This window comes from Erigeron canadensis, chromosome 7 (assembly GCF_010389155.1).
Source record: "Erigeron canadensis isolate Cc75 chromosome 7, C_canadensis_v1, whole genome shotgun sequence".
In the NCBI taxonomy this organism is placed as follows: domain Eukaryota; kingdom Viridiplantae; phylum Streptophyta; class Magnoliopsida; order Asterales; family Asteraceae; genus Erigeron; species Erigeron canadensis.
This window is the reverse complement of record NC_057767.1, coordinates 27,574,197-27,718,375: the sequence shown is the minus strand read 5'-3', so window position 1 is coordinate 27,718,375 and position 144,179 is coordinate 27,574,197. Positions and strand designations below refer to the sequence as shown.

The window sequence follows — 144,179 nt, the reverse complement described above, 5'->3', positions numbered from 1 at the left end:
TTAGTCGGGTGGTGACTAGTTGACTTTTCTTTTACATTTTTAGGTGAAGATGTTGGACCACTAGAAATTTAAGTCTTTCAAGTAGGGATGTGTGCGGGTCAAAAATCAACCTGACCCCGACTTGACCCATACAAACCCATGACCCACAAATGCATCAAAACGAGAACCGTAACCCAACCCGTTATTGCTTCAGATGGGTCGGTTCAAGTTTTGTTCAAACGGGTCAAAAACGGATCATGAGTTGTCGGGTGAATTATACATTCCAAGAAAAAATAATAATAATTAATTTCCCTGGGAAAAAAAAAATAGGGCGGTGAATACGTTAAGTAATGACGCGTTTTATTGTTAGAGAATTGCTATAGCGACAAACTTTTTACTAACACTATTTTACTAACTTACGTGTATTATGATTTGGCACATCCACGTCATTTAGTATTTCTTAACTATGGTTAATTTTTTAGTCTGTCAGTTTTTTACTTCCTTTTCAATACTCCGTATCATTATAATTAATTAAACTTTTTCCTAATTTCTCTCTCTCAAAAAAACATAAACTCTATCTCATATCTATTCAAATCCCCAAAATCTCCCCAAACATACAAAGAAGATAAAAAAAAAAACTGCAAATTAGGGATGATGGAACCTTGTGAGTTTTGGTATTCATTTTTCTAAGTAACTTTCTTTATGTTTTTACTAACCTTTTTCACTGACATTCTTCATGAGTAGCATTGTACCAAGGTTTTATTGATTGATGGTTCACCAAGTGTTTGTGGAAATTTCACAATTATTCACTTGGTTGATTATGTTTGAGTTTTATGTCTTTAGGATCGATTTTAGGTGGGAGCCATCATTTTGAACAATGTAATTTGGAAATACAATAGTGGATCTTCATGATGAGGTTGAATAAGGTTGTAACATATATGGGTTTTAGGCGTTTAGCATATTAGCAACGGCCACCTCAATGTTTGAGTTTTGTCTGATGCATCTTTATGTTATGTATGTCTATCATATTTTTAAATTTGTTTTCAAATGTTTAGACAAGTGTGTTTAAAGAAAGATCAGTGTTTGTGGAGTTGTAGACAAATGATTAAAATCTTGTGAGAAGTGTAACAAAGGTATCATTGATGTTGAAAAATTTAGTATTTTACTGTATATGTTTCTTACTTTGTTGACGGAAACCTCAATTTGTTTTTGATTACGAGCAAACATATAAATTTAGTTATACTGCAGGTCGATACTTTGTTTTCTAAAATGCTTTTGGTTTCTTTCTTTTGCAAGGTTTTGTTATTCCGACATGACATACTCTAAAGAACTGTCAAGAACGAGAAATATGTGTACAATGGAAGGAATTCGTTACTTCTTCATTTGAAGAATAACCATGTTGGCTGGATGAACTTCGTAATGCACCAGAAAAACATGTACAAAGAGGCCATCTACGCTCATCAAGTGACTCGTTCACATATTTGGAGGCGGTCAATGCTCCTAAACACAAAATATGTTGTAAAAAATGAGCACGAGATGAGAAGTTTGACTTCTGCTCCCTCATGGGGGTCTCATATTCTGTTTTTTTTATATAAAGATGATCGATGTACACCCGTTTACATGGAACTGAATGTTGTAATTAAAGATAATACTCGGCATGGTCGTCGAGGAGGATGGTTGCTAATGCAGGTAGTGTTGAAAATGTAAATGGTTCATAATACCATGTCCATGAAACGATGATCATTCTATGTTTATAATAAGTGTTCAATGGAAGTGGTCCTTTCTACTACTACTCTTTTGTCCCTTTTTTTGGCAGATTCATTGTCCTATTAAGATTCCTTGTGATGTATATATGAGTTAACCATTTGCAATGTTTCCAGTTTCCACCATCCATTCTATACTAACCTTGATAATCCATAAGTTCAAAAAAATGATTAAATTGTATCTAACAAAAAGCCTATCTAACAAATTGCAGGCTTGCAACAACTTTTCTCACAAACTATTAAACATACGATTTAAAGCCTCCAACACTACATTTATAGTCCACACAAAGGTAGCTTTCGTTATCTTCATTGTACCTGCACCAACCCATGAGCCATTCCAACCCATCACAATTAACTATAAACCGATGTAGCCACTAAAACTAAACCAAACCACAACAGTCTAGTTATCTCTTATAAAACCGTATCTGAAATTTTTATGAACGGAAGGTACCAATCCATATAGAAAAATCACACGATGATAAATCTTTAACAAAAAAAGTCAGATAATCTCAAATTTGAAAACCAACCAATGACAAGTTGCACCAAATAATGAAAAAAAACACGATAAAAATGTGATGAGCCAAAACAATAACTTGCTATGGAGGGCTAATTCTTGTAACTGGAGGGTTAACTGATGCATCTGGAACGCTAACTTGTGATAAATTCTGCACTTGAAATCCTCGATTTTGCAACTGTGGGGAAACTTGGTGAAACATATCTCTAGTTTGATGTTGTTGCATGGGATGAATTGGGACGAATCCAGCAAAATGAGGCTGTAAATTAGCATACCCACTATCACTTGTGCCACTTGAAATAGAGTACACATTGTCATACGGGTTTTCCTACAATAAAAATAGAACACTTCAAATAATTGAAAATTTTTTTGCTTACTTTTCACACATATTAATCACTCAAAAGTTTAACTAAAGGTTAGTTTAGCATGATTACCGCTTTTTCCTTCCTCGAAAGTTTTTTCTTTGGTAAATCATTATCAACTTCACAACCAGCTTCCCCATCTTCAACATCTTTCAAATTCTGACACAGTCCTCCATAATTAAAAAGTTAAACTCTAAATCTTTTGAAAAGTGAATATACATATATATATATATATACTGACATACCTTCTTCTTTTTCTGCATCTTTGTGATGATTTCTTCTACTTTGGGCTTGAGTCTCTTTCCTGAAGGACGACATTTTCTTCGCACTACCAATGGATCACGAATCTTTGTGCTATTCTTAGTAGAGATACTAGGCCCCGGGGTACATGTGAAGCTATCAGGTGCAGTTTTTTTACATAAAACTTCATCCTTCATTTCACTTATTCGGTTAAGTACAAGACTACATTTTTCTTCTAGTTCTGATGCTAAGTCCGCTACTTGTGAGAAAGCACTACACATTCTATCATAACGACGCCCCTCATCTGAGCTAACCCAATCACTGTAAGTTACTTTAACCTTAGTATGTCTCCTCTTCACATCTTTTCTCCATCTCCGCAAAATGTATTTATAAGGCAGTGTATATATCTTCTCATTGATCTCATCTGAGCTAACCCAATCACTGTAAGTTACTTTAACCTTAGTATGTCTCCTCTTCACATCTTTTCTCCATTTCCGCAAAATGTATTTATAAGGCAGTGTATATATCTTCTCATTGATAAGTACGGTAAGTGCATGCCTACATAACATTCCACGAAACTCAAACAAGCGACAAATACATCTCACATCACATTCTTCCTCCGAATCACCCTTTTTGAACCAAACAGCAAATGCTTTCTTTATTATATGTCCATTGACCATTACATCCTCAATTACTTCATATTCTAGTATACTATCTTGTGACTTTAAAGAACCTATCCCACAATACATTTTTCCAGTTAGTTCTTCCATGAACTCTTTGAACTTAGTGTGGGTGTAAATTTTCCTCATTTGTTCTTCCATGGCATAGCGGGTGATTGGCGGATATTGTGTATTATAAGAACTAAAATCTTCTTTGTTTTCTTTCTCTGCCCTATCCCTTAATGCATTCTCAACTGTTCCACAAATTGCTTCAACGTAGTTTTTTTGTTTACATATTTATCAAAAAATGCATTAATGCTCTCGCTACGTTGTGTAGTAGACATCCTTGCCCAGAAGGTATCTTTCACGTAACATGGGACCCATCTATGTCTTTCTAAATACAAACTTATCAACCATTTATTTTTCTTGAGCTGGTACTTGTTTAACATTGTATTCCATGCATCTTCGAATTCACTAGGAATAAAAGAATCATACACAGCCTTTTTAAGCCTGTACTTAATGAATTTATATTTCCTATGGCTACCTAACTTCTCTGGCAGTTTTTTCATGATATGCCACAAACACCACCTAACAAAAAAGTTTTATATAACGAAACAATTAGTTTTCAAACTTAGCAGTTAATATTCTCATATAAAAAAGTAAAAGTTAGTGTTAATTGGAAATTCCATTAAAACTAATGTAGCTTAGAAATACATAATTTATAACAGCTACTTAGGAAGGACAAATAATATCACTTGTGACGCGCATCAGGAAAGACAACTTGTATTGTGTTCTTCATAGCTTGATCCTGATCCGTTATTATGGCTTTAGGAGGACTCCCTGACATACATGCAAGCCATGACTGGAATAACCATGTAAATGTCTCATTATCTTCATTTGAAATCAATCCACAACCAAGCAATATTGATTGCCCATGATGATTTACTCCTACAAATGGAGCCATTGGCATCTCATACTCATTTGTTAGATACGTTGTATCGAATGTAACAACATCCCCAAATTCCTCATATGCTGCCCTACACCTCGCATCAGCCCAAAACAAACTCTTTAGTCGATTTTCCTCATCTAATTCCCATGTATAAAAAAAATCATGATCTGAAGAGTGAACTTTCGTGAAATATCTTTGAATTGCTTCAGCATCACCTTCTCCAAACTTCAACCGTTTAACTTTATCAATGTAGTTGCGACAATCCTTTTCTGTAAATGGTACATTTTCATATCCCCCATTCTCCACGACAAAGGTATTGAAACCCTTGTTCATTCTTACTCCAGCTCTTTGATAGATCTCAAGTCGTCTTTTAACATTTCGGTTTACGACCCTATGACACCGATAAAAACGTCCTTTGCTTGGACTAAACGGATGATTGTGTTTTAGCTCAACTTTTGACACATTCCATTTTTTATTAATGCCAAGAACCACATTAACTTTTGCTGGACAATTTGTTTTGGAAAGAGGCCGAGGATTCAAAATATTTTTCGATTTAGATACCGACTTCCCAGCCCTATTACATGAAACAGTGGCATATTTTTTCTCATCATCGGTATAAGACTTCCGTGAAGACCTTTTATACACTCCAAACCCCTTTTTTTTTCCCCATAATTTGCATAAAAACTAGCAAGCTCTTCAATAGTGTCAAACGTCATGCCAACCTTTGGTTCTTCAATATCTTCGTCACAATTAAAATTATTGTTACTTTTGTCTTGAAAACACACATCTTCATGATGTTGTCTTTCATTTACACTTATCTCACACTTAGTTTCTTTTTCCAGACCATTTTGATGATCCCTACAATGAACAATATGTACTTAATTCATTTTTTTACCAAATGAACAATATGTACTTAATTCATTCTTTGACCAAATGAACACAAACCGGCCATTTCAAATGTTACAACATTACTCCGAAGTGAAAAAGAACATTTTATTTTAGCACAAACTAGCCATTTGCATTTAAAAATAAATAGGCATCTTTTTATTGATGATAATCCAAATAAACTAAGCCTATAATATACAAAACTAAAAACTTACACATTTACATCCTCATTAGCTATTGATGATGACTCTGGTACTGCTAATCGATCAAAATGCTATAATAATCCTTGACTAGAATCCACTAATAACCCTTTACCAGAATCAAATATAAACCCTTGATCGGAACCTGAACCTGATAATAATTGTTGATCAGAACCCAATACAAATTCTTGATCGGAACCCGAAAACAACCAGTCATCGTCTGAAGGGGAAGAAAGAAAGGATGATTGATCTGATAATAACTCTTCATCATGAGATGAAGAAGTAAAAGGAGAAGATTGGTTCATGTTGATAAATAGTTTGTGTTGTAGAGTATGAGATCGTGTTACAGGGGAGGGAAAGAATTTAGGAATGAAGATGATCTTGCGTGCAAGGAGGGAAAATTAAGGTTACTTAACCTAGGTTAAAGGTTATTTAAGGAGTTATATAGTTAAAAAATATCAGATGATGTGGATAGTCCAGATCATCATACACGTCAGTTAGTAAAAATATGTTAGTAAAATGTTTGTGACTATAGCATTCCTCTCATTGTTATTACATCTATATAAATTATTACACCCTAATTAAACCCTAACCTTCATCATTATTATTCCACATTCGATTCGACATCTTCTTGTTTCATATTTCGAACATCATGTCATACCCACAACATATTTTTCGTACTCAACCTTGTCATCTACAATTTAACGGACATTCTCTGTCTGCCATACCCGCCGCCACGACCACCCCACAACACCGTCGACAGACAAGATATCAGAGACCAAACACCCGACATCACATATACCATCAACAACAATATTATGATTATTATGATGATGGTGTTATGGTTCTTGACAGTTTTGTGCAATATAATAATCAAGATCGAAATCTTGTGACGTCAGACAGTATCAACAGCATATATACAAAGAAAGACATATATAACAAGTTTCAATGTAAAAGATTTTGTGCAGAAGAAAAGGAGGTTTGTGTTATTTGTCAGGATGAATTCGAGAAAAACAAGGAAATTGCTGTCTTGAATTGCAAACATATGTATCATCGAAGATGTATTACCGAATGGGTTTTTCGGAATAATGTTTGCCCTGTTTGTAAAAGACAAGTTGTACCTTTTTGAGTTTAAGGATTGATTTTTAGATTTAGATATGATTAGAATTTCTGAATGTATAGTTAATTCAATTAATTCTTTATGTATTTCATTATATATATGTGCATATATGTAATGCTTTACTAAAAGGCTCTTCTTGGTGCAACCTTATTATTTTTTATTTCTGAAATATAAACTGGTTGTAGTGGTTAAAAAGCTCTGTTTAGTTGGTTAGATAGTTTTTTGTTTGTGTTTGATTATAAAGATATGGGCTTTCGACGGATTTCCCTTAATTTCTTCATTGCCTAATAGTCTTTTTCAGGTAATACTTAGAGGTTTCGTACTTTCGTATCGTTTGCTTTTAGCCATAGTTATTATATGGACATGGCTGCATCTGTTACAAAAATATTAGCAGTTCACTTTCATTGCCCTGTTCAAGCTTTATTTTGGTCAAAACCTCAACAGAAGTGTCAAATAGTGATACTTCATTGTACTTTAGAATGATTTTGTTCATAGTTTAGAATGTTCATGGCTGCATCGTTTGATTTTACCGAGCATAGTATGATTTTCAGGTTTGTGTGACATGTAATTCTGGCCAAATTTGAAAAACTTTGAAAAAATAAGAGGATTCGGAATGATTTGAAGATTCACTGGTTTGTTAATATGTTGTTATTTGGACTTTGGTTGGCTTTGAAGTTGAAATTTATTTTTCACAGGTTTTGACTATGGAAATTTTTTAGCATATTTCATTCCTTATGTATTTTGGGGAAAAGGGATTTATAGAGAAGATTTCATTAAGCCAGATTGCTCCTTTTTTTTTGCTAAATCAGATCCTGATATGCAGGCTGCTCCATCTCCTGCATCGCGGGTTCATGATTGGAACATATCTCTGAAAGAGCTGCTAGCTGCAAAAGAAAACGCGCCCAATAATGCTTCTGATCAGGATGCTATGATGTCTTTTGCTTATGCAAACACACCTAAGGCCTCTGCCGGTTCCAAGAGTTCCAGTTAGATAGAGGGAATATCTAAACAATCATACGTAAAACAACCATTTGAACGGAAAAGCTCATTTGTAAAGGTTAGCTTGTACCATTTCTTTGACAGTTTTACTTCATGCACTATGCAACTGTAGGAGGAATTTGGTAAAACTAGGTGAGAAAATGGGTAGATTGGTTAATGGGTCAAAGCATGTTAGTTTTGGTACATGTGTGTTGACTGTTGAGTACATGGGTTGGCATGAAACATGTGGACAGTCTAAATCATTTGATGTATTAACAACTTATGAATAGATTACAACAATAATGATTTGGAGATTTATGCATTATCATTGGACCCATTATTTTTCTTTTAAGATATTATGCACTTCAGTAGTTCAGTGTTAGAGATAAAATATGACCCGAGCCGGTCCATTTATAAGTAATGTGCCAAAAATGCAATCTCTATTCTGATTTGTGTATGTAGTTGAATACCCATTGTTTTTTGTACTAATCGACATTTTGTTTCAACATTGAAAAAATCTGTTGCAACAATAGTTCAATTGCCATGAGTATGTGATTATGCAATATAGTTTTAGCTGTGGAGATTATAAATGGCCATCAATCTGTGATTTATCTCTTAGCTCCTATAAAATGTGTCCTGGTATATAGTGCTTGGTGCTGTGGGGAAGGTACACATATGACCTGAAGACCCATTGTCAATCCTGTTACGACTTTTGACCACAAAGTTCATACTTTATACTTAAGGGTTTTCGATCTATACTACTTCAAATCTTCTTTTTATTTTAATCCATTTTTGGTTTCTCATGTTTTCATTTTTTACATCTTCATCAGGCTGTATGGTTGTGCATTGCGAGAAAGTTCATGTTAATTTGGCAGCATAAGTGTATCTGTATTGTCAATTATCAAGAGACTGTTTCTTTTTATTGGGAGTTAATCAGCAACTACTTAATGTTGGTTATAACCATAAGCTGCAACTCTGCAAGTATGCTCAATGAAAATGCAGTCTTTATCCTCTACATTGCAATGTTGATCTAGTTCTTTAAATTTGCGTAATGGTTGACATTTCTATTGGCTATTTATAATCTTTTGTGTTATGATGATTTGACCTTTTTGATGCAGGTGTGGTACCGTATAATCTATTGAACTTGGTCTAGTTGATCCACACGATTCTATATCATATCCTACCTGCTGGTGTATCTGATTGTCGAGTCTGCTACTCACTTAAAACCTGATCACTACCAGTTTTTGGTAAGCTCGCACTTTATATATCTACGCTTGCACACATGAAATCTAATTGGTCACAACCTTAATGTTTCTTCTATACATCTTCATATCGATCATAGTTGGCTTCATGATTTTGGAAAAAATGAAGGTAAAGATTACATCGATAATATTTGGTATTTTGTATACTTCTACTGGCACCCAATACAGTAAAAATAACTATGTCATCAAAGTAGCAAGTTGTGGATTGGTTACCTGAGCTTACTATAGGGAGGCGGGTTGGGTTAGGTTGTGTTGACCCAGAAACAAAAGTCAACCCCCTAACCCATTTTCTTTTTAGCGTAACTTTTAACAATCAAATCTTTGGCAATAAGATAGAGCTGGAACTGATACGAAATTGGTTATAACATATGAAGGTTGAGATCTCTCATCTACCCTCAATAAGTGTTTGGCTACAGATTTTCATGCTGAATATGGTTGGTTAAGGAGAAGGGGAGTAGATGTGACAAAATCGATGAGTATGGCAGGTTTGAAAATGGGTCAAAATGTGTTCCAGTCGAATTGGATAATCTCCAAGTGTGAGTTAAAGCAGACTAGGTTGATTGATCCACCCACACGTATTTGTTCTTTTTCTTAACTATATAAAATGATTACAATGATTACATTATAAAAAGACAGTAACCTATTTAAATAAATTGATTTGAAGGCTGTAAGCATTTTACTATACTTTAAGCCACTTTCAACCAATTTTTCCTGTTATCAGAAAAATAAGACCGAACTGACTCATTAATAAAAAAAAATGGGTTCAAGTTGCCACCTTAAAAAATGAAACAGCAATAAGCTAGTGCTGTAGCTGTCTGTAGCACAGGTATATTTTTTTAGGAACCAGTCCATATTATCTGATGGACCTGCCATTTCACACAAGTGAAATGGGTCAAATAGGCCAGACAAATCAAAGGTGAAAGTTTCAATGTAACAGGTAACAATGCTAGGTGAAATAGTAAAAATATCTGAAGTTAGATGGGTGAAATAGGCCAGACAGGTTAAAAAGTCATTTAGGTATTGTCCATAGCTCAAATGCTTATTATGTCCCAAATCATTATTAAAAAAATAGTATGTGACAGGTTTCAAACCTAATCTTAGGTGCCGGACAACCTTATAATCACTTTTCCGAAATTCTATAATCATATTCTAGCCATTAACTAAGTTTAAAAGAAAGGACATAAGGGCTAGCAGATAGGCCCCTTTTATGATCCACACTTGGAAGTTAGAAATGATCCCTTTTGTTTCAATTTAAGTTGTTACCCAACCTGTCCGACCTGCCCATTTTTGCCATCTCAAGTAACAAGTTTCGAAATACTGACTCTTGGTTGACACTGAAGCCACTGTAGGAAGTTTAGAGCCTAATACAAACAGCTTCATAAAATAAATCACATAAATATCATTTTCTGAAGCTACACCAGCACAATAACAGATGGAGAAATAACAAGTGCATCTGAAACTGCAACATAGTTTATAGCTACAAAATGGAAACAAAAACATAGTTAAGACCTTTGCTTTGGATGGAAGTATGCAAAAGAAATATTTGGAAAAAGTAACTGATTGCTTTGTCTACTGCTTTGTTTAAATTCTTTACTTTTTATATATACACTACAGCACTGGTTAATGTCAGGTACTAGTTAATTATTAATTACCTTCTCCTATGTAGCTAGCCATAAAAGCAGCGGCAATCTTCAAACTATCTTGACCAAGTATATCACATAGGAACAATCATAAATGCAACTGATCCGATGAAGATATTTGGTTTAAATATTCCAATTTATCTGTTATTTTGTGTTACTCGCAGATTTCCAATTGGTTTGAAGGTGAAGAGGGACCTGGGTCCACAATACACGATACATTTCCACTGCCTGACATCTACTTGTCATCTCTGCTTGCGAGATAGGCCGACGATTACTGATGCCAAGGTACTGGTTCAGCCTTTCTCTCAAACTGAAATAAAGGCTGCTCTCAATGGTTGAGATGGTGAGCAGGCCCTGATGGTTTTACTTCAATGTTCTTAAAAGATGTTGGCTTTTGAGGTTTTTTCCAGTCTTCCATGACCCTTGGGGAGCTTACTACTGGATCTTTTCCTTCTTTTCTTGCAGTCAACCCGATTGGCTTAAAAGATTATCGAACCATTTCTCTCATCGGCTTAGTCAACAATCTCCTCACTAAAGTTTTGGTTGATAGACTGAAATTGGTGATGCGTGGTCTGATTTCGGATGAACAATCAGCCTTTCTGTCAAACCAGAGCATTATTGATAATCCCTTGATCTTAAATGAATTAATCTCATGGATGAAGAAAACTAAGTGGTCCAGCATTATACTCAAGATTTGAAAAGGCCTATAATACCTTGAACTGGGACTTTCTAGAGTCAGTCCGTCCCCAAACAATAGAATTTTCCAGTAAAATGAATTTGGTAAATTCGAGCTATCCTAGCTGCTGGTAGACCATCGGTTCTTGTAAATGGGTTGCCTACCGCGGAGTAACCTAAGGCTAGGACTTCCAAAACATCCCCTGGGACAGCCGAAACACCCCGGTAATAAGGGGAAATTACTTATATGGTCTAATTTTAAGTTTTCTATCCTATTTTAATAAACAAAACCAACCCAGTCATACCAAGTGTGAATACTGGGCTCCAAAACTTACACTAACTTGTAATCAAAATAATATTCTTGAGGTCATTGATCAGGTATTCTATCTACCTACCATTTCACTCAGTTTTCTTGAATATTCCATTCTTATTAAAGTGTAAAGTATTAATGCAAGTTCTTCATTGATCAAGTTGACTATTCTATTTTTGAGATGCATCACGTATTGGTGGTAGTTTGTCCCCTTTGAAAATCCTTAAACGTTTGATCTCATTTGTTGTAGAATTCTCAACATCTATAACATCTAATTCATCACCAAGTTCTGCACCAAAAAGCATACTTGAAACTAGGCAAAAACCTCATAAATCCGGAGGAGGATTCCCTCAAATTTCTCCAACTTGACTAGTCAAGTTGGGAGGATCTTGACCCTTGGATGAAAATCAAGGGCCAAGATTCAATGATACTTATTTAATCTTAGCCCTTGATTTTCAATCAAGGGTCAAGATCTTTCCAACTTGACTGAAAAACTTGAGGAAATCCCATACCCAGAAATCCTAAGAGTAGTGGCTGTAGTGCCTCCACAATCCACACAAAAAAAGTCTGAATCATAGTCCCATATAAATATATTCAAACACATAAAGAATAGCTACAGTGTGAATACTACTCAAGCAAATTGCAAGTCGGCTACTTTCGAAGTATCCAAACTTATTAGCTTATGCTTATAACCATAACTCATGGAAAATCTTCGGAGCTTGTAATAACTACGTACATAAAGAGTCAATTTTAGTAAGAACATTTGCTGCATTATGAGGGTCTTCTAAATAAGATAACAAGTACAAGTTTTGAAACCACCATTTACACTTGCATGTTTTGATTGGATGAGTTTGTTTCTTACTCGAAAGATTAGGTGGTAAGAATTTCTTTACCAAATTGAAAAAAGATAATTTGTAGCTGTCTAAAATAGGATAGACACGTTAAAATTTCACCATATAGATAGTCTTCCCCTCTGATAATCCACCCCTACACATGTGAAGAATGAGATTCGAACCCAAGTGAATCCTACCAAAACTTAACGAATGAATCACGAACCCTTTTGGCTTCATATTTCATAATTACTTTCACCTTTCAAAAGAATGAAGGTTGCTGCTTCCTGGCATTATATGCACATATTGTGGCTTGGGAAGTTGTTTTACAGGTTAAAACTGGTAGATGTTTTTGGCTTAACATCGTTCAATTTGAACAATGCTATATTAGAGATTGTTACCTGCGGCATCCTGCAATTATAAATTCATATTTTCTTCCTGATGAATAGATTGGATTAATGCTCTTAGAGCTCATTCCTGTTAATTAAAGGTGTTCGTGATTCGTAACATGCCCTAAATCATAATTGTTTGACTCGTAACTTGAATCCTATGTATTGACTTATTTGACAAGTGACTCGATTCGTGTCGACTCGTAAAAACCGTGATATTAATAAATTTAATATATTTCATATATGAAAAATGAGAGTATGTAGCTCTTAGAGTTGTCTAGAACCCCTCACAATTTAATTTTTAATTCATAAAAATCATGGGATCCGAATCATTTAATATAATTATACAATAAATATTAAAATTTGTATGTGAGCCGATTTATGACAAAAGGGAACCATTAACTATTCGTTGACTGAGAATTCGTGACTTATTCTTGGATTTTGGTTTTACACCAATAAATATTTATTAATTACACAATAAATATTATAAATTTGTATGTCTAACCGTCGCATACTCACTTTATATATATATATATATACTAGTCTTAATACTCATACGATATACGGCAGCTATATTCATTTTATCATAAAGAAATCCGAATACACCTCATACTTGATCCGTGAGTATGAAATAAATTGTGGTTAAAGTATTCAGAAGTTTAATTACAATAAAAAGTAATGATAAATATAATATATGTTTAGTTAGAGTTTTGAATTTATCTTAAATTTTTATAATCACATCAAAATCAAAGTTAGAACTTGTAAGCATAGTGGATAATGGCAACCTTGTGATTTTGGACGTTAATTCAAAATTTTGAAGTATTCATGTTAACAACTTATTATTATTATACGTAATATAAGTAATAGGAGTTGAAGAATTGAGAAAAGAAAATGAGACAATTTTATTAATGGTTAATATGTGTTTTTGAACCTATATAAACCAAGATATAGACTTTAATTTAAAGTATAATCTAGAAATTGAATCTATATACAATTAAAAACCAATTTAATCAATTAAATAAATCAAAATGACATGTGTCGATTAAGGATTACACCAAATGTCATTTTAAGAACATCTCAATCCTGTTGTAGTTATTGGTAGATAGAATTTAGATTTTTAAATTTTATTTTAGATTTTATTCATAGCCTAAGATATATTCTCATGAAATATTCATTAAATAATGATTAAGATATATATTAGTATAGTATTAGGCTATTAGCGTTAGTAATTGATAAATATTAGTTAATTATTAAATAGAATTATTAAATGGAATGCTATGAGCTAAAAACCATAGTTGGCGTATCTACAACAGAATCTGAGTACATTGTCGCCTCAGAAGCTGCAATGGAAGCAGTCTGGATAAGGAAGTTCATTAGTGGGCTAAACGTGATCCTCTCAAATGACTTACCCAATGATATGTACTGTGATAATACTGGTACATTAATCATTGCCAACGAACCCGGAGTTCAGAAAGGTGCCAGACATTATGCTAGACGATATCACTATGTTCGTGAGCAGATCGAACTAGGGGAGATCAATTTACTGAAAGTTCACACAGATTATAACTTAGTTGATACTTTCACAAAAGCTTTGTCTAGGCCCAAGCTTGAAAGACATGCCGAGGGCATAGGACTTAAATTAGCTAGTTATTTCATGTAAATCTGTCGTTCGGTATTTGGATAAGGGATATTAAACAATTTATATTTTCCATAATGAAATAAAGTACTTGATATGTTTGATTTCATTTAATATTAAATTGTGTCCTATATTTGCATGTTTAATCCTTGAATATTTTGTTAAATATTAAATATTTTACTAAATATTCTAAATTGTCCATTGTCGATTAATTATATGGGAATATAATTAAACTAAGACAAATGTGAGTGACTGGTTATATTCTTTGAATATGTAATGGATGGTTCCCACCAAACTCACATGATATTCATAGCGGATGCATATTGGACTACCTCACTAACGAATTATCACTTTATGGATCGACGTCATTAAGTGAAATTCGTAAATGGTTACTTTTATTGATCCTTTGACTTGAGATGCAAGTAGGTCAGCATGTATGAATCGCACTTACTAGATGTAGTTCTAACTCACCTGAATAAGGGGGTACATAAATGGCTATTTTCAGAAAGTGTCGTGAAGTATGATGACTGACATGTGTAGTCAATATAGGATTTGTTCCTTCAATTTAAAATTGAAGTATGATACCGTTTTGGCGCCCTCATTTGACTAATTAAGATGTTTGCATGGCCGTGCCCAGATAAATTCAGATGGTTCTCGATTATATTTGGTAATCATTAATTAGTTATTGAATGAAAAACATAATCGTTAAATTATGAAATGACCTTGATCCATATTCATATTTAACAAAGGTACCTGAACAAAGGGATAATAAATGCCTTAACCATTTAAACTATACTTAAATATTTTCGGGAGCATTGGCGTGTTGCTAGACGCTAACCAATGTTATTACCTTCATTCATTACGAACTCAAGTGGGAGCTGTTGGAATATGATCACGAAAATGAACGTATGTCCGAAAAGTATTTAAGCCTACGGGGTCACACCTCAACATGAATTTAACTATAATTAATTAATATATTAAATGTAATTTATTAATTAATTAGATCACGAAATAGTTAATTTAAATAAGTTAAAGGGTTAATTGTATTTAAATTAATTAGGAGGAGGTTTAAAATGTGAAATATGAAAATTAGAGTTTGGCTCTAAATCCATAAAGGGGGCCGGTTTTTGAGAGGCCTTTTATTCTTGATTTAGCTTGATCACCAAGTAAATTAAACCCTAATTATTCCCTATAAATAGAGGGCTTAAATCAAGAGTTTTATTATTCATTCACATAAGAAAAACTCTCCTCCTCTTTCCCTTTTTTCCTTTCGGTCGAACCGAACCAAAAATCCCAAAAGGGATTTCGGTTTTGTGCTTTTACGAATAATCACATGGTTTCTCATATAATTAATGCATGCATAGCATTAATTGTGCTAGAATTTGTTAGATGAAACAAATGGTGATTGGTTCAAAAGATCTCAAATTAAGGGTATAATAAACAAATGGTTGTTTGGTTCGTGATCAAGTACTAGCATACATATATTCCAACATTGTGTGTGCGATCATAGAGAGGTTTAATTTAAACCTTATTATAAAGGTTTCTTGCTTTATTCTCTCCAATTTAAGGTACACGTTTTCTCTCTTAATTAACTAATTAACTACATAAAATTAATATTCCGCTGCGTACTTTGTGATTTGATTTGATAATAGTTATATAATACAATGGATCCGATATACCTCTACTGCTCCAGTTAATGCATCCAAGTCCATGATTGAATTGAACAGAATATTTTTACCTTGGAACATATATCTGAAAGGGCTGGTGCAAGAATGGGCCCACTTATGCAAACACACATAAAACCTCTGCCGGTTCCAACTTCCAAGAGTTCTAGTTATACAAAGGGAACTAGTCCCATTACCCGGTAGCTATATACGAGTAAATTGTATCATAAAGAAATTCAAATATGCCTTAAATTTTTATAATCATATTAAAATCGGAACTTGTAAACATAGTGTATGACGGCAAATAGCCTTGTGATTTCATATCGTAAACCCAAAATTTTGGAGTCTTCATCTTAATAACATATTATTACAAGTCATATAAGTAATAGAAGTTGAAGAATTAAGAAAGAAAAATAGACAATTTTATTAATGAAAAAGCGATCAATCAAATAAGGTTATAATGTGTTTTGTATTTATAAGCGAATAGTTAGAGTTTAATTCCAAGTGTAATAAAAAAATTGATTTTATCTACACTTAAAAATGCTAATTTAGTAAAAATATATAAATTAAAAAGACACATGTCGATCAAGGATTACGTCACATGTCGTTTCAAGAATATCTCAATTCTGTTTTAGTTTATTGGTAGATATATAAACAATCAAACGTAAAACAACCATCTAAACTGTCTTGTCTAGGAATCATTGATGCCAACCCAGAATCAATATAATACAATATAACAAAGAAGTGAATCCAAATGAAAGAAGCATGACAAAATGGGTAGATGGGTTAATGGATCAAAACATGTAACTTTTGGTACATGTATGTTGAGTACTTGGGTCGGCATGAAACATGTGGGCAGTCCGAATTATTTGATATTTCAACAACTTAGCTTACAGCAATAATGATTTGGAGACGTTGGACCAGTTACATTTCTTTCAAGATATCATCCACTGAACTGTTAGAGATAAAATAACCCGAGCCGGCCCATTCATAAGTAATGTGCCAAAACTGCAATCTCTAATCTGATTTGTGTGCGTAGTTGGAATACTCATTGTTCTGTACTAATCGACATTTTGTTTCCACATTGGAAAAAGGTGTTGAAAAGATAGTTCCATTTAGTATACTATAAAATCTCTGATTTGCCATATTTTGATCTGTGCAGATTATGAAGTGCCAGGAATCTGTGATTTTTCTTTTAGCTACTACGAAATATGTCACGATATATGCATGCTCATGCAAGTATAGTGTTTGGTGCTGCAAGGAAGGTACACATATGACTTGAAGTACCATAGTCAATCCTGTTATGATATTATCTTTGACTACAAAGTCTCATACTTAAGGTCTTTCGATCAATACTAACTGGAATTTTTTAAGGGTATAGAAATCAAATTTTTTTAATCTTATTTTGTAATTTCTCAAGATGTAGAAAAAAAAAGGTTTTTGTTATGAATATTTATGGAATAGATGTCCATATCTTTTAAGGAGATCTTTTATGCTTATCTAGAGATTAATTACTTGGAGAAAAAGTTATCATTGTATTATAAATATATGAGCCTGAGATGAATATAAAACTCTCTCCATTCTCTCTATATTCTTGTGTCTTCTTTATTGTTCTATTTCTTTAGTTTTATAACACGTTATCAGCACGCTCTAAACCCTAAAAGATAATAAAAGAAAAAAAATCAGTCGAACGAAACTTGAGTCGGGCACCAAGAGTCGAAGACATCTTACTGTTTTTTTTTTAATGGGACAAGTCAATAGGGAATTGATACATAGCTATATTGATCTGTTTGATTATATCTCGGCTATTAAACAAAAAGGAGTCCATTACAGATGGTTTATAGCAAGTGGTTTGATTCTCAACCTTGGACGACGAAAGGTAAATCATAAAATTTAGATGACTATTAATTAACTAAAGCTATCGGTTGATTTATTTTTTTTCTCAATTTTTTTTATTAATATATCATTATTATATTTATGATAGTGATAATCTTTATTAATAGTTGTTATAGTCATCGAATGAAACAAGTTTTTCTTTTAAGTTATGATGGTCCGAATTTGCTACCAACGGTATTTGAACTTGGTTATGGCCTTGTTTATCTCAACAAGTAGTTTGATTTGGGTAACTCAATCCTAAAAAGAAAATATATGTTTTGTTCATGATTTTATTATTTGTGTTATATATATGGATCTTTGAGTGATTTATCTGAATTGACCGTTAACAGTAGCTAAACTTGATTACGATCATATTTAGCTCGACAAATGGTTCGATTTGGATAAGTATATTTGAAGTACAATTTAATTGACCACATGAAAATAATTCATCGGCTTCAACGTGACCTTAAATTTATCTGTGCATATAATTGATTCATTAATTTTATTTGATTTTTATGGCTAAACTTAACATCCGATATCTGTGCCATATAACTTTGTATGAGAAAATTGATCTTTAGAATGATCATGGTGTGGCTATCGACGCCTATTTGTTGTTATACGTAAAAGATATACTTGAATGATTTAGATAGTCATATAACTATTTGTTTGATATTGTTTTTGAGTAAGGGAAAAGAAATACAGCTTTGAGCATATTCAGATTAGAGCTTAAATTCTGAAATTCAAAAATCATGCTAAATACGTCTCGGTTTGATTCATAAATTATTTTAGTTATATTGTCTATTTGAGACATAGTCTAGTAGGCACCATTAGATTGGTTATCGTATCCAGTTTTGTGCGATTTGTTTTGATAATTATATAAATCCCATTTTTTATTGAACCATATGATAAACGGATTTAAGAATTACTTTTCATAAACTATCCAATTGGTTATTTTTGGCGAAACCTATTCTTAATGAATTAAGGTGAAAATTGCAAATTTTTATTTTAGTTCCCATTGTTGTATTTGAAGTACGAATTCTAAATGTTTTAATTTTTTCCGGAAAAGGATATACAAAATTAGTTTTGGAAGGACTTTAATACTTATACGGATATGATTTGGTAAATTTTGATGTTTTTGAAACTGAATATATTCGGGTTATACTATGCTTATATGTTTGATGTACGTAAGGAAATTTCAAACCAATAATAGCTTTATTGCTTTTGTTTCTTAATTTATTTTGGTTGTGATCTTTTGCAAATGCTCACACCTTTAATAAGGTCTAAGATAAGATGCTATAATTATGCTCCCATGCACTTTGATATGCAAGAATTATGCTATATAATTATGTTAGTCGAGAACTATATCAAAATCTGAAGGTTATGTACAGATGTACTTAATTATGTTTTGGTAGCTCAATAGCTCCACATTGAGTTTATTGTTTTAAAGATTTTGTCATTTGTCATTAAAACCCAAGATCAATAATCAAAACTTACAGATTAAATATAAGTTTTAGCGGAAACTTTTATCATCCAAAAGTGACTATCTACATAAAATTAAGCTACCATTATAATATTTGTCATGCTTTATTTAGTTACCAGCTTGATATATCTATGCATGTACGTATGCTCCTCATCGATGATATGCATAGACAGGATAACATGCCTTACTTGAATTTGGTTTTTGATATGGCAATGATTTTCTTAGGTATTCATTTGTCTTTCGATTGCAATGATGAGACACTTCAATTTATTATAAATAGTGTATGAAGTATGTGCAACCTCATTAGTATTAGTATTTGATAATTTATTCATTTAAATGGTATTTGCTAATATGAGGACCATATTTGATATATGTCAAATGTCAAATTATTTGAAGCGTCTATACACAAATGATTTAAAGAAAGGACATGAAACTAGTTGTGTCATGTAATTACCCCAGATAATATTATGTCTCTAATGGAGATTAATTATGGGTATTATTTGTGAAAATGGTATCAATCAAAGTTATAAACTGTATGCCATTTGACTGTTGTGACATAACAATATAATGATCCATGAGAATGATTATTGGCGTGGATAGAATTCTTTCTTAATTGATCGATTGTGTGAATATGTATAATGGTAAATCTTTAAAAGTATTTTGACCATGCACTTTGATATCATAAGATGTTTTTCACTTGAAATGTTATTCGTGAATATGAATATAAATTTATAATGAGAAGAATTAAAGTTCAAGTGATGATGGCTTGTATTAGATCTGTGTCATAAACAAGAAGTTTATAAACCTGGATTATTTATTTAGTGACATGCTTAACGTGATAAGACAAGATGTCACTGGTTATGATAAGATCAACGAGTAATGACAATATATAAAAGATAAGATCAACGAGTAATGACAATATATAAAAGATAAATGTGTCGTTAAAATAAATATACATCATGGTCATGAAAATCACATTTGTTTAAATGTTGGATCATAGATAAAAGAAAGATATATGTAAAGGATGCTAAATATGGCAGATATATGAAATCAAAGAAACATATATCTTAATTGACTTAAAATGTTTGACTTTTGCGTATATGTGTAAGTTACGTGGTCATATACGCTTATACGACACATTTTTAAATGATTAATGGCATATATGTTCTTAGCAAATTTTGTTATGAAACATTTTTCTTGTTTGATATAGCTATAGGCTAATATCAATATTATATTGAATTGTGTGAAAACTCAAAAGAGTTTATATCAATTTGAAGGATAATTAAAGCTTCACGATACCGATGTACTATATTCTCCAATATGATTTAAAAATGTCAAGTTCAATTGAAGCACATGTGGTCATAAACTAGAGGTTTATGAGTCAAGATTATATGATTGATTGGCATGACCGGTGGACCATTCCGGGTCAATGATTGATGTGAAATGTACAGAAGAGTCAAGAGATTTTTAAAGTGATTCTTTGAATTGAGATCATTTGCTCTATAAGAAACTATATGCCAATAACGATAAGGATTGATTCCTTTTAATATGTTGGAACATATGCAAAGGAGATGTAAGTATACAATACATCATCCAAAAGACCATTTAGTGTTTTAAATCGATGCATCGTCTAAATGGGTCATTAAAGTCGCAACATAAAGTTTGCGTGATTGATTGCTCATCTTATAAGATTGGGAGCATGTTCCATATTTGGCTATTATTGGCAATAATGATTAATTTTACAAAGATTATTTGAGAGCAAAATGAATGTCTTGTAGTTTTGGGGGCCATGTTATTAATTAACATGCAATAATTTGAATTCGCTTCATGCCAAGAGATTATTGTGTTTCCTCCCCATTGAAATTGGTTTATGGTCAGAAACCACATGTCTCATAAAAGTTTTGAATGTGCAATTAATGATTAAGTTGCTCCACCACAATGCACAAAGATGAGACTTTAATGAATGTTGGAAATAATGTTGGGAAAATAGACGTGCCTTGGAAATGTGTAGCCTCATGCTTTGATTCAGTTCGGAACGGTCTGATTTAACTAGACATTAGTATGGCTGTTTTGGGTATGAGTTGAAACATGAAAGAGGTGTACGTACCCAATAAATCCATCTTTGAGATATTTGTTTATGGCTTAAGTTTTTCATTGACATGATTTAGTTTTCCCAACATTAGGGAGAGATGTTTTCAACATTAGGGAAAGTGGAAAGCAGCTAAAGAAGTAAGAATGGATTATCAAAGATCCTCACACCAATGAATATAAGCTTAAAGTTTGTGGGATAATTCATTCAGAATATTTAGTCATTGCCAGCAATGTTAACTGACCAAAAAGCTGCTTATGCTCCGATTGATAATGAGTGATAGAAAAATCGATTCCAAAATAAAAGCCTCGAAATAAAAGGAGCATAAAATTTAAATGGTCAAAGTCGAGGTACAAAGACCCCAAAAGAGATTGATGATGAGAAACTAGACATGGAGATTTTTGAGAAACCCGGGTACCTGGAAATAATGAGATCTCAATGAGTTGTGACATGTCTAGAGAATTTTGGAATCGGAAAATAGATAAAAACGACATCGAAATTGATTGAATATGATAGCGCTAAGTGTATGAATAATGTGAGGATCTTGAAAGGATGCGTGCACAGAAAATTGATATGATATGATATGAATGATTGGCAAAAGATAAAAGACACTAGTGGTTTGGGACATGAAGTCCAAGCACTTAAAATTGAAAAAATTATATTGTGGAAGCAACTATTGATAAGTTAAAAGTCTGGCAATATGAGAAATTTTGATTTGCGTCTAAAAGAATAAGAATAGAGGTCATTTGTTATTGAGATTCCTTGAGGGATATAAAATGAATGAAACATGTCTCATGATTTAGAATGCTTGAAACACGTGTGAAAAGTTCTCGAGAATAGAGTTTGAAACTTATAAAGAAATCAGGATACATCATAAATGGGAACCTGAAGAAGGAGTCCCCGGAAGAGGAATGAAAGAGGGAGAGGAATCGAATATGATATAAGTTTCATGTATTTTGTTGATTTGAATATCAATGGAACTCTAAGGAAGTTTCCAATAATGATTGAATAATGGAATGTGAAATAAAAGACAAGGATTGTCATGTTTATGAATATTAGAGATAAATTACATTCATGGTTATGAGGTCAAATGATACTGTAATGCCCCTCTGAATTTCAAGATAATGATCACAATGTTAAGTTGAAAGTGTCATTGAAGCACTGAAATTGAAGCAAAGAGATTTATTATATTCAGACACTTAATATGCCAAACATCGAATATATTTGGGAATGAAAAGTATTTTAAGTGATGTGATCATGAGGGGGAGAAGATACGCGTTGCATTCTTTTTCCCTTGAGCAAGGCTTTGTCCCACTGGGTTTTCCTGTCAAGGTTTTTAATGAGGCAACATCCCCAAGCGTATCAAAAGAATTATGTACTCTTTTCCCTTCACTAGAATTTTGTCCCATTAGGTTTTATCTAGTAAGGTTTTAACGAGGCATAATATCTTTAACATATGGACATCCAAGGGAGTGTTATGAATATTTATGGAATGGATGTCCATATCTTTTAAGGAGATCTTTTATGCTTGTATGAGATGGATATAGAACTCTCTCCATTCTCTCTATATTCTTGTGTCTTCTTTATTGTTCTATTTCTTTAGTTTTATAATAGTTTTAAGCTTTAGACTATTGATTTGAATTTTTTTTCACCATTGCATACCTAGTTTATGTATATCTACTTCACTAGTTTAGTGTGCATAACCATATAGAAGAAACATTTTCATAACTAGTCTGTGTTGTTTCTTACATATAAAATGGGAGGAAAGTGTGACGAAAAAGTAATTTTAGACCGAGTTAAATATTTAATTAATAATCATAAAGGTGGGAAAGTTTAGAAAAAAAAAATGGAAGGGTAAATATGATAGAAGAAAGTAAAAGATTAATGCAACTGATGTGAAATACCAATTTCAATATAATCACCGTAATAAATGCAAGTTATGTGTGCATATTAAAAAGGAGAGTAGAAATAGAAGCAGGGCATACATGATAGAGTAATGGTCATAAAAAAAAGGTTAAATATTACTAAAGCGGAATTCAACAAAAAAATCAAGTGCATAAAGTTATTATAACAAATATGAGCTATAAGAGCATTGATCTGATGTATTCATCAGAAAGAAAATATATCAAAAATATAATTAGAAAATTACGAGTTAGCAGAAGCATACCCAGGTAACAATATCTAATGGCATAGGTCAACAGTCGAAACCATGTTAAGCCAAAATTGATCCAAATCAAGTTTTTATATCGGATTCCGGTCTTGTATCACATTTACTGTTCTCCCTGTAAGCAGTACAGTTGCCTAACGCTCCCGGAGGCTGCAACGTTATAAAAACAGAGTGAATCTATAACATTTTAGTCACTCAAACTTGCATCAATAGGATATAAATAAAATAAAAATAAATACTTGAAGGTAGTAACGTGGAAGTCGTAAGAACATTACCATATAACCAGTCTTTAAAGTAAACATGAAGTGCAGTTGTTAATTCACGTTTTCTGTAGTCTTCCAGTTGCGATTCTTTTAATATCTGTTTAACATCCACCAAGTTCTTGTCCTGTAAATACCGAAACAACCAGATTATTAGTGATCACTTGTCAAACGGGTCAAGTAGATGAGTGGTCACCTAAAGTAAATTTTTAAAGCATAAGATCTCCTTAATCATGCCCATTCAAGAAACTTTACTGAAATAATATAATTAATTAATCATATTTGACAAACTAAGTATTGATAGGGAAATACATTTGAAGTGTTTCCCAACTCATTTCATGCAAAAACATCTACCCGTTTTAACTGTTGAATATTAACTCATTAATCTATGTTTCGGGGTTGTTATTTGATTAGTTACATGTGTATTTAGAGTCGTATAGATAAAGTATACAAGTTAAGGGGTCTAATGTGTTAAGATTAAAGTTAATAACCGAATGGTAATATTCTGTTAGACGAAGTTAGTTATGAAGGGTCGTGACTTTTGCTAAAAGTCACAATAGTAGTTATTTATGGAAAGTTGTGACTCTTGGGAAAAGTCACAATGTTTCGTGTGTATGTCTATAATTAGAAGTGTCTACGCATTATAACACTTGACAAAAAATTCATATATACAAAGTGTGAGTTTTGTTCATTAGTCATGTTTGATTCGAGCCCGAGATGATCTGGATGGGCCAACATTGACACGTAAAGCAACTGCCTGAGCCACATTTTGGGGCATCTAGCATCAGGAAGCACCCTCCATTTTTTTGAAAGGTGAGAATTATTTATTGAAACTGTGCGAGAAAGTAAGCATTTTGGGAAGAACAAAAATATTTAATTTCTGTTAAAAAGCCGAATAATTAAGCCACTAAACTTACATTCTTCTGCTGAGATGACAAGTATACGTCAGGAAGTAGAAATGGATTTTTTTGTGTAGATCCAGGTCCGTCTTCACCTTCAAACCAATTGGGAATCTGCAAATAACAAAAAAAAAAAAAAACAAACAAACCAAATATTAGCGACGTAACATTTACATTTATTTTTTCCACAATCATGAAGCCACCTATGAGATGTAGACAAATAGAAAAGACATTAAGGATGCAGCCACATCCAAATTTTATGTATGCATGTTGTATATAATATAAAGACATCACAAATAAAGTACGAGCATACCATAAAATTGGTAAACTGATCAGGTTCTAAGTGAGTAGCAGACTCGGTTTGACAATCAGATACACCAGCAGGATGCGATATAGAATCGTGTGGATCAACTAGACCAAGTGCTATAGGCTCATCCCATCTATTAACACTAGCAACGATACCAACTTCTTTCATGTGTTCCTCTAACTGTGGATAAAATGTATTATACGGTGCCACCTGCATCAAAAAGGCCAAATCATTTATATAACACAAAAGATTATAACAGCCAATGGCAATATGAATTATGAAACATTACCTGCAGCTTATGGTTATCACCAACAATAAGAGGTTGCTGATTAACACCCAAATAATATACACATTCACGACAATTGGCAATACATATACGCTTTGCTGCAGAAATCACATGAACTCTCTCACAATGCTCAATCCTTACAGCCTGGGTAAGATGTATATGATAGAAACATGAGAAACCAAAAAATACACTAGTGATAAAAAGAAAAATAGAAGCAATATTGATCGAAATCCCGTAAGTGTGAAACTTTGTGGCCAACGATAATATATTAATATGTGTACCTTCCCCACAGCACCAAGCACTATAGTTGCATCGGAGCATCCATATACCGTGACATATTTCATAGGAGCCAAGAGATAAATCACAGATTCATGGCAATTAATAATCTAAACAGATCAAAATACAGCAGTTCAATCAGAGATTTTTAAATATCTAAAAAGAATTAAAGAATATGAGATATTGAGATAAAAAAAAACTGCTTTATAATATACTAAATGGAACTACTGTTCCAACAGCTTCTTTCCATTGCAGAAACTAAATGTAGATTAGTATAGAACAACGAGTGTTCCAACTACGCAAACAAATCAGAATAGCGATCACAGTTTTGGCACATTACTTATGAATGGGCTGGCTCGGGTTATATTTTATCTCTTGTATTGAAGTGGATGATATCTTAGAGGAAAAAAGGGGGTCCAAGAATAATACATAACATCTCCAAAACATTATTGTTGTATTCTAGGTTGTTAAAATCTCAAATGATTCGGACTGTCCACATGTTTCATGCCAACCAAAGTACTCAACACAGATGTACCAAAACTTACATGTTTTGACCCGTTAACCAATCTACCATTTTATCACCTCTAACCTTTACCAGATTCTTTTTACAGTTGCATAGTGCATGAAGTAATACTGTAAAAGAGATCGTAAAAGCTAACCTTTACAAATGAGCTTTTCAGTTCAGATGGTTGTTTTACGTATGATTGTTTAGATATTCCCTCTATATAACTGGAACTCTTGGAACCAGCAGAGGCCTTGGGCGTATTTGCATAAGCATCGGCCATCATAGCATCCTGATCAGAAGCATTAGAGGATCCGTTCTCTTTTACAGCAGCTCTTTCAGAGATATGTTCCAAGGTAGAAGAAATATTCTGTTCAATCCAATCATGAACCTGCGATGCAGGAACTGGAGCAGCCGGCATGTCAGGATCTGAGTTAGCAAAAAATGGAGCATTCTGGCTCAATGGAATTCTATTTGATCCTTTTTCACCAAAATACATAAGGAATGAAAGATGCTCAAGAGATTCCATTGTCAGAACCTGCGGAAATTAAACCGCATCTTTAAAGCCAACCAAAATCCAAACAATAAAATTCAGATGCCATCGCAGTAAATTGACAAACCAGTGAATCTTCGCCTTCACCTTGGCCTTCTACATGATCGGCCAAAAGAGATAAAATGTTACCCAGATGCTTCTGTATATAGGATAACTGGTGAGCTTCTTCGTCAGCTTGAGATGGCATAGCCCTGCGGACATTGCTGCGAGCAAGCTGCATAATATAATATCAAAACTTGTGTCAATTTAAGATTTTAAGCAGATAAATGGCAAGCAATATTTATAGCATTAAAACATCAAACACTTGAAGATTAGATCATTTATGTGTTAGGCATAAATGATTGGTTTTATGCATGCGGTTATGTTTATTATGTTTTTATGATGATGATTAATATGTCCAAATGGGTTCGTAATTACTATGTATTGTTGAATTTGCACTATATTGTTTTATGTTATATGTTTGCTATTTTCTCTACTCTTAATGTAGTCAGGTGATACTCGGCCGACAAGTATGTTTACTAAACTCGTTACACTCTTCTACTACCCTCGTTTGGCCGGAGGTCCTTATGGAAGCAGTCTCTCTGCCTTTGGATAGAGGCAAGACTATCTAAATCTCACCTCCCCCACCTCCCCCATACCCAGCTTGCAGGAATTGGGTCTTGTTGTTTGTTGTGTTAGGCATAGCATAATTGTAATAAATGCATACAACATGCATCAACCAGCTTACATACTTCTCCATATGTACATGTGTACAGTAGATTAAATATAGCAAAACTGAAAGTTCTTATAGGAAATAGTATAAAAAGAGCCCCCCTTTCAGGTGTCATGTGATGAATCCTGACCAAAGAGCCTCTGGCCTAGCAGTATCGAGATGACCGGACAACCAAGAGTTTCTAGTTCCACTTGGGACAAATGTGTGTGTACATTGGTAATCAGGTTTGAATTTTTTCTTTCAGAAAACATAAGTGACCAGTCGTGGTTTTGTGTTAAAGAATCAGTTTTGCACTCTAATTTTTCTAACATATGCTTTACAGTCAGCAGTTACAAATTACTGATGGTATAAAGAGATGAAGTTGCTGGTTTTCTCACATTTGTGAGGGTGGATTAATAGGGGTTTTTCGAGAGTCCTGGTTTCCAGGCATACGTGTAATTTAGGAGTAGCAGTAGAATAGAATGTCGTTCAAAAAAAAAATAATAAATAAATAAAGAGATGAAGTTGCTGTTGTAACATGAACTTCTTCGGGTTCTTCAAATCAATTCCAAATCCTCTTGTTTTCTCAAATGTTTTTAAGGATTTGGCCAGAATTACATTCCACACAAACCTCATAAACATATTATGCTCGGCAATATTGATTGGTATGTGCTTTTCCGTAGACCCACAAATGAATAACATTCTAAACTATGAAGTATCACTAGTTGACATTTCTGTTGAGACTTTTACCAAAACCAATGCTTGAACGGGGCAATGAAAGTAAACTGATAATATTTTTGTAATAGATGCAGCCATGCTTGTATGATCGTGTGAAATTCAGAAACTGATATCAAAGAAGCATGATGTATATGAAACAATTGGGATCTAATATTTTGGACGACTAGTCTAGTACTCAAGAATCCCAGCAGGCAAAAATGCTTTTAGATAACTGAGTAATGAGTGCTATACATATTAGTATTGTTCCAACTGCATGGCTACATATCACGGCAATAAACTAGACAATCTCCCTTCTGTATGAATCTTTCGTTAGACAGCTATAGCTAAATCAAAAGATACAAAACTTCTAAGTATTATCTGAAAAAGACTATTAGGCAGTGAAGCAAGGGAAATCTGTCGAAAGCCCGTAACTTAAGAATCAAACAAAAACTATCTAACCAACTGAATAGAGCTTTTTCACTACTACAACCAGTTTATACGTCAAAATTGAAAATAATAAAGTCGCACTAAGTAGAGAATGTGTTCAACTTTGAAACCTTGTATTAGAATCAAAAGTTTTAAGCATATTCAAAAGTTATAGAAAGAAATAACCAGCTTCATTGCTCTAGCATCCAGCCTTTAGCCTTAATGAAGATTTTGAAAAGAAGCAACATTTAAAAAAGGCAAAAACACTAGCAACCAATTCAGTTTTCTAGCCTAAGTAAACCAGCATTTTATTCCATATCATCCACTACCCTGCCAATAATTTTATCTTAATTCCTCCAGGCACAATCTTAAGTTTTGTTAAAGGATACATTTCATTACCATATTCCATGTCACCTATACTCTTATACAACATGTCATCAAACCTATAGATGTGTCACATCATCACACTCGAGCAAGTTTTCTAAGATACTTAGGTGTTTGTTACCCAATCGGCATTCTAATTGACGAACCATCATACATAATACACAACTACTACTTTTCCCATAAAAGTTTGATTTTCCCAGACTCCCAAGCGCTCCATGTCAATCTGCCACACATGATACATTCATCAAGCAAAAGGTGAAGCAAGCTCATCTAATAACCTCCTCAAATGGTGGCCTGACCAACTAACTTACCTCTACCATATAATTATCACTAAATCAAATATGATTATACTTCTTATACCATGGTGGTCTCTTCATGGTGAGAATAAAAAAAAAGAAGCCCAACTTCAAACAACCACGACTTTCTTCTCGAGAGATATTACAAGTCACTACTTAAATGATCATAGCACGCCAGACGTGGTGACAAACCACCTACCCACATGCTTTCCTCGGTAAACCCGACTTCACCTCTAGAGACTTCTTCCAAAATTTCATTCATTATAATTATAAAATGCATATATTAGAAAGCTGTAAAATTTTCGAGATTTTAGGTGTTGGATGTTTGCTACACTAGTTTTGTCTTTCTTAGCCCTCTATATACATATACATATAAACAATCTCATAATTCCATATTATAATTCTAATTCTAAACTACTCATTTCGATTCACAAAACCCATCAATGAAATTAAGTTATTTCAAAGACAGATATTCCTACAAAACGACTCGATTTCACAACCTATTGGTAAATGGGTCATCACCGAATACAGAACGAATACCTGCAATGGCGTAAGCGCAGATAAAAACCCGTCGAACGCAGACGTAGACGGCCAAACATCCGCAACAGCAGCTGAATCTCTATGTCCACTTTTCGGCAACAATCTTTTATAAGATTGTATATATAAAAACACAACAAGATCATAAACATTAACATTAACATTAGCACAATTATCTCCATCATTAGCCTCATTATTATCATTAACTACAAGATCTAAATCATGGTGATGAACGGACGAGATTATTTCAAACACAAGACGGGCATGTTCTTGAGAGATCTGTAAAGATTCTGCAAAAACAGATGAATTAATACTATGATGTTTTGGATGACAACATGGGTGTTGAAGAAGTTTGTCGCGAAGTGAAGTTAAGGTTAGTGTCGGGTCAGTAAAGATTAGTTTTTGTAAAGGGATTAAGCCGTGTTCGAATGGCTCACGGCGGGTGTGGATGTAGAGTGGTGGTTCGGGTGGTGGTGGTTGTGGGGATTCCGGTTGTTGTGGTGGTGGTGGTTCGGTCATGGTGGTTGTGAAATGGATCTGGAGAGTGAGTGTGTGGGAGGGAAATGAGGGAAAAATGGAGATTTGGGTGGTGATTGTTATTATTGGTTAATGATGGTGGATTTAGCGGAGTGATTAATCGTTAGTTTATTGAATTGAGGAGTAATGTAGGAATGAAGTCACATGTTTATGTTTGGTTATTTTTGTTAGAAATTTAAACTAGTAGCGTAAGATATTAATGTAAATGTATTTAATATAATGGTTAGTATATTTATTTTATAACTTGATGGACTGATGATGTATATCGATGTTGTGATTATTGGTTCACTACTAAGACGTGATTGTGATTATCAGCCAAATATATCAAGGTTGGTCAATCTCGATCAATATCGAATATCTTTGTCATATCTCAGTCGTCTCGGCCATATCTCGGTCAACACAAAAACTTTGACTATTTATTTTTAATTTTCGTTTGACTTTTCACTTGTAATTTTGCTTGTTTTAGCTTAAAAGTAATTAACATATTATAATGTATTTAAATATTTAATTAACTTTGTTTATTTAACTGTTAACAAAATATAACCTTGTTAAAAAGAGATATATATATATTTTAATCATGTTTTATAAATTGTGTTTTTTCTACTTAAAAAGAGTTTATATTTATATTATATACTGGTAAATATATATGTATAGATAAATATAAATTTTTTTACAATTGTGTTTTTGCTACTTAAAAAGAGATATATAGCTGGAAAAAGGAACAAACCCGCTCAAGCCGTAATGATTACCTGTTTGACCAATTTGTGTTCCGTTAGACATGTTGCAGTTATCCACTTAAACTCATTTCTTTATTTTCACGATCCCAAATTGATCTAATAAGAAAAATAAAATACCTAAATATACCCAATTAAGAGAATGCGGGTAAGGATCGCCAGGCATAGGTAACAACAATATATATGTAAGATCCATAATGGGTCAACTTGAAAAAGAAGAAAGTATGAGTTATGATATTTGTTATGAGTGTTAATAATTTCGCCAGCTTAAGGTTTCAATTCTAACTAATAATCGCCAATGATAACTAGTCCAACTAATTAGAGGCATCCTAGGTTTTACCCAAGGTCTTGAGTTCGATCCCTAGGAATGATAGGTCTTGGGGTTTTTCCTCCGAATACTTATAACGGCCCATGATCAACATTTCGTTGTCTAGGGTACATGCAAGGTTTCACTATTATACGATGAGGTTTCTCTGATGTCGCATACCAACTAAATGTTAACATTATTAACATTCCTTTAGTTACTTAATTTAGGTTATCATAAATACTTCTCATGTGACCAGGTTAAGATACTTATTAAATAGAAACTATGCACGTACGTAATACTTCATTCGATTTATGCTTATCTAACTAAATTCATGTGCCTAAAAGGATCCATAGCCAAATATTTAGGTTAACATTTTATCAAAGTCACATATTGTGTTGTTTTTCTTTATGAAATCTACATTATTAATGAAAAAAGAAAAAAAAAGACATAAATGTTAGAGTCAATCATCATTGTACACCATCATATTCATTAAGGTAAATTCCTCACGGAGACACGGATCACATATTTCGTTATCCAACAAAGAGGAGTTCTTGGTGTCTGAATATAAAGTAATATTTATCAAGCAACACCAAAATTTACATTACTTTTACGCTTATTTACATTAGGTAACCTTAGGTGATAAAAGATACCTATCAATATCCCAAGAAATAGTAATGAGAAACTAGACGTTTGAAATCTTTTTCTTTTACAAATTTCATAAAAAAAAACTGCATAATTTATAGTGTAAAGTAAATAACAACTAGCATTTGTACGATTAACATGCGCCACCACTCATCTCTGCCTAATGCAAAAGATAATAATAAAAAAAACAGTCACTAAATAGGCCGAATAATGGATGAATGATAAGATTATACCATTGGGGTGTTAGCCCAGAGTGGTTTCCTCCTTGGGGGGGTCTCAGGTTCGAATCATGCCATGTGCAAATTTGGTGAGTGGGCCTTAGCAATGTTATACTCATATAACACATGAAGAGCAAAACCTTTAGGGTATTGCCAGGAGACGAACCGACGTGGGCGCATCCGCGTGAGGGTGTTAACCATTTATCCGTTGCTGCCTTTCCTATGGAAATGGCATTGTCTTTCCTAAAAGTTAAGACGTGGGAAATCGTGCTAGTTGTAAAGCTAGTGCGTAATATGTAAGATGTAAGAATAAGTTGATTTAGATAATTACAAGAATATGTGAGAAAGATGTACATGTAATCTAAGACGTGGGATTGCAATATGACGTGAGATTAAGTAAGATATGTAAGACGTATGATTTAACGATGGATAGGCACAATTATGAGTAAATACTCTACATGTGTTATACGTATATATGTGATATGTTTATGTGAGATATGTAAGACCTGACATGTTGATTAAGTTGTATATATATGTTGATATGATATGATGTGTTGGGATGTGGGAATAAGTAAAGATGGGATTACCTATGATTGTTGTGGATGATACGTAATGTGATTATGTTTTGATAAGTAAAATATGACAAAGTTTTATGAAAGTAAAATGAAGAACGTTTTATAAATGTGTGTATCTTACTTAGCTAATTTATTAGCTAACACTTGCTTTTATGAAAAATGTTGTGTCCTTCAGGATAAGCAGGTTTGAGCTAAGAAAGGATTAGCTCGGTGAGATGGGTAGATGCAATAAAAGAAGACTAGCATAGATTGCTGAATACTTAGACTTCCCATAGCCTATGTTTCGGCTACAATATTTACGTTTTTGATGCATGTAATAATGAATGGCATTTATGTTGGTGCCATGACTTGGATTTCATTTATATTGTTTTGATGATGCACTTCAGTAACGCCTTTATGAAAAATACCATCCGGTTATGGATGGGGCAGTTTTAAAGTGATCCTTTTCCGCTACTTTTTAAACGCCGTTTGGCAAAGTTTTTTGAAATCCAGGTTTTTAAAATGACGGGTGTTACAATTACTCCACTGGACCTCACACCGCTTTTGACTTCCACTAACTTCAGTTCTGATGGTGAAGAGCGTGCTCGCCAAATTAAGGAGTTGCATGAACAGGTTCGAGCCCAGATTGAAAAGAATAATCTGAAATGAACATGTTGATAAACGTCGCAAACAAGTCATCTTTGAGGAGGGAGATTTGGTATGGATACGACTTGGTAAGGAGCGATTCCTGCCTGGCAAGTTTGGAAAGTTACAACCACGTGCTGATGGACCATTTCGAGTACTAAAGCGTATTAACGAGAATGCCTATAAGATTGCCTTACCTGGGAAGTACAATATATTAGCAACATTTAATGTCTCAGATTTATCTCCCTATGTTACAGATGAAGATGCCAGCAGCTCGGAGGCCATTGATGACGATCAGCAAGATTCGAGGGCGAATCTTTTGTTAGCAGGGGAATATGGTGTCAAGAAATAAAGGAATAAGATATTTTCCACTATTATTTTAAGATATTTTCTACTATTAGTTTACCATTATTTGGTAATGATCTTTTCTTATTCCTCAAGATGAGATCTTTTCTATATTTGCTTTCCTTTTGAAGACTATATGTAATAATCCATTTGATGATGGACGGGATGATTATTTTTTTTTATTCTCAAATTATTCATAAATTGAAAAGAAGAAGTCATCTTCTTTCTTAAACCCTTTCCTGATTTTATTCCCTTTGTACGAACGTAAGAGTTATCTTTTGAGCAGGTTCAAAGTACATCAAGATACTTATCAATCTCCCAAGAAATAGTAATGAGAAACTAGACGTTTAAAATCCTTTTGTTTTACAAACTTCATTAAAAAAAATACTACATAATTTATAGTGTAAAGTAAATAACAACTAGCATTTGTGCGGTTAACATGCGCCACCACTCATCTCTGCCTAATGCAAGAGATAAAAAAAACAGTCACTAAATAGGCCGAATAATGGATTAATGATAAGATTATACAATTGGGGTATTAGCCCAGTGATCAGGGGGTTTTCCACAAAGTGGTTTCCTCCTGGGGGTCTCAGGTTCGAATCCTGCCACATGCAAATGTGGTGAGTGTGCCTTAACAATGCTATACTCATCTAACACATGAGGAGCAAACTCTTTAGGGCATTGCCAGGAGACGAACCGGCATGGACGCATCTACGTGGGATATTAGTCATTTATCCGTTTTTGTCTTTCAAAAAAAATAAACCGAATAATGGATGAATGATAAGATTATACAGCCAACAATATAATAAAACTAAATAAACATGTCTTTAATATTTATGGATGTGGAAATAGTCATAGAGACCAAAACGTGGTGCATGCATGCCTCAAATGTCAATAATTGTTAATGTCAATAATGGTTGGTTTATGTGTAACATGTATCAACACATCTTACATGAAAATGTGTCTTGTCTTCAAGACACATATTTGTAGTTAAGGTCACATAACTCCGGTTCGAGTCCAGATTAAAATAAAATAAACCTAGATGCTCTGAATTCGAAACACGGAACAATAGTCGAACATTCAAAACAAAATCCTTTTTTAAATATTTTTAAGTCAGGTTATTTAAGTTATATGGTGTATAGGTAAAACTGAAATTTAGTTAGATTAGTCATGATAGCTTCGAGTTACGAGCTTGGAAAAAAACATGGTTTTCTCGATTAGAGACATAGTTAGACAATGACATCTATTGATAGAAAACCGATACGAGATCATTAATCTCTTATATACGATTTTTATAAAACAAAAAAGTGTAAGATATATTATGATGACAAGAATGTAAAGGAAAAAAAGAAAAAAAAAAAAAAAAATAGGGAGAAACAAAGAGTCCATGTATTTGACATTTGACATCCGGTCAAGTACCAAAAAATCGTCATCCACCAAACAACTTCCTTCCTTTCCTTCCGAAACAAGATCCTTCCCATACTTTTCCATTTTTCATAGCTGAATAAAATCAATAATAAAATAAAATAAAATATATAAATTCAGCCGCTACCTTTCCCCACATTTCATATCATTTTCATCTTATAAAATAAAATATATATTAATCCTATCGATCCAAAAACAAATATTTCTTCAGATTTTCAGTAAGTTTTTTCTAATCCGATCTGTATTCCAATTTCACACACATATACATATACATATATTTTAGCTGCTAGTAATTATAATTAGTAATATATGTGTGTATCTATCAAATAAAGTTAAATTATTATATAATCACAAGTTTTGATTGCCAATTAATATTGAAAAAAAAAAAGAGATAAAGAATCGTTGAATCTAATTTACTAGTAGTACACAGAGAAAAATTTAGGATTAGTTGATTATGAATCGGTAATTCGGTATCGAACGATCGGACAAAATTTAGTCGTGTATTCGGTTTAAAGGTTGTTAGAAATATGGTGTGGATTAAACAAGAAAGTAGATTTAGAGTGAAGGTATTAGTTAGAAGTAAGAATGCGTTAAAAAATGATAGTCGGAACCGGTAGATTTGCATTCGTCGTCTCGAATTTGGGTGGGATGTGAAGTTTTGGAAAGACAGAAAAGTGGAAAGATACCTAGATGGATGCTTTATGTGATGCTTATATGCGTTTTTTAGAAAATGTGCATCCGTTTTTTGTGTGTATATGAGATGTATGGATGTGTTTTTATTTTTGAAGAGTTCTTATTTGATTTAAAAGTTATATATTTTCTGGCCAGTCACCAAGGTTTATAGAATATCATGACTTTTAGAAAGACTAGTAGGAAGATATATCGTTTCACTTATTTACATACCCGGAAAGAAGAATTAGGTTTCATAGGAACTTTAAGCAACATTCGAGAGAAAATGACTCAGTATAGGTTATTTCTGAATAGTATGGATATTAGAAACCTTCTGTTTAAAAGCTAAGAAAAAATAGATGCTTTTAGCAGATAAAAGATGTTAGCACAGCCTATCTTTGATAAAAAAAAAAAAAAAGGTTGAAACAATTAGGAGCTTGACGGTTTTATTTATTTGCTTTTTATTTTCATTTAAGACCCCTTTTGAGTTTTGAGAAGAAGTGACGACGGATATTTATGAATTAAATCATAGTTTGGTGTCCAAAGTAGTGTGCTCATACATAATATTGACCTCTCATTGTCTATGCTGAGGAGAACCACCGACAAGGTGGTTTAGTGGTAGGAGTCCTGTTTCTTTGAAAGTGGTCTTAGGCCTAAAACCTCCCTAGGAAAACTTCTTGGGGGTGGCTAGGGAAATGGTCTAAAATGGTCACGGGGATACCCTGGTTAGGCCGTGTAGTCGAAAGGACTCATTATCTCGGGTAGCCTGAATATGGAAAATCTCCTACATTTACTCGTTATATGCTGAGTAGGCTCATTAAAATTTGGTGCCAAATATTGTATTTCTCTTATTTTGGAAAAACCTGTTCTGTTTTAGCGTATTCACATATTTTAAATCAGTTTGTTGTTAGTGGTTTTGGGTTTGTGGGTCTTGAAATTGGACTTTATGGCCTGCATTCTTTTATTTTACACTTACAAAAGAAATAAAAGAACTTACTTTCCTTGTCAAGTCGTAAAAATTTTGAGTAACAGGTAGGAAAGTCAGTTCCCTCTGTTTCTTTCACACCCTTTTAATGTTATCTCATTTTTCTTTTCTGCAAACTCTCAGACTTGGGGAGAATGTCTGATCAAATAGCAAAAGGCCTAGAGTTCGAGAAGAAAGCCGAAAAGAAGCTGAGTGGCTGGGGCATCTTTGGATCTAAGCACGAAGATGCGGCTGAGTTGTATGAAAAAGCAGCCAACTGTTACAAGCTTGCCAAATCTTGTAAGTCTGTTGATCAATATGATTGTTTTAGATTAGTTCTGTTTCTCGCTATAGAGTTCACTTTTTTTTAGGACCTTAGATTGAATGACTATCAACATATTATAGTTTTGTGTTTTGAATAAGATTAGTCAGGAAAATTGTATCATCATAGTATTATAATATTCTCACAAATTTTTGATCGATATTATATTGCAAAACATAGATTTTTCATATATTTTTAGGATTATTATCTTGAAAATCAGGCCAAGAATCGAAACTGGAATAGTTGGTTCTGGGCAAAACATTGAATGCTTGAATATTGTCTCTTATCTCTGTTAATGTGACATGTAAATTTTCAGGGGACCAAGCTGGAGCCGTGTATGTCAAGTTGGCTCAGTGTCATTTGAAGGCAAGTGTTTAATGTTGCTCTTCCAGTTTGTATTCCCACTTGTCCTGTTGACTCTCTTTGTTAATTGTGAATTAATGTTCTAGGGAAGTGATAGCAAACATGAAGCTGCTAATGCCTATGCTGATGCGGGTCATGCGTATAAGAAAACAAACACCAAGGGTAAGCTTGTTTTATATTTCTTTCCCCGTTCTTGCATATTTCACATAATTGATAGGGGCTGGTAATGTATGAAATGTTCAGCTCTTGCTGAGGTTTATTATTAATTAGGGTTCATGACTTCATGTCTGAAGTGGTTACTACATTTTAACAGTTTTTACAAAGGTCACTTTACTTTTGCATATTAATTACACTTTACAATTCCAGCCAAAAACTCATGACATATATAGAAGTTTAAAGATTTTAATAATGATACATGAAAGTTAGATGCCAAATGACTAAACTCAGTGACCAAATTAGAATTAGAAATGAAGTGAAAGTCAAGTGGTACCAGATAGATGAAGACTAAAAATTGCTAAATCAACTCCTCCTCCAGAATGGCTGGTGCTATTACTGCAACTTTCCCTAAAGGCTGAGTTTATAGTTTTGACATTTTATGTAGTTGAGGTGGAACAGGGAAAATAGAATTACGAGGGTTCACTTATATATGTATAATTAATGCTGTCACGTAATAGGTATATGGAATATAGATGGTGTCACGTAAATGTCAAACGATTATTCATTATATACCTCTAAACCCCAAACTTTTTTCTTGGTATTGGTTGCTTTATGCAGAGTGCATAGCTTGCCTAGAGCAAGCTTTGAATTTGTTCATGGAAATTGGGAGGCTCAGCATGTCTGCAAGATACTGCAAGGTAAATCAATTATGTGAAATTTTGTTTTCATTTAATCATTTATAAGAATAATATGATTACTTGGCTGTATATGTAACATATAATATATATGTTCAGGAAATTGCTGAGTTGTATGAACAGGAGCAGAGCTTGGAGCAGGCAATCTCTTACTACGATAAAGCAGCTGATCTTTTTCAAGGTGAAGAAGTAACAACTTCTGCAAATCAATGCAAGCAGAAAATTGCACAATTCTCAGCTCAGCTGGAACAGTAAGTCTGCTTCCTCAAGGTAGATATTAGTTGGGGCGGCAAGATGGGGGTCAGGCAGGCTGGCTGATGGGTCAAACCAGGTTCAAGTTGAAACAGGGCCATTGTTCGTTGGGTCAAAACAGGTCGGGTGGGTTGGCCTAAATATGTGAACAAACCAAGGGTGATATTTAACCTGTTTGATGGCCTGTTCAAAAAATAAAAGAGTTAACCTGTTTGACCTGTTTCTTTATCCATTGGAGATAAAACACAACACAAATGAGTCCATTCTTAAGTAAATGGATCAAAACTGCCACCTTGAGGTGTTGCGTATGCTTCAAGCTTGATGGGGTTTCAAGTCCACTTTATAAGTTAATATGCGTTCAGGTATCCGAAAGCTATAGAGATATATGAAGAGATAGCACGGCAATCTCTCAACAATAACTTGCTAAAATATGGAGTTAGAGGGCATCTACTTAACGCTGGCATTTGCCAACTCTGTAAAGGCGATGTTGTTGCTATCACAAATGCTTTGGAGCGTTATCAGGTAAAGTATTGGATCTCTGCTCTCCTTAACACTTTTTCTTTAAGGTTGTGTATACCTAGTGAAAGATGTCATTTGCTTTTGCAGGAATTGGATCCAACATTTTCTGGAACTCGTGAATGCAGATTACTGGCTGTACGTATAATAAGCTTTTAATGTTATTTGTTTAAGTGCAATAAAGTTGCAACTTGCAAGCAAATCTGTTTAAATCGGACAAACGTGAAAGTAGCATGCTAAGATTATTTCCTTAATAATATGATAGGATTTAGCTGCTGCACTGGATGAGGAAGATGTTGTAAAGTTTACTGATGCTGTCAAGGAATTCGACAGCATGACTAAGCTGGTAATTCATTATCTTCGCTAGTTTATTCCAGACTTGCGGTTTTTGAATTTTTATGGTCATCTAGCACTTCGTACCTTTCTTTTAATTCAGTGTTAGCATTTGTTCATCTGAATTAGAGGTGGTAGTTACAACCCATTTTTATATTGCTGGGAGGTCGATCTGGTTATAGGGTAAACTGGTTGAATGGGTTGAGGAGTCGCCCAGTCTATTTTAATGCTTATGTTACACGTTCTTATCTAAAGATTTAGATATTATCGTAAAAATATTGTTTTTTGTAGTTATGGTTATCACCTTAGTTTCTTTGTACAAAGATAAAGTGGACCAAAAAAGTGTTCGAGTGATCAACCAACTGGCACAATTTGTGCTAAAAACTGGCTGGCTTGAAACTGAACCTGTTTTGACCAGCTAGTTTTTTGTTTCCCTTCGATCCTGCAATTTCTCACTCTAAAGTATCGCTAATATTGTTTTTATGGAAATGTTGTTACATAGGATGAGTGGAAGACGACCCTTCTGTTAAGAGTGAAACTGCTGCTCAAGGCCAAGGAGGAGGAAGATGATGATCTTACTTGAGTTTTTTTTTTTTGACATAAACAACTTTATGGTGCTACTGCTATTGGCTTTCGTCATTTTATGTGTGGATTTTCATAGTTTGGGGGGTTTTACTCGGGAGCAAATATGTAATTTTTTAGGAGTACATGTGCTTAGTACTTGGATTTTTGGTTTTCAACTGGATCCTATACTTTGATTTTTAAAGGTGTATTTTGTGTGTATTTTTGTGAATCGGGTTGGATTGCATAATCTTCGGGTTATATTTGTTCATACTTTTTTTTTTTCCTTTCATTTATATCATAAGTATGCAAAAGATGACAAAATAGGTGGATTGGCTAATTGGTTCCTCTGTCATTAAGGCCGGTCCCAACCCCTCATTCAGCATCTCATCTACCATGATGAGGATGGCAGCAACCTCATCCACGACTTCATCGTCGAGAGCCATCCATGGGTGGATGAGTGAAGACGGGTAGAGAGAGAGGGAATTTGGGGCCAACTGAATGTTTTTTGAATTTTTTTTTTTTTTTAGAAAAAGATGATGAAGAGGTAAGGTTGGTTGTGAATGAAGAAGAGGTGATTTAGGAGAGAAAAAATTTGATGTGACAGTGAAGATGCGGTTAAGGTTAGGAGAGGCCCAACAAAACTCTCCCTTTTAAACTAGATGTTTTAACACCTATTCGGGGTGATTTGATCCATTTGCCGGATTGACCAAAATGTGTTTCAACATTTTAGAAACCCATTCTACTTTTATGGTTGTTGAAACGCAAAGATTTTAGGCTCATTGACGATTGACACTAGGAATAGGAATTCACTTATCTGTTTTTTTTTTCTTCAAATTAATCAACATCATTGTCACTTTGCACATTTGATTCGCAAAATACATAAAAACTGGGTGTGTTAAGTAAAGATGTTATAATAGTTTATTTTGGCTTGAGCTTGTATTTACGATAAGTTGAATTGTGTTTAAGCTTCTATCTTTGAGCTCAAACTTTCAACTAGTTTACCAAACACATTCTTATTGTTTGACCTGTTATCATCTCTGATTCATAATGTCATATTATTTTGAAATTCGAAGGATACATAAAAAAATTTTTTTAAAAGGATATATCATTCCACTTTATTATTTACACCAACTATTTCTAGCAATACTTGAAACAAGTTGTTAAGTACTCCAGTTGTTACACGTATATCTATGCTTATACTTAATATGGTTTAATCACTAGATACACCATGTACTTTCCTTCTTATACATGGTTGTATGATATCAAATTTTATTGAAGTGGAACACCCTTATACTTTCATTTTTTGTATATGGTTGCATAACGTGACCGGCTTTAGCCTGTAAATTCTATTTTTTGCACTAGATCCAGTTGACTTTTAAGTCAAAATAATATGTTTCAAACTAGCAACTTCGAGATCGAATAACTTGTAACCGAAACACGATCCAACCAAACGACTTTCACACATGTATTCTCTAGACCCCAATCTATATATATCAACTAAGTAACAACCTTAAAACTTCCACAATCAACCCGAAAACCTTACGAGAGCACAAAAACTAACTTTCATGCGAACGATGAGATGGTAACGAAACTTCACCAAACTTTACACATAACTTAATGAAACATAAACGAACTCATAGAAACTTACATTTACCACCACCACCACCACCATCACCATCATCTCCGACCACCACCATGATTTTCCAGCAACGGCGATCAGCACCACGACGACTTTGGTTTGTGTCTTCAGAGTACTGTAGCTAAACGTACATTTACTATAGCTAATTGTATTGTTGATGATAAAAGAATAATAAAAAAATGCTTCACTTGTAAGTAATGCACATATAATAGTACAATTAGCATAGTAAATATACGATTAGCTACAGTAATCTGAAGACACAAACCAAACTTGGTTTTTAGTAGTTAATTAGAATTTAACCCCGCACGTTGCTGCGGGCTGCCACATAGCTACTCGTCTGTGTATTCATCGGCCTTAATGTATACAATTATACACCCCACATATATTATACATGAACTTGTAACACAAATGGATAAACTTATGAGGATTTGCAGAAAGATAAACCCACATTCAACTCTATGTATTGTTCTGTGTCCTATATTTAGTTGTAAAAACATCACTGTTTGTTAGAACAATATCAAATTAATCATCAAAGTAGCATGACTATTAAAAGGGCTTTTATAGAGCAATGTATAATGAACCATCGCTACTTTTGAAATCATTTCCGGCATATATACGAAGAAGAAAAAAAAAACCTTTCAACTGATGAAAACGTCAAAGTGAAGAAGCGAAAAGAGCAGCAACAACAGCCTTTATGTTGAGTACTAAAGGAAAGTATTAATAAGTAAATTAACCATATGGATACATGTAAATTGTACACAAAATAACCAATAAAGTAGCGTTACAACCATTTAAACAACTTTGAGTAAGACATTAATACAAACATCTGGTGTGCAAAATAAATGTCAAGTCTTTTTCAAAACAAAATTTAGTTTAGTGAAATCTTTAAATCACCAATTTTATGAAGATGAATAGAAAAAGTAAATTAGTTAAAATCTTTATCCATGTATTAATTGGACTACATGGATTGTCACTTGTCAGTGACATTTATATTCATCCATTTATAAAAGCATCATCGTCCTTTTTTCCCAGAAAACATATATACATAGGAACCAAGCAAAGACTATATAATAGCTACTAATTATTTTAAAAATTGATTAGGTAATATACATGTACATAGTACATGAGGCTTAAGGAGTTGTAAAAAAAGGGTTGGTTTTTAGTATAATAATATCCAGTTTGAAAGTCCCAAGGGAAGCGTTCGTTAAAACTTGAAACACTTTTAATATATTGTGGCATTAAGATCAACTACCTGTTTTAAGTTGACAAAATACGAGGACTGCCCCTCACGTATGCTTATAAACAGATAGTAGAGAAGGATAATATAGTATTTTCTTAACTAACTAATTTTTAACATTTACTAAAAATAGAAGGAGAAGAATTATTATAAAAGAGTAATAAATAATATATTTTGTGTTCTTGAGTACTAGTGGAAATGAAAAGAAAAGAAGGGAAATATTAGTTTTTTGTGTTCTTGAGTTGATTAGAAAAGAAAAAAAATAAATAAACATTTGACAGTTATACCCTTTAACCCATTATAGTGAAACTCACAAGAAAACTAGTTGTCGCTAACGTTATTGACCGTTCCAACCTAACTGCCCGTGACTATTTAACTAAGTTGTTGATTGTTTCATTTTTTATTTGTTCCCAACCCAGCCCATTACTCGACCTGCGCATTTAACTCTAGAGATGAAGTAGTTGAGGATCACCAATTTGACTTACCCGGAAACTTGCATTTATCAAAAGATATATATCCCCATATTTCACTTGTAGCTTCTAGTACCTTGGTTGTGTTCATTTCCTAGCAGCAATAGTTACACGGCTGGACATCAAAGGGGCCAAAAGGCTCCAAACTAAAATCAAGTATCAGCTTGGTTTTGGTTCTTTTCTCCAAATCATTTGACATTCCAGGATAAAAATAAATTGAGAACAAAATAGATATGCATACAAGAAAGCACTAACCTGATTAATACCACTAACCAAGAGTATTAACCACCATACTATCATCAACAAGGGATAACATTTTTCAGCCATAGAAAGAACGATAGTAATTAATATCGATAATCTGATACATTACAGTACAACGAGAATTATAGCACAACATGGATATTACGAATTATCACTGACCCGCTGACCCGATTAAGATATCTACTTCTTGCCCCCAAAATAAATATGCTCGCCCAATAACCTGTCTAAACTCTAAACTAGCTAGTTGGCGAGCCAAAAAAACCATCACAGAATACCTAATTTAAAGCAAACGACAGCTACAATTCCTATTACATAGCAAAAGATTATAAAGATTTTTCATTCAGGTGTTTGCATCATTTTTTCTAGGATAGTCATACGCATTAGGAGAGGACATCCAAATAGTGCTCGTGCTTTTTCAGGACGTTCCACAAGGAATAGATATGCACTTGCTATTTCTTCGGGTCCAAGACACATAACCTCTAGTTCTTTATAAATTTCAACCTCTATGTACACATGTGGACGAGAACTTTCCATCACCTTAGAATAAGACGAAACAAAAACGTCAATTGCAGAGGTTAAAACTTAAAATCTTCAGCAATTACATAAAATAGAAAAATATCCAATACCTTAGTATTTCTATCTAGAGCATTAGCAACATTGTTAATGGAGCTCATAATCATGGATGCATGTGAATTCTCTTCCTCCAACTTTTCCAGTTTCTGTTTCTTACGCTTGGATGAGAGCTTACTTGGAAGTTTCACTTGTGAAGGAGTGGTTAATGTAACGTTTATTTCCTCACTATTATTGAAGTTCTCCAAACTGATTTCATTGGTTCCTAGGGATTGATCAATTTCATCAATTGATGTAAACTGATCATTAGTCTTCAGTCGGTTCTTTTTGTGTTTTGCAGTTTCAACAGCAACACCAGTAGCCCTATCTTTAGCAAACAATTCAAGCATCTCATTGCAATGACAAATTTGTTTAGTCCTCCACTTTTCAGCTTCAGGCTTCTCCTACGTGCATACAAACAAAGATGGTATGAAAAACATAAACAAATAAATGATAAGCTAAATAACTATTATGAAGCAAACTTCATCTTAGGCATGAATTAATTTAGTTTTGGGGTTCCATGAAAATCCACTTAATGAAGCTCCTCTAAAAATGTCGTAACATTGAGCAAAATGTTTTCAGAGTCTTTAGTCGATTTTGCAAATGTTTTTTTGAAAACTCTATTTGAAGGCTTTGACGTAGATCAGTCACCATGTTCGTATATGCTTGGGTGGTAAAAGTGCCATCAATTATGTTGCCTTTGTTTTTCTCATTTAGCATTGCTTGAATAAATGCGTCATCCATTAGTCCGGTCCAAACAAGCAGCTCTCTCTTTCGAGTAGTTCCATCATTTCCTTTTTTTGCTCATGATTAAATTCTGCATAGCAATGGATTAGATTAAAAGTAGCAATAGCTTGTAAGTAATATGACTCGTTGTTGACTACTATCCTCCTGTTCAGTTTTGACTACTATAACTTGTTCTTGAAAACCATCTTCCATGAGTATATTTATCGCCTAAGTTTGATTTTGTTAAAGATTAATAATGTAATTAGCATAAGAACAGAACATATGAGGTTAACGGACCTGACCAGTAGTAATGAAACGCGGTAGTAAACACACTGAATAACCCTATATGCAAAAATGATATGCTCACCCGACCCATAGTAATGAAATGCAGCAATCAAGTATACTGAAAACAGAACTAGAATGAAATGCAATAAAAGCCCAACAAAAATCAGCTTAACCTAGTGATTCTACTAACACATTGGCCATTCAACATGGTAATTTGTAAGTACAACTTCTAATACAGGGTTTTTTTTTATTTTGATTTGAACAGAAGATTCAAATCCTAACACAAAAATGTTAAAAGTTTAACACAAAAAAATGTATCAAATTAACAAACAAAAATCTTAAGATAACTATTCTCTATTGTCAATCAGATGAACATAAGTAAACAAAAAAGTGAAAAGAAAAGCCTAAACAATAACTTGCAAAATCAAGAAAAATTTAGATTTTTGAGATGGAAAAAGTTGATTACATGAAGATATTAAAGAGTCCAATGGTTGTAGAAGAAAGGCAAAAAAATAAAAATAAAAAAAGAACAGATGGTGTTGTTTGGAGGGAAAAGATGGAAGATTATTTATAGGATGTTAAAGGGGTATATTAGTAATTGTAGTATGTGGCCTTTTGTTTTCCTTTGCTTTCTGGCCAAAATTACAAATTGTATTGGGAAGGACCCTTCCGTTTCGTTTGCCATCACTTCATTTCTGTTATTAAAAAAACTTAAGAGCCCCAAACTTTTTATATTCCTTTCAATTACTTTCTTTTCCTCTTTTCAATTTTAACTCAACATAATAATAATAATAATAATAATAATAATAATAATAATAATAATAATAAATCTTCATTAATAACTGGAAAATAGGAAAGGATTTCCCGCAACGGAGTAAGCTGACTGATTAGTGGTGGCGCGTGTGTTTGGAGTCAGTCGAATTTAAGAAAGAGGAAAAGAGAGAAAAGTGTGAAAATGTTTTTAAGTGTCATCAAGCTAATTACCCCATTCCTTTCAGGTACGAATTTACAATGCCTTTTTAATTTTTATTATTTAAGAAAAATCGGGGTTTTGAGTTAGAGTTTATTTTGAAAGAAAACCCCAACAATTTGTAGAAAATGTTTTAGGGAAATATTAAATGCTGTCAATAGCATCAATTCTCTTCTCACAAACATCCCCTGTTTGTCACATGTTAAATCAATAATCATCCCCCCTTGAATGTGAGGGCAACAGCAGCGGTCTAATTGCTGTTAACAGCATATTTGACATCCCCAATGTTTTATAGTTTACTATTAAAAAAAATGAAATGAAAGCGGTTTTTATTTCTAGAACAGATAAAAGTTTTGAAAGCGTGCGTTTATTAGAAAATGCTATTTTCATTTTCCATTTCAGAAAACTAAAAAAACATGTTAGAGATTGAAAGATAAAAATATTGTTTTTTGTTTTCTTGGAAAATTTCTTCTAAAACTATGATTAGAACTCTTTTTTCCGTTTTGTATGTTTTCATGGAAAACGAAGAATGGAAAACAAGGGGTGCTTTTTGCAACCAAACACGCACTTTTCATATTTAAAAGAAAAAGTAAGGGTATATTTAGTTAGGGAAAACACATCTTGTTTTCCATTTTTGTTGTTTAGAAAACATGGAAAATAGAAAATGCGTTCAAATCATAATTTTCCAAAAATGTTTCCGTAAAAACAGAAAACACTCTTTTCCACTTTTCTTTGGAAAATTAGAAAAAAAGTTTTTTTATTGTTTTCCACTTTTCATTTTCCATTTTCTTAAGTTTGAAAACCTCAAATTGTTTTCCATTTTCTAGTTTTGAATGCGTTTTTCAAAATTTTCATTTGTTTTATAAAGATGGAAAACTGCTTTTATTATTAGAAAATTAGAAATGGAAAACTAGAAAACGTTTTCCACAATTACTTGAACAAATATAGTAATTTACATAGAAATTGAAGGCAAATGGGCAACATGTTATTTAATTCGATAGTTAACCTTGTGATAGTGATTGGCTAGTGAAAACATATTGTCGTTGAAATGGTGAAAATGCTATGAATATTGAAAGGATGAAATGATATGAGTTCGCTTGATTGAATTATGAAAATGTTGTAAGAGCCAAACACTATAATGGGTTGACGCTACGGGTTGAATTAGTATGTAAATTGATTTTAGTTAGCCTTATGGAATTACGGCTTGATTCTGATAGGTACTTTGTAAGAGAGATTAATATTGAGAAATTGTCATTGGAATGTGAATGTAGGTGATATAAGTGTTTTTATTGTAGCATATGGACGTATTTAATGAGTTTTACCTAAGATATCGTGATAAATAATCAAAGTAATGTCTGGCTAGCATTATCACGATTGTATATCTAAACATCCTAAGTTAAACACGTTAAATAAGAAAGTAGGCTAGTATAGGATCGTAGGATTCAGGACTTTATCTATTTGTGTGCTTAAAATTGCGAAGTTAACGACTTGTATGAACTTTTCAGCACTGATGGACGCCCCAACGAATGAAGAAGGTGGCCCAAGTCACGTAGATGAGGGCGTAGCCGTGGACAGTCATGATGATTACTATGTTCAAATTGATGAAATTGATGCTGAGGGGAGAAATATCTTGTCTCAATTAGGTCAACCTCTTAGGAACTTTGCTCCCTACTTTACTTGTCAAATTCAATCAACTATGGAGGAGGCTATGAATGACGAGATAGCTCGTAGGATCAGGGAGGAAGTTACTACTATTGTTGGAGATGTAGAAGTTAGCCTTACTAGAAGGTTGACAGTTTTATTTAGTTGCTCCATCTAAGACCCTTTTTGAGACAAGTGATGACGAATGTTGGATGGATAAATAACAGATTGTGGTGCACAAAAGTAGTGTCATTAAAATATAATTTTATAATCTCATTTTATATGCTAAGGAGAACTACCGCCAACGCGGTCTTAGTTTGAAAACCTCCCTAGGTAAACATCTTCAGGGTTGCCAGGGAAACGGTTGAAAACGGTCACGGGGATATCCCAGTTAGGCAGTGTACATCTGAGTCAAAAGGACTCGCCATTCCTGGGTAGCCTGAATATGGAAAACCTTCTCCGTTTAGTCGTTTACTCACTTATATGCTGAGGAGGCTCATGGAAGTCCGGTGCCTAATATTGTATTCTCTCTTATTTTGGGAAAGTTCTATTTAGCATAAACATTTTTCAAATAATTTTGTAATTAGTGGTTTGGGGTTTATGGGTCTTGAATTTGAACTTATAGCCTGCATTCGCTGATGGTACACTTACAAAAGAAATGATAGAACTTACTTTCCTTGTCAACTTGTAAACTATTGAGTAACAAGTAGGAAAGTCACTTTCCTTTGTTTCGTTCTTTTCACACTTTTAATATTATCTCATTTTTGTTTTCTGCCAACTCAGACTTGTGGAGGATGCATCAAATTGCAAAAGGCCGAGAGTTCGAGAATCAAGCCGAGAAGAAGCTGAGTGGCTGGAATATCTTTGGATTTTAAGCACCTAGATGCTGGCAAATTATATGAAAAAGCAGCCACCTGTTACAAACTCGCCAAATCTTGTAAGTACAATTGCTCAAAGATATATAGTATAAAATACATACGTATAAGCATTGGTCAGGAAAATTGTATAATCGTATTATTTTATATACTCACAATATTATGATCTATATTATATGGCAAAACATAGATTTTTCATATTTTTAGAATTAACTTGAAAAACAGGCGATCAACAATCGAAACCTGTAAAATTGGTTCTGGGGCCAAACATTGAATGCTTGAATGTTGTCTCTTATTTCGGTTAATATGACATTTTTTCAGGGGACCAAGCTGGAGCTGCGTATGTCAAGTCGGCTCAGTGTCATTTGAAGGTAAGTGTTTGATGTTGCTCTTGCATTGTTTGTTTTCCCAGTCTTTGTTAATTGTAAATTTATTTAATGTTTTCCCAGTCATTTGAAGGAGATAACAGACACTCCTTACTAGGAGGGCTAAGCACCTTTGGCTGTGCTGCTATTGCCTATAAGGAAGCGGCTCATGCATACAAGAACACTAACACCAAAGGTTAGCTTGTTTTAGATTGATTTCCCCATTGTTGCATATTTCACATAAGTATGGGAGCAGGTAATGTATGAGTTTTCAAATCTTACTGAGGTCTAAAATCAATTAGGGTTCATGTCTGAAGTGGTTACTGAATTTAAACAGTTTTTACGAAGGACATTTTACTTTTGTAAGTTGATTATTTATTCACAATTTCAGGTAAAACGTCATCACAAAATATGAAAGTTGGATGTTCGAACTAATAAAGTCCAGTAGTAACCAAATTAAAAATGAAGGGAAAGTCAACTGCTATTACTGCAACTTTCCCCTAAAGAGTTAATAAATTTGACATTTCATGTAGTTTAGGTGGAACAGGGAAAAAAGAACTACGAAAGTTCACTCACATAAGTATCATTAATGCTGTCACGTAATATTTATATAGAATACATATGGTGTCGTGTAAATGTTATAACTCTAAAAGCAAAATCTATTTTCTTGGTATTGGTTGATGTAAGCAGAGTTTATAGCTTGCCTGGAACAAGCATCAAATTTGTTCATTGAAATTGAGTGGCTTAGCAGGTCTGCAGATCACTGCAAGGTATAGCAGTTAGGTGAAATTTGTTTTTTTATAAGAACAATCTGATTACCTGGCTGTATATTTAACATTAAATATGTGTGCAGGAAATTGCTGAGTTATATGAACAGGAGCAGAACTTGGAGCAGGCCATCTCTTACTACCATAAAGCAGCTAATCTTTTCCAGTGTGAAGAATTACATTATTTTGCAAATCAATGCAAGCAGAAAATTGCACAATTTTCAGCTCATCTGGAACAGTAAGTTTTCTTCTTCAATGTAGATACTAGTTGCAGCGGCAAGATGATGGTCAGGCATGCTGTCCGATGGACAAGTTGGGTTCAAGTTGAAAGTTGAAACAGGGCAATTGTTTATTGGGTCAAAACAGGCCGGGTGGGGCCTGCCTTAATATGTGAAATTGTGAACAAACCAAGGGTGACATGTAACCTGATTGACCTTGTATGTCTGGCTTTTGTAGGAATTGGATCCTAAGTTTTCAGCAACTTGCGAATACAGATTACTGGCTGTACGTTATGATTAGCATTTAATGTTTTTTGTTTAAATAAAGTTGCAACTAGCAAGTAACTCTGTTTGAATAGAAAATGTGAAAGTAACCTGCTAAGATTATTTCCTTATTGATATGATAGGATTTAGCTGCTGCACTGGATGAGGTAGATGTTGTAAAGTTTACCGATGCTGTCAAGGAATTTAACAGCATGACTAAGCTGGTAATTCATTATTTTCGTTAGTTTATTCCATACTTGAGGCTTTTGAATTTTTATGGTCATCTGGTACCTTTATTTTAATTTATTGATAAGCCGGAACTGGTTTATTAACGTTTGGTGGTAGTTACGACCTCTTTATATTGTTACTGGGAAGTCCATCTGGAATGTGTATGGGGTAAGCTGGTTGAATCATGAATCGGTTGAGGAGTCGCCCACAGTGTATCTTTATGTATATGTTTCATGTTGTCTTTATTCATAGATTAAGAGTCTTATTCGTAAAGATATCGTCGTTTTAGTCATAGTTATAACTTGTAACATTAGTTTCTCTGTAGAAAGATAAAGTGGGCAACCAAGTGTCTGTATGATCAACCAAATGGCACAACCTGTGCTAAAAACTGGCTGGCTTATAACTGAAGCTGTTTTGACCGGCTGGTTTTCCCCCCCTCGATCCTGCTGTTTCTCACATTAAAATATTTCTAATATTGTTATGGAAATTTTGTTATATAGGATAAGTGGAATACTGCCCTCCTGTTAAGAGTGGAGCTGCTGCTTAAGGCCAAGGAGGAGGAAGATGATGATCGTACATGAATTGGTTTTATTTGACATAAGCAGCAACTTTTTGGGGGGTTTTTTCAGGAGCAAATACATAATTTCATCATTAGGAGTACATGTGCTTAGTACTTGGATGTTGGGGGGTTTTCAACTGGATCCTATACTTTGATCATTGGTTTTTAGTAGCCAATTCTAGTTTTATTGTTGTTGGAAAACAAAGATTTCGGTCTTGCAAGCTGTAACCATTGGCATTTGGAATCCGCTTATTTGCTTTTCTGCAGATCAGCATTGTGATCTTTTAAAGTCCACTTAGGGCTATTTGCAGAGTCTTTTTACAGAATTGGGTATGTAGCATAGATTTTACTATAGTAGCTTATTTTGGCTTGAGGCTTGAACGTATTTTTGAAAAAAGATTTTAGTTTCCATCTTTGTTTAGATAACAACTTATACAGGATATTCTATTTAAGAAAATAAGCTCCTAAAAGAATAACTAAAAGTAGCTTATTGAAAATTTGAGCTTATTATATATTGAATTGCGAAATTACCCTTTAAAAGGTTTTTACCTTATCCATATAACTAGGTTTTTACCCGCATGATGTGTAGATTTTTTTAAAGTGGTATAATAAGCTGTATAATGAAATATAAAAAAAAATTAATGACCTCCATACACAATGTTCTTTGATGATAAAATTATGTAACGTGAACTCCATACATAACGTTTTAACATACAAATAGACCTAAATTCAGATTAGAAATTTGGCATTGAAGATTTTGGCTATACTTTAAAGCATTGTTATAAGTTTAGCTATCTCTACTATCGTCTATTGCTTCATATTGAGTCTATTATTTATAATTCATGAAGATTGAAACTTTTGATGAATGTTTAAATATTTAATTGTTAAAAATCTATTATATATAATAGATATTTTAACTAAATTATTAGATATCATGCCAGAAAAAAGTAATTTATAACTAAATTATTCATTTATAACTGACCAAACTTATTTTAGCTTCTTTTTAGACGATCATAATTGTTTTTGATAAACAATATATCTTATTATATAATTTTTATATTCTATTCTATATATTTTCTATAAATAAGATTAATATTGTAAAAAAGAAAAATATGGAGATGCCAGATAATATTTAAACATAGTTTGAATTGAGGCGGATGGTTTAGAAAGCTAGGTTAACTAATCTTTTAATATAAATATAGATATAGATATTAAAAGTGTTTAAAATTCAAATACTCGTAATATATTATTGATGGTATTAGAAATGTTTTAAAAGATTTATGTGCCTATCCCGATTTCCAATCTTTATAATAATGTCTTAAAGAATTTGCTATTCAATGTACCTGATATGTACAACATTATAAGCTTTCAATGAACCTTTGTTGATTACACGCTTAACAAAATTTACTCTAACAGTCTAACCGATGGGAGAAAAACGGCTATTATATTATTATTATTATTATTATTATTATTATTATTATTATTATTATTACAACAACAGTTAATTAAAAAAAAGGTACCCACGGCCGCATGCATCCACATGCAAACAAGAAAACATATGATGCGATCGAGTATCCGACCATAGTCCGTGTGGTATATTTATTTAAATAAACAAATGTTTGTTTTGCTGTGCAATAACTTTAACAAAATCATATAATATCTATACTTCTATATCTATACTATTTTATTAAAAATTATCACACCCTAATTTTTAATAAGAGTTACATACAAAAATTACTAAATACCCTTAATAAGTTTTTTATAAAATACCAAATTTTCACTTAATGAATTATTTACACTCTAAACTTTTATTTTAAAAATTAACACTTTAAGCCCTTATTTTTTAAAAAATATTCACTATTACAATTACATCAACCTACACCACTTGACATCGCCACCACCACCAATATTACTATCGCCGACACTACTAGACCGCCTTCATCATCATCACCGCCGCATTACGCGGTTACCATGCTCGTTTTATTTAAATATAGTATTCATATTCTTTACAGAGTTTAAAATAAAAAATACACCATCAATATCGAGTTTAATTTACTTATAAACATTACTAATCCAAGTTATACTGATATGGTACCTTACGTCCAATAAGATTATCAAATGAATTGTAATCACAATTGAAATAATAGAAAAGGAAATATCAATATAGTGTGTTTAAGGCGTTTTAAAAGTGAAATCAAATTTATATATATCCAATTCTTTAACAAATCTAACACATTCTTAGTCTGTCTGTTTGTGTGAATATTTTAAAAGCAACTAAAAAATATCCAAAATAACCCAAAATATCTCTATTGCCCTATGTATATATTCCGACCCAATGTGTATTGGGGTAAAAAATATTCGATATCCAAATTAGAACATGAATTTCTTATTTTAGTTATTTACCCATATCATATTTTAAGTAAAAACATCTTATTTTAAGTACATAGACATATACAAAATTATTAAAAAAAAAACAAAGGTGTGTGTAATATTATAATATAATAATATTTTTCTTGCACAAGAAAACATAAAACACAGACATACCCACCACCATTCTCTATTTCTCTCCTTAAATCTTTTTTTCCAATTTCAATTCTTTTCGACATTCTTTCTTTGAGAAACACTTTTCTGCTCAACTTCCATGAACCCTCATTCTCAGTAAGCTCTCTATATTCACACTCACATTCTCTGCATGTACTAATATTAACCATAATATATATCTATATCTATATCTATATATATCATGTTTTTTACATACTACATTGCAATTTGCATACCTGTAATATATATTTATCTGTTAAGTTTCTATTATTCTGTATATTTGTACCACTTTATATATATATATATTAATTCGAGCTCTTTTATAATTAGTATTTTTTTTTTAATATATATATTTTTTTGGCCTAGGTCTAGTTTCAATGTGGTAGTGTAATTATTTTGTTACTAATCTGTAAGTAATTACAGTTGTATAGCTTTATTATTCACTGTGTTTGTTTGTAACATAATGTTTTGATTATTATATTTGGTCTTAATTTTTTTTGTTTTTTGGTTTTTTTATTTTTTGTGTTTGTGCAGGTAGAAAAAGCATTCAGATCTGAAGCTTTTTTGCTCAATATCTTTAGTTTTACTTTTATCAGGTACTTATTTTGATTTTTTTGATTTTGTGTTTTTACTGATAGTTCTTTAGGGTAATGTAGTACAGCTATATTGTTTTCGTTTTTATACGGGTAAATATGTGTTGTAAAATTAAAATGTACCTAGTGTTTTGGTAAAAAATATGATTATTTTGACCTAAGAAGTTGAAAAAGGGACAAAGGGTATATTTGACCTGTTGAAAATTTGAAGGCCAATTTTGCCGAATCAACATGTTTTTTTGTTTACATTGCGATTAGTGAATCTAGATACAAGGGAAGGATGACGAGAAAATTCTCGTTGTGGTAGGAAGTGTATAAAGGATTCTGGTTGACACTTGCCCGAGGCAATCTACTTTTACACCTTGACGAGTCCTGATGGACGGATTTTGCATCTTGATACACACCGTGTATCATGCGTCAAGGTGTAAAAAAGGTGCATTATACTCGTGTCAATATTAAAATCTTTCCTACAATTTACACCATAAAAAGAACTTTCTCATGAACCTCACCCACTAGATTCATACATGAGTTGCCTTTATAGTTTCAATATATGGATGGTCATGGTCTTGAAAAAAAAAACAGCTTATTAGATACGTCATACGTGACAAATCATACTTTATACGTAACCTTTAGCTTCGTTTACTTCAATTTAAAATATTCAAAAAACTGAAAGTATCGCACTGACTTTTACTAAAAGACAAAGTTAAATAAAAAGTTCATGTGTTTCATAAAGTCACTCAAGTGCATTTATTTTGTGAGAAATGTAGATGATGCAAAGGCCTCCAAATGAAGATTTTTCTCTCAAGGAGACTAAACCGCACCTTGGTGGAGGGAAAGTCACCGGGGATAAGCTCACTAGCACCTATGACCTCGTGGAACAAATGGAATACCTATATGTTCGTGTAGTGAAAGCAAGAGAATTACCTTCTAAGGACATTACAGGTAGTTGTGACCCATATGCTGAGGTTCGGTTAGGAAACTACAAGGGCACGACTCGTCATTTTGAGAAAAAAACGAACCCTGAATGGAATCAGGTGTTTGCCTTTTCTAAAGACAGGATTCAGTCATTTGTTCTTGAGGTTACTGTGAAAGATAAGGATGTAATGAAGGATGACTTCATTGGTCGGGTTTTATTTGATCTTAATGAGGTTCCAAAAAGGGTCCCGCCCGACAGTCCTCTGGCCCCACAATGGTATAGATTGGAAGAAAGAAAAGGGGAAAAACTTAAGGGCGAGCTTATGTTAGCTGTGTGGTGGGGTACTCAAGCAGATGAAGCATTTCCTGAAGCATGGCATTCAGATGCTGCAACTGTTGGTTGGTCCGATGGTGTTGGTAATATTCGGTCAAAAGTGTATCTTTCACCTAAGCTTTGGTATCTTAGAGTTAATGTGATTGAAGCTCAGGACTTGATACCAAATGATAAAACTAGGTTTCCTGAAGTTTTTGTGAAAGCTAGTCTTGGAAATCAGGCTTTGAGAACAAGAGTCTCTATGAACAAGTCTATGAACCCGTTATGGAATGAAGATTTGATGTTTGTAGCTGCAGAACCATTTGAAGAGCCATTGATTTTAAGTGTTGAAGAGAGAGTTGCACCCAATAAAGAGGAATCTCTTGGAAGGTGTGCGATTCCGTTACAGCATGTTGACCGGAGGTTGGACCATAAAGCTTTAAACACTAGATGGTTTAATCTTGAAAAACATATAATAGTTGAGGGTGAAAGAAAGGAAGTTAAGTTTGCTAGCAAAATTCATTTGCGGGTTTGTTTGGAAGGTGGTTATCATGTTCTTGATGAATCTACTCATTACAGTAGCGATCTTCGACCCACTGCTAAACAACTTTGGAAGAATAGTATCGGTGTTCTTGAAGTTGGAATTTTGAGTGCTCACGGGTTGACTCCAATGAAGTCAAAAGACGGAAGGGCATCAACAGATGCATACTGTGTAGCCAAATATGGGACTAAATGGATAAGAACAAGAACTATCGTAGATAGCTTTGCCCCCAAATGGAACGAGCAGTACACTTGGGAGGTTTTTGATCCATGCACTGTTATAACCATTGGTGTGTTTGACAACTGTCATTTACATGGAGGAGATAAGGCTGGTGGATCCAAAGATTCAAGAATTGGGAAGGTTAGAATTCGCCTGTCGACCCTGGAAACGGACCGTGTTTACACTCACTCATATCCGTTGTTGGTTTTGCATCCGACTGGGGTGAAGAAAATGGGTGAAATTCATTTGGCTGTGAGGTATACATGTTCGAGTTTACTAAACATGATGCATATGTACTCACAGCCATTGTTGCCCAAAATGCATTATATTCATCCATTAACTGTGACACAGCTTGATAATTTGAGACACCAGGCTACACAAATTGTGTCCATGCGTCTCAGCCGGGCCGAGCCACCACTGAGAAAAGAAGTTGTGGAGTATATGCTGGATGTGAGTTCTCATATGTGGAGTATGAGAAGAAGTAAAGCTAATTTCTTCAGGATCATGTCAGTCTTAGGCGGGCTGATTGCAATTGGAAAATGGTTTGACCAAATCTGTTACTGGAAGAATCCGATAACTACTGTTCTTATCCACATCCTTTTCTTGATATTAGTTCTGTACCCTGAGCTTATTTTACCAACCATCTTTCTCTATCTGTTCTTGATTGGTATTTGGTACTACAAATGGAGACCAAGAAACCCGCCCCACATGGATACTCGCCTTTCTTGTGCTGATAATGCCCACCCTGATGAACTAGATGAAGAATTCGACACGTTCCCAACTTCACGCTCACCAGATCTAGTGAGAATGAGATATGATCGTCTGAGAAGTATTGCTGGAAGGATTCAAACAGTGGTTGGTGATTTGGCAACTCAAGGAGAAAGACTTCAGTCTTTACTTAGTTGGAGAGACCCGAGAGCTACTGCAATATTTTTAATTTTCTGTTTTGTTGCCGCCATTGTTCTTTACGTCACGCCTTTCCAAGTTGTTGCTCTTATCTCGGGCTTCTATATGTTAAGACACCCGAGATTCCGTCATAGGCTTCCTGGGGTGCCTCTCAATTTCTTTAGAAGATTGCCTGCAAGAACTGACTCCATGCTATGAGCAAACTCTATGCAATAAAGGTAAGTGGTAGCCTCCACTTAGTTATCTATAAATTAGTCATTTTATTTTCATCTCTATCCGGTCAAGCGGGTTAGGCAAAATGACTTGATAAAAATGGAAATGGAACGCATGGGAACGGGTCAAGAGTCATTCGAGGCTCCTATATCATTTTATTTAATCTGATTATTTCGGTGATAATATAGTTTCGGTACTCATTTTTAGCATCTTATCTATTACTCGTATTATTTTTTTAAATCGCTAGAACTGGGTAAAAGTGTTTGAAGGGTCACTTGATTGAGCCCTATGTTTTGACCCATTACCCAACATTGCCCAAACCACCCATAATGCCACCGCTAGTATGTAACTTATGGCCCTTTCTTTTATCTTTGCAGTTCATGTAAGGTGTAGAATCAGGAACGTTTATTCTTCCTCTAATTCATGGACGGCTTAAACACATCCATAGTGTTATAGCATCTTTAGATTTCTTAAGAACTATACTTTGCCAATCTGCGAATCATCTTTGGACTTGTAGTTTTCTATATTTTTGATTTGAATCTATCTGTAGCTGTTATTATTGGTAGTCATTTACATTTGAACTAGCAATGAATCTTTGAGCTGTGTTAAATGTTTCTTTAGTTTACTATTTTTTAGATTATTTTGAAAGCTATTTCTTATATTAATGAATCTGTAGCTTATAAATTCTACTAAAGTTTCTAAATAATATTATTCATTTGACATATTTATTGAAAAATGGGACATGTGGCATAAATAAATAGAATTGCTATATTTCAATTATAAGTAGATAGTGTTTGAATTGCTATATTTCAATTTAATTTGAAGGCAACCATGATGTTCAATATTTAGGATCAAACCTTTAACGCAGAGCAGATCGATCGCTCACGTAGTCACGTGAACCCTACTCCCTATGTGAAAAAGTGCAGCAAACATTGAACAATCAATTCTTTTTGATATTTAGCGTTTTAATGATTTTTTGATTGATGTCATTTTATAACTAAACAATTATTTAAGAAATACCCATAATATAAAGACGAACGATTTATTTGGATGGATGTATTGATATTTGTGTCAAGTCAAGAGTCAAGACATGTTATAGACTAGGCTTTATACCATTCAGAATGTAATAAAAAAAAGATTAGACATGCTATCTTCTTGCATTAAGGTAGGGAGTTGTGGAGTAGCAAACAACTTCTCCCCACCTTTTCTATTCTTCCTATTTTTCCACACCTTTATAGAACACATTAACATCCCTCCCATTTCTTCCTCACTCTGATAAAGCTAAAAAGAAAACAAACAAAAAAAAAGACAATAAAGATAGGAAGAGAGAGGCGGTGAGCAAACCTATAGGGTGGAATAATGTGCAACCCGATGATCGATCAGTATTTGCTTGGTCCCTGGTACACCGTGCACCTTAAGGTCCAACTTGAAAGGTATTTGAAGTGAAAAAATGACGTTACATTTTAACTTTTTAAGCAAGCAAGTTTTGATATTCATCGCACTTGATCTAGTGGGTTAAGGGGAGGTGGAGGCTCTAAAAAGAGTTTGAATTCAAATCCAAACATTGAAGTTTTTAGTTACTATTTGTACAACTAACATTTTTCATTAAAAAATTGATATCTTTTATTGAGTGCATGGGAACATGGAGTTAATCTTGAATTGACTTTGTCAAAAAGCCAACTCCTTCGAGTTCTCAAAAAAGATTAATGTTCACCTTTTTCTAGAATCCATTAAAAAGGTTTCCCATAGAGCGAACTTTTAGAATGACGGTTATACATTAGATGTTTAAAGCTTTAACTTGTTGATTACTATTAATTCTGTACATAACACAATAAAATCATATAGTGTCTACTTTCAATTCATGATAGTGTGTTTCTAACATGTTAGGCAAATAATAAATTAATAATGTTAAAAACTATTTCCTTTTAAGCATTGAACATAGCTAGTTGCAGAGGCATGTAGCCATGTAGGCCTATTCAAACTTTGCATGTAGAGGTCAGGCTTTTAAAGGTTAAAGTGGGTTTGTTGCTTGATTGAGGGAGACTAATTTGATTATACTTGATTTAACCTTTAGAAATATAATTTACATTAAAAACTTGCGAGGATGTTATCTTGATATGTCTGTATATATACGGAGTATGTATTATCAGTTAGTATTGGGCCAATAATGTAATGGCCAAAGCCCAAAGCCCAAAGCCCAAAGCCTGGGTAGAGCTGAACATCTGCATTGATATTAACCACACTGGCACACTTGCGAGTATTAAGTATCATCAAGTTGTTTAAACATATAATCAAGTTGCATGTTGTCACATAGTTCACCATGACACCATACTTGGCATTTACATAGATTTTTTCACAATTTCTTAAACACATGCAATTCATCATCATTTAAAAATAGTAGTGATCGAGACAACTTCTAAGTTTGTCACTTGGACTTCATAGTTCTATCTAATATATCGTTAACTGCTAATATATATACACTTTTGTGATACCGTAACATATAGTTATACCAAACACACATGGTAATGATGACTTTTATAAATGATTGTGAGTTAATTTAATTTATCATTAGTAGTGTATATATATGTTATTAACAATCTTTTATTATTCACAAGTACACCCAGGTGTATTCCGTACATCAAACAACAAATTTATACTTTGTAGACGTGTCATGACCCACTCATTGTTTATGCCTCAACATGCTAGCATGCTACAAGCCCATGGGAAAGTGTCCCCCCAATATTTTATTTATACCGGCCTCCATCCAATTTTTTGTTTTTAGAATGATAACATTTCTATTTTTAGCTGAAAAGGATAACACCATTTCCGAGGTTTTGCACTACATATGTGATGTATATGCGTGTCGTAAAATTTTTTGGTCTGGCTACTGTTTAGGACATTTTATTTACACATGATTAATTATTCAAGTTTTGGACATCATATTAATATACTCTAAACACTCCTGTCGTAGAGCTGACCGTTTCTAATATGGACTTGTTAGCACAACACGATCTTCACAAGTTACGTATTTGACCTTAACAAGTTTCTTATTTGTCGTGCTCGTATTTGTAAAAATTATATGACATGATAAAAATTCGTGTCTTAACCGAACATGTTAAGAACCATTAATTAAGATTTTTAATTGGAAAGGCAAAATATAGTTGTTGTGATGTGATTGTTATTAAAGGTATGTTTTGTATCAGTTAATATTTCAATGAAATTTCGTTTCGTTAAGGATGATTATGTGTAATTAGGATTATTATGACTTCTGTTTCCAATTTCAAATTAGGACTCGCAAATTTTATGTATATATTATTAACTAGTTTCAGGTCTTATCGTGTAACCTTTAGTTGCCGTGTCATGTTTGTTTCCGGCCCAAGCAAGTGTCATGTCTTATCGTCTCGTGTCTAACTTATTATTCTAGCTCTAGTCGTCGATTGTTTAAACAATTGTCTAATATATATTAATCTTTCAATTGAGGTTATTATTATAGATACAGAAATTAATTAAGAAGAGAACCTCGGTCCCCATCAAGAAAGCCACATTGCTAATAATGGAATGCAACAAGTTAACTACTTGACAAAGAGCTCTTAGCTAATTATAATTCTATCTTCTATGATCATGTCCTAAACTGGATCCATCTCCAACATTTCTATTAGAATAATAGTAAAGTAAATAATAACTATTGGTAAGTTTACTTACAAAACTGTTTCAAGCTTGCAATAATTAAACTAAAGAAATGAAAGGGTTGACCTAATTAACTTCAAATTCTTGAAAGTCAATTGATTAAAAAACAGTAACAAATATGAGTGGTTCACAATGATAGGGTGGTGCAAACTAACAAGAATAATACATTATTATTGATTCAAAATCTGATACAGTGTACCTTGGAATAAATGTATAAATGATTAGATATATGCTTTTGGGTTTGATGGTTTTCTATACTACTTTTAAGTACTCCATTGACAGTTTTTTTTTTTTTTTGTCAACTTTGACATCAAGATGGTCAACCACACTAGATTCTCTATGAACCAGCTTGCTTGTTGCTAAGCACTAAACAGAATTGTCATAATAACTTCTTTAGTATGACACTATAGCATGAATTCATGACATGATGTTTACAAAATGACTAAAAATCATCTTATCAAATTCATATGAGTAATAACTAATAGGAGGAGTTGGTGAGAGACCTTGGTGCATATATCCAATTATATATGTAATGCTGAATATATTATTGAGTATTTATGCTAGTAACCTAATCCAAGACATGCTTTGTATATAAAATCACCCCTTAAAGAAGAGGCTAAGTAGGTTAACATGTGGCCCACCAGAAATAATAATCAACACATTTATTTACTAATAAAAAATCAAACTTTTATTCTTTATTTTTGTCATAGCTATTAACTAGCATATAAAAGATTGTTTAACAGGGACAAGAGCAATAGATAAAATAGGAACAAATTATTGTACTATTAGAGTATTTTTCATCGAGTATCTAGCTATATATACATCTTTATGAAAACTATATACTCCACATAGTAGATAATATGGTAAATTGGTATTCTAAGGTAAGCCCATTAATCTAGATGTTACATGTTCTTTGATGCTTTAAGCAAAAATAATTACTTACGAAGTTACAACGGCTTGAGGCTCCGTAAACCGATGGATGCTGGACCAACATTGAGCGTACTTGATCTACTAAGGGACGTACCGGCTCTTGGATGACCAGGTCATCCATAACTACATGAATTTAATAACTATGAAACAAATTGGGTCTGACTCTTACCCATATTACCAAATGGGTCGACCATTACCCAAATTGCCAACAAACATGTTGACCTTAGTCAGATTACCAAACGGGTTAACTCTTACCCAAATTGTCTACAAATGGGTCAGCCCTTACCCGTATTTCCATATATGTACCTAGTCTGTTCCATCTCTCAATTTTGGAGGCTAATGAATCCAAGGGACCATGAGTGTGAGAAAACAACATATTTATGTTTATAATGATTTCTATTTTGCATATATCTAATCAAGAATAAACTAGAAAATATGCACATTAATATACTTAAATGGTAAGTGTCCTTATTTCAATTTTTGAAACAAAATCCTACTCATGAAATTGAAAACATAATTCATCACGCATGCTGAAACAAGATAAAAATATGCCGAAACAAAATCCCACTTGAAATAATGGGTTGTTATTTATTGATCTTGTGACACTTGTACAAAGTTTTGCTTTGACTTTAATATAAACATGTATAAAATAACATAGATATATCAATCTACTAATTTCCACACATATATATTTAAGTTATAAACATATAAATGTTCCTTTCATTGACTTTATTGTAGGTGGAAATTGATTGTTATTTTTCAAACTGATACATAGATAATATTCATCAGATTCCTCATGGTGGTTGATTTTGAACCTGAAACGACATTGTGAATTGCGAATAAAAACAAAATGAACTAGACAAGAGTATACGAAAATATAGAGGTTTAACACGCCAAGATGGACTCTTTGGCTAAACAGGAACAATATTAGCTTCAATGCAGTGACGGAACTTGGATACTTACTATAGAGGAACAGAGCTCAATGAAACATAGAATCTAGCTTTGTTAGACGAGCTAATATGTAATATGAAAAATTATTTATAAGGATATATAAAAAAATTATTATCAAAAATAAAAAAATTTGGAGGGGCAGAATCCCGCCCCTTAAAAGTTCAATCCTTTGCTTCAATGGCTCGCGAACATCGGTTTCTAAATTACATGATAATGTTAATCTTTTCGATCAATTTTAACTGCATTAGAACTAGACATAAACATTGTAGATTTGTAGATTGATTTGGGCTGACTAAATTTCCACCCCTGTTTCCTTCTGCCCTCATAATTTGTGACTTTTCTTGCTAATGTCATAAATAAATAAAAAACTATTAAAAAAATAAAAAGAGGCCCCATAATATATGATCATGGCGTCAAGAGAAAAGAAATTGTTTTGACTTATTTTTAAGTTCCATTGTGGGCTCATTGTTTTCTTATAATAGTTATACTTGATCAATGTTTAGCAACAAAAAGAAATGACCTTAAATTACAAGGTGCAATTGTAAGCTAATTCTATTGTCATCATCAAAATCACAAATAAATTGAATTCGATTTCATCATCAACTTTTCATTTTTGTTTATGGTTTCTATTTTTGAAGAACTACGTAATGAGTCGGTGATGGTTACACAGAGTCAAACAAAATTTAATATGTTTGTTGAGTGGTGAAAATTTATGTATAAATATAGACGTCATAAATTTGAACTTACTTGAAGGACTGATACATACAATACGAGAATATAGTAAGAGTGTAGTACAGGACATGCACAGAGACCATTAATCGAAAAAATTCGCACACTAATCATGTCATTGAAAGGTGTTCCATCTCCATATATGTGGTGCCCAACATTCTTATGTGTAACAAACGTTTATATATACATTATTAACACATATTTAATTAAGCTAAACTAAAAGTTAACGAGTTTTTAATTAATTTTGTCCAAATAAGCTAATACAATATATTGTTTGTTAAGTATGGAACTATGGATATGTTCCATTTAGATACTCGTACAGGATAACTTAAGATTAGGATAACAAAAGCTAAAAATTTTAGTATTTTAATTACATATATTATGTTAATGTTAATATGGAAATGAATATAGGTTTTTTAAAGGTGTAAATTACGTGCGAATATCAGGAGTTTTAACATACATTGTCATAATATAATTATGACTGTGCTAAAGAGCCCCCTCATCAAGTAGATCCCCAATTTAAACCCTTTGATGAAAAGTCTTAATCATATAAAGATTTGGAGAAGAAAAAATTCAGTCAGACCCACCATAGGTAGAAATTAAATATTTAGGACCACCCAAATATACTTAGAGTAGAACCCGAACTAGAAATCTCTTGTGAATCATAGACCTCCTTAGTTCTTACCACTAGACCATTTAATGATGGTCGAGTATAGGTTTCCTAGACAATAATATACGGGTGGAGATCCATTCAAATTACTTTTAATTTGAGGGGTCAAGTTGAAGGTATATATCTTGACTCTTAGATGAAAATCAAGAGTCAAGATTCGAAAATGATCTTTGAATCTTGTCCCTTAATTTCTATTCAAGGGTTAAGATTTTTTCAACTTGACTTTAGTTGAGAAATCAATTTGAGGGAATCTTCACCAGGTAATAAATGTTTATGTGGCGAGCCACCCTTTATGTAGCACTTACTTATCAGAATCGCAATTTTGGTAATACTCTTTGTGGTTTATGCGAAACCTGGGACGAGACAATTGACACTACTAGAAAATGTGGATATACCCACGACGAAAAATTCGTGAGAAAAATTTTCCACGGATTACTCACGATTTGGGGTTAAAATTAAAGAGTCAAAACATCTTTATTTTTTTCCCATAGATTTCTTTCGAAATACCCACAAAATTATATATATATCTGTGAGAAAACTAAAGAAAATCAACAACAATTTTTCCATTGATTTTCCACAAAACATGCACCTGTGGGAAATGTGTGTGAATTACGTAGGAAATACAGTGTACATGAGCATCTCTTATGCTACCGTTAATAGTCGTCTTCGGTTTGGGGACGTGTTAGTGAGTGGTGTAAGGTCGGGACTCTTTCTTTTTCGTCGGTTAAAGAATTGGTTTTGATAGCCGATAACATGGGTTTAAAGAAGACAGCCAAGGTATTTAAAGTTATTGTTTTTGTTACGAGTTGGTGCCTTTAGAAGGATAGAAATGAAAAGATTTTTGAACAAGCTATAAAAACGGTTGACAAAGTTTTTATGGAAGTCAAGACAATAAGATTTTTATGCATGGTACAAAAGTAGATTGAAAAAAAGAATTACCCCGTATTACTTAGGAGAATTAGAACAAACTTAATGTAATGTGATTCTATTATAATTGTTACTACTCCGTAATTGAAGAATAGGGTATATATATACAATGGTCTTTACTTAAAAAAAAATATAAAAGTTACCAAGTTTCATTTATTTATATTTTTAGTAAATAAACATAGATATAAATAATTGTCAAACTTCTCTCTGGCCTAATACTACGTTTACTTTCATGAGTTGTTAATTAACTAATTGTGTTAAAAATAGTTGTTATCAAATTTCATTATTCTCGTACTACCCCTGAAGTTGACCATATTAAACATTGAAAAGACTAGCTGAATTAGCAAATTCAAAGTCCAAGTATGGCTAATTCTGTAATTTATTATACAAGTTTAAGATGGTCGGACAAGCAAGCCATAAAGTGCATTCTCTCTTTTATATTTCTTTTTCTTCTCTATCTCCAGGTCTTTGCTGGTTTTTTCTTGTTGAAAACATTTATAAAGAGAGAGAGAGAAGGGTTTTCTTTTTTATTTTTGCAAGATAGCAACTCAAGTTGTAAAAGCAATTCATAAGAGAAAGCTAGAGATGGTTAAAAATAGCTTCAAAGTTTGTCTTTTGCAAATTTAGCATTGAATTCATGCTTTGAATTTCTGTCAATCTCTTGCTATATATCTCTAGTAGAGACTTATCTCTACATAAATTTATAGATACATGTATAGATGAGTGAGATATATATGTAATTACATATATATATACATATGAATTTTGAGAGAGGTGATCAAAACCATCTTCATCATCATCAACAAAACCACCCTACTTCATCACCACCACCTCAAGATCATCATCATCATCACCAAGAAGAAATAACAAAGACTACTTCACCTTTTTTGACAAATATCATGGCTACTACAAACAAAGGCTATTCAAACACTACATCAACAAATACTTTTTTAGACACACAACAACAACATCATCATCATAATCATCATCATCAACAACAATTTCAATTCAACCAACATGATCAAGAACATCATCACCATGCTGACACTACCAATCAAATATCGTTCGCTATGATCAATAATAATTCGTTGCCTTCGTCATCTATCCGTCCCTCTACCAATCACAACAATATCATGTGATTCTTTAAAACCCTTTTATTATTATTCTCATGAGATCATTAAACCATCCATATTTATTTTTTGTTTTTTATGTTCTACTAACTATTTGTTCATTTGTTTTTGTATTATGTAGGAGAAATGATGGAGGTGGGCCTTATGATTTGGCTGATTTAGATCAAGCACTTTTTCTCTATGGTGAAGGCCAAGCTTCTGCTTCTGATCCTTCTTCAGTTTCTACTGTCCAAGATCATCAAAGACGTGAGAATTGATCGAAAACGTTAACTTAATTTTATAATATCAAACACTTAATTTTCTCCCCCTCTCTCTCTCTCTCTTCTTTCTCTCTCTAAAAGCTTGCTTTTTGGATCATTTAAAAAAGTGCATGTTCTTCAGGGAATATGATCTGATAGTACATACTTTGACCAGATCCTGTCTTTGATGAACAGAAAGATCTTCATCAGTGTCACAAAAATATATAAATTAAACAAATTTTTTTCTTTACTTGATACATGATATTCTTTTTGAAACCTTTTTTTTCTGTCTTTCTGTTTAGAAGGTTTTTTGTATCATGTTTTTTGGACCACAAACATGCAGAAAAACAATCATTCTCTTTGTAATGCTTTTCTCCAAGAATTAATTTTATCTATAGTACATGGAATTTAATTCTGAAAATTTAACATATATTTTATGTTTTTCTCTATTTTGATATCAAAATTTGTACTAATTTTACAATGAAAAAAGAGTAATAAACAAAAAGTAGTTTGTTTTTCAAACTCTTGTCAAGTTAAGGTAAATTCATGTTGTTTCATCATCAGAGAATGAGATGATATCATGAACTAATTAAGTTTTTTTAATTAATATTAATATTTTCATCATTCTAAAACAATATTAATTAATTTATTTATAATAACTGATTAATACTTATTTGTGCACAGAGGCTTCAGCATCTTCAGGAATGAGACCTCCAACTCTAAACATATTCCCATCACAACCGATGCATGTAGTAGACCCTTCAACCTCTACTACAAAGGTATCGTTTTCTAAATCCGACATCCTGATTATTAAAAATCCTATTGGATTAAACAATAACTAATTAGGTCTTCACTTAATTAATTTGGCTTGTTGATTAACATTTTTTTTTTGATGAGATTATAAAATAATAGTTGAATGATCAACTAGCTAGTTAAATTTCAATGGAAAATAATTGGTATTTGTAATTGTGTATTTGGTAGGCAACAACTGGATTAATTTCTCCATCAAGCAGTGGTTCAAGAAGACCATCTGAGGCCTCAATGGACAACATCTCCAACCCACAAAAGGATGCTCTTCCAACTGCCCCTCAATCCTCTAAAGCTATCAAGGTCTTTATCTTAGCTTTTTGTATATTTTATTTTAATATTATACAACTAGATATTAAGTTAATTAACAACTCTATATAATATAACTGAGATATGGTCTTTGACTCAACCTTTTTATTTTATTATTTTTGGTATAACTATAATTTCTTGATTAGTTTTTTGATCATTATTGTTGGTGTAGCGTGAGGGAAATAAGAAAGCGCCAACGACTAGTTCAGACCAAGGTCGACCCAAGACGCCAGATCCTAAGGTACGTTCCGTATCATTTTGATCAACTATTGACATTCCGAAAAATATATAATTTCAAGAGAAAATGTACATATGAAATGAATTGTGTGGTGTCAATATTTTTGATCTTATTTTGCAGACTTTGAGGAGGCTTGCTCAAAATAGAGAGGCAGCAAGGAAAAGCAGGCTAAGAAAAAAGGTAAGAAATTTATGAAAATGAGAATAATCGGTCTAAGTTTCACAAATATTTGTCTCTTGGGTGTATACGATCATATTCATGATTTTCCGTGTATCGTTGTTTGTTTCTTTTACAGGCTTATGTTCAGCAGTTAGAATCAAGTAGAATTAAGCTTACCCAATTGGAACAAGAGTTGCAAAGAGCTAGAACTCAAGTGAGCATATATAGTTTTTTGTTTAGCAGAAAGAGTCCTCGATACGAAAAATAAAACTAGTGCCACAACATTACGCTGGTACCGTATTAATTGATTTTTGAGCTATATTTTTTTCATGTCGTCTTTAGGGCGTTTTTCTTGGTGGCGGCGGTAGTGGTGTTCTTGGAGCTGATCAAGGTGTTCCTCTAGCAATGAGTAACTTAAGCTCGGGTAAATATGACAAAAAAAAAAAAAAGATAAAAATGATTAATTAACTTACATAATTATGAAAATGAGTTTCCTTGTTTATGTAACTTGTTTTTGAATAATACAAATAACATGTAGATGCTGCAGTGTTCGACATGGAGTATGCAAGGTGGCTTGAGGACTACCATCGTCAAATGTGCGAACTTCAAGCAGCGGTACAAGAACACTTGCCAGAAAACGAGCTACGAATCTATGTCGACAATTGTATAGCACGTATCGATGATGTAATGAATCTGAAGAGTATTGTTGCAAAATCTGATGTTTTTCACATCATGTCGGGCACCTGGAAGACTCCTGCTGAGCGATGCTTTATGTGGATTGGAGGGTTTCGACCATCTGAGATCATCAAGGTTTACCACGCATTTTTTCTCATACGTATCAAACATATATATGCAATCTATACAAAGCACAAAAAATTATTTATACGTACAAAAATATCCCCTAATAATACGAGTATCAGATAATTAAATTTTAATATACACGAAATACAATACATAATCACCAAAATATCCCAAGAATATTTAAGCATACATTTGTTGGATATAAAATGTGTCATTCCCCTTTAGCTGGTGGTAGAGTCGATCTTGCCTCTTGCGGAGAAGTCCACATTTCAATCCCTGACATTGGTGGCCGGATATAAGAATTTAATTGGGTAGTTTAAGAATAGAGTACAAATAATTAATAGTGTTCATTATGCTGGTTAGAGGCACTCTTAGGTTTTACTCAAAGTCTTGACTTTAGTTCTCAGTGATGATAGGTCTTGGGGATTTTTTTATCCAAATACTTGTAACGGCCAATGGTTAATATCTCGTTTGTTTAGGGTACGTATGAGCCCTCACCATTATACGGTGAGGTTTCCCTGATATTGTATCCCGATATTGTATCCCGACTGAATGATCGAAAAAAGTATAATACGAGTATAAAATATAGAAATACAATTAAAATAATTAAGTAAATATATGAGTGTGTGTATATATGTTTATACAAAGTACAAACGCATACATACAACATAATAAAATCCCCTATATATCAGATGATCATAAAAGGAGATATAATGCAAGAACCATGGTACATAATCGTCAAAACGTCACAAGAATTGGCAAAAGTATGAAAGTTTTGTTCTGGGAAGCCTTCTAAAAGAAGACATCTTGGTCCCTAAGAAGTCCAACCACACTATTTGTCGTGTATGTGTTTGAAATTATTTTTTAAAAAAAATTAGAATTAAAATATTGTACTCGTAAAATAAATAATTTAAGTTAATTAAATATAATTGTTACTATTAAAATGTAACTGAAAATTGTTAACGAACAATAATTATTGTTTGCGTATTACGAGTAAAATTTATTCCGGCCTGCATTCCACTAAAATTAAGTATAGAACATACAATATACAATCAACATAATATACGAGTAATATAAGTTACATACATATCTATTTTTCCCTTTCAATGTCTTATTTCAAGTCTTAGTTTGTAAAAATTATATTATTCAAAGCTCAACGCATTCATCTGTTTTGCATCGAGAAATTTATATCTGAAACAAAAAGATTTCTGGTCAAATTTAAAGATATTACTGAGACGAAACTAATTATCTATACCACTATATAAAAAATTGTAGCTAGGTCCTGTTGAAAGTTAAGAAAAATGAGACATGCAAATTGATTATACTAAACTTAATAAATTAAATAAGCACATACTATTAATATTAAATTATACAATCAATCTATAATATTATAAAATATTTACGGTGTTATCCGTTTAAACCAAACACATTTACATCAATTACCTACATTATTTGACGTCGCAACCATCATCACCGTCCGTTGCCGCTATCATGATACCCATTGTCATCGGCGTCGCATTGCGTGGATATCGTGCATAGTATTTTAAATAATTAAGATACCATGCACACCACTTATTTCACAATAATTGTCCCAAGTAGGATTAGAAAAATACAACCAATATATATAATATATATATACTAACTTTAATGAATGTTCCAATATATAGCTAACCACAAGTAGAAAGTTGTCAATAAATTGTAAGAGAAGAAGATATGATGAGATACTAGAGGAAGTATACATATATATGATGAAGCAGTTACTTTGCATGGGTACTACTGCAAGCTGTTGCTTGGTCGTACTATATACGTATATATATATATATATGTATACCACTACTTCTCTGTGCATGTGTGTGTGTGTGTGATAGTGAAGGTGGCACAGGGAGAGTGAATAATTACATTGATGACGAAAGGTTTTTGCCGTTGTAGGATGAGTTAGGTATTATTCCAAACTGTGCTAAAAAGCCTCTGTCTGTCACTACAACTTCTGGTCTCTAAAACATATGATGTGCTTTATTATTGTGTCTCTATCTCTCTAGGTTAGCTATATGTATATCTTAACAAAATATTTTGCATTTTCACAAATATGTATGTTTCTTCTCGTACTAGTAAATTTCAGTTGGATATTTACCCCTCAATAACTACTACTCATTTGACCACTTTATTCCTCTTGAGAATACATTATATATATAAGCGAAAATGTGTCATGAATGTGCGGAAAATTGATGCTAAAATGTGTTCTTAATTAATAATAATCGCAACCTTTTCCACATGAAACAGTAAACAGATAAGGTTTTCCCTATTCAGGTTTACGAGGGATAATAAATCTTTTGCTTCAGATGTATGCGGCCTAATTGGACTGTTTCGAACAATAATTTAATTTCCTCACCGTTCTAAGATGTTTAATTACCTAGATTGATTTTACGAATCTAAAATCTCTTTTAAAAAGAAAAAACGACTCCTGATGACCACTAATTAAGTCAGCTTGATGGTTGTCTAACCTCAGCTCCTCTTTATACATTACTTTAATTTAATATCTTATTGAGCCTTATTAACAGAAATAGACCTTCATCCATGACTGCTTAGAGAATTTGCATATAATGTTGCTCAAACAAAAAAAAAAAGTCATAAATTATTAATTAGAATGTTGTTTTTTGTTTTTTTGCATTCTTACCAGTAAATAAATTTGTATTTTTGCACATATGTTTTTTGTCTTTGTTTGTGCTTTGCTTTGTCGTCATTTTTTGAATAGACAAACTCAGAAAAGTTGGAGTAGCATCTTTTAAAACAAATAATACTAACAAGCTAGCTAGTATTAGTTTAAACAATACTCGTATTTCCGTAGTGTACATATATTATATACTCCGTATCATATAGCAGTAGATATATAAAACATATAAGAGTAGCTAGCTAGGAGTACTAGCTAGCTAGGACATACATTGCGACTTTTGTAATTAGAAACCAGTTATTCTATGTTGCACAGATATCTTTTAATTATTATGGCAAATATACTTTACATTGGTGATCCTTATATGACTTAATTTTTTTTATTTGTTTATGAAAATATATTTTGTTGTCCAGATAGTTCTTGGTCAAATCGAGCCATTAACGGAGCAACAACTAATGGCAATATGTGAAGTACAACAAGCAACACATGAGGCAGAAGAAGCCCTGACGCATGGTCTCGACGCAATGAACCAATCTCTATCCGACACCATTGCTTCCGATGCTCTTAGCTCCCCGACAAACATGGCTAACTACATGGGTCAAATGGCTGCAGCCATGAACAAGCTCTCCTCTCTCGAAAATTTTGTACTACAGGTACCATTATTATTTCTCTTTTACGTACTCTAAGATAGTAAAAATACTCAGTAAATATTGATCAAAATATTATACTACATGATAACAAAAAGATTAAAGTGAATATATTGGATATATAGTGGGTCCATATGATGAGAATAAGTTGCTAGCAATCTTTTGGTTAGGGAACCTACTCCAACAGATTATTAACCTGCTCCTCTCCTCTAGTCGATCCATCAATTTTATATGACTTAAAAGTAGTAGTGTCCATATAATTTGATATGGTAACCCCTAATTTTACAGTTGGCACATGTATTGATTCATTTGGTAGTATCCGCATCTCCCACGTTGACTTCATTATACTATCCAATAACTAATCATTGAATATAACTATATGTCCTAGTTATGATACTAATAAAACTATAAATTATAGTATTACAGAGTTAGATTACATTAGTTTGAGGTTGCTAATTATCTTTAAAATTAAAAAAATACATAAAATAGTACTAAAAATATAAAGTTTCACTACAAACAATATTGCATTTGTTCATACTTTTATGTGAGTATAAAAAAATTAAAAATTTTGTCACGCTTTTTAGTGTGTAGAAATATATTAAATTAAAAGTGTATGGAAATTTATTAACACTAAAAAGTGTGTATAAATAAAAGTTCATACTTTTTAGACTTTTTAGTGTGAACTTTCATAGTTATTTTGTCACACCTCATTTGTTCACGGTAACTTTTTTAGTTACCGTGGACAAATGGAGTGTGACAAAATAATTATGAAAGTTCACAATAAAAAGTGTGAACTTTTATTTCTACACACGTTTTAGTGTGGAAAAATTTCAACATACTTTTAACTCAATATATTTCTACATATTAAAAAGCGTGACAAAATTTTTAATTTGTTCACTCATATAAAAGTGTGAACAAATGCAATATGATTTGTAGTGTTTTATAAAAATTAAGGGGTTCTCATGGCCACCTTTAATTACCACATAACTCCGCCACTGATTATATGCATAGTTTTGTTAGCTTTTACCCTTAACCCATTAAATAAACTTTATATTTCGTTATTATTTCATTAACGCAATTAATGTTGGTATTGATGTAATGTATAATGTATATAACTTTCGTTAAGATATATTAAATAGTTACATTTATCATAAAATTTAGGTGGTGTACTTTTGTTTGAAATGTAAAGATAAAGTAAGTTTTTATGCACATTAAATAAATGTCTTAGGACTTCAATCCACATTTACCATTTTTCATTGTATTTACCAAATTTTTATGATTAATAACTTCATATTGAATATTTTAACTAAAGTCTTAGATGCTATTGTCAGCATATCAAAAATTCTAACGTTTATCATTTAAATTTTATGATAAAAACACAACTAGTCATTTTATGCGTGTTAATAAACTCTATGCAAGACTTTTTCATAGTCATTTTATGCATGTTAATAAGCCCTATGCAAGATCTTTTTATATTTTAATAAAATTTGAGTTCATTTTATGCCATATTTATGCCACAAGTTAGCAAAATAATTTATATGGGTCTCAAGAACTTATGAATTTATTGAGTTTTTAGTGGTCTTAGGTAATGTAAAAGTTTGTAGCTAAGTAGTCAGAGTACTCAATTTATTATTAATCATTGGATGATTATATATCTTAATTAAAAAAAACAATACATATTATTATCGTAATAATCTTGTTGTTTTGTCCGATGCATAAAAATCGATTAGATAGATCGAATCATCGTTGTTAATTATTTTTATGTTATCTTTAAAAAAAAACATAGTACCTAATGAAAAAAGCGACAAACAGAAAAAATAAAAATGAGAGAGAAAACGGGCTGATAGAACTGTTGGGCCCAACACACCAGATTACAGACCAAAGCCAAGATTTTGTCTTTTTCTTTTTTCTGCTTTTTGGAAGTTTCAATGTCATTTTTTATTTTTTAATGTGTATTTGTTGTTTAAGTTTTCTTTCTAAGTGATTTTGTTTTATTTTTGTTTAACTTATGTTTAATTAAATTAAATGAAAGTATTATAAGCTAACTAAATTCAAACAAGTTAAAAACAAAAAAGGGAATACTCATAATAGACACACAAAAAAAAGTTAAATCTTGAACGAAGTCCGAGTAACTTTGTTGTTTTCCGTGTTTTAATGTTTAGGCTTTTTTTCAAGTAACTTGTGTTGGCGTTACATTTTTATATGGTACGAAGTGTTTTAAGTTTAACTTAAATAAGTTAAAATAATAATAATAACAATAATAATAATAAACAAAAGGAAAATAATTGATCTTCCTAACAAATTATCCTGAAATGCTGCACGGAACTATATATATAAGAACATAAAAAGAATCACCTTGATACTAAACAAAAAATTACATCCCAGACTTCATCTAAGCATGACACTAATTTTCTTTAATCTTTTATATTTAAAACGACAATATATATTAACAAAGTATGACACTAATTAACTGTTTATTTGACAAATTATCCTTTTTTTCATTCTCATATGAATGTTTATTATGTGTTTATTCATGATTGAGTCCATTTAGTCATTTACTTACCAATTAACATTTAAATTGTAGTTTTAGATAAAAAGTTTTTTATTCTCATTTAAACTTTTTAACGGATATAATTCTTGTTATGATTAATAATGATTGAAACTAAATCTGAATAAGAGAAATGATTACACATGAATGCTAAATTAGTGTGATTTTGCAATTTGTTTGGTCCACTTTCACAAAAGAAAACGATAGAGGTGTGATTTTGAGAGAGTGGCCCCAATAAAACATCTCTGTCATTGAGATCCTAAAACCCATATTTCTATGATGTCATTTTTTTAATATCATTTGATTTTAACCAACAAATTAGATCATCCCCACACTAATACTAGGCCAAAAAGTACAACTTCTACAATAACATTAAAACTAACTTCCAAATATATATTTTAAAAACATATAGATATGTTTAAAATATATATTTTTATATATAAAAAAAAAGATCAAGACACATATTGATGTTGAGGATGAAGATAAAAATAGAAATCGTGAGGAATATCTGTGCTAAAAAATGAGTAAATTCAACATATTCAGTCACATGATTTCAATCATATTTAACATTATTCATATATCTTATGTATTTATGAGTGATATAATTTTAAAATTTAATACTTCCAATAATTTATGTAATTAAACCTTATAGTTATAAGGAAACCCTTATTATGAGAATCCATTTTTTTAAAAAAATTTAAGAACTTTTAAATTATTTATTGGATCACATGTTTTTTTTGTTCATTCATATGTAAAACGTTATAAAAATATATGTTGCAAAATAAAGTTTTTTCAAAACCTTATATATACTTGTTTGATCACATGTGACGAAAAAGTAAACATATTTATTTACGAGTTAACAAAAGACTATTTTGAAGGTATTTTGAAAAAGATTATTCTATAACATTCTTTTTTATATCATTTCACATATGAATGAACAAAAAAACATGTGATCCAATCCATAATTTGAGAATTCTCATGATTATTGAAGAAAAAAAAATGGTTCTCAAAATAAATAAAAAAAATCATAGTTATAAAAGTATGGGGTTGGGTATTTTAAAACAAGTATATATTAAAGTAAAACAAATAAGATAAGATCTTGATCATTAGATCATGATTAAATTGATGTACAACGATTCACAAAACAATTAGTGCACGATGATTTGCATGATGCATGATGCTTTTTAGTAAAGAAAAACATATTGTTTTATTTGTTTTTTTTTTCTAAAAACCATAAAATTATATGTAATACAAATTTGTACGTTGTACTTACGGTCATAATTAAGCCAACTAGTTGAGCTCGATCGACTTTTAAATAGTTTATTCAGTCGAGCCTAACTTTGGACTCTTTTAATAAAGCATTTTGGATTTTTATTTATGCATGGTAGGTCTTAAGAAATTAAACATTTTTTTTTCAAAAAACCCCTTTTAGTATATTTATGGTTCCCAAAATTAGGGTTGTAAACGAACTGAACGGACACAAACAGGACCTTGTTAATGTTCGTTTGTTTAACTTAACGAACAGTTCACGAACAGATAAGCGAACAAAATGACTTGTTCATGTTCGTTTGTTTGTATTCATGAACAGGTTCACGAACACAAACGAACGAATAATAATGAACGAACAAAAACGAATGAAATATCTATAAATTAAGTATTTTATTTAAAGTTTTCTTAAATAGTAATAATATATATATATATATATTATACAAAGAAAATATTTATATTTGTAAATGAACATAACGAACAAATGTTCACGAATATAAACAAACTATTGTTCACGAACGACGGTTCATGAACATAAATGAACGAACGTTCACGAACAGATTATCGAATGTTCACGAACGATAACTTTGTTCATGTTCGTTCATTTAACTAAACGAACGAACACGAACGAACTTCCCGCCGAACAGTTCATGAACTGTTCGTGAACTGTTGAGTTCGTTTACAGGTCTACCCAATATGCCCTTATACACACTACAACACTAAATTACCATATCTACTCTTATAACAAATTGTCACTCCTAGAACAAAATTATGCCGCAATGTGCAGGTATTATGTCCGTTTATTTATAGAACTTTGAAAGGATAACATATATGTTTTAATAGCATCTTTGTTCCCTTTAATTTTAATCTATACCTTTCTCTCTATATAACTAAGAGATGATAGTTTTTTTTTCCTATGTGACACTTCTTTTTTCGTGCCAACTAAACTTTTTGCTTAGCTGACATTTTCTAGTACTTTTAATGTTTTTTAGATATAATGACATTTAAATCTATATTTTTAGTGTTTTTGTAGCAATTCATTTGCCACGTCATTATTTGTCTACGTGGACATTTGTATTTTTCTTTTTTATCAACTTTAAATAGCAAATAAAAAAACCAAATATAAGATTAGAACTCATGACCTCTAACTTTTAATATTATGCATAAGCCACTTGATATAATTTAATATTTGTTTCTTTTTTGCAAACTAAGGTAGATATTTAATGAATATTAAAAATAATTAAAAGACATTGATAATATAATTATCAATATTTGTACCATTTAGGGAGAAACTGAAAGTAGCCTCTCTACTTAGGTAGAGGTAAGGTCTGCCTACATCTTAACCTCCCCCATACATTATCGAGGTATTGAGGCTTAAAACCCGCAGAAGGCGGCACTGAGCAGTTACTTACTAATATTTGTAACTTATCACTTTCTACTTTTTTTAATTATCTTTATACGTGGAATATAATTTATTTTAATATAATATATATAAACTAGATTATATTGAAAATTTTATATAATATTTTAATATCCGATTATATTATCAATGTTAAATTAGATGTTTACTTTATCAATTTCACACATACATTTTTGATAATTGTATTTATATTTGATTTAATTTTCTATCTTCACCTTTATATCTTCTTCTTTTTTTCCTTTTTATCTTTCTTTATTCTATTTTATATATGTTTCTTTCAAATTTTACATGCATAATAAAAGTATAATATCATTAAAAATTCTTTTACTAATTATTATATAACATTTATTAATACTTTTGACGTATATATGTTAATCGTTGTCTTCAAATAATACTATTTAAAATATTATATGTGTACTCAATTTAATGTGATGTATACCATGCATCGCATGGGACAGAATCTAGTATAATATAATCTGAGAGTTCTTAATTCAACATATTTTTCAAGCAAATATATCTCTGTACACAAACAAAACCCTATACGCTCCTCATTCCTATCTTACTTCTCCTTTGCTCACACTAAACACACACACACAAACACACGTATCTCATCATAACCACCCAATGTCGTCAATCACCTTAGTCCGTTACCACCGCAACCATAAATCCCAAAATTATCACCGTTTAGCCGCCGCAACGTGCGGGCATCTATCTAGTCCCTTATAAAACAAAATGGTTTGCCTATTTTAGAAAATTAAACACCTTTTTCAATATATCCACAGTATACCTCTAAATAGCCCTAACAAATATATTTTAAAATGGTTAATTTTTGTACCTTATTATTTTTTCATCTAATTTTCGACTTATATATAAAATGATAACCACAGTTAAATGTCTCATCACTGTATCTCATTAAAGTCACGAGTTATAAACCATTACCGCTGTAACGTGCGGGCACCCTCCTAGTAGTACATAAAATGTTCAAACAAATCTTAAATTTTCAAAAATCAGATTGCAAGCTACGTGCCATCAATTATGTTACAGAAATAACTAAAGTCAGAATATATAATGTGTTGAATGAATACTGTTAAGAAAATATTGGATTAAATAAACTCATACATAATATTCTAATCTAAATACAAAGTATTAGTTATCTTGCTCATGAAATATATAGTTGCAATCATTAGGCGTTTTTTTTAATATACTTCAAGCTTAATAAAGATATATTTGATATTTAGAAATTTAGTTAAACATATATGAATTTCTTAAGTTCAATAATGGCACATGTGAAATTTTCCAAATATAATATTTTGTAGCCTAATTGTTGGTGACAGCAGGTTTCTAAGTCGCATAAAAAATGGGTGTAGTTTTGATATTATCAAGTATATCGTTGATTAGTCTATGTAAATTACCTACTTTCATATGCATAAACGAAATTGAAGGTTGAAATTGTGGGCAAAATTTGCCACTCATCCACCTAAAACAGGAAAAACTCGCAAATGAAATATAAACAAAATCATTACATACATATCACTCTGAATGACAATGTATCTCCTGTAAAATGTCAACTTCTATTAAATTTGTTAAATATAACATGTTTTTTTTTTTTTTTTGACATTCAAATATTATGAATGTTTTGATTAAAAACTAGCACCACCATTATGTTACAGGCCGATAATTTGCGTCGCCAGACAATCCATCATGTTCTTCAACTCCTAACGACGCGTCAAGCAGCCAGGAGTTTGCTAGCAGTTGCTGAGCACTTTCATCGCCTACGCTCTCTCAGTACTCTTTGGTTGGCACGCCCTCGACAAGATTAGGACAGATAAAAGAAACAGGACTCATCATCATTGATTCGCTTAAGTTGGATCTAGCTTTTTCTTTCTTTCTTTTTTTTTCTCTTTTAAAGTACTTTTTATGTTGTTTTATTTTTGGTATACTTTGCATCCTTTAACTAGAGAGATGTATAGATAGACAAATTAAAGTCCTATAATTAGATTATATAATGATATGAAAGCATATGTTGTAGACCACCATGGTGCAATGAGACCTGTTAATCTGTTATTTTGCTTTGTATTAGGAGTTTTAGAACTTTAATTACTTGTACAATCTAAAGTTAATCAGCCTTGTATGAGTTACTTAAGACAAAACTAACCTTAAAAATAATCAAAAAACATATACTTCCTGCATCTTTTCATTTTGATTTGTCCCCAAAAGTACAAATATAGATATGCATAAATTTATTAGTTTACGATACCTTAATCTGGAGTTCATTAATCAAAATTCAAAGAAACATGCAATAATTGATTGAGATTATAATTGGCATTTTGAAAAAATAAAAGTAATTTATATAGATTTTTTAACGATGACCCTTAGTCCAAGGTTAAGGCGGTGAGGTACCTAGTGGCATCAATTATGAATTATAGTCCTACTAGCTTAGTAACCCGCATATTACCAAAAAATTTTACTTTAATTTATCAAAAAATGTTTGTACAAAAAATATATATATAAAACTTAAAAGAAAGCATGTAACTCATTCACATGTAGAAAACTAAAATATTTAAAAGTGAAAATATTTAATAAAGGAATAGAAAATCAAAATTTAATTAGATATGCATAATGTCATAAATTAATTAAATAAAAACAAATAATTAGTAAGAAAATATATTACAATGACAAATAGGTTTTCCATTAATAAGATGACATAATCACAATTTTCTTTTATTTATATAAGAGTTATGCGACATAAATTTGGGATTTTTATGTTGGGACAACGGTTTTCTCTCACCTATGGTGATGATCGTGTGGGCTAGTTGCCCGTTGCTCGTCTGATGAATTAGTATTATTTTGGAACGAATGAAGTATATATCTTTCTCAATTAAGATAATTATTTGGACTTGCATTTTCTTATTTATAGTTAGAAACCGATGGAAAAAGGAAAATCGGCCCCGAAAAAAACAAGGCCCAAAATTACCCAAACTGATAAATCCATCACTGGTTGTGACTGACATACATACAATACGAGGTTGATCCAGTGATAATTTGTTACTATATAAGCCCAGCCCATCTAGTTACTCGATGAAGCAGCATACTGATTTCAACGTCCAATACATTGCAGGGCCACCGTAACAATAGCAGATTGAGATTCCCTAAAGTTGATCCAACTTTATAGGTAAAAAATGTTGGATTAACTTTAGTCATTGGATTAAATCCAATTATCAAGATTTAAATATCATATTGTAATATTGACCATTGAATTTAATCCAATAGCTAAAATTGATCCAACTTTAATAAAGTTGGATCAACTTTAGGGAAACTTAATCCAGCAATAGCCTAGTTATGAATCTGGGTTAGGCCCAATACAAGCATAATCCATTATCGATCTTTCCAGCAGCTTAAAGCCTTAAACCATCATGTATTGTCCGGCTGATATTTGAAATTTTGAAAGGTTTACACATAACATAATGCATCTACTACGAATCTATGATAGCATTCACGGTTGTTATGATCTTGTAACCTTCGTTAGATAAATTTCCTGTCAACTTTGTATTGTCTTAACCGGCCTCATTACTTTTTGGTGGTGTAAGCTGTGTGAATAAAATTTAACTTTAAAAAAAATGATAAATTTACCGTCAATAGCAAATCCAAATTTATGTTGCGTTGTGGGCCTAAAATACAAAAAGCCAATGTTTTTAAAACCGGCATCTTAGTTGAATCTAACGAAATTATTTTGAATCCAAAGAAACGACTTAAAACTAAAATATCGAATCAATTCCGTAATAAACTAACTCAAATTCATCCACTAATTTCTCGTTAGTTAGGAAAAAAAAAATCTTAAAACCCAATCAAGATCTTCAAATTTAGCTCAAAAAACTCATCAATTATTCGAATTACGACCGTGGGATCGCTCAATTAAGTTTCATTGGCTTTTATAACAAAAGTTGAGTTGTAATTCAAAGCAATTAACGAGTTACTAATAAATTGATTAGTCTTCCACGGATTTTGTGCTTCAATATTGTATCAATGTAAAACACAAAGCGACAATAGTTTCACATTAAAATACAATAAATGTGAGTATGCCTTGCGAAACTTAATAATTAACATCTATTTATATCTATAATCTATAAACCCTTACAAAACATATTGATATTCTTCTATATTAAGTAAATTAAGTATTTTTTTCAATATCCCCATATTGCCCCTAATTCACACATTACCTCTAATTTTATATCTCTAAACACATTTAGACAAACACCCTACCAGGATCTAACACATAATCACTTATTTCTCTCATTTCTATTTACAAACATGCATATCAATTCATCTTCCATTTTTTATATTATCATTACCGTTTAACCGCCGTAATGCGCTAGCACCAACCTTCGTATCATCTAATGATGGTCAAACTACTGATACAGTGAGTAAAAAACTGAACTATGAAGAAAAAACAACTAAGCCCCACTTTGCATTTTGAAAAACAACATTATGACAATAAATCGTTATTTTTAGGATAAATAGGTGAGAACCCTCTGATCTCATATAACTTATTAGTACACAAAGCGCACACCGCATAAAACTCTTGTCTGATACCAGCCTCATACATGGGATCCCAAAATACAATCTTACCAATTGCCTTTGGCAAGTTTTCAACTTATAATATCTAATCTTTATCTATGGGTTCATGTGATCACGTAATAGGGGTACCAATGAGGTTTCACCCATTAGTGATGATTCGTAAATCACCAAACGTTCGTTCATACTATGGTTATAACAATTTAAACCACATTTAGTAATACTCCGTATATAGTTAAAAAAAAATGTTGTATGGATTATTATCCTATTGTAAATGGCATCCACCACGTGGCTACCGACAAGAATTACATGTAACAAAACAATCAACAAGGACCACAAACCCCATTAAGCTACTAGCAGCCCAAAAACGTGATGATGTAAATGATAATCACCATAACCAAATATAGAATGCGACCAATCATGATTGTGTCGAGGGAAATAATTAGCCCATTGGCTTTGCAAAAGCATTTTAAAGTTTAAACCAATCTAGCTTTTTGAAATCCAACAACGTTACAAGATAGCTAGTTTGAGAAAGAAAAAATTTTCTACAAAACTAAGGGTTCCTAGGAATTTACTCACAATAATTAGCCTATGGACAACTAGCATGATTAAAATTAACATTTAAATCATACTCGACCCCCTTCAATTCACTCTAGCCCAAAAGGCCAAAACTGACTCTCAAATACGACGATTACTAAGAAAAATAATATAATGTATAGAAATCTCACATTCATACACAAAATCCCAAGGATTTTTACATTTAAACGATAACAATATATTGGAGATTTTAATTACTATGTAGTACATATTTTCAACTTAAGTATAGATGATTACGGCCAAAATCACTTCAGGCACAAGTCGCCAAAGGCGACCCACATAAGCACCGGTTATGAAAATAAGAAGTGTTGTCAAACTTCTGCAAATCACCACCTTGCGGAATCTGCCCACACAACCTATTATAACTGACATTCAAATACTGCAAACTTAACCCGGTCAATGTAGTTGGTAAACTCCCAAAAACCTTGTTATGGTTAAAATCTAACGAAGTCAAACTCTCAGGAAACACCATTTTCGTTATGTCAAACGTAAAATTATTCCTCGAAAAATCAGCTATTTGAATGGTCTTGTTTAGCCCAAAAAATATACTAATGTCACCAGTCAATTGGTTTCTTGAAAAATCAATAGTGGTGAAATTTAAATACCCTAATGATTTGGGTATGGTGCCAGTAAGTTGGTTGTGAGAAAGGTACAGATCTGGGACGTTTCCAGTAAACGTCCCAAATGAGTCAGGAATGACTCCTGTAAGCTTGTTTCTATCTAAATGTAGCGCATTGAGGTTTTTCAACGTTGCTAGTTCTGGCGGGATAGATCCCGTCAGATCATTGAACGACAAATCTAAGAAGTTTAGATTTGTGAGTTGACTTAGGAAAGAAGGTACCGAACCCGATAAATTAGTCCAACTTAATCTAAGCATGGTGAGATGTGTAAGTTTCGTAATTGCTATTGGGATTTCTCCGGTGAGGTTGGTAAGTTTTCGCAATACTAATGTTTTGAGAAAAGGAAGATCGCCAACTTGTTTTGGAATTTGGCCAGAAATGTTGCCTTGAAAAATTGTTAGTGAGATGATACGGCTTGTGTTTTGGTCACATTCAACATTGTACCATTGGCAACAATCTAATGTTTTTTGCCAAGAGGCTAAATGATAAGGATTTCCAAAAGCCTTTTTGATTTGGAAAAGGACTTTTTCGTCATCTTTGTTGCAAGTTTGGGAGTATGAAAGGATGGGTAGAGAGACAAAGATGATAAGGAGGGAGATAGTGGTGGTGAAGAGTGATTTCTTCATTTTTTGCTAGTCTGTTTTTTGTTTTGGTGTGGTTTTGGATTTGTTTCTATGTTTATAGCTTTTGGGGAAGCAAAATTGATCACGATTTATAGCATCAATAAATTTGCATAGGAGTTTGTTAAATACAGCCCTTGGGCTGTGTATAAGGTGCATAAATTGTTTGTACATTTATCATAAAAACAAGAGAGCAGACTTTTAATATGAAAAGTACAAGTTTTTTTATGCACGTTTATTTAACATTTTCTATTTGCATATACATATCGAATCAGGAATCAATCATTTTTTAAACATATTTTTAGTTTCATATTATTGAGTATTTTATTACAAGCATCTTAAATCATCATGGTCTTACTCGTTAATCTAAATAAAGTAGTTATAAATTTACTATAAATTTCAGGGTTGATGTTTTATATAAAATCTATCATTATTTATATACGTTAACGATAATATCCATTTTTCTTTATTTTATTTGTATTAGTTAATTTGATGTATTAAAATTGATACTTTGGTTTGCAAAAATTCAGGGAACGGTTATTGTAAATATAAAGTACTATTTTTTATGCATATAATAAGCTGTTAATGATAACCCTTAGGGCTGTCATTATCATTTTTTTTTTTTTTAAAGTGTATCTCGAATGAAAAGGTTAACTACTAGCATTTTTTTTAGTAGAGGCTAATATTTTCTTACTTACTTTATTTATTTACTTTTTTAATATTTTTCTGTTCCTATTCCTATTTCCTACAATTCAACATAACCAACTTTCCAACATTTTTTTGATAAAATCATAATTAGCAAGGAAACATGTCAAGTGGTCAACGGGTTTAAAAAAGACTGTAACTTGTATATTTCTCATGAAATAAGGATAAACAATAGCATTTAGTTATTGGTTTGACTTTTTCCACGGTTGTGGTCTTGTGGAGTACAGCTAGTTGTATTTGAGAATATCTTTGATTTATGACTGATTCCGATGTTTTGTCAAAGGTCGATGGCGCGGTAACGCCCTCACCAACATTTGGTTTGGTCTAGGGCTGCCAACGAGCCGAGCTTTTATCGAGCAACTCGAGCTCGACTCGATCGAGTCGAACTATTATCGAACTCGAGCTCGAGCCCGAGCCATAAAACCAAGCTCGAAATATATATCGAGTCGAGCTCGAGCTTTACATAGCTCGGCTCGAATATTTATTGAGCTTTTCGAGCTTTTGATATATTATTTATTTATATGTATTTATAATACTTTAATCGTCAAGTCCCGTCGAGCGTTTAGAGTTTCGAGCTGAACTCGAGCCATATTTATTGACATAACAAGTTAAGGTCGGGCCTTTTTCGAGCTGAGCTCGAGCCATATTTTACTATACCGAGTCGAGCTCGAGCCTACATACTGAAAACTTGTCGAGCTATCGAGTCGAGCTCGAGCCCTGTCGAGCTCGAGCTCGAGCTCGGCTCGGTAACACCCCTAGTTTGGTAATATAATTTTTGCAAAATCTGAACCTTTGTCTTATATATATATAAGACAATCAAATAAGAACAGTCTTAAAATAAGAACACGGTGAGAACACTTAAAAACTACATTTTGATGCATTAAATGTTCATAAAACTAACATGATGTATAACTAATTATCATTATTTAAGTGTTTAACAACACATTGGTCTGTCAAATCAAGAAATACATGTTTTTTGTTTTTTGTATCCATCTTGGATGAATATTCATCAAAATAATGCATCCAACGTGATTTTTTTAATTTTGACGGATCAATGTGTTGTTAAACACTTAAATAATGATAATTAGTTATACACAATGTTAGTTTTATGGACTTTTAATGCATCAAAATGATGTTTTTAAGTGTTATCACCGGAGTGTTACCCTATTTATATATATATAAAACAAAAAAGACAAGATCTTGACCCCTGGATCATGGTTAAATTGATGCACGAAGATTCACAAAATAAATGATACACAATGATTTTAATGATGCACGATGATTTTCAATGAAGAGAAACATATTGTTTTATTTGTTTTACTTTAATACTTATTTTATTTTACCTAAAACCTATATATATATTAAGAACCAAATTAAAATGGGAACAAATGAGAACACTTAAAAACTACATTTTGATGCATTAAAAGTCCATAAAACTGACATAGTGCATAACTAATTATCATTATTTAAGTGTTTAATAAAACATTGATCTGTCAAAATTGAAAAAATCACGTTTTTTGTTGGATGCATCATTTTGATGAATATGCATCCAAGATGGATGCACAAAACAAAAAAAGTGATTTTTTCGATTTTGACGGATCAATGTGTTATTAAACACTTAAATTATAATTAGTTATGCACTATGTTAGTTTTATGAACTTTTAATGCATCAAAATGATGTTTTTAAGTGTTCTCACCGTTTTTATTTTAAAAGTGTTCTCACCGGAGTGTGTATGTGTGTGTGTATATATATATATATATTACTATATAAAGATAAAGATTATAAGCTCATGTTAAAAGTTTAAAAAAAATATGAGATATGCGAATTAACCAAAATATTCTTAATTAATTAAATCACCATCAACCTTTAATATTAAATTACACTACTGGTTAATTATATTATTAATATCTCTACCAACTCTCTTTAAACCCGAATACCTTTACTTACATCAATTGATGCCGCCACCACCGTCACCATCCGTCTCCGCCATCACACCACCGTCATCTCCGGCTCGCCGCTGCTTTGCACGGGTACCATGCTCGTACTATCTAATAAAGAGAAAGCTTTTTTTTTTTCATTTAAACAATTCAGCCCGTGAATTACATTTTTTACCGCTAACCTTTTAACACGTGTATCTTAAACTCGAAAACACATTTACATAAGACCAAACATCTTCACACATATCTCATATTTCACAAGTGTCCATTTTCGTTAACTATGTTATCCTTTTACGTCAACTACTTTTACATTAATAACCACACCGTTAATGTCATCATCACTTGTCATCGTCGCTCTTCCGCCGCATTACACGGTTACCCCTCTCGCACACACTAAGTTATAAGATATTTATGCCATAACCTTTAACACTAAGATTCTTTAAAAAACTACGAAGTTACTATATTACTTTCATTACACTGGTCTAACTAGTTTTGTTTTTGGATATTCCACCAACAAATAAAAAACATCATAATTTAGATATATTTGAAAAAACCATCATTAATTACAGATTATGCATTTACCATTCTTGTTGAGTGAGATATTTTATCGTTAGCAAAGTACCTATACAATCTTAGAGTATTCGCAATGTACCCATTCTCACTCGTTCACCATTTTGTTCTTTTTGTTCTTGCTTGGAGGACAAGTGCACACCGTTAGATGTGACTCGTCCTTGGTCCAAAAGTCTCTTGTCCATCCCCCCCAGGGACGAGACTCGTTCCAGTTTCATTTTTTTTCCTTTCCAATCTAACGGTAACAATTTAATTTTTAAAAATGTGTCACAATTAGTCCCTCAACGGCCAGATTTCATAATATTAAAAATTTTACACTTTTTGTCCCTGTTTATCATATATATATACAAACCATTTACCTTCTTATTCTCTACATAAAAACACACACTCTTCTAAGCAAAATAACACACATTCACAAAAGAACCATGACAAACAACATACCAAACATGACCGTTCACGATGCAAAAATGGACATGCAGGATCACATGCTTAACGATGATACAAACAGATCTACAGTTAACAATGTGATTAAGAACATAACTTCCAACAAAGCGGCAATCACAACCGAAATTTAACGACTTGAAGCTGCAACACATGCCCGTAACATCGTCGAAGACGAGTACATTTTTATCTTCGGCAGAAGATCGACTAGCTGAATTAAACTATTTTCCAGCTTACCGCTGTCACTAACACATTAAATAAAACTCTAGACCACGCATTATTCTGGCAAGGTGCTATCGGTGGTGGTCATCCTGATGATTACCTGACTAACCCTGGGGAGGAGTATGCATCTCCGCAACCCAGGGACGCTGCAGGGTCTCCTGAACCATATCGGTACATTCATCGCAATGATGGCGACAATACTTATACTCGGACTATTCCGAGTGTGATGTAGTTTTTACTTATGCTTTTAATATGATAAGTTTTATAAGTAATTATCTGAAAACACGTACACTTACGAGCAGAGAACCTGGTCAGTGTAGTATAGTCAAGTGATAAGTTACAAGATCATTCGCAGTGACGCTTGCACTACCTAGTCTAATAATATGTGTAATTTTAATTGTTGTTGGGGTTGTCACGATTTCCTGTAAAGCTAATTAAAATAAAATGCAAATCCAATATTACCGGGGCAGGCCGATTCTGAAGAAACAACGTAAATAATGGAAAGACCTAATAACAGTAGTTAAATTAAGATACTTGTTTGGCATCTCCAATCTCATGGTACGACCAAATATTATTCTACACATTTCCTAGTCTGTTGGAAATTTAATCACGGCTCAGATTCTCATTAGATTCACTTTCCCTTATTACTAGTGCTTTCACTAGACTCACACTAACCTATAAACAAATTCTCGCTAGATTCATTGTTTAAGCATTAATGACCTAAAGTTTGTGTTACTAATTCATCTTTTAATTACCCGATTCTTAAGCCATGACCAGATAGTAATTATCTCCGGTGACCACAGTGCTCGTTTCCAAGTAAAAGGATCACGTCTGACATTGTTAAACATCATGTTCTATTCATCCTAATTACTACGGTTCTGGATCCCTCGGTTACAAGTGAATCGCTTTTTACAACTAGTTATAGACCGACTAGTGTTTTCCATCCTAGCATATTAGTCCTGGTGTATGATCATAGACAGCCATCAGAATTAAACTAATATATTCAGATATAGAACTGATAATAACATGAAGAACTAGTAAAACATGGATCTACGATAAACAGTAAAACACACTCCAATAGATTCTAACAAATAAAGTAAAACAATAAACGTCTACATGATCACATTGATCCAAACAAGTATTCAACATACTAGCCTGACATTATTAATGGAATAACGTCTGAAAAGATGAAAGACATTGTTTACCAACTGAAAGTAAAATAAAAGAGTAGATCTAGGTTGAGGATGAAGATCGGAAGGTGTTAGAAGCTCCAAAACCTCTTTGCAATCTATAAAGTCAACCTAGGGTTGAATATAGGCGGTTAGGGCTGCTGAATCGACTCTCTCTTAGGGTTTTGAGGGTTAGTTCGACTTATATAGTGATAAAAGTCGGTTACTGGTCTGGGCCGCCCAACGGCACTGGGCTTGAGGTGAGCGGTGCTAGTGATGGCCAACGGCGCTGGCATGGTTGCTAGCGGCGCTGCAGTTGCTACTTCTTCTCGTGCATCTTTGTTTGGCTCCCGAATCACCTCCTTGTGTCTTGTAACTTCATAGGCCTTCATCTTGAGTTACTTGATGTTATTTACCCTCTCTCGTATCTTTCGTGAACTTGCATAAACATACGACTCATTAAATACCGATAGTCCCGGAATATTAACTCATTTTAGACATAGAAATGAGGCCTTTTGATAGGGTTTTTATCACAAAATGGACGCTCATCAGAGTGTTAGTGTTATGTATGCTTTAAAATGAAATAATGTGTTAGTATTAAGTATGTTTATGTTTTAATATTAGTATTATGTATGTTTTATTTTATTGTATTATATGTTTTTTTAATGAAATTTTTAAGTGTATTTTTATTAAAAAAATTAAAGTTGTATAAGTTAGAGGATTTAAAGTGTATAATTAAATAGATGATAGAATATATTGGGTTAAAAAGGTAAAATTAAATAAATAGTATGTCCTAGACTACCCCTGGCATTGTGGGTGTTTTGGGAGATTAGTCATTGGTTAGTCATTGGGCTGATGTGGAGCTGAGGTGGTGCTGACAGAGACTAGTCTTTGGAGGATAAGTTAAAGGCATTGTGAATGCTCTTATAACCTCCCTCTTTCCCTCTTCTTTTCTTTTTATAAAAATAGACTTATGTCGGCGCAATGCAGCGACGGTAGAGGTAGTGATGGCGGAGGGGGTGGTGACGGTGGTGGGGGCAGCAGTGGGGACGACAATGAGGACGGTGATGAGGGCGACGATGATGGTGAATGTAAAAATAACTAATGTTAAAGATGGTACTGTAGTTATTTTAAGTGCTGAGGGATCTATATTGTAAATTATTTCATTAAGGGTATTATAGGTATATTAGATGGAGCTGTTAAGGAAAAAAGTATTTTTGGTTTTCAAAGGTAAAAAGTTCAAAAAAAAGAAGGTGATTTGTTTTATTAGATAGTATAGATAAATAGTTATGAGAAAAGATATACAAAGTGACTCTGTTATCTTTGATGAACTTTCTTTCTAGAAAGATAGATGAAAATATGTAACTATCACATGCATAAGCATAGTATATAACTCTCACATTATAATTTTTTAATTCATAAAAAATATGAAGACTTAATCATCTATTTATTATAAATTAGTATATGAGTGGTTACATACCTAAACTTTAAATACGTAAAAATCACACATTCACTTTTTTATAAAAATTATCTAATTGTCTTTATTGAATTAATTAACATTTTAAACCGTTGTCTTCTAATATATATTCATTATAGTCATCATTTTTCTTTTTCCTTCTCAAACCAAGCCTTCAGCCTCTTAGTTTATTAAATCTCTAAAATATTCCAAGGAGTAAATTACTATTTTAATTCCTGAAGTTGGCGCGTTTTTCACTTTCAATCCCTAAAGTTAAAAAATATCAATTTGCATCCCTAAAGTTGGATAATTTTTTCAATTAAGGTCCTAGCGCTAACGACGTCCAAAATTTTTCGTTATCTCACCCCACGTGACCAAAACGTGAGGGTATAAGCATCATTTACTCTTTGACAAGAACGAAAACAACAAAAACATGACAACTTGGGGGGCCAACTTTAGGGATGCAAATTGATAATTTTTTAACTTCAGGATTGAAAATGTAAAACGTGTCAACTTCATGAACGAAAAATGTAATTTATTCTATTCCAAGTCCTCAAAAATGAAACCTGAACCATCCTAAGTACAAAAATATATAATCTCTTAATTCCTCATCCATCTTCGTCAATCTTAACAAACGTCTATCCATAGCAATCTTCACTATATTTACATTAATTACGCTTTTCAAATTATACTACTCCAAGCCACCACACAATCAATAGTCGTCGTTACCACCGATCGTCATCACCAATGGTATTCTTGTGCCAGCGGAGAATACTTTCTTTTGTCCAAATGTGCTTTCCGCATTACACAGTTGTTCCTTTAATTAATACTCGTAAGTAAATAATTGAGAAAGGTAGATACGAAAGACAAGGTCAAAAAAGACGGCTCAAGTGCGCAGCTGCTACCTTCACCAATGGACCCTTCCCCGGGGGAGAATGATAGTGTGATAATTGTCAATTGGCATATTCGATCTGTATGTATTAAGTGATGTATCAAATTGCATTTGGTTTAAGATAACAAATTCTATTCATTATGTTTGTCCTACATACATACAGGTTTTATGGGGTATTATTAGTATACAAAAATAGTTAGTACATTTTCGCATAAATGATATGCTTTTAGTCGGTGACAGAATTTGAAAATTTTTTTGTGGGAGAGAAATTCAGTGTTGCAAAAATATACATTTATTATCTATAGGTTTTCATATTCAAAGTAAATGTGTACAATCAATTGAAATATATTAGCAAAACCCACTAATTAAAGGGTTTTAATAATGTCAAGTCAGATTTTTTCTAGTTATTTTTTTAGTTTGGATTTGAATTTTATATATAGAAAAGATTGTTAGTTTAAAATCAAAAGAGAAAAAAATAGTTTCACACATTGAAACTTGAAAGGCCTATTGTGTTTATGTATATAGGTTACAGGAGTTAACATTATAATTTTCTAAGCATATCTACAAATAAACTAAAATAGGATCGAGATGTTTTTTAAAATGATACGTGGTAATCTTTGATCGACATGTGTCCTTTTAATTTATTTATATTATTAAATTATTTTTTTTGTTGTATATAGATTTTAATTTTCTTATTAGACTTAGAATTAAACTCTAAAGTTGTATATATATTCAATTTCCTTATTAGACTAAGAATTAAACTCTAACTCTTGGCTTATAGATACAAAACGCATTATAACTTTATTTGATTCATCGTTTTCTCATTAATAAAATTGTTTTCTTTTTCAATCCTACACTCATACTGCTTATATTACTTATAATAAAAAGTTATTTTAAATAATTTGAGTTTACTTTACAAAATCACAAGGATATTTGCAATCAACTACTATACTTACAAGTTCCAATTTTAATATGATTTTAAAAATTTAAGGTAAATTCAAAATCTAACTAAAAATATACTAATTTATTATATACTTTTATTATAATTTAGCTTCGATAATCGATTTACTTTAACCACAATTTATTTCATACTCACGAATCATATTTGTTACATATGCAAAAAAATTTATGATACAATCTATATAGCTACCGTATATCGTGTGGGTATCATGACTATCTTTTATTATACTAAAGCACAGTTGCTCTAATAACTTATCGACCAATCATATCTCATGATTTCTTTACATTTTCAATTTTAACTTTTGTTGACTTTTTATAGCTACCAATAAACTAAAACAGGATTGATATGTTCTTTAAACGACAAGATCCTTAATCGACACGTATTTTTTAATTTGCTTATTTATTAAATTAGATTTTTTTAATTGTATTTAGATTCAATTTCATTACTTATATTACTTATAATGAGTTATTAACATGAATAATTCAAAGTTTTGAGTTTACGATCCAAAAGGACAAGATTATTTGTCGTCATCCACTCTGTTTAAAAGTTTCGATTTTGATGTGATTGTAAAAATTTAAGGTGATGTGCTAAATCGAGCTTTGAAATTTATAAACTAGAATCACCTAAAAACTTACTACTACGCACTTACGGGCAGTGGACCTGACCATTTGTAATATAGTTAAGAGGTAAGACCGTGTTCATTCTCAAGGATTGGATTGACTAGTTGTTTGATGAAATGGTTTGGAAAAACGGGTGTTGCCTCGAAAATCCTTTTGACAATAAAATTAAAATAAATTTGAAAGACAAATTGCATAAAAGTAAAGAAAGTCTCAGACAATATAAATGAAAGTCATCCACCTTGAATTCACTCGACTTAAAATATGATTGCATTAAATGAAGACCAAATTCATTTGAGGTTAAAGATAATCGTGAAAAGATTAAGGTGCTCACGTGGTACCACCAACCGTGAACAAATTACCAAATCACCTAAGTTGCTAGTTAAATTACCCAACCCGGTACCACCGATGCCAAGACAACTCTTCCAACAATTAGTTTTACTGACTATCAAACTATCAATTGCTCCTGTGTAAAAATAACGTGGTACCACCAACCGTCATAAATTACGTTGACAAAATTACTCTTTTCAATGATATTCACTATCATACCATAAACTAGTGATAATTGCTCATAGACAAACAACCATTTTAAAATCACATATACATTCAACTGGTACCACCAACGAAGAATTTATATGCAACCAATATCATAATAATTATTAAAAAGAATTAAATCATCAAGATCACGGAACAACGATAATTAAATAAACCCTTTGAATTAAAAATATTGCAATCACATCATTCGTCTAGTTTCATCAAGGTGGATGATAAAACGTGTAGCCACTCATGATCAATTCAAAATAATAATTAAAATGAAAAAGAAACATGATGTACCAATCGTTTGAGAAATTGAAATTGCAAGACAATAAAAGTAAATACGATCTAGATGGGTGCTTGTGAATCTTCAATGAATCTGCCTAAGAAAACTTGCTTGGAGATTGAAGAACCCTTGTAGAAAAGCTCATAGAAAGATTTTTTTGATATCTGGAAAAATTAGGTTTTGGTTTGTATTTATACCCCTTAAAATCTGATGCAAATAAGTCGTCCAAAACCCTCAGATTCGTCAAGCCACTGTGGCGCAGTGAGCTATGTTGCTCCCCACTGCGGCGCAATGCTTATTAACTGATCTGGGTACGCTTTTGTCTAGGCTGACTGCGGCGCAGTGGCCCTGTGACTCCTTGACTGCGGCGCAGTCTCAACTTTTTGATCGAATTCTCCTTTCTTTGTAGACCACTGCGGTGCAGTGGGTCTGATTGGTCCTCATTGCGTCGCAGTGTAAAATTACTGATCCGGGCTTCTCTTTCCATCATGAAAACTTGCAAAATTCTTCTATCTTTCTTTACTTGAAACAACTCTCGATAATACAAATCAACTTCTAGGCCAATAAATTATCCGAAAATGTGCCAAATGAACACGAAACCTATCAAGCGCCTGAAAACACTAACAAACACCATAAACGCGCCAAATGCACATAAAATCAACTAAAAACACTTAAATAAATGGCCAATAATGATGTGGGTGATGAATATAAATTGGTCACATCATAAGGTAAATCCAAAACTATAACTAAACATATATTATCTTTATCAACTGTTTATTATAATTTAGCTTCGATCATCGGTTTACTTCAACCACAATTTATCTCATACTCACCAAATCATGTAAGTGGCATATACGAATTTCTATATAATACAATTTATATATCTATCATACAACGTACGGGTATTAGGACTAGTAATTAAATATATATATATATATATATATATATGTCGACATATAACTCTATCGATCGACCACATCTATGATCTATTTGATGATATGATAAGTATAAATTATAAATATCTAATTTAATATACATAACTTAATTTAATATAAAACTATGAATTAACTCATGGACGGCTAATCTCTATTCCAATCCCAAACACAATATAATCCAAAAGGTTAAGTGAATCCTAAATCTAATCAAATATGAATTTCATTCAAGATTTGTTCTATCTCTTAATAAAAAAAGTACAATTTTTTCCTTTTTTATTTATTAGTTTTGTATATTAATTGATCTATATAGTTATGATTATTAATCCAAAAAAAGTTCTAATTATTTTCAAAGCATATAAAACCAGTCCTAATTGTTTTCAAATTATATGAAAATTCTTATATAAATTGTCATGTTACACTGCATAATGCTATAAATTGTCATGTTACACTGCATAATGCCATACGTGTATAATACATACACATTCAACCAAACCAACAAAATCATATATATAAGTGCTCTAATAGGTTATTAACCAATCATAACTATCAATTTTATTCAATTTTTAATTTTGACTTTCCTTAAAGATAATCATAATACAATTTTGTATTACGAATAATAGTTACAACTCTACCTAAAGATAAATATTAAGCTATTCAAAAACTATTAAAAATTTATAGCAATATTTATAAACGGAATACAAAGTCCTAAATCAAAGCAATATGAACTCCATTAAAAATTTATGTTATCTCTCAATAAAAAGAGTACAATTTTCTCACTTTGTATTTATTAAGTTTTTGCATTAATAATGTTCACAGTTATTGTTATCAAAACATTTAGCATTGATATTGTTGTAAGCCTCGTATCCAGTGTTGAAAACGGGTCTAAAATCCAGTATATAATATAATAAAAGGATAAAAAAGTAAATCAAACATATTCACCAACCGAATATAACGTAAATTTCAAAAATTCTCATCATTTAAAGATATGTTTTTGAAGATGTCAGGAAAAAAAACAAACAAATGCTCAAAGAGTTCTTGCGACCCGCAAGCAAGGCTCAAGCACCGCTTACGATCCGTAAGCGCTCCTTGTGATTTTGACTCCTTTTGATTTTATGGTAAGATTTTTTTGTGAGACTTCATATACTTACAATATGTAAGAGATAGATAAGCAATCGGGACCTTGATTTTAGATTTCTAAACAGATGAATAACACAAAGTCCATGGTCAAAAGCATCTAAAAACACCGTCTAATCGCCATATCAGTTGAGTTTACCACTATCGAATATGATTGTCAAATTAGTTAACAGTACCTATGTATGTATCTGAAAAACACTTTCTAATAGTCAAATCAATTGATTTTGCCCTATCAGATTTCATGAGTGTTTATTTAAATTATAGATTTATATAAAAATTAAATATTTATTGTTAAAAAAATATAACTTTTATTTGCAAATTGAATATTCATATTTATGGTGTTGTTTATGGTAAAGTGTTTATGTTAAAAGTCCTAATTGCCTTTTTATTTCCTACGTATTCCAAATCGGAGTCTCACAAAAAACTTTATCCATCAAGTCAAAAAAAGTCAAAATCGCAAGCGGTGCTTGAGGATCGCAAGTCTTGCCTGCTTGTGATCCGCATCTCCTCCTTGATGTCTTGCCATATTCTGGGTATTTTTTGTAGACTCTAAAAAACTTGAATATTTAGTATATTTAAGATAGTTTTTGATTACTTGGGCTATTTTTTATTTATTTATTTGGAGTTTGGACTTTGAACAAGAGAACCTACCTGTATGGTGTATGGCTTTATTTGTCCGTATAGAAATTAAACAACCATGCATGTAAACAACAAACCAGTCGAGGCCCACTTCATCCTGAAGCCACTTTACATGGAAATACTACCATTTTTTCCTATTGTACTTTGGCCCATTAACAACCCCAAACACCTCTTCTTTTTTTTTTTTTTTTATTGATGTTCAATCGAGAAATGATTAATGTTTTTAATATAATAGCTTAAAAATCCTCCTAACTTTTAGATGAAAACATGTGAAAAAATCAAGGGTGAAATTAGGAAAGAGAATTAATGGTATCTACATATCACCATCTAAAACTATTAGAAGGATTTTTAGGCTAATTTTTTAGGAGGATAAATCATTTTCCTATCCAATATTTAGTGAAAAATTGGTTGTAATTCGTAACCACATTTTTTCATTTTATGACGTTTGACATGCTTACATTTGCCATGGGACTCGGGAAGACTCCCAATATGAGCAGGTGCGCTTCTTGATTACAAAATCTGTATTTCATTTAAATTTATTATTATTTTTTTTAACAACTAAGTTAGTTGTGTTAGCTAATATATGTAGATCACATTGGAATATTGATTTGTAAAAAGACTCTTGTAACTATTTGTATAAGTAACTAAGCTCATGACACTTGGTTAAATGTAAAATTATAGAACACATTCAGTCTATATGTGAATATGTGATTGATATATTCGGTTTGTTTGTCATAAAAGAAGGATATACATATGTGATTGTTATAATGTCAGCAAGTGTATAACAATTAGCCATTTATTTTTATTAAAACTTTGAATTACCGACTTATGTGATTCGCTAGGTGCCTTGAACTCCAGTGTTGCCACCAACACCCGCTTCACCATCACCACCCGTCGCAACACCACACGTCCACACCGTCCCCACATTCATTACTGGGTCGTCGCATCGCGCAAACGTCCATCCAATTTATCACAATAAAACCAATCGCAACTATTGTTTATTTGTTCATTTTTCCGGAAGGGATAATTGTGTAAATAGAAACGATATCTGATCCTTTTTTAGAATGGAAACAAATTTCGGTCATATTATCGTTTATAGAAACGATGTATCAAGATTACTATAAATAGAAATCCAATTCTCATCTATTATACAAAAATACAAAAAAACTTTTGTCAGGTTACCAATAATAGAATCACTCACGTCATCTATGTAACTGGCCGCATTACCCAAGTTTAGTCACAACTTAAAAAAAAACACGCAGTTTGCTTTTTCTACAGATTCACAACAGTTTTTTTATTTACACTTCAATTATGGCTGATTTTAAAGGATATTTGGTCATCCTTCTTTTAGGTGTCATATCGACCAGTTTGCTTACTGGCAAGAGGTGTATAAGCGAAGGCGAGGACGGAGGAGTCATAAGGCGGATGTTAAACGATATTACTGAAGTTATGGGTACTTTTAACCTTTCTGACCATATATGGTTTTTTAAGAATCTAGACGTACAAGGAGTTAAAAAACGTTCCAAGGAAATTCGGGCTAGATTCGATTCCTTAATAGAAAAGATCATAAAGGAGCATGAAGAGGTAAGAAAGGAAATAAAGAAGAAAGGAGAAGTAAAGGACTTGCTTGATAATTTACTGGATATTTCAGAAAATGAGGGCACAGAGATAAAATTGGCTGGAGAGCACATTAAAGCCTTCTTTCTGTTAGCATTATATATAGCACATCATTTTCTAACTTTTTTTTTTTTAATCGTTTGTATATACTTAAAGTTTTTAATTAGATAGATGAGTTTAATTTCAGGACATAATGGGTGGCGCAACACAGAGTCCCTCCATATCGACCGAATGGGCTTTGGCAGAACTCATCAACCATCCCAACATAATGAAAAAAGCAGTAGAAGAAATTGACCAAGTTGTCGGTAAAAACAGGCTCTTACAAGAAGCTGACATACCAAACCTTCCTCATCTCCAAGCAATCGTCAAAGAATCACTGAGGCTGCACCCTCCCGGCCCAATGATTATAAGACAATCCAGTGTAGATTGCACTGTAGGAGGTTACCAAATTCCAGCAAAGACTACCATTTTCTTCAACGTATGGAGCCTTGGTCGAGATCCCAACTACTGGGAAAGCCCATTGGAATTCAGGCCTGAAAGATTTGACGAGAAACAAATGGATGTGAGGGGACAAAACTTTCAATTTTTACCGTTTGGTAGTGGGAGGAGGATGTGTCCTGGGATTTCACTAGCGTTAATGGTCCTACATGTGACCCTCGGTTCTATAATTCAGTGCTTCGAGTGGAAGGCTGGGTGGGATGGGAATCTAACTAGTGTTGATATGGAAGAGGGTACTGGAATCACACTTCCAAGAGCTAATCCTTTAGTTTGTATCCCCGTTGCAAGAATCGATCCCGTCCCCTTGTGTATGTAATATGTCACATATGGAACTTTACCAAGTTAGTAACTTGTTAGATTTTTGGTACTGTTTGTTAAAAAATAATAATAATAATAATAATAATAATAATAATAATAATAATAATAATAATAATAATAATAATAATAATAATAACAACAATAATAAAAAGAAACAGATAAACACTAGATGTTCTGTTTTGCAGTATTACTATATTACAAAAGTACACTATTGAAAAGTATCATATTGGCTGAAGTTGACAATAGGTGGGGCAGACAAGAAACATCAACTTGACTTATCTCTCATAGTCAAAGGATCAGATATCTAATATAAATGTTGAATCAATAAACAAAATACAATTATAGTGCATTTAAGTCTAAATGGCTTTTAGTCATTTACTTGTATATAGCCTTTGCTATGCTTACGTATGGTTCACTAGAAACATTAATGTGCAAGCTTCCTGTGTTGATATGTGATCAATCTGTCATGCTTATTGGTTTTTTCTGGTGTCCAGTTTAGATTTTTCAGTGAGGTCAACAAAAAGTGGTACAAAATATGTGAAATCTAAATAAGAGTAATGATATATGCGCCAATTTTACAGGTCTAAAAACATGCCGAATCTATATAATTGATTGTGCCATGTGTTTAAATAATCTTTTTAGGTACATCTTTAGGCTTACATTTTAGACACATCAATCATTTTTCATTACATTAACAATGAAAGCAAAACCCTTTCAATTAATGTGAATGCAGTTTGAGTTTGGGAAATCAGTTTGAAACGGATTACCAACGTTGGATAAAGTGTCCTGTCTTGACTTTTCAGTTTTCAATCAAATTTTTTTTTTCTAAAAATATTACGCCTGCTCGTAACCTAACGGCTATGTATAGTTAGCACTCTCTACCTTAAATAACACGAGTATTTATGAGTTTACTCGTAAATAGAAGACATATGAACAAAAAGCTGTGTTGAAAATCCTTTTTGTATAGTAAAACCAAACCGTTTGAAAACTACATTTATGAATTCTGACGTCATTAAGTTATTATGTATGACCCGTCGGACCCTGCTTACCGGGCCGTTTAAGAAGCTTTTCAGGATGTATGCCATGTCTTTTTTTTTTTTTGCTTGTTTGAAATTGGAGAAATAGAGTATATCATGCAACTGCTGAAGACAAAAGAAAAGATTAAAGATGATGCTCTTATTCCTATGCTAAAAAGAATTGCTCTGTTCTGGTTTGATAATTATCCTTGTAGCTGGTGCTTCTGTTTTGCATAATGCATGCTTTCCTGCTTGAAAATATGTTATTTGTCTAATTGGCTAACTGATCTCCTCATATTTTAAGATAACTTTAGATCACAGATAATAATGACATATATTAGTGGATTACTTGATGTTTAAGAGATATTAAAATAACATATGGTACTTAATGACTAATGCTACCACCATAACTTTGTCAATACTGCCGGCTAGAACATTTAAAAGACATAATAATACAAAAATAAAAAATACATAGTTTAATCACAACTTGAAAAACATGTGGTTTGCTTTTCTACAAATAGAGAACATTTTTCTTATTTTCACTTCAGTTATGGCTGATTTTCAAGGATATTTGGTTATCTTTCTTTTAGGTCTCATATCGATCGTTATAGTAAAGCTACTAATCAAATCAAAACCGGCTAAATCTCACCTTCCTCCAACCCCTTTTGCCCTTCCCATCATCGGACATCTCCATCTCCTTGGTCCAAAACCTCATCATGTTTTTCACAATCTTTCGGTTCAATATGGGCCAGTTTTTCGACTCTTTTTGGGCTCGGTGCCTTGTGTTATCTTTAGTTCATCAGAATCAGCAAAAGAATTGTTCAAAACGTCTGATAGTGCCTTCTTAGACAGACCGCGTAATTCATGCATGGATTACATTTCCTATGGAGGTAATAGCATGATCTTTGCTCCGTATGGATCATATTGGAAGTTCTTGAAGAAAATCGTCATGTCAGAACTTCTAAACGCTAGAACACTTGACTCCCTCCTTCCCGTCAGAAGTTATGAACTTGATCGTTTTATAACATTTTTATCACATAAGGCAAAGGATGCGAAGCCGGTAGAACTTCAAGCCGAGCTCATGACGATGACAAACAACGTGATATCACGAATGCTTACTGGCAAGATGTGTACAAGTGAAGGCGACGATGAAGGAGTCATTAGGCGGATAGTAACCGATATTGGTGAAGTTATGGGTACTTTTAACCTTTCTGACCATATATGGTTTTTTCAGAATCTAGATGTACAAGGAGTTAAAAAACGTTCCAAGGAAATTCGGGCTAGATTCGATTCCTTGATAGAAAAGATCATAAATGAGCATGAAGAAGTAAGAAATGAAATAAAGAGGAAAGGAGAAGTAAAGGACTTGCTTGATATTTTACTAGATATTTCAGAAAATGAGTGCATGGAGATAAAATTGACTAGAGAACACATTAAAGCCTTCGTTCTGGTAGTAATATATATAGCACATCATTTTTCTAACATTTCTTTTATTGTTTCTATATTGTTGAGGTTTTTAATAAAAGATTTGTACGATTTCAGGACATAATGGGTGGCGGTACACACAGTTCCGCCATATCGACAGAATGGGCTTTGGCAGAACTTATTAACCATCCTAATATAATGAAAAAAGCAATAGAAGAAATTGACCAAGTTGTCGGCAAAAATAGGCTTTTACAAGAATCCGACATACCAAACCTTCCATACCTCCAAGCAATCGTCAAAGAATCACTAAGGTTGCACCCTGCAGCCCCAGTGATTCAAAGACAGTCTATTGTAGACTGCAGTGTAGGAGGTTACCAAATTCCAGCAAAGACTACCATTTTCTTCAACGTATGGAGCCTCGGCCGAGATCCAAATTATTGGGAAAGCCCACTAGAATTTAGGCCCGAAAGATTTGAAGAGAAACAAATGGATGTGAGGGGACAAAACTTTCAGTTGTTACCCTTTGGTAGCGGGAGGAGGATGTGCCCCGGGTCTTCGCTAGCGTTAATGGTCATACACGTGACCCTTGGTTCTATGATTCAGTGCTTCGAGTGGAAGGCTGGGAAGGACGGGAATCTAACTAGTGTTGACATGGAAGAGGGTACCGGAATCACACTTCCAAGAGCTAATCCTTTAGTTTGTATCCCCACTGCAAGAATTGATCCCCTGCCCTTGTGTATGTAATATATATATATATATATATATATGTCACGTATCGAACTTTGTTATTATAGTACCAAGTTCGTAATTTGCTAGATTTTTGATACTGTTTTTTGTTTAAAAGTAAAAAATAAACAAACACTACATGTTCTGTTTTGGAGTATCCATATTCCAAAAGTAGTCTTTTGAAAAGTATCATAAAGTTGACAATAAGTGGGCCAGACAAGAAATGTCGACTTGACTTACCTCCCTTATCCAAGGATAAGATTTTTTATTAAACTGTTGAATCAAAATAAAATTAGAGTTCATTTAAGTCTAAATGGCTTAGTCAGTTACTTGTTTATAATAGCGTTTTCTATGGTTACGGTTCACTGGAACTCTGGAAGCATCGATGTACATGCTGTCTGTACCGCTGTACGTGTTTATATGTGATCAATCTGTCATGCTTACTGGTATTATTCCTGTTGTGCAGTTTAGATTTTTGAATGAGGCCAAGAATAGTGGTACAAAATAATGTGAAAATTACATAAGAGTAATGATATATATGCCAGTTTTACGGATCTAAAAAACATGCCGAATCTATATAACTCATTTTTACATTTGTTAACATCATCTTTTTAAAGGCTTACGTTTGATAAAAGAGCAAATTTGCCATTAATTATTTTAAAGGAGCAAATTTGCTCCTTTTAAGTTTATATAGTGACACATGTGAGCTTTCAAAAAAACTGGTGGCAAATTCTATCTATCATATTTTGAATGACAAATTTGCTCTTTTAACCAACTTTAAAATCAATTTCGTCACGAAATAATTTAAACGCTTTAGGATTGGACTCGGAACTGACACCAGCGACTTCGGTGCATGTCAACTTACATCGGGAAAGGTGGATCTGGGAAGGTCTATGAAGGAGTTATCGTGCAAGTTGAGACACAGGCCATGGAACATTGTTATAAAATGCTTAGATTGCAGCTGGCAATTTTGACACGAAACCTGTTAACACGACACGACCTGTTCTTAACAGGTTTCGTGTTTGACCTTAACAGGTTTCGTGTCTTAACAGATCCGGACCTGTTAAGACACGATAAAATTCGTGTCTTAACAAGTCCGAACCTGTTAAGACATGTTAAGATTATTATATTAAAAAAATCATATGTATAATACTAAAAGTAAAGGGTATGGTTCTTGTAAAACCCACTAAACTTGAGGATCCTGTACGAAATTATAAACTTATTATTGGAGTTGCACGTGAGTGATATATCACTTTTACAATCAATGAAATTCATATCACATTTTATCCTCATAGGCTCGTATTCCTCTCTTTCTCTGAAAAGGAAAAAGGAAAAATCACAAAATCAAATCCAATCTTTCTTTTATCTCCACTAACCGATCTATCTCTGTATCTATCTATCTACTGCATATATCCATCTACGACAGAGGCAATGGTGAACATAGTTTCGACATCGCCAGTTGTAGTTGTGACATCGATGACGAATAGGATTTCAATGTCCGGCCGATGGTAGTTACGATTTTTTAGATCTACCTTCGATCTATATATTGTTGTGATTGTGTTATTTAAATTGATTGTAAGTTTGAGTAATCTTTCTGATTTAATTTTGGTTGGTAAAAAAGACAATATTTTTGTTATTGGTAATTTTAGGTTATGTGTATGCTTCTTATATATATATATAAAACTTGGTAATCCTGAAACATCTCCAACGACGTGTATATATGTTTGATGGTTAACAGGTACGTTAACAGGTCCTTAACAGATGCACCTGTTAAATTTCGTGTCGTGTTCGTGTTTGAAAAAAATGACATGATTAGTTAACAGGTCGTGTTCGTGTTCTTAACAGGTCGTGTCGGACCTGTTATGCCAGCCTTAACCTCTGGTCAAGGAGACCCAACATTGTGATATTAAGAGCTCTGTGAAAAGTAAAAACTGGAAAGCAAGATTTCAGATTATGGTCTCTTGAAAATAGATCATGCTAAGTTGATAACCAACAATACACATTTCTCGTGTACCATGGAAGTGGGCACTGTGGGATATTGTGGTCCTCTATATGTTGTGGAAATCTTGACAAAAGGGAGTCCAGTGTTTTCGCATGATGTTGTTCGAAGTCTTGTGTGGAAGATTGTGCATTACAATGATGAGTGTAAGCCCCTTGTAGGACTAGCACGGATCATTTTGAGTTGGATAAACTTAAGGAAATAATATTTGATCATTTAGAGGAGCAAATAAATCCAGATTTATTGAAGGCCTTCGCAGCAATAGCATATAGATTGTGAAGAGAGACTGTGAAGAACGCGTAACAATGAATCAGGTCTGGATGAACTTGAAATTGCACTAGATTTACAAGTATGTTTTCATTTTCTTTTTCTCTTTATCTACCTGGGTGATTATTAATAAACACTATTTGGCAATTGGCCTGGTTAACACATTCATCAATTGTTTTTTCATGAGTTGACATTCTTATAAATAAGTAATCTTGGTCTGATGCGGATCTTCCATATGCTCTGTTACAATGCATTTTTTTTTTATCGATTTCAACACAAATACTAATATTTACTGCTGTAAAAGACATTTGAGTCGTTGGCTTTGGCCTTTGGGCGTAATGCAATTCAGATTATATTCAACAAAATCCATGTGACATTAACACAAATCATTTATTTGACTTATTAAAATGTGAAATTACAAATAGAGTTACAATCTTTAAATAAAACCTGGTAAATAATGTAGTTCATTACAAAAGTATATAGAATTGAAGCAAACTTATTTCGGTTAAAGTTCATTGCCCTGCACTTCAATCCCTTTAAACGTTTCATTCATGACCCATTGTCGACAAGAGAATCTATTTGGGTCTAAGTTCAATGCCTTGCACTTCAAGCCCTTTAAACGTCTTGTCATAATTAGACAAATCAAGATCCATCATAATCCATTTGGTAGTAGTATTACAGAACTCCCATATTTGTACTTCCATCCAACCATCGCTCCTCTGTTGTGGAAGGCCTTTTATTATGGGTCTATTCATTGGCCAGTGAGTATGATTAACCCTTCCGTTAATAATAACTGGGGTCAGAGGAGGACTAAAAAAGATAACGCATATTGAACGGGAATTGCTATCTTTGACATGTGCAGGAGGAGGCTGAGCTATGTTCTTGTCTGCTTCTTGTTTGTAGACAAGGTAAGCTGCGTATGTCGTTTGAGGGGACAGTAAACTGGATTCAATTTCATAGAATATCTCAAATCTTTTATAAGGATCTTGAGCCTGAGCCACTTCAAATCTAAGAGTAGTCAAATCGTGTGAGATAGAATGTTAGAATTGTAAACTGTACTTAAAATGATTCAAAGAGATGCAAGGGTTCTGCAATTGATTATTAACAAGGACTGCTCAAAAATTCTAAAAACGACAAAAACATTGTTTCCTACATTTATCTCATTTCCATATACAGTGACAAATAGCACAATTTGATGATCCATATACAGAAACAGAACAGTAGTAAAAAAGTGAGAACTTGGGTTGATTTATGGGATGGTTGGTCGACAGAGAAGGTATACGTCCTCATGTTATGTTTTCTTATCTCATTTGCATCCACGGACAAATAGCACGTTTTTGTTTGGTGTTCTTCGTCATTCTATTTCAATGTATGTTAAACACCTTCCGGTGTCATGAAACTAGAGGGTTGCAACCAAACATATGTTGTGTGTAAATTATTCGCAGCCCAACCGTTTAAAAACCTTTGTTAACAAACTCAACGCTCAATAATCCATATGTATAGAAGTTATTGGTCATGGAAAATAAGAACATAGACATGTCTACAATAATAAGGCTGGTAATTAAATAGGAAAACAACCTTGTTTTGGGTAGAGACTTCCAGCTCCAGTAGTTGCCTTCCAAAGTGGCTCTTGCTGATAGCATAAGACATTTCATCCCATCTTTGGCAAGAGAAAACCACTGTCAAACAATTACAAATTGTAAGTACTCAATCAACAATAATGGATTGCTTCCCTTTGAGCAAGGTATATCTTTATGACTTTTTCAAAAATGATATATAGTAACGACGTTTATTATACCAACGCTCTTGGACCAAGATGTTAATTTAACATATACAAAGCAAAAAACAATCAAGGAAACGGAAAGGATTGAATAGTGAAGATTGGAAGAATGAAGATTGAAAGAGGGCCAGAGGGGTGTAAATGTGTAATGCCCTCTGTGGGCTGGCCCAAAAGTATATTCTGCTAGTCTAATATTTTATATTTCTGAAAAAGCCCAAATTGTTAGCCCTCAACCCAAATTTTCAATGCCATCAAGGCTTTAAACAAGCCGTATGGAACATAAAGATTGGAACATCATGTTAAACAATAATACAAGAACAATAGAACATGAGAAAAAACAATCCAAATATATAATTATCCTCTTCTTTTTCGCTGTTGCTCGATCTCACATCACACCTCCGTTTTCTAACTTTGATTTTATATAGACTCTATTTTAAATAAAGTAATCATAAAATCCTAATTTAACTTACAATTATGTAAACTATAATAAAAAAAAATACTTGTAATTTATTAGGGGAATAACCAATATGTTTCCGAAAGCATATAAATTAGGTGCTTCCAAAGGCAAATGAGGAATCGTATGTGTATATTTAAAATAGTTAGGGGCCTAGAAATGTAAAAAAATTTAAAATTTGCTTTAGAAGCACCTAGTTATATGTTACTAGAAGCATATAAATTGTGTAATGGTAATTAATTATTATTTATTTCATAATGAGAAAATAGTCTAGATAATTAAATATCATCTTGCCAATGGGTTGCTGGCTCATTGGTAAGGTCTTTGACTTTGGAGAAATTTATCAGGGTTTAAATCTCAATTCCTACATTTGTGGGAGTGAATAATGGAAATGAGAATGGAGAATGAATGAGAATGAAATTTTATTTTTGTGATGTTATATCTATTAATTTTAATTTAAATACTAAATAAAATTTATATTTTTCCTATATTATTCCGAATATATTCATATTCTAAATATTCATATTTTTCCTATTATTTTCATTTTGTTGTTACATTTTCAATTATTGCGAATATATTCACATTCTAAATATTCATATTTTTCCTATTATTTTCATTTTGCTTTTACATTTTCATTCTATATAATTTCATTAATTAAAATAATAAATTTAAAAATACTTTAAAAGTCTTTAGATTATGGGTAAAAAATAAAAATAGTAAAATCAACCATAGGTAGTGTTAAATGTGAGAGGAGAGTTCTACGATTGATTATACAGGTAATTCAATATCTCTTATCAAATTTACCACTTGGCCATCGTTGATTAGGAACCCTTTGCGAAGAATAGAGTAGATTTCCTTCTTCGTTGCATTTTTTCGCACACCATGTGTTGACTTCTCGAGTATGTCCTTGTAATCATTCGACAATATTTGCTCCGAAAATGTCTCTGAATCATCTGTAATGGGCTGCAAATCCTCCCTCTCACTATTTAACAACACCTCATGCTCCACCTGTGATCAAACATTACCAAATTAGACTTTGATATATACTATGGAACGTACAAACTATCATGAAAATATATCCCAGTAGGTACTTTTACATTTCCGTTAAAAAAAAAGGTACTTTTTTATTAATAATTTATAGTAACGCCCAATGCCGTCTTCCACGGGTTTTGGGTCCCAATAACTCGATGGTGTATGGGGAGGTTAAAATGTAGACAACCTTACCCCTACCACGACGGTGTAGAGAGGTTGTGCTTCCAGGTTCTATTTAAAGATAGAAAATGACCTCCGGCCTTGCAAAGAATAAAAATAGAACCCATGAACTCTGTCTCCAGAGGCAAGGGTGGAGACAGAGGTCATAGGTTCCATCCTCATCCCTTGCAAGGCCGGTTCCTATTATATATAATTGAAGAGAGTTTGAAACACTGGAAACGTCATGTATAAAAGATGATAATGTAGATTATAGCTGGTACTAGATATAGACCTGTGTCAAATCCACGGATTGTTTATGGTATATTAAAGATAATATTAAATATGTGGAATTTTAAAAAACCTGCGAGAGAACAAATCAGTTAATTCAAATAGAAATAATGTAATTAAACTTATGAAAGAACAAACCGATAAATTTGAATATAAATAGTGTGATAAAAATCAAAGTGGCCAAATGTAATACTGAAAGATTGACGAAAACGTTTAACTTGTTCGTCTATGAATATCATGTGAAGGTTTATTGTTATAAGTTGTAATTGTTTTCTTAACCATACCATTAAAGAAACTTTTTATAGTTTTTGTTATGCTATTTGTTTTTCATAAAAGTTTTAGATTATATAATTTATCAATTAACGTATATTATTTTTTAGATATAATCATTAATAATTTGATAAGCTATAATTAAAAATAACTTACCTAAGTTTGGTAGGATGAACATTAATTGATGCCAAGTTGGTTTTTTTATTTATTGAAAAGATATTTTTTACATTATTTAATTAGTTGGATATTTGGGATAGACATGAGTTTTATATTTTATGTTTTTTATTTCAATAAAATTATTATTTTATAAAAAAAGTTTAAAAGTGTAAATTGATAATGAAAAACAAAAAAGTGTAAATTATTATTTTCAAGAAAAATGTTTAAAAATGTAAATTGTTCATAGAAAATCAAAAGGTGTAAATTATATTATGAAATGTGCTAATTTAATTAAATTAGAGAAATTGAGAATTTGATTGGTTAATAATTATAGTTGGATGAAAATTAATTGATGCCAAGTTGTTTTTTTTTTATTTATTAAAAAGCTATTTTTTATATTATATAAATAGTTGTATACTGGATAGACATGAGTTTTAGATTTTATGTATTTTATTTTAATAAAATTATTATTTTTAAAAAAAGTTTAAAAATGTAAATTGATGATAAAAAAAGTGTAAATTATGAGTATTATTTTAAGAAAAAGATTTAAAAGTATAAATTATTGATGAAAAACCTAAAAGTGTAAATTATATTATAACATGTGTTAATTTAATTAAATTAAAGAAAATTAAGAGTTGTAATTGGTTAGTTGAAGTTAAATCTGTTGTCTTTTAGTCTACGATACGAAGATTAAGATTAAAATTGCTCAACTTACTTTCTCCAGGGGTCGAAATTCGATGCCTTCTACTAGAATATATGGACAGTTCTCGATGTGAAAAACAATTTTAAGATCATGATCTCTCTTTTCGCTGGTAAACTGAAACAATTCAACAAACGACCATCCATCTTGTCTGTCGTCGAAAAGAAATGCATAAGATATTTCCCCTCCTAACTTGTAATTAAGGCCTATGTATCTTTCATCACCTCGATCCATTTTTTTCAGCACAAGGTTCACAGTGTATGTGACCCGTGGTGACAAGAACCCAGTTTTTACATGTGCTCTGAATTCTTGAACCTTCAATCCATCGCTTTGTACATTTGGTTTATAACATCCAACTGCAAATCTGTGCGCACGAAGAAACAGCAAAGCAGAGATGATACATTAATTGGAAAAACCAATATGCTGCTAGAAACATGGAAGAAACATGTTTCCCCTTAACAAACTCCACCCATGAAAATCACATGTTTGAATATAAAATCTCCTCCCCCTGAAAATCATGGTGGAAGCCTAGAAGCTAGCATACTAGTTAAGTACCCCTACATTAATTACTTTTCTGTTTATACTAATTTATTAAATCATTTCATAATTGGCAAATCTCATTTCATAATTAATAATCTAGAGAAATTAAAGGAGGAGGATGAAATTAAGAATCGATCACCTTGATTTATGTACTTCATCCGCATATATAGATTCACTTGCAATCCGAGTCAAACATTCAGCTATAGATATCAATTCACAATGCTCTCCTTTCAAATTTATCGAAAACCACTGTCCATTAAACTCATTAGCGTGAGAAGATATATATCTAAAATTTCTTTGTTTTAAATGTTATCATCGCAGTTGCAAGTTGCAATATGAATTATTTCCATGAGTTAGTTCGTAAAATCAAATGCCTATGATCATTAAAACTAATAATTAAATAATTAACATATGTAATTAAATTACCGTTTTACCACCATTAAGGAGGGTCCCGTTGACTAGATGCTCCTTCAGTTCTTCTTCAGATGTAAAGTTTAGAGGAGGATCGGCGTCAAGAAGGATCGCCCTGTACACCTCCATGTACCCCTCTGGCAGTTTTATATCGTAAATCTCTTGGAATCCAAGTGCTTTCTCTAACTTTTCAGCAACAATAGACATCGCTGGCCTTCCTTCACGAGTATCACGCAGACATTGAAATGCAACATCTGAAAATATTTCTAATGCCTTCGGATGCATTTGTGTCTTGAGCTCTTGGAACATAATCTCATCTAACTTCTTCTCCATGTATTTTTGTTTCCACATGCCAATAAGTAACTTGCCATGTACATCATAGCATAATCTCCCGCAAAGAACTTCAGATAAGACTACGCCGAAAGAGTATACGTCTGATTCTTTGGTTAGGGTGTTTTCCATAAACTGTGGATCAACGTAGCCTGGAGTACCTACTGCGTTGGTGACAGAAACCGAGTCACCCTGATTCGCAGGGCGTATTTTTGACAACCCAAAGTCAGCAACTTTAGCAGTCATATTCTCATCAAGTAGAATATTGGCACTTTTTACATCACAATGGAGAACTCTTTGGTTTGTATCTCTAGGATCATGAAGGTAACATAGACCCTTTGCAGCCCCCACGCATATCTTGATACGTTGTGTCCAGGTGAGACTGGGATCACATAAGTGCCTATCAAGGCTTTCCATAGGTGCATATTCGTATACAAGGACCTTATGGCCTTCCTCGTCACAAAATCCCAAGAGAAGAATGAGATTTTGATGCTTGTACCGAGAAAGCGTCTGTATCTCTTTTAAGAATTCAGGGTTTCCTTGTCCAAAATGGCGATTTAGATGTTTAATTGCAACAACTATTCTCCTATTAAAAAGTAACATCTCCCCTTTATAGACAGCACCAAATCCACCAGATCCAATAGGTGTGTTACGAAAACTATTGGTGGCTTCTTTTATTTTTTCAAGTGGGATTCTAAGATGTTCAAACTCCTTTGTGATGGACGCCATTAGTTATTAATCGAGCTAGGTGCGCGCAGAAGTTGGCAGGATATGTTTTTAAGCAACAAAGAAAAAAACATATCAAAGCTCCAAAAGTCTTTAACCTATCACCTAGATGATGAATGTTATGTAACTTTTATATATATATATATATAAAAAGATAAATTAACTATATATCCTAATCCTACATACCTACACCTAAATTACATAAATGTCCGGGATGAAAGCAATACTTCCGAAAAACCCTGCATAACTAATCCACCCTAACTACAAATAAATGTAGGTAATGGAACTCGAGCCCACGTGGAACCTAAACCGTACCCCTCATATATCAGGCCACTAATCCACCACGTACGTACAAGGTAAAAGATAAAATGTTTATTTACATGTCAAGCTAGATTATTAACTTTGATAAATTAACCCGACCTGATCACAGAATTCACTACTAGAAACTGCCAACTTCCAATTCTCTGATCAAATTTCTAATTTCGACAGATTTCGTGAAATCACATACTGCATGCGTACAGACCTTTATTGATTAGCTACCTTAATTAGTAAATAAATAAATTCAATAAATAAAAATTAAACCCACCTGATCGATGCAGCCAAAACAATCTGACCAGTTGATGAGTTCGTTAAGGGAAGGTTGAGTATATATAGCAAGCAAAGTAATGAATGGCGTGTACTTATGAAAGATGATATATATATAATCGAAGAAGTACTTATCGTATTTTTTAATTTATTTGACTTAATCAATAAATCATCACCAAATGGTCTAGTGGTATTTAATTTCCATTTATGATGAACATGTATGAGTTCCCCTTCACATCTTTGGGGATAGGGGTTTCAATTGGGTATGAATTCCGTGAGCTCTTTTACGCGGATTCAGTTAAGACAATGTATGTTATATCATATTTACAAGTAATTCATACCTTTAAATAAAAAAAGTAAATGATGACGTCGGTGATGGGTGGTCACTATGTAATGGTGGCGACGATTAATGATGGTGGCGACAGTAGTAGCGATGGTGATTATTGATGTACTGTGGTTTTGAATTGATCAAACTTAATATTCAATGTTGAAAATTGAAAGTTAAAAATGAGATTTGTTTTATAATATTAGCCAAACGTCCGCGCGGTGCAACGGTGAGATGGTGGGGTGATAGGTCATAGAAGGTGATCGACCATAGGGAATGGTGTAAGAAACGAACCGGAAAACCGAAAAGCTGATCCGAACCCGGAAAAAATCGAAACCCGAAATTAAAAAAATCGAAACCCGAAAATAAAAAAATCGATGTGTAACGGTTCGGTTACGATTTTCAGTATTCATTACCCGCGGTTAACCAAACTGAACAGAATTTTGATATATACCTACATATAATCATATATATGTATATTTACATATATATGTATTGCATGAATACATCATTTACATATTTATTTAGCTAAATTTTTGTATAACTTATTGCCTAAAATATTAACAATTTTACTAACTTTCGTTCAAAATCTATGATAAATTTTGGATAATCTAAGTAATTTTCCTATATATATACTCCTTTTAAAAAAAGTTGTTAAGTTTTGTATAAAATATTTATCAAAAATATTAATAATATCATATATAAAACATTTTAAGTAATAATTCATGATATTCTAAATATAACATTAGAAAAAAGTAATTAACAATTAGATGTAACGTATATTTATTTATAAAACAAAATATTTATGTAGTTAAATAACTATAATACATAGAAAAGTTATATAATTAATACACTGTAAATTGACTATTATAATTGAAAACTTAAACTTTATATTATCATAACTTTAATAAATGGTTAACTGAAAATAAAACCGAAAGTAACCGACTTTTTTGGGTAACCAATTTTCGGGTAACCGTAATTAACGGTTCAAAATTTCTAACTAACCGAACCGACCCTAAACCGGAAAAATGGTTCAAAATTTCTAGCTAACTGAACCGAACCGTTTACAGCCCTAGTGATCGGTGATAAGGTGATCCACCTGATGGGCTCCGCCCTCGAATTTAAAAATTCGTCGAATGACATCTCTAATGAAAGATTTTAAGAACACCCATATAATTTATCGAGATACGGTTTTTGAGATAAAAAATTTTAAATGAATTAGATGAATGAAAGATAATGAGTGGTTGAGATTTTTGGGTAGATCAAGTTTATTTTTTAAAAAATGCGAGAGAATAAATACTTTATAAAGTAGTTTGGATAGTAGATATATATAAATCAGACAAGGTTTGGTTAGTAAATTCGTTGATTCCTTCGTTGACAATAAAGTTTTAGTTTACTTCATACTTTTCATATAGTATTCCAACTATGATTAGAAAATTAATGTTTTTTGATTAAATTGCTAATTAAAGGTAATTTCAATGGTTTGAAATTAACGGTGAGGAAACAAATGGTACAATAAAATAGAACTTAATTTGTTTATATACTTTAACGGTTAGTAGGTTTTTGGTATGAGTTAATCATTAATGAAGTAAAATGCAAAACGAGTATTAATATTTTGTAGTAATAAAAGTTTTGTTTGGTCGCATTTAATTTGGTCGTGAGAGCTTTCTCTCGTAAAGCCAAAGACGCCCCAAGACAAGTTCCAAATGTTGGGAAGGGGACATGATCAATAGAACTTTGTTGGATCCGGGCTGGGAGATGAGGGGCGCCCATTCCTAACCACTTTCGAAAAGGTTCGCTCATGCTGGAGGGAGCATCCCCACTTAGTGATCGGTCCGCTAGTTCACGCAAATTGTCATCCCCCTCGTTATAGTCCTCCTAAAATCAATAGCATTTCATCGGAACACATCTTGTCTTTTCACCTTAATAGTCTTATGTATAGTCACTACTATAGCCCCGACTACTAATAAAATCAGACTAGGAATGTTTAGTTTCGTTTTTATTTAAAATATATTGACCAATGCTTTTAATTTTGTACATCAAGCGTTTTTATGCGTTCTTGTACTAAAAGACACTACTGTACATTTTGGTGTAATTAAAATTAATAATTTTTGATGGGGCACATGTTAATTAGTTGTAGAGAAAATCGCATCATTAGCCAAATTTCATTGCGATTATATCAAGTTAGCTAAGTTTTTTTGGATTTTCACAAAATAGCCACCAAAATCGCAATAAACTGACAAAATCGCAATGAGATCTTCAAAATCGCAATAAGATTAACGGAATCGCAATGAGATTATGAAGAATCGCAACGAGATCTTGAGAATCGATTCTTCTGCAAAATCTCTATGAGATCCTGCAGAATCTCTTTGAGATTCTTCTGCAGAATCTCTACGAGATTATCAGAATCGCATAGAAATCATCAAAATCACATTGCGATTCTTAGAATCTCGTTGCGATTTTGAAGTTTTCGTTGCGATTTTGAAGATCTCATTGCGATTTTGTCAGTTTATTGCGATTTTGTTGGTTATTTTGTGAAAATCCAAAAAACCTTGGCTAATTTGATATAATCGCAAATTTAAAATTTCTTTCTTATAATATTTTTCTTTAATAACTATTTATTTTTTACGTACATTTATGACCATTTCTATTACATGTGTTATATCATGTTGATATATGATTATATATTAAACAAATGTGCGTGATGCAACGGCAGTGATGGTGACGGTGAAAGCAGAAAAAAGTGGGGTTGAATTTAAAAATAAATTTATTTAAAATGAGATAGTGTAGTTAATTTGAGGGTTGAAGAATCTACGTTATATATCTTTTATTAAAGATATTATAGATATATTAGATGTAGAATTTAGATTAGTAAATAAATAAAAAGGGTAATTTAGTCCGATCGGATGACTATTGAGAAATTAGAGAGGGAGATTAGGTGACTTTTGAGTTTTTTTTATAAGGAGTATGGTCGGTATGGATAGTTATGCAACTTTAACATAAGAGTTATACACTTATACATATGCATATACTATATATATATATATATATATGCCTTTATTTGTCATTTACCAACAAAATCTTCTTTACTAATAAAACATAATCCCAAAAAAAATATACTTCACCATTTTGCCACGTGGCAGCTATTCCCTGTCTTTCCAAAGAACCCCACCAAAAAATTTTCACTTACGGTCTTCTTTCTTTTTCTTATTTCTTCTTTGTTTCTTTTAAGACTGTTTCCTTCCTATGAATATGAATCAAACAATCATTTTTATGAAGATAAAATATTAATTTTGAATCCTTCTTCATTTGCATCGATGTTGTACACGGAATCGAGGGTATTTTTTCACACACTATACGGATTAGGATCTGTGGCTATCAAAGGTCAAAGAAGCCCAACACTGGTCGGAAGTTGAATTGCAGGTTCAATGTGAATATGTACGTCTTTGTATCTATATCATATAATTTAAATTTGTGGATGAATTAGGTTTAAGGTATGATTTCCCGGAATTTAATTAATTTTTTGGTTTATAATTATTGTTAATTTTTTTTGTGAGTTCAGTTCAATGAAAAGACAAAAAAAACCTAATTTTTTGGTTTAATTGATTTTTTGGAATCAGAAAGAAAAAAAAAAGCAACAATAGATCTGTATGTTGCTATTAAGGTGCATGTGTTTTGTTGGACACACACAAGATGTTTGAGTATATTTTGTTAGTCAATCTCGAGTAGTCACCCGGGTTGATTAGCTAGTATAAAATAAAATATTTTGTTAAACCCAATGCTATTAAGATGTATGTGTTTTGTTGGACACACACAAAATGTTTGAGTATATTTTTCTAGTCAATCTCGGGTAGTCAGCCGGGTTGATTAGCTAGTATAAAATAAAATATTTTGTTAAACCCAAGTGGTGAACACAAGATATATATATATATATATATATTTTGGAGCGGAACTACATTTCATTGCAATCTCGTCCTCACCACCACACCGTCGTCGCCACGAATACCACTGCATTGTGCGGGTATCGTGCTAGTTTATTAAAATATTATGAAGATATTATTCCCCTTGGGAAAATGATCAAACTCATAATAATAATAATAATAATAATAATAATAATAATAATCAACATGATCAAATCATCTCATCTACCAATAACTAAAACAGGATTGAGATGTTAGTAGCGTAATCCTTGATCAACACGTGTCCTGTTATAAATTTTTTTTAATTAAATTAGCCTTTTTAATTGTATATAGATATGATTCAATTTCCTTATTAGACTTAGAATTAAACTTAACTCTTGGTTTATAGATACAAAACACATTATAACCTTATTTGATTGATCATTTTCTTTGTAATAAACTTGTCTCCTTTTTCTTTCTTAACTATTCAACTCAATTTTCTTAATAAGCTATTTGTCGTCATCCACTATGCTTACAAATTTCGATTTTGATGTAATTATATAAATTTAAGGTAAATCCAAAACTCAAACTAAACATATATTATATTTTATCATTATTGTTTATTATAATTTAGTTTCGATTATCGATTTACTTTAACACAATTTATTTTATATTCAGGAATCATGTATGTGACATATTTGGATATCTTTATGATATAATTTATACAGTTATCATACATTGTACGAGTATTAGGTCTAGTAATCCTATATGCCATTACGGACTTACGGTAATAAGCTAATTGAAAATATAAAAATTTACTAATAGCTTTCTATGTTATTGATCTATATAAAATTCAATACTTACAAAACAAACAACAAAATAACTGAAGTTAAAACTCCTCCCAATTGTTAATATCTATTCAATATGTAAAAGTGAAAAGAATTATAGTAAAGGGAGACAGAGAGTTTATATCTGATAATATGTAATGGGCTAAAAGTTTTAGTGAATTTTTGGGCTAGTTTAGGGAAACTGAGCTCCCACCTGATCTCCTCTTGACTCAGCCTTTGACCTGCATAGTTTTGTCTCTTAGGTTTTTTCTTTGATTTCTTATCATAAGAATCTTATGACAATAGAAAATTTTCGGGTTAATTTTGTAACCTAACAAAACAAAACAATTGTATTATATTATATTATGAAAGGACCAAACTCGACTTGCCCAAATATTTTCTTTTAATAAATATATACCGCATCACATAAGGATGTGCCACTTTTTTTTACCAGATTCAGTGAGAAGTTTCAACACTTCATATATGGGCCGCATATTTTGTCCAGACAACAATAACCATCATTTTGATTCATAAAACAACTATCAAACATAAATCATTTCAAAGTTCAAAGCTTTAAAACCAAACACAAATGGATAAATAGACACATTATAACATAGGAAGGACTTTTCGTTGAACCATTCTAAATCACATTCAAACAATCAAATGAGTCAATTACCCCTTTAACTGAATTGCCATAAGAGCCTTAAATTTCCATATCATGATAATGATACAAAACCTTTATCATTTCATGACTTAAGGACTCCAACTTGAAATTACAATAAATTTAACCAAATAACACATGATATCAAGAGCCAAAAGTTAAAAAGAGAGCTACTACAAAAGAATCAGTAGAATAGAGATCAAAGATATATTGTACAGAAATGTTCAAAAATATTAACTTATTAGATCTTCAAGATAAAATCAGTTCCGGAAGAGAGCAACGAAAGACAAAATTATAGACCACCCGATCATAGCTTCTGAAAACGGGACAAAAAAGGCTACCCCGACATCAGAAGAAGGTGATGGAGTCATGGCTTGAACAGATGCCGCGGCTATGGCAGAGAGCGCAACAATTGCCACATCTGAAGTTTTCTTCACAATGCTGCTATTGGGGCCATTTCTGAAAATTGAACTTTTTATGTGATTGTAACGAAAGATGATAATATGAAATTTGAAATTATATTGTCAAATTTCTATCTATAATAGCTTTTTCATTATAAGATCAATGTCAACTCGGTTTTCCGAACTATATAATGTTTCTGAAAATATGTCATAAATTTTACATGGTACGAAACATAATAAATAATGTCTCCCAGGCAACGCTCGGGTGACTTATATCGTGAACAGTGACGGTTCAAGGTTTGTAGAGGCCTCAAACGAAATCAATTTTGGAGGCCTAATCCATTACGATATAAATTAAAGTAACAAAAAAAGTAGCTCGACTTTTGTTATTCAACTACTAGTAATAAAAAAGATGTAGATGTTGATACAAAAACTAAAAAGGCGTTACTGCAATGTAAATTGTATAATGATACTTAGTCCTAAATCCAAACATTAAGTCTAATATACAGAATATTGAGGCCTTAAAAATTTGGAGGCCTAAAACAATCGCCTAGTCTCGTACTACTGTTGAGCCACCTCTGATCGTGAATTAATGGTTCAAAAGTTAGTTGGCCGCAATAACCATCATGACATTGGTTGATTATATACTTGCCTGAACCAGAAACGGGGATGAGTTTGGAATCCAAAATGTCTTGACATGCCCTGGGCCCGGATTTTTCAGGATGCATTATTGTCCGTAGGTGGCGTGCATTGGTTCAGAGTAGCCATGAGCATATAGACCGAAAATCCGAAACCGTTTTCAGCCTACTCCATAGCCCTATGGCCCGCGCTTCGGGTCACCTAAATTCTAGTTTTTAGGGTTCTGTCCGGGTCGGGCTAAAACCCTGAAAAAATCTGTTTGGCCTGAAGAAACCGAATTTCATTTAGTTTAGGGTTTTTATACTAGTAGACAATGTTATTAAAAAAATTTAGAAAAAAAAAAGAGAAGGCTGCAGATCTTTCATGGAAATCAAAATAGTTGAAGGTGAGAAAATAGAGGAATGTGGGGAAGTTACTTTCACTTTCAATTTTTTGCACCAAAACAACTTTTAGATTTGACATCTTATTTATCTTTAACAATATTTGGACATCTAAGCCCAGGCCATAGTCTACAAAGTAAAAACCCACCAAAAAATTACTAATGTATGTAATTCGATCATATACTTTTATCAATGTGCAAACTTGATGAAAAGACACTTTTTCCAACAGTTACTTGTTAGATTTTTACCGTTGTTAAAAAATAATAAAAAAAGGAACAACTAAATACTACGTGTTCTGTTTTACAGTGTTACTCATAATCTTATATGGGAAAAGTGAGTATGAGACTGTTATGCATCCAACTTGGGTGAAAAACCCCTCACATACTAATATTTTAATATTTTAAATAAATACATGGCCCCCCATGATTTTTACCTTTTAAAAAAAGATATGTGAGAGATTTTTTACCCAACTTGGGTGCCTAACAGCCCCATATTCCCTTCCCCCATCTTATATTATATTACAAAAGTAATCTTTCGAAAAGTATCATATGGGCCAAAGTTAACAATAGTGGGACAGACAAGAAATATCTACGTAAACTGTTGAATCAAAATACAATTAGAGTGCATTTAAGTCTAATTGATTTAGTCATATACTTTGCTATGCTTACGGTTAACTGTTTAATTAATACACAATTAGAGTGCAGCTTAGTCATTTACTTGTTTATAGCCATTGCTATCCTTACGTGTGGTTCACTAAAAACATCAATGTGCAAACTGTCTGTGTCGCTTTGTGATCAATCTGTCATGATTACTTGTTTTTTCCTGAGTCCAGTTTAGATTTATGAAAAGTGGTACAAATCATGTGAAAATTACATATGAGTAATGATAGATGTGCCAATTTTACAGGTCTAAAAAATATGTCTATGTAATTGATTATGCCATGTGTTAACATCATCTTTTTAGGTACAACTTTAGTCTTTAGGCTTAACATTTTAGACACATCAATCATTTTTCATTACATAAACAATGGAAGCTAAACCCTATCAATATGAAAACTAATTAATGTGAATGGAGTTTGATCTATGACACGTTACACCGAAAATGGGATTGGATCTAGTCGGGCAACAGGAATACAAACCAAAGGGTTTTTTCTAGGAAGTGTGATGCCAACTCCTTCTTCCATATCAACGCTAGTGAGATTCCCATCTTTCCCGGCCTTCCAGTCAAAGCACTGAATCATGGCACCAACCGTTGTTTGTATCACCTGCAATGCTAGTGTCGTCCCAGGACACATCCTCCTCCCACTCCCAAATGGTATCATGTGAAAGTGTTGTCCCCTAACATCCAAGTTGTTCTGTTCGAATCTTTCAGGCCTAAATTCAAGGGGGTTTTCCCAATGTTTTGGGTCTCTACCGAGAGCCCAAATATTAACAAAAATTGTAGTGTTTGCTGGAATATGGTAACCTCCGACTGTGCAGTCTTCTGTTGATTGCCTTACAATCATTGGGCCCGTGGAATGGAGCCGCAATGTTTCCTTGACAATTGCTTGGAGGTAGGGAAGGTTTGGTATGTCCGACTCTTGCAAAAGTCTGGTTTTCCCAACAACCTCATCAATTTCTTCTCTTGCTCTTTTCATTATGTTTGGATGATTGATGAGTTCTGATAAAGCCCATTCTATTGTAATTGCAGAAGTATCTGTTCCTGCTGCAAATATATCCTGAAATTACAAATTGATAAGTTAGTATGTTATCATAGAGACCCCAAAATACCGTGATATGATCTAAAAATGTTACCAGAATGAAGGCTTTAATGTTTTCTCTAGTCAACTTAATTTCCATGCTCTCATCTTCCGCAACATCGAGTAAAATGTGGAGCAAGTCCTTCGTTACACCTGAATTCTGCTTTCTTGCATCTTCATGTTCTTTCATGATCCTCTCAATCAATTCATCAAATCTTCTACGAATATCCTTCAATCTTTTTCCAAAGCCCTGCACATCTAGATTCTTAAAGATCCAGATGTAGTCCGATAGGTTAAATTTACCTGTAATCTCAGCTATTTCTGTAACCAATTTCTTCATTTCCCCTGCATCATCCTCATTCTCTGAACACCTTTCACTCATAAGCATTCTTGATATCACATTGTTTGACATCTTCACAAGCTCCCCATCAAGATCAACTGCTTTCCCAACTTTGGCCTTTTGAGATAAGGATTTCATAAAACGATTAATTTCATTGTGCCTAACTGGAAGGAGTAGGTCAAGTGTTGTACCATTTAAGAGCTGTGACATGACTATTTTCTTCATAAACTTCCAATAGGATCCGTATGGAGCAAAAGAAAAGTCTTTTGATCCATAAGTTAGATACGCTACAGCTGAGTTTTGGGGCCTATCTAAATAGGCATTTTCATATGTTTTAAGGAATTCTTTTGCCATTTCTGGTGAACAAGCAACAACACAAGGTACAGAACCCAGAATGACACGAAAAACTCCACCATATCGGAGAGAAATCTTGTGAAAAGCTTGGTGAGGTATCGGAGCAAGGAGATGGAGATGTCCAATAACAGGAAGGGCAAAAGGGCTGGGTGGAAGATTATGTTTAGAACGAGTAGATTTGAATATCACCCGAATGAAGATAGTGGAAATCAGCCATAAGATAATTAGGAACAAATATCCCTGGAAATCAGCCATAGTTAGTGTGCCTAAACAACAGAAATATGCTCAAATTTATATAAATTAAAGTGTCTCATTCCAAGTTTTGATGAATAAAATATGGCATGTGGAATTGATATTATTATTGTTTAAGCAAAGATTCCAGCCGGCAACAACAAGCTAGTGATAGTTATGTAGTAATGACCAAGTCATGATGTGCTAATAATTGTAGTTTAGTATTTCCCTCATCTGTTTGGAGCTTTCGACCTGATAATGTATGAGTATCAAAGCTAAATGATGGTTCTGTTCTCTGCCATTTGCCTTAAACACATCATATTCATATTAACATATTTTTTTAACTTTGGAGTCTGGAGATGAATAATAAAGTGGCGGAACTTGAACAAGTAATTTGAAGGGGCCAAAATCATTTGATATAGTTTTTTGTACAAGGAAGCCTCGTACATTTGATCTAGTATAAAAGTATGCATCCAATATGTATTTAAGTAAATGAATCATTCTACAAGTACTCAACTAAACGATGAGTTTGGGTTTATTCATTTATGTAATGCATAATACATTATTTGTTAAACATTTAATTTATGTGTTAACGCATATATAACTATATATTTATCAACAAATTTATGGTTGTATTTAAGAATATACAACTTAGATAAATGTGACTTTATCACTTTTAAATGGTTGCGAGATATACAACGTAACTTAGATACAATAATTGAAGGAGCAAGCCCGCAAGGAAAACACTTAAAAAAGAAAAGGAAATAAAGATCATGAATAAATAGACGTAAAAATTGTGAGGAGAAGGAATAGAACCGCCGTTCACACACAAGCAAAACTCCTTGCACAGTAGCAAGTTACCAATTGATCTAACATATATTATTTTGTTCCAAACAAAATAAAAATGGTAAAGGCATTGGGTTGTTCCAGCTCTAATAAATTTATTTTGTGATAATTTGGGGTGTTACACATCATCTCAATAATTTATATCTTCTTATAACTGCATATAATAATAATAATAATAATAATAATAATAATAATAATAATAATAATAATAATAATAATAATAATAATAATAATAATAATAATAATACACGTACGAAAGTATCTGTCGGATGATAGTAAAAGTCGAGGTTACACATATGTTTCATGAAATATTTAGTTTGGAGTAGTTCATAACTCATGTATATATGAAATATATAAATTAGTTGGATAATGGGATGGGATCAAGGCGAGCGACGGGAATACAAACCAAAGGGTTAGCTCTAGGAATTGTTATCCCAGGACATTCTTCCATATCAACAGTATTAGTGAGATTTCCATCTTTTTCGGCCCTCCAATCAAAGCACTGAATCATAGAACCAAGAATTGTATGTACCATCAACAAACCTAGTGAAATACCTGGACACATCCTCCTCCCACTCCCAAACGGTAGAAGTTGATAGTGACGTCCTCTAACATCTATCTGAGTTTCTTCAAATCTTTCTGGCCTGAATTCAAGTGGGCTTTCCCAGTGGGTTTCATCTCTTCCAATGCTCCAAACGTTGATAAAAATGTTTGTTTTTGCAGGAATATGATAGCCTGCAATGGTGCAATCTTGTGTCGAGGATTTTAAAATCATTGGTAATGTAGGGTGCAACCTTAGGGATTCCTTAACGATTGATTGGAGGTAAGGAAGGTTTGGTATGTCCGATTCTTGAACAAGTCTGTTTTGTCCAACAACTTGGTCGATTTCTTCTACTGCCTTTTTTATTATGTTTGGATGGTTAATGAGTTCTGCCAAAGCCCATTCTATTGTTAGGGCTGTAGTATCTATTCCTGCCGAAAGTATATCCTGTAAAAGAAATATAGTACTAGAAAAATTATTTTTACGAAAATATAGATGGACTCAAATAATAACAAAACTTTGTGCTTAGTGTACCATAATGTAGACTCTAATGTTCTCTCTGCTCAACTTAACTTCCATGGTGTCATCTTCTGAGATATCTAGTAAAATGTTGAGCATGTCTTTCATTTCTCCATTGTTGTCCTTTTTATTCTGGCGTGCGTCTTCATGCTCCTTCAATATCCTATCGACCAGGATATCGAATCTTCTCTTAATATCCTTTGAAGCTTTTCCATATCCTTGCAAGTCTAGATGCTTACAGAACCATATATGATCCGAAAAGTTAAACTTACCTATAATCTCACCGATTTCACCAATAACCTTTGGTAAATCACCTGATTTGTCATCTTCTAACGGATACCTCTTGTTCATAAACATTCTTGATATAACATTACTTGTCAACTTCATGAGGTCCTCTTCAACTTTCACTGACTTCCCATCTTTTGATTTTTTGTATAAATATTTTATAAAACAAGTAATTTCATCGCGTCTCATTGGAAGGAGATGGTCTAGTGTTGTAGAACTGAGGAGTTTTGACATTGTAATTTTCTTAAAGAATTTCCAGTAGGGTCCATGATTAGCAAAGACAAAGCCTTTGCTTCCATAGGTAAAGTAATCAATAACAGAATTATAAGGACGATCTAAAAACAAACTATCGTTTGTTTTTAAGATATCTTTTGCTGCTTCTGGTGAGGAAACAACAACCCAAGGTGTCGACCCTAGAAAAAGGCGAAAAATTGGCCCATGTTGAATGGAAAGCTTTTGAAGATCCTGATGAGGGATCGAAGTAAGGAGATGGAGATGTCCGATAATGGGAATCCTAAAGGGCATCGGTGGAAGATGAAATGTGTTTCGAGATGAAGATTTGTGCAATCTTGAGATTATAGTGTAGCATATGAGAAATAGGGTGAAGCAGATCATGTATAGATCAACCATGGTTCTTTAGGATATCTTTAAAGGAAACGATGCATGTAATCAAGAACAAATGCGCCAACTTTATATAGAGAACGAATTGAATTACGTACATCTAATCGTATTGTGTACCTCACTTAATTAGACAGCTAAACGTAAGGTTTTTTTTTCTTGATATCGGTAAAGTATCTTAGAACCCGTATTAAAGACCTAAGAATACAACCAACCCTTGACAACCTTTGTATCATTTCCATCCTAACTCCAAGTTACTAATTAACCGTGAGTTTAATTAGTGGAACAAATTAGACCTTTTGTACTTCATACACTGTTACTCTGTTAGAGTCAAACTTGACACCTTATTAAATGAAATGGTGCAATGGCTCATTTTAACCCATAAAGTAGACAACAAAGGGTAAATCAATTGGTTGAAGTCATTTCTGGTTTTAGTCCAGATCATGAGTTCGACTTTACATATCCTGTATGTTTTGTACATGTTCTGTGTGTTTTTCTTTTAAATCACATGTAACGCTGATTAAACAATGTACATAACATAATTTGAATAGCGTCTATCTTTATATGATGAACTGGAATGTAATTTGAAACACATGTTTTTAGATTAGAATAACAAATCACATTTAATGATATTGTCATTTAAGCTTACTTTACTCACAAGTCTACAAATGTGGTTAGTGGAGCAAAGTAGACATTGTTCGTGTGTTCTTTATTTCATTTCTAAAACTATTAGACATTTTCAGTCAGAATGGAACTATCGGATGATTAATGAAGTTGGACTAATTAATAATCCTTCGTGTTAAGTTTACAAAATTATCTTCTCATATATTTTTAGTTTATTTGCAGAAATAAGTTGAGGAGTCATTTGTGCTATTCTTGAAAGTTCATTTTAGCTGATGTTGAGAATAATAAAAAATAATTGGACGAGTTATGCATTATATGGAATATGAAGGTTATATTTGAAGATCCGTCATACTTAAGGAGTATATATACGTTGTTATAGTTCGATTAGGGTTTCATAATCCGAATACCTTATTTTTGTGTATCTTTTTCTCTCGAGATATAATTTTTTCTATATATCTATTTCAGCTCCTTAGTGAAATTAATTTTTGTTATTATTCATATATATAATTATCTGTAATAATAATCTTTATAAAGAATCTATAATAATAATATTCCTGGATTTTGATATTCTTTCACTTTAAATGCCACACAAATTTAAAATATTTTGAATAAACTCTTAAAGTAGAAATAATCAAATCACACACTTGAACAATTTTTATAATAAACGTTTTACGTAAAGATAGAAGGTAAACATGCAACAAACTACACCAAGTTGACCTTCCCTCCAACAGATCCATTAAAATATTTACATACGCTTATTTTATAGCGAAATTTCTAACATACTTAAAAATGTCAAAAAGAACATCTCTATAACCAAATTGTGTAACCCAATAGCTCTCTACAATGTATCGCATGTTCCTTAAAGAATCTAAACACACCATGCGACAAATAAGGCATATCTCATCCATAGTAAATAAGGGGAGTACTAATATATCCAGTCAAAATGGAACGAATAAAATTTTTTTTGTAATTATAAATATATATATATATTTGAGACCAACTAAAAAAAGTCCAAAAAAAGACCATTGATTTTCGTAACTTGTGTAAGTTAACTTACACATGATTTTTCTGTGGGCCCGTCGCTGGAAAGTCTTAGTGTTTTTACAAAAAAATCTTGTATATCGTAGTAGATGATGATGGTGTACAAAAATCAATGGTCCTAGTTGGTCCTAAAATAAGAGGTGGTCTCAAAATATCTCACCCCTATATATATATATATATATATGAAAAAGTTTATGTGAGAACCATATGAATTGGAAGAACTATGAGAGCTTCATTTGAATGGTGTATGTGAACATATTTTTTTACACATGAACTATCAAGTTATACTTATAATTACCTATGTTCATATATAAATAGTTCTCACATGAACCTTACCTTATATATATATATACGAGTATATAATACCTAATAAAACAAATCTTCTTTTTTTATTATTAAACTTTAAGCATTTGATATGACTAAAATACCCTTACATGAAACCAAAAATCTTTCCACATATCTCATATTCCACCAGTGTCCCTCTGTAAAAACATACGTTTTTCATTAACTATACCACCCTTTTACATCAACTACCTTTACATTAATAATTACACCGTTAACACCACCATCACCCGTCACGTCCCGCCGTCGCATTGCACGGGTACCTCTCTCGTATATATCGATTAGTGTGCAAATTACAGTGGTGGACTGCTTTATAGTTTTGGTGGACTGCTTTATAGTTTTGGCCTGCCTGAGTGGTGGACTGCTTTATAGTTTTGGCCGGCCTGATTTTTAGACTTTTGGTTTTTAAATTTAATTAGAGTTTTCCATACATCATTCAATCCACTAAAATGCATTTGTCTTCTTTCGTAATTTCGTTTCTTTTATACATTTGATGGTGGGTCAACCCATTCAAATAATTTTGATGGTGGGTCAACCCATTCAAATAATTTGAAGATATGTAAAGCAATATGGATTTGATGTTTACATTTTTTCAATGTTAGCTCTTTTATCACACTTTAGTTACCAACGTTTTATAATTAGAAACTTTTGCTTTTACTTTAACTTACAATTGTTACCATTTTTGCAATGTTAGTTCTTTTGTTTTATATTGCTTTTACTTTAACTTACAATTATTATCATTTTTGCAATGTTAGTTCTTTTGTTTTATAATTTTTGTTTGATTATTTTTTTTATTTTTCAATTTCTAACTAATTTTTTTTCTAAGTAATATTTATTATAAACTCTTTTCTAAAGTAGTTATGTTTTTGTGTTCGAGTTTTTTTTTCTTTCTTTTTTGATCATTTTTAAAAATAGCGTAATGTTTTCTGGGACGAAAGTCACGAAACCCCGGTCACATATCTTGTTTATACTAGAAAATAAACCATAATCCACTTGTGCATTGAAATTGGTAGGATTAGTGGGCTTTAAGATTTTTAGAAGATGAAGAACAACTAGAATTGATTATTTGCCCACAGCCCCACCTGGTTTAAGCCCATAAGTATCATCATTTACAAGCCCACGAGACTCATCTCTAGGAATCGTTTGAATTTGATTCAAATTATAAAAACTGTCAGTCAAGTTTTAAGAACCGAACCAGGTCTTGAACCAATCGGGTGAGCGGTTCACGGTTAAAACAGTCTAACCGTTTGAACTGGACCAACAAACCGGGTCCTGTGGGTGGGTTCAGAGCTGATACCAATGGAAATTCCCATCCTCCTTAATCCTCCCAAACAAAAGTAATTTTTAAATAAAGATAGTTTTACAGAACATGTATTGCATTGCATACTTTTATAAAATAAAATCCAAATAATGCTATATCAAATTGCAGATAACTAGTTATAGTACCCGTGTGTTGCCGCGAGATATGCTTTCTACACGAAAAAAGTAAAATCGTAACCATGTGAAAGTTATTTAATAAAAACATGAGAACATAAAAATTTATATATTCCGTTTCCGATAACAAATAAAAAACTGTTTACAAAAATGCCTCCGGCTTATATATATATAACGGAGCATTTTATTTTAGTAAAATATTAGTATTTTTCAAGTTATAAATGTATGTATAAGAATGTAGTTGAAATATACTAACGTTGATAATGACACACTGGACGAAGATGATGGTGATAACGACGACATTACTAACAAATGATTTAACTATTTTTTAGAAAGAAAAAATCAAAATATATATCAAAGTTTTACTAAAAAAAGATAACTTAAAAAATATATATTTAGAATTTTAGAAAATAAATCTTGAAAAAAGATAGTGGCTAAATTGGGGGAGTGAATTGAAAAGGTTATATAAGTTAAGGGTAAAATTAAAAGTTAATAAAGCCAAGGGGGAAAATTTAAGATTTATATAATTTGAGGGGGAGAAATAAAAATAAGTTGGAAGTGGTACCTGATGCTTAAAAGGTAGTATTTTTTAAGTTGGTTTTTTTTGTTTTATGATGCAATAATCAGTTGTACCTTATATGCATTGAAAACTTGTAAAAGCATATAGCTTTTTAGTATATATATAATAAGACCAATATGCCTTCATATGCTAGGCACATGATCTATTTAACGGACCCAACCTAATGTTTGTTAAAAAATGGATCATCAGTGAAATCAAATGCAAACAGTAGGAACGAATAATGAAATTTTGAGGAATCATAGCTACAGAAAATTCGTGTAATTTATTCTAAAAGAATAGTAACACCATATGTTATCAAATTAAGCACTATGTGGTTACTCAAATCATTCTAGAAAAAATATATATACTCCCTTTGTACAAAATTTTCAGCTTAATTGCATGCAGGAAAATGACTTAGATGAATGATAATCTCAAAAAATTAATAACTAGAAGGCTAATTTAAGGTGTAAAACATAAAAATACATATATGAATTACCCTCAACAGCAACCACTCTTTCCACCAGTGTTTTCATCTTGGTTAGGAACAAGTATAGCAGTTCCTTTCAGAGATGTCGATTTTCCATAATCTCCATCAGCACTCAGAGATTTCTTACTTATAATCCTATATATTTCCGTCAAAGATGTTAGAAACGCGCTTTCAACATTTGTGGCCTCAAGTGCCGATGTTTCCATGAAGCAAAGATTTTCTCGTTCTGCAAACTCTTGTGCATCTTCAACTGGTACTGCTCTTAGACTTGCCAAGTCACATTTGTTTCCAATGAGCATAATCACTATGTTTTTATCAGCGTGGCCCCTGAGTTCTTCCAGCCACCTAGTCATATGATCAAACGTTTGGCGTTTTGTCATGTCATAGACTAACATTGCACCAACTGCTCCTCTGTAATATGCACTTGTTACTGCTCGGTATCTGACACGAATTGATTAAACATCATCAATAACATGGAGATTAATTATAGTATATACAGTTGCACCCAGTTAAATGATAAAGTCTGCAACTGTTGTAAACAATCATAATAATGTTCTTCATAACAAAGTCATCATAGTGATAGGTTGACACATTGGGGAAAATTTTATTATTTCCTTGGCAGGTAATTCCGGTGATGTTGCTATTTTAATTTTAAATGTATAAAACATCAAACCTTTTCTGAAACGAAACCCGTCAAAAGTAACAGAAAGTGAGTTTTTCTTGATGCAATAGACCTCATAAATCATATAACTATAAACTATTAGCCGTTAAAAAAAAAAACTACAAACTATTAGATTACTATTGAGACTATTTTATAACTGACTCGTACACTCGGTATTTGATTAACAATAATTGGACTGGAAAGTGTTTTGGCCCAACTCGACCTGTTTCTATCTATACTAAGAATTTACCCATTTGACCCGTTAGTTAGCCCATCTATTTCCAACCTATAGATTGACAGTTTTATACATGAGCCCATTATAATGGAGACAGTCATCAAGTTATATCAAATTATTGATTCATTGGTTTATTTTGAAGTATCAAAAGAAAGAACAGAACTTAATGAGGTAAGCTCAGATTAGGTTACCATTCCATCATTGACCTACTCAAGTTGCCCATATGTTCTTAGCAATTAAGACACATTCAACCAAGGTAGTCTACGTACATTATTGAATGAGAGCGATGCTACAAGATCAAATTCAAAAGGCATGTTTACTTCAGATCGATAAAATTTTCCAAATATAATTACATAGAAATCAAGGCCTATTTCAGGATTAACAAAAAAGCTTATTTGAAACAATATAAAACTAAGATTTAGTCATTAAAAACAAAAAAAAAACTAAGATTTAAGCTAGAGCTATTGATTAATTCTAGTATCAGAAGCCTTGTGTACCAACTCAAGTCTAAACTCACTGCCTTACCCAGTAAATTCGCAATTAGCTTAGAATGACAGTTGAAGTAATTGTAGCCCGCAAAATATGACTTATAAGGTGTTCAGATCGACTTCTCTAACATGTGACAAATTGTTACTCCTTAATCACATGTGCGTCATGATAACTAAATATTATAAGCTACCAATTCAATAATAATGGAGGAGTCAATTGTGTTATGCTTTTCCATGTGCATCCATACCCCACGTATCTGTGGAATTGAGTATCGTTGTTGCGTTGTTCCTAGTGAAAGTAGTAGAAGTAATAAAGAAAGGGATCGAACACTATCCCAAAAGGTGAAATAACATAAGTTCTGTCACAATTTTTGTTGAATAAATCGTATATAGAAACTTAATTATTTAGGAAAAGATGTTTAAACTCAACCACATTTAGCCCGGCCAACACTTTTTGACATGTATTGTACACAAAACTTGCAGTTTTGAAACATTATTTTAGTAATTCTGTACAGTTTTAAGTGACAAAGTTTGTTTTAGAGGTATACTAGTTCAAGTATATACTTATTCATCTTCATTTGAAAAAATAAAAATAAATTTGGACAGTCTAACCACGAAACATGATGTAGTCAGGTAAGAAGAACTCCCAAAACATGGCTTATGAGTAAGGTTTAAAAGACAATAGTATAGAGGAACACTAAACCATCATTTTTTGGGGGTAAATGGTAATTCCAAAGTGAGGGGGGAATAGTGAGAATCGAACCCACAACCCCCAAATTAAACTATCATATTGGTTTCAAATAAATGCTGATAGTTACAGGGATTTGAGGGACCATATAGTTTGGTGGCCTATAGAGAACTTATTCCCAATCTATCATTAGTAAGATTACAAGATGAACATTTTCCAAAAACTAGATTTTTTTATTCACTTTTATGAGTGAGATGAATAGATTTAAAACTTCATGATCAATATGAGGTGACTGCATATCTAGGATACCTTATAACTACATACTGCAGAATAATACCATGGATGAAATAGTCAAATACAAACAATTCATACTAGTTTTTAATATTATATTAAACTCTGATTGACTAGACTATTCATGCATGTTGCATCTTCTAAGCACATTTTAAGCTTGATTTGAGAGGTCTAAATGCCTAAATCAACATGAAGTTGACAATAAACCTAAGGTGAGGATCCTCTCAAGTTAATAAACATAAGGATTATTTATCTAAGATATCAATATCTCTTTATTTTGTCCCAAATGAAACAACTAGCTATTCTATATCTTCATAGCTAGGCTGTTGAGCCTTTAAATGTTCTCATTCGTGTCATTTTAAGGCCAAGATGAATTAAACCTTTGAAAAACTTCTAATGTTTCCCCATTGAATCAATTTGCTTTTTGCTTTTGTGGCATTTTGGACAACGATTTTACGATTAAATTTTGGCACAAATTAAAAACCATATACGTATGTATGTGTTTATTTGGAGACATATTGACTAAAATGAGAAATTATTTAAACGTTCAATCTAAAAGATACAATAATACGTTTTTCATTGCAGACCAAACAGGTATCTTTCTTAAAAAATATCGACCAGTTACCCAGCTAAGCGCATCCTAATATCCTAACGGTATTGGATGTGCTCTTGCAACCTAAGGATTGTGAGTTTCAATCTCATCAAAGCAATTGGTGTAAATATTTGACGGTTGTAGTGGGGTAGTCTTTGCCTTTCAAAATGAAATAAAACTAAACGCATACTATTAGCAACCCAAAAAACTTAGTAAGTGCGTAACCCCTTTGTCTTCTTCGTCTTCCACGGGTTAGGGGTCCCAATATCGTCTTCGACGGTTTGTGGGGAAGGTTGAGACGTAGACAGTCTTATTCTACCTAAGGTAGAAAGGCTGCAGGTTCTACCAAAGGTAGAAAAGGACATGTAGTCTGCCGGACATGAGGATCGAACCCTTGACCTCTGTCTCCAGAAGCAAGAGCTCCAACCACTTGATCCAACCCGATCGGTACGTATCCTATTCGCAATCCGTCTAACCAAATTTACTAACGTCACTCCATTATTAGTAACTTCAAATCACACAAAATTTCCTAAACTAGAGTCACCTTCGATCACAATATGTAGCTACACCTACACTACTACTTAACCATGCATGTATATGCAATTATGCACATAAAATCTAATGGATTTCATGTTAATAACCATAACATCTATGAATTGCATTTCAATTTGCTAGTGATAAAGAAATCTATACCAATAATGCATTTCAATTCAAAAGTACTTATAATTAAGCAATTTTCCGATCTAATGATTAAGCAATGTCCAAACCTTTCTTGACCAGCAGTATCCCAAATCTGGGCCTTGACCATCTTTTGATCAATAACCAAAGTCTTTGTTTGAAACTCAACCCCAATGGTGGCTTTTGAATCAACACTAAATTCATTTTTCGCGAAACGCGCAAGGAGCTGAGATTTGCCAACAGCCGAGTCTCCTATCAATACAACCTTGAATACATAATCAATCTTTGAATTGAAATCCCCATATTGAGATTTACCATCCGACATTCTCAAACCCTAATAAATAAAAAAAATTCTGATTTTCTGTCTTTCAAAATATGATCATGTGGAAACCTTCTAAAGTGTGATCCAAAAGAGTCTTTAATTCCCCTTCAAATATTAATACACTAATTCATATACGTATATGTGATTAAATAATTGAAAAGAATGTGACGAATCAATCATCAGGAATGTGTTTCAGATGTAGGGTTTGTGAGTGCATGGGCATCGCGATTCTTGTTAATTTGTTTTGGGAATATTTCATATGAAATAATATCATATATACATACTTTTTTTTACCCAAAACAATTCACGAGTCGAGTCGACTTAAATAACTTTCCAAAGGAGTTTTATCTTACGAGTTTGGGTGCGACTCATTTTGAATCAAGAAAAACTTAGTTCGTATCAGGAGCAGTGGTAAATCTAGGATTCCAAACCAAATAGGTCATTATTTTTGGCTTAAAAGACGAGTGTATTAGTTGGTCGGGTCGGTTTGACATAAAAAAAATGAGTGTGTTAGTTGGTTCGGGTCGACATCGAAAAATATGTTTGTTACGAAAAGAAGGGACAATCTTAATAATGTAAGAGATTTTTCTTTGAATTGCAACGATTTTGTTTGATACAAAGCGAATATAAAAGTGTAGATTGACACGAACACCTTACTCTTGTGTACCATTTGCTACCCATCATCCTACCTCTTGTAAAATGTCTCCACGTGATACCCATAAAATAATTGGGAGAATCGTCTGAGACTAAGTTCAAACCTGCGACCCTTCGGTTTATACCTGTGGGCTTAGCTTCTAAGGCAGTAAAGCGGTCACTAAGCTATTGCTCAAATTGTTATACAAAGCGAATATATGATGACCATTGTATACGTAAATATGTAAATTTAGTTAATACGCCAACTAAACTATAATAAAATTAATTAAATGATAAATAAATATTATAAAATTTATATTATTTCATTTTAATCATAACTTAAAATTACTTAACTTTTTCAAACTAATAAATAAAGTATTTAGTGTATTAGTTTTCACATTATAATATATATTTAAAATACTTAGATTTATTTGCAAAGAAATTAATTTGATAAGCTAAAAAATAAAAGGGTCATATTGTAAATTCTAGAAAGTAACAAGGCTTTTATTAAAAGTTATAATAAATATTACACACGTGTCATCTTCAATTTCTTCATACTTTATCCTTCATCTTCTTCATTAAAACAATCATATTTTTTATTTCCTCTTCCACAATCTTAATTAAAGAACTTTAGGTGGTTCCTTCATAAAATGATCACAGATTTTCTAAACAATTTGTTTAAGGCTAATTCGATCCGCCCTTAGTCAAGAGAACCAATGAACCAATTTAGAAATTGAATTTTACCATGGACTTTTAAAATATTCTTATAAATTTTAAAACTTTGCCGCCTTTTTGAATTTGTTTTTCATAAGTTTTTTATTTTTTTTCTTTTAAATTTTTTCTAGTACCTTTTCTAAATATGATTATATAAAATGGATTGATCATACATATGTGCTATATACGAGATCATTTAAACTGTAATATCATCATGTGTACAGTAATTGTTCAAAATTGAGCATGCTTATGAATACTGTCTTATACAGATAGGCACTATTCATCATATACAGATAGGCACTCTCGTGACGACTTTCGATTGGTGTTATGTTGCAAATTATGTGCCGGGTTACGACTTGTCCACATCCCATCTTGTATGACTATTCATTACTATTGACAAACTTAAAAACATTATGTAATTCATATTGCTAAAAAAATAAAAAAATATTTATCTATTAATATATTAAAACATGATTGAAACATCTTTTAATTGACAATCACGAAATATACACTTCTGTTAAACAATGAACCTCAAAAAGCAGCATATAACACAGTCATACTCGCTGAGTAGCATTAGAATGCAATAGTCAAATTCAATTCTCAAGTTCATAAGGGCTAAAAGGGAACATCTAGGCAGATTGGTAGCCAAGTAATTCAAAAATCATACATAAAATGAAGATCTTTAGGCACAAAATGAAGATCTTTAGGCAACTAATCATGCATAAAACACAGTTAAAATGCGTTTTCCCTCCTAAAAATTGGTAATTCTCCAAGCCTTACTCATGTGCATTAATCATTATCCACCACATCATACTCATTTTGAAGAAGTATCCCCAACAAAAGAGACACCATTGCAACTTGTCCAATGACTATATCTCGTGAACTACCCATAAATGTATAGATCAATGGAGGTACGTACAAAACTCAAGTCTACTATACAAAACGAAAAATTCAAATTTATAAAAATAAATTACATTAGACAAATCCGGGAAATTTGAAAATTTTGTTACTAAATTATATATCTATACAGGTTTGTGTCAAGTTCGGCCCATTTACTTAGAAATGGGTCAATTCCTATCTAGAAATGGGTTTGGTGTAATGCACAGATAGTTGTCCAAAGTACTTTAATGCACAAAACCTCCTAAAATGTTTTATACAAATTAAACAGTTGTACTATTACAATGTGAGTCTTCCAGTTTTCGAGAAGTTAATTATCTATATGCCTTAAAATATGTTTTGGGTCAACTCAAACCATACAAAAGCATGCCGGTTTTACACAATCAAATTTTTGACCTCTAAAGGAACCAACCTGACCCACCCAATATAGGTGTAAACGACAAAAGAATGTAAGAACTTTAAACTCTTTTATTGAATTCAAAAAATTTGCATGAAAATAACTGAAGAAAAAATAAAGTTGGATACGCGACATATATTGATTACATACACAAGAAGACGGGATCAATTCTTGCAGCGGGGATACAAACTAAAGGATTAGCTCTCGGAATTGTGATTCCGGTACCCTCTTCCATATCAACACTAGTTTGATTCCCATCCCACCCAGCCTTCCACTCGAAGCACTGAATCATAGAACCGAGGGTCACATGTATGACCATTAACGCTAGGGAAGTCCCGGGACACATCCTCCTCCCACTACCAAATGGCAACAATTGAAAGTTTTGTCCCTTCACATCCATTTGTTTCTCTGCAAATCTTTCGGGCCTAAATTCAAGTGGGCTTTCCCAGTAGGTTGGATCTCGACCGAGGCTCCATACATTGAAGAAAATGGTAGTCTTTGCTGGAATTTTGTAACCTCCTACAGTGCAATCTACAATTGACTGTCTTTGAATCACTGGGGCTGCAGGGTGCAACCTTAGTGATTCTTTGACGATTGCTTGGAGGTATGGAAGGTTTGGTATGTCTGCTTCTTGTAAAAGCCTGTTTTTGCCAACGACTTGGTCAATTTCTTCTACTGCTTTTTTCATTATTTTTGGATGGTTGATGAGTTCTGCCAATGCCCATTCTGTCGTTATGGCAGAACTATGTGTTCCGGCACCCATTATGTCCTGCAATGTTACACATCTATCTTTAATAACTTCATATATTTTTATTTTTTTTTTAAACGTTAGAAAATATCCAGTAACATATCAAACAGAATATCAAATATATATTGCTACCAAAATGAAGGCTTTAACGTGCTCTCTAGTCAATTTTATCTCCATGCCCTCATTTTCTGAAATATCCAGTAAAATATCAAGCAAGTCTTTTAGTACTTCTCCTTTCTTCTTTATTTCCTTTCTTACTTCTTCATGCTCCTTTATGATCTTTTCTATCAAGGAATCGAATCTAGCCCGAATTTCCTTGGAACGTTTTTTAACTCCTTGTACATCTAGATTCTTAAAAAACCATATATGATCAGAAAGGTTAAAAATACCCATCACTTCACCAATATCGGTTACTATCCGCCTTATGACTCCTCCATCGTCTCCTTCAGTTGTACACCTCTTGCCAATAAGCATTCGTGATATCACGTTGTTTGTCATATTCATAAGCTCGGCTTGAAGTTCCACGGGCTTCCCATCTTTCGCCTTACGTGATAAAAATGTTATAAAACGATTAAGTTCATCACGTCTGACGGGAAGGAGGGAGTCAAGTGTTCTAGCGTTTAGAAGTTCTGACATGACGGTTTTCTTCAAGAACTTCCAATATGATCCATAAGGAGCAAAAATGATGCTATTACCTCCATAGGAAATGTAATCCATGCATGAATTATGGGGTCTGTTTAAAAAGGCGCTATCAGACGTTTTGAACAATTCTTTTGCTGATTCTGATGAAGTAAAGATGACACAAGGTACCGAACCCAAAAAGAGTCGAAAAACTGGCCCATATCGGACCGAAAGCTTGTGAAAAACTTGATGGGGTTTTGGGCCAAGGAGATGGAGATGTCCAATGATGGGAAGGGCAAAAGGGGTTGGAGGAATGAGACATTTAGCAGGATTTGATTTCAATAGTACCTTTACAAAAACGGCTGATATGACACCTAAAAGAAAGATGACTAAATATCCTTCAAAATCAGCCATATTTGAAGTGAAAATAAGAAGACTGTTCTCTATTTGTATTTGTAGAAGAGATCCATATAGAACGGATAAACTCGTATATATATATATATATATAGCATTAAATGAAACTAATTAAATGAAACTTATAAAATGATTTTCTTTTTCTCGATATTTTTTTAAAAATCAGTCGGTATTCGACATCAGCAAATAGCTCACCGTATAATAGTGAAACCCTGCACATACTTTAGATTACGAGATGTAGACCATAAGCCGTTACAGGTGATTTAAAAAAAAAATACAGGACATATCACTCTAAAGAGTCGAATACATGACCTAAAACCGAAGATGACTCAAGTTAGTTGACTAGCCTTTGATTGGTACAAGTGAATTTAAAAATTTTTATTTAGTTTGTCGTTATAGGATTTCTTTTTGTAGAAAACCAAACCGGCCGCTTGGTTCAAGGTTTGATTAAACTATGTGTTTTCAATTTTTGCATTATTATGTTATCTTTCAAATGCGCTAGCCGACACTAGTTTTGCATTATTATCATATTTTTATTTTTTATTTATATACTAGTCTTAATGGTCGTACGGATTGATAATACATAAGCAATGTTTGCTTCCGAAAAATCGTAAACTATTTAGTTTTATGAACTTTTATATATATATATATATTATATGTATATATATAGGTTTTAAGTAAAATAAAACAAATATTACAATAAAACAAATAAATTAATAGATTTATTTGCACTGAAAATTACCGTGCATCAATTGCTTCGTGAATTTTCGTGCATCAATTTAACCATGATCTAAGGTTCAAGATGTTGTCCCATTTGTTTTACTTTAATACATGTTTTACAATACCCGGCCCATATATAGATATACTAGGCTTAATACTCGTGCATGATGCACGACATTTATTATTTATCTTACAATTTGTGGAAGTTAATGAAAAATTTATTTTATTCATTTTGCTTCCAAATTATTAGAACAAAATATAACTTTATCTTTAAGTGATTTTTGTGTTTGGTAATATTTTTCGATAAGGATGTGTTTTTTGTGTTTTATGAAGAAAACATAGTTGTTGATACATGCCAAATCAGCTACCAATCAAATAACAAATTACTAAAATATGAAATACAAAAGTAAGTTGTCTTACGAAGTTTAACGAATATTAAAAATATTGTATGATCAAAACAAAGAAAGTCATCTTATTAGCGATTATGTACAGATGCAAATACACTACTTAATTAACAATAGAGGTTTTTGTCTTATTATTAATTATTATAATTTAAGTTATAGATCTTCATCAATGTAATTAAATCATAACTAGATCTTGAAAAAAACTAAAATGCCGTTCAAAATACATGTAACTTTAGTACTAAATATAGATAGATTTAACTGATACTTATTGATTCCAAATATGTCTATGTATATTCCTTTACGAAATATAGATAGATAGATATATATAATAATAACGAGATGGGTATCCGCGCAATACAGCGGCAGTAGCGGCAAGCTGGCAACGGGTGTTGATGGTGGCGGTGGTGTTAACGATGTGGTTAATAATCTAAAAATAATTGATGTAATGATAGTATAGTTATTTTATAGTTAAAGACTTAAAGTATGTATCTTTTATAAATAATTTTATTAAAAGCATTATAAAAATACATATTAGGTGAAAATATTTAAATGAATGAATAAAAGAGTTAGATAGTTTGGATAAATATGGTTGGAAATATTTAAATGTAGAGAGTTGAAAAGAGAAGATGATAGTTTGTTTAATAATAATAATAATAATAATAATAATAATAATAATAATAATAATAATAATAATAATCTATAGTTTTATTGGATAATTTTATCATCTCTATAGATGAACTTTGTAAAGACATCACAAACAATTTAACAACTAGCTAATATTTGGTTCATGACCGGGTAAAAAAATAAATTATATATACATGACACATTACAAAACAATATACATTAAAGTTATTACTTATTAAAATATGTATTGTGAAAACACAAGAAGATCTTATAAATTATTTTTAAAATAAATATTTAGTTATATATCTTAGATATTTTTGTGAGTCTTTTAATATTGATATTCTTTTATATTTTAAACAGTGTCTATTTTTTTTACAATATGAAATTACTCTATAAATATTTTATTCTTTACCAACAATTATTCTATCTATTATATTAATAAAACAAAATTGTGATAATGTCATTTTACTTTAAAGAAGACTTCTTATCTTAATATATAATCGTGATATTTTTATGACATCATCTAAAAAATTTTAGAAGTGGAAAAAAAAAAGAAAAATGAAAACTTATTTTAAAATATTATGGATTTAAAATATTTTCAGTAGATAATCACTGAAGGTATCTATTGAAATGGAAAACAAACCTGTTGATCAAAATTGATTATTATAATACCATTTTGAAGTTAAAGGTATAGCATTTGAATTATCATTGATTAATATTATTGTTATATGTTATGATATTAAATAAATTGTAGTTTTAACATCGCTTATTCAAAACATACAATATAATAATGTTTAACATAACAAAAATTTAAACACGTTCATTGTGTTGTATATTTAAAAATTTAAATTTTATTCAGGTGCTCGCATAATATATTATATAAACAAAAGAAAATTGTGATTACATAAGATTTTTTAAAAGTTGTCTTGTATGGTTCTCCCACACATTTTTTAATTTAGTTATGATATCATCATCATACTTTATTAATTTATAATTTGAAATATCTTTCTTTTCTTAAATATATATCACTAATATAGATATAGATTGTTATTAAATTAAATGTCCATATTATTATGTAACATTTTAATCATCTTAATTTCTCGTTATAATATGCCGAAAACAATGGTGTCTTTCCAGATAACGGTTTTATTTTTTTGTTTTTAGCAATCGTATGTATTTCAATGTGTGTCCACAACTATACAACTTTTGTTTCCGTTTAATTTCGTTTTTTACATAATAACTTGTTACGACTTTTCAACTTATTTGACGATATTATTATATATTTTAATATGACGATATTATATATTATTTTTTTGTTTTTAGCAATCGTATGTATTGCAAAATGTTTATATGTTAACCCGGGTTGGACCCGAGTTAATTAGCTAGTGAAATTTAATATGATAAATGGGTGAAAGTGGCGAGAAGGTATGGTACCTCACTTATTATTATTATTATTATTATAGATGTATATATGCATGGCGATGCGTGCATGTTGGAAAAAAATAAAAAACTGAAGGTTAGTCCATCTTCAATAACATATACAAAATACCTAAGTAAACCGGTAATTTCAACAACACGTCAGCAAACCATTTCAATATACTGAACCAACATATTCAACTCAGTTTGCCTCAAACCTTACATACGGAAACTTAGTTTGCTTATGTCACATCATTGTTGGGGATACGCAGTCAATAACGAACAAAAAACTGGATATGTAATTCAATCTCCGAATGCGTGTAACACTGTCAGATTGAATCAATTCGGTGGTTCACCCCAAATTACTCAATCAGATACAATCAAATATTAGAGAACGTTTTGTATGTTTGTGTTTGAGAGAAAGCATGTGAAAACAAGAGAGAATTCAAAGAGAATTCGTGTGTGACAGAATAATCGCGATCCAAGGCCCATAACTACCTTTTAAGCGGTTAAAATCCAAGTTTGCAAGATTGACAAAATTAGTCCCTCAAGTTTCAAAAATTAATTTTCTAAGACATTTTTGTCATGGCAATTTTAATGGAAATAAAAATTTCCATGCTAACCTTGGACCCCGCCAGGGACTGCCGCTCCTTGGATCCCGCTCCCGGAGGCGCTGCCCCCAGACCCCGTTCCATAGGGGCTTCGCCTTTAAGATCATAATAAATTTATATAAATATACACTCCGAACCACTATACTTATATAATGTATTATTATGACTAAAATTATCAATTAACTCAATTATACTAAAATATCTTACAATCATCGTCCATACAAAATTTAAAAAACAATATCCATATACATACATATGCCTTCAAAGAAAAGGAAAAAAAAAAACAAACTGGCCCACAAGTCAATTTGCTTTCAAAATGCCTATAGGCAAACTGAAACCAGCATACAGACTAACAAACTGGACATGCAACCCAAACAAACTAGAAATTCAATATGCACACTGGTAGCAACTGTGGTTGGAGATCGCCTTACACTTGGGTTTCTTTACCCGTATTTTCATTACCTTTACCTACCCGCATGGGTTTGCGCCAACGTACAAGAGGGTACCCGCGACCTTTCACGCTTACATACCTCTAGTTGAACAGAAGTGGGTTTTGTTTTTTTTTATTCTTATCTTTTTATTTATTAAAGCTTTTTATGAATTTTTCGTGTAGTTTAAAAAAATCCTCATTTTAAAAGTGAATTTTAATTTGAGAAAAAATACATACTTTAAATAATAATTCCTCAAAGTATTAATTCTTACAAATTTTTTTCTTTACTAAAAATGATGAAGATTACACAACTCCGACATTGAAAATGTATATTACTTTATATAGGCTATAATGCCTTTATTATTAACGGATATAAACAATTGGATCATTGTTTTTTTTTTTTTTAATAACAGTGGTGATTGAACTTAACGACGTTGTTTCTTCATCGTCTGGTAGAGATCCACCACGTCACCAGCACAGTCAATCCTAGGACATGACTGGCGGTGGAAATCCCCAATGCCCCACCTCATTGGCAAGGACTTCCTAATATGCATTTTAAAGGTTTCGAACCCATAACCAACATTTGGCTGAAAGACATAACGGGCATTAAATGCCCTATTGGGCTAAATCCCAAGGACAACATTGAAAATGTATATTACTTTATACATGCTATAATGCCTTTATTTTTAAGGGATATAAACAATTGGATCATAGTTTTTGATGGTTTATACAGTTTACTAGTCTTAATACCCGTACGATGTATTATAGTTATATAAATTGTATCATAAAGAAATTTGAATATGTCTCTTACATAATTCGTGATTATGAAATAAAATGTGGTTAAAGTAAACCGAGGATCGAAGCTAAATTATAATAAATATTAATCAAAAATATAATATATGTTTAATTATAGTTTTGGACTCCGGTTTGAAAATTGTATTTTTTTTTTCATATAATCACCTTAAATATAAAAACTTGCATCATATTAGGTGTAAAATTTACTTGTACACTACATGAATCACACATATTGTGGTAACTTTTTTGTTAGTTTTGTGATAAACCTATAGAGCGCTAGCTACCAAAAGTTTTGTTAGTGAATTTTATAAGAACTAAACCATGCGTATATATTAATTAATTAATTAGATGTCGGGTATTTATCAAAATAATAAAACCAAAGCACACTAAAATATGATAGGTTACATCAATAATAGTATATTTGTTAAACTTGTCAAACTAAATAGAGTACTATAATAATAATTGGCAAGAAGTGAAAACTAATGAGAAATTTTTCAGATTACTGCTGTTAAAAGAATATAAACTACAATCATTGTTCCGGTCATGATTTATTCTCAATTAATTAACTTTTTTGTTTTGTCAATAGTTTTGGCAAAGATCTATGTAAAAGAGGTTGTAGCTAGACATGGAGTTCCTATCTCCATTGTTTCGGATAGAGACACCCGTTTCACTTCTCACTTTTGGCGAAAATTTCATGAAGATATGGGCACCAAGCTCAAGCTAAGCACCGCCTATCACCCTCAAACGGATGGTCAAAGTGAGAGAACCATTCAAACTCTTGAAGACATGCTTCGGGCATGTATAATCGATTTTGGAGGCACTTGGGATCTTCACTTACCTTTGGTGGAATTCTCCTACAACAATAGTTACCATTCTAGCATTCAAATGCCACTGTATGAAATGTTGTATGGAAGGAAGTGTCGATCTCCAATTTGTTGGGGAGAAGTGGGTCAACGTGAAATAGGAGGCACGGAAGTGGTATTGAAAACCATTGAGAAAATCGATATGATTAAAGAAAGGCTAAAAGCGGCTCAAGACCGACAAAAGTCTTATGTGGATAAGCGAAGAAGACCAATCGAATTCAATGTTGGCGACCGCGTCATGTTGAAAGTCTCTCCATGGAAGGGTGTGTTACGTTTTTGAAAGCGTGAGAAATTAAGTCCTCGTTTTATTGGCCCGTTTAAAATTTTGGCTAAGGTTGGCAAGGTTGCTTACCGTTTAGAGTTACCGGATGAGCTTTCGGGAATACATCCTACGTTTCATGTGTCTCATCTTAGAAAGTGCCTAGCCGACGAATCTACTTATGTGCCCTTGAATGAAATTGAAGTCGACAATAAGTTAAATTATGTTGAGGAGCCCATTGCCATAGTTGAAGAAGAACTTAAGAGAGTTCAAAATAAAACGGTGAGGACCTATAAAATTTTGTGGAAGCATGGAAGATTGTCCGATTGCACTTGGGAGTCCGAGCATGATGTCCTTGTCTATTATCCGTCTTTACATATGGCTTGGATCACGAGGCCGTGATCCGTTCCAAGTGGGGGAGAATTGTAACACCCCAAAGTTTTTTAAGGTAAAGAAATTAACCCCTTTTTATAGTTTTGACATTAAATTAATTTCCTAGTATTTCATTTTTCAATATGGGGATAATTTAGTTGGAACTTTAGCGGATAGTGGGTATTTTCACACCAAAATTAGAGATGGGTCGTGGCATCTTCTTAGATTGCCAGCCACACCATTCCCTCCATACTCACCATTCTACTATCATTTCTTCAAGCTCTCTAACCTTCTTCTTCTTGTTTCTATCAAATCAAATTGTAATTCCTTCTAATTCAAGGATAATAATAATAATAATAATAATAATAATAATAATAATAATAATAATAATAATAATAATAATAATAATCATCTTTAATCATTAAAATTGAAAAATAAGGTTTGTGAGGTGTGGTGGTGGCTGAATTTTAGTAAGAAGAAAAGGGGAA

The 144,179-nt window shown here is 32.4% G+C and overlaps 15 protein-coding genes and 1 long non-coding RNA gene across 17 annotated transcripts; 7 read left to right on the top strand and 9 right to left on the bottom strand.

Annotated features, from left to right (window-relative positions):
* Positions 1-2,227: 2,227 nt before the first annotated feature.
* On the bottom strand, positions 2,228-4,090 carry LOC122608629 (protein FAR1-RELATED SEQUENCE 2-like). Its single transcript, XM_043781719.1, has 4 exons — positions 3,398-4,090; positions 2,864-3,277; positions 2,691-2,777; positions 2,228-2,584 (listed from the first exon to the last, which is right to left on the bottom strand). Exons 1-4 carry the CDS (start codon positions 3,677-3,679, stop codon positions 2,339-2,341), a joined length of 1,029 nt encoding a protein of 342 aa, XP_043637654.1. The 5' UTR covers positions 3,680-4,090; the 3' UTR covers positions 2,228-2,338.
* Positions 4,091-4,268: 178 nt separating this feature from the next.
* On the bottom strand, positions 4,269-5,856 carry LOC122609209 (protein FAR1-RELATED SEQUENCE 5-like). Its single transcript, XM_043782266.1, has 3 exons — positions 5,660-5,856; positions 5,189-5,324; positions 4,269-5,120 (listed from the first exon to the last, which is right to left on the bottom strand). Exons 1-3 carry the CDS (start codon positions 5,854-5,856, stop codon positions 4,269-4,271), a joined length of 1,185 nt encoding a protein of 394 aa, XP_043638201.1.
* Positions 5,857-23,496: 17,640 nt separating this feature from the next.
* LOC122607362 (TBCC domain-containing protein 1) lies at positions 23,497-30,378 on the bottom strand. The gene is made up of 9 exons (XM_043780322.1): positions 29,804-30,378; positions 26,817-26,963; positions 26,354-26,734; positions 25,700-25,804; positions 25,422-25,562; positions 25,139-25,342; positions 24,844-24,939; positions 23,942-24,053; positions 23,497-23,816 (listed from the first exon to the last, which is right to left on the bottom strand). The coding sequence occupies exons 1-9, from the start codon at positions 30,317-30,319 to the stop codon at positions 23,770-23,772; spliced, it is 1,749 nt and encodes a 582-aa protein (XP_043636257.1). The 5' UTR covers positions 30,320-30,378; the 3' UTR covers positions 23,497-23,769.
* Positions 30,379-35,223: 4,845 nt separating this feature from the next.
* LOC122606848 (alpha-soluble NSF attachment protein-like) lies at positions 35,224-40,288 on the top strand. Its single transcript, XM_043779726.1, has 10 exons — positions 35,224-35,425; positions 36,985-37,140; positions 37,479-37,528; positions 37,612-37,687; positions 38,300-38,379; positions 38,476-38,627; positions 38,991-39,150; positions 39,235-39,282; positions 39,410-39,490; positions 39,980-40,288. Exons 2-10 carry the CDS (start codon positions 36,996-36,998, stop codon positions 40,058-40,060), a joined length of 873 nt encoding a protein of 290 aa, XP_043635661.1. The 5' UTR covers positions 35,224-35,425; positions 36,985-36,995; the 3' UTR covers positions 40,061-40,288.
* An 8,467-nt stretch (positions 40,289-48,755) lies between these two features.
* LOC122609208 (alpha-soluble NSF attachment protein-like) lies at positions 48,756-51,459 on the top strand (the record flags this gene model as incomplete). Its single annotated transcript, XM_043782265.1, has 9 exons — positions 48,756-48,816; positions 49,076-49,125; positions 49,204-49,315; positions 49,810-49,889; positions 49,973-50,124; positions 50,227-50,299; positions 50,343-50,390; positions 50,512-50,592; positions 51,097-51,459. Coding segments are annotated over 9 exons (738 nt in total), but the record flags the coding sequence as incomplete, so codon positions are not given.
* A 2,291-nt stretch (positions 51,460-53,750) lies between these two features.
* LOC122607549 (FT-interacting protein 3) lies at positions 53,751-57,995 on the top strand. 2 transcript variants are annotated; one of them, XM_043780541.1, is made up of 4 exons: positions 53,751-53,813; positions 54,231-54,292; positions 55,057-57,401; positions 57,774-57,995. In XM_043780541.1, exon 3 carries the CDS (start codon positions 55,057-55,059, stop codon positions 57,379-57,381), a length of 2,325 nt encoding a protein of 774 aa, XP_043636476.1. In that variant the 5' UTR covers positions 53,751-53,813; positions 54,231-54,292; the 3' UTR covers positions 57,382-57,401; positions 57,774-57,995. The 2 variants fall into 2 exon arrangements, with proteins under 2 accessions (XP_043636476.1, XP_043636477.1); XM_043780542.1 differs by lacking the exon at positions 53,751-53,813 and having other exon boundaries at positions 54,209-54,292.
* Positions 57,996-66,048: 8,053 nt separating this feature from the next.
* On the top strand, positions 66,049-79,342 carry LOC122608256 (bZIP transcription factor TGA10-like). Its single transcript, XM_043781342.1, has 11 exons — positions 66,049-66,425; positions 66,542-66,666; positions 67,344-67,438; positions 67,641-67,769; positions 67,948-68,016; positions 68,134-68,193; positions 68,309-68,386; positions 68,515-68,596; positions 68,711-68,982; positions 72,055-72,294; positions 79,193-79,342. Exons 1-11 carry the CDS (start codon positions 66,049-66,051, stop codon positions 79,340-79,342), a joined length of 1,677 nt encoding a protein of 558 aa, XP_043637277.1.
* Positions 79,343-82,785: 3,443 nt separating this feature from the next.
* Positions 82,786-83,977, bottom strand: LOC122606805 (polygalacturonase inhibitor-like). Its single transcript, XM_043779660.1, has one exon. It carries the CDS (start codon positions 83,935-83,937, stop codon positions 82,942-82,944), a length of 996 nt encoding a protein of 331 aa, XP_043635595.1. The 5' UTR covers positions 83,938-83,977; the 3' UTR covers positions 82,786-82,941.
* A 13,764-nt stretch (positions 83,978-97,741) lies between these two features.
* On the top strand, positions 97,742-98,861 carry LOC122609207 (cytochrome P450 93A2-like). Its single transcript, XM_043782264.1, has 2 exons — positions 97,742-98,140; positions 98,235-98,861. Exons 1-2 carry the CDS (start codon positions 97,742-97,744, stop codon positions 98,859-98,861), a joined length of 1,026 nt encoding a protein of 341 aa, XP_043638199.1.
* Positions 98,862-100,429: 1,568 nt separating this feature from the next.
* On the top strand, positions 100,430-102,168 carry LOC122607837 (cytochrome P450 93A3-like). The gene is made up of 2 exons (XM_043780895.1): positions 100,430-101,329; positions 101,422-102,168. Exons 1-2 carry the CDS (start codon positions 100,430-100,432, stop codon positions 102,046-102,048), a joined length of 1,527 nt encoding a protein of 508 aa, XP_043636830.1. The 3' UTR covers positions 102,049-102,168.
* A 1,059-nt stretch (positions 102,169-103,227) lies between these two features.
* On the top strand, positions 103,228-104,464 carry LOC122608125. Its single transcript, XR_006325167.1, has 2 exons — positions 103,228-103,768; positions 103,876-104,464. It is a non-coding gene; the product is annotated as an uncharacterized LOC122608125 (long non-coding RNA).
* Positions 104,465-104,667: 203 nt separating this feature from the next.
* Positions 104,668-111,748, bottom strand: LOC122608237. The gene is made up of 8 exons (XM_043781326.1): positions 111,729-111,748; positions 111,563-111,649; positions 110,102-111,247; positions 109,815-109,924; positions 109,151-109,499; positions 107,335-107,538; positions 105,875-105,975; positions 104,668-105,304 (listed from the first exon to the last, which is right to left on the bottom strand). Exons 3-8 carry the CDS (start codon positions 111,143-111,145, stop codon positions 104,872-104,874), a joined length of 2,241 nt encoding a protein of 746 aa, XP_043637261.1. The 5' UTR covers positions 111,146-111,247; positions 111,563-111,649; positions 111,729-111,748; the 3' UTR covers positions 104,668-104,871.
* Positions 111,749-119,949: 8,201 nt separating this feature from the next.
* Positions 119,950-121,546, bottom strand: LOC122608602 (cytochrome P450 93A3-like). Its single transcript, XM_043781699.1, has 2 exons — positions 120,653-121,546; positions 119,950-120,576 (listed from the first exon to the last, which is right to left on the bottom strand). The coding sequence occupies exons 1-2, from the start codon at positions 121,544-121,546 to the stop codon at positions 119,950-119,952; spliced, it is 1,521 nt and encodes a 506-aa protein (XP_043637634.1).
* A 1,075-nt stretch (positions 121,547-122,621) lies between these two features.
* On the bottom strand, positions 122,622-124,364 carry LOC122608192 (cytochrome P450 93A3-like). The gene is made up of 2 exons (XM_043781279.1): positions 123,444-124,364; positions 122,622-123,356 (listed from the first exon to the last, which is right to left on the bottom strand). Exons 1-2 carry the CDS (start codon positions 124,341-124,343, stop codon positions 122,727-122,729), a joined length of 1,530 nt encoding a protein of 509 aa, XP_043637214.1. The 5' UTR covers positions 124,344-124,364; the 3' UTR covers positions 122,622-122,726.
* A 4,299-nt stretch (positions 124,365-128,663) lies between these two features.
* LOC122609206 (ras-related protein RABA4d) lies at positions 128,664-132,776 on the bottom strand. Its single transcript, XM_043782263.1, has 2 exons — positions 132,541-132,776; positions 128,664-129,259 (listed from the first exon to the last, which is right to left on the bottom strand). Exons 1-2 carry the CDS (start codon positions 132,774-132,776, stop codon positions 128,830-128,832), a joined length of 666 nt encoding a protein of 221 aa, XP_043638198.1. The 3' UTR covers positions 128,664-128,829.
* A 2,689-nt stretch (positions 132,777-135,465) lies between these two features.
* Positions 135,466-137,222, bottom strand: LOC122608565 (cytochrome P450 93A3-like). The gene is made up of 2 exons (XM_043781658.1): positions 136,295-137,222; positions 135,466-136,183 (listed from the first exon to the last, which is right to left on the bottom strand). Exons 1-2 carry the CDS (start codon positions 137,195-137,197, stop codon positions 135,557-135,559), a joined length of 1,530 nt encoding a protein of 509 aa, XP_043637593.1. The 5' UTR covers positions 137,198-137,222; the 3' UTR covers positions 135,466-135,556.
* Between the last annotated feature and the right edge of the window lie 6,957 nt (positions 137,223-144,179).

Bases quoted from the DNA above. Each gene is read 5' to 3' on its own strand.
- LOC122608629 (XM_043781719.1), bottom strand. From the start codon at position 3,679: ATGGAAGAACAAATGAGGAAAATTTACACCCACACTAAGTTCAAAGAG. The intron at 3,278-3,397 runs ATCAATGAGAAG...AGCTCAGATGAG, and splicing joins GGCATGCACTTACCGTACTT to ATCAATGAGAAGATATATAC. The intron at 2,585-2,690 runs GTAATCATGCTA...TTTTTATTGTAG, and splicing joins TTTCGAGGAAGGAAAAAGCG to GAAAACCCGTATGACAATGT.
- LOC122609209 (XM_043782266.1), bottom strand. From the start codon at position 5,856: ATGAACCAATCTTCTCCTTTTACTTCTTCATCTCATGATGAAGAGTTA. The intron at 5,325-5,659 runs GTTATTAGTGGA...TGTTCATTGTAG, and splicing joins ATATTTGATTCTGGTAAAGG to GGATCATCAAAATGGTCTGG. The intron at 5,121-5,188 runs GTTGGCATGACG...GGAAAAAAAAAG, and splicing joins AAGATATTGAAGAACCAAAG to GGGTTTGGAGTGTATAAAAG.
- LOC122607362 (XM_043780322.1), bottom strand. From the start codon at position 30,319: ATGACCGAACCACCACCACCACAACAACCGGAATCCCCACAACCACCA. The intron at 24,940-25,138 runs GTATGCTCGTAC...TGTTATTTGCAG, and splicing joins ATCAGTTTACCAATTTTATG to ATTCCCAATTGGTTTGAAGG. The intron at 23,817-23,941 runs GTAATGTTCTTA...ATAACGTTGCAG, and splicing joins CTTTAAAGACTGGTTATATG to CCTCCGGGAGCGTTAGGCAA.
- LOC122606848 (XM_043779726.1), top strand. From the start codon at position 36,996: ATGTCTGATCAAATAGCAAAAGGCCTAGAGTTCGAGAAGAAAGCCGAA. The intron at 39,151-39,234 runs GTAAAGTATTGG...TTGCTTTTGCAG, and splicing joins ATGCTTTGGAGCGTTATCAG to GAATTGGATCCAACATTTTC. The intron at 39,283-39,409 runs GTACGTATAATA...ATAATATGATAG, and splicing joins GTGAATGCAGATTACTGGCT to GATTTAGCTGCTGCACTGGA.
- LOC122607549 (XM_043780541.1), top strand. From the start codon at position 55,057: ATGATGCAAAGGCCTCCAAATGAAGATTTTTCTCTCAAGGAGACTAAA.
- LOC122608256 (XM_043781342.1), top strand. From the start codon at position 66,049: ATGAATTTTGAGAGAGGTGATCAAAACCATCTTCATCATCATCAACAA. The intron at 67,770-67,947 runs GTCTTTATCTTA...TTGTTGGTGTAG, and splicing joins AATCCTCTAAAGCTATCAAG to CGTGAGGGAAATAAGAAAGC. The intron at 68,194-68,308 runs GTAAGAAATTTA...TTTCTTTTACAG, and splicing joins AAAGCAGGCTAAGAAAAAAG to GCTTATGTTCAGCAGTTAGA.
- LOC122606805 (XM_043779660.1), bottom strand. From the start codon at position 83,937: ATGAAGAAATCACTCTTCACCACCACTATCTCCCTCCTTATCATCTTT.
- LOC122609207 (XM_043782264.1), top strand. From the start codon at position 97,742: ATGGCTGATTTTAAAGGATATTTGGTCATCCTTCTTTTAGGTGTCATA. The intron at 98,141-98,234 runs GCATTATATATA...GTTTAATTTCAG, and splicing joins TTAAAGCCTTCTTTCTGTTA to GACATAATGGGTGGCGCAAC.
- LOC122607837 (XM_043780895.1), top strand. From the start codon at position 100,430: ATGGCTGATTTTCAAGGATATTTGGTTATCTTTCTTTTAGGTCTCATA. The intron at 101,330-101,421 runs GTAGTAATATAT...GTACGATTTCAG, and splicing joins ACATTAAAGCCTTCGTTCTG to GACATAATGGGTGGCGGTAC.
- LOC122608237 (XM_043781326.1), bottom strand. From the start codon at position 111,145: ATGGCGTCCATCACAAAGGAGTTTGAACATCTTAGAATCCCACTTGAA. The intron at 109,500-109,814 runs GTGATCGATTCT...TCGTGCGCACAG, and splicing joins GATGAAGTACATAAATCAAG to ATTTGCAGTTGGATGTTATA. The intron at 105,976-107,334 runs GTAAATTTGATA...ATTGTTTGACAG, and splicing joins TAATCAACGATGGCCAAGTG to TGGTTTTCTCTTGCCAAAGA.
- LOC122608602 (XM_043781699.1), bottom strand. From the start codon at position 121,546: ATGGCTGATTTCCAGGGATATTTGTTCCTAATTATCTTATGGCTGATT. The intron at 120,577-120,652 runs GTAACATTTTTA...TTGTAATTTCAG, and splicing joins ACATTAAAGCCTTCATTCTG to GATATATTTGCAGCAGGAAC.
- LOC122608192 (XM_043781279.1), bottom strand. From the start codon at position 124,343: ATGGTTGATCTATACATGATCTGCTTCACCCTATTTCTCATATGCTAC. The intron at 123,357-123,443 runs GTACACTAAGCA...TTTCTTTTACAG, and splicing joins ACATTAGAGTCTACATTATG to GATATACTTTCGGCAGGAAT.
- LOC122609206 (XM_043782263.1), bottom strand. From the start codon at position 132,776: ATGTCGGATGGTAAATCTCAATATGGGGATTTCAATTCAAAGATTGAT. The intron at 129,260-132,540 runs GTTTGGACATTG...AATTCGTGTCAG, and splicing joins GATACTGCTGGTCAAGAAAG to ATACCGAGCAGTAACAAGTG.
- LOC122608565 (XM_043781658.1), bottom strand. From the start codon at position 137,197: ATGGCTGATTTTGAAGGATATTTAGTCATCTTTCTTTTAGGTGTCATA. The intron at 136,184-136,294 runs GTAGCAATATAT...GTAACATTGCAG, and splicing joins ACGTTAAAGCCTTCATTTTG to GACATAATGGGTGCCGGAAC.